Source organism: Rhea pennata, chromosome 4 (genome assembly GCF_028389875.1).
Source record: "Rhea pennata isolate bPtePen1 chromosome 4, bPtePen1.pri, whole genome shotgun sequence".
Classification (NCBI taxonomy): Eukaryota; Metazoa; Chordata; class Aves; order Rheiformes; family Rheidae; genus Rhea; species Rhea pennata.
Window position 1 is genome coordinate 61,465,229 of NC_084666.1, and position 121,896 is coordinate 61,587,124.

Here is a 121,896-nt window from a genome sequence, read left to right on the forward strand (position 1 = left end):
ACCTACCAAAGGCAATGGTTCTGTGTAGAACATGCTTGTTCCCATTTTACAGTCAAAGGAGATGTACCTCTTGAAGTCTTCCTGAGATTTTGCCAGTTTTTCAACACTTGTATTCTCTTTCCTGTTGCACAGTTCCCTCTTGCTCTTGCAGCTTTTTGCTATATTCTTTACATTATCATTTTCCTTAGATTTATTTAAGTTGTTCTACATCTGCTCATGCTTCGTCACTTCTACTTTGCAGTCCTTGGACATAACTTCAGTTCATACACAAGCTTGCTAAGTAAGTCTGTCCCCAAATCTGGATAGAAGTAGCCCAGCTCGCAGTATATTTCAGGTGTCATTTTAAGTCCATCTTCCAAATATTTCATGATTAGGTTGAGTTCCAGCCCAAGCACTTGACTTGAAACCATGGTTTTCTTTCTCAAATAACTGGAAGGTCTATTCATGTGCCAGGTCAAAGATCTGGCTCCTTTTTCCTTCACAAGTGAAAGGTGCTTCTGTTTGATAAATTAGTGCAAAATATACGTAACACTTATGTCCTGTAGGAAGGACCTAAGAAGGATTTAAGTGCAAACACTACCATGGCTTAGAAGAGCACAACATTATTTGAGCAACAAGCAAAATGTAAATCTAATTAGATGCTAAAATTAATGTGAAAGCATGGATCTATTTTTATATATTGCACATATTCAAATAAGTAAAGAACATCCTCTGCTGAGAAAAGCAATCTGCTGGGAGATATTAAAAGGAAATATTTACTTATTTTGTGCTTCCACTTTAAATTGTGCGATATATGTATGGAATTACATTAGAAATAAAGCTGTTTCATCACTATCCTTTGAATAAAAGGAAGACCATAGGAGACAAACTAATAGAAAAGCGGATTTCATTTGGCCAAAAAGAGCAAAACCATGTATTTCCAATGTGGAATATATATGCCATATTGCGTAAATAATATTTGAGATTAGGTACAGATTACAGATCAGACAATATATGCAAGTTTTTTTTATCAACTATAGTCTGCCCATACATATAGCATAATGTAAATATGGCATGCTAGTTTTCAAATGTATTTACAAGGGTAATTTTGGGCCTATATGAGTTTGGATAAACTTCTAAACATTGACATATTTATATAATATCTGACCAAAAGCATTGAAAGGGGAGGGCTTTTTGTTATGTCATAGAAGCAGCAGAATAAACAACTACAATTCAGATGTCAATTTCCAACTCAGTTTTTACTTCCTCATAACTTTTTAAAGTTTCACCTTTTAATCTGAAATATCACTCTTTGTCTCTGCCTGAAGCTGATTTTATTTTTATTTTGCCTAGAAAGTCTGAGCAAAGTTCCACTGCTCCTGAATCTGATGAAATTAATAGGTAAAAAAAAAAAAAAAAACCTTTATGCCAAAGTAAAATACATGTATGTAGCTTTTATATGTATATATGAAGTGACTTCTTAAACAGTTCTACAGCCGAAATTGTTGGGAGTTGATACTTGAAATATGGCTTGGAAATTGCCCTCACCAAGAAAAAATGCTTTGAGTTCTCCAGAGTAAATTGATTTTCATTTGACTGAGTTATGAGCATTTTAAATTGAATATTAAGAATGCATTAGGTTTTGCAGGAGCTTTTCTGTTGGGCTTGTAAATTGAGCAAATAAGAATGTCTTGTGCTAACAGCTGGTGCAAACAACTCCTTAAAAGAACTCTTTACTAAGTAAAATTTTATTGGTCCAACAAATTCTAGTATTAAGGTACATGTAGATGAATGGGTAGCATTTAATCTAGTTGTCATCAAGCTTCATGTTGACAGCAACCAATGAACTCATTCTTAAACAAGATTTTTTCTCTCCCTCACAGTAATTTAAAATATATTTGGTAGAAGGTGTTAACTAACATGTTTTTCAGCTCAATTTACTTTCCTAGTCCTGCTAAATCTTTAAAAGGACTGTGAGATGTAGGTACACGGCAATGTTCTTAGTCTCTCTGGTTTCTGTCTCCGTGGAATGCTTTCGGTTTTATGGTCTCTGGCCTTCTTCCTGAGGGTCAGAAGTCTGTAATAGGAGCTGAAAGAGAAGTTTTGGCTTTTTCTCTAGGGATGGTTGCCTCTGGCAGGAGACTGACTTCATGACTAAAACTGTGCATAGGGAACAGGCTAAAACCTCTTTAACAAATCCTGTTACAGACTTAAGGACTGATAGTGTTCTGTCCATAACAGCTTTCCCTCACAAACATTAGGGATTTTTTTTTCAAAGAGCACACCTTAAACTCTTTAGAGTTTGAGTGAGGAAAGGAAGGAGAGATTTGAAGGACATAGAGACAGCCTGGAAACTTCTATTCCAGGGAGCTTAGGTTAAAAAAAAAAAGAACCCTCTTTTCTGTTCCCTCCTCTCTGAAAGGTATGAATCACAGTTTTTCTAAGCTGTAACAGGTTTTACTTTTCACTGCAGAAACCAATCCTTTATTGTTTTTAAAAATGACAATAAAAATTCATTCTGACAGCTGTCAGTTCTTTTCTGAACTATGGATATCACAAGCAGATGTATTTTCTCTCCTTTACATCAGCATAGCTGTGTTCATATTACTTTTTCAATGCTTCAGCTTTAAATCCGGTATAAATATGTACCAGAATCCAGTGAATATATCCAGACTAGAATCAATTTCACCCTGCATTTTTTTCTTTTCCTTCTTCAGACTTTGATGTAATGACATTAGGTGAACTCCTCATCTGATACACTCACAGGCAATATTCTGTGTTGTCTTTCAGGGAATTAGTTATAGGTAGCAAACCAGCATTGTAAGAAAAGATTATTCAGGAGTGAGTACTGAAACAAGGTAAGACAATTTTTCCCCTTAAGTTATTGTGATAGTATACTAGTTGATATAAATAATTGAAAAGTGTTGATTATTACCAACTGTGATTTCCTGATTTAAAGAGGAAAAACAGTGAGGTATTAGAAATGTGAGAGAAAAAAATATGATCACAAGAGTTTTGATATTTTTCTCCTGAACTGGGAGGACGCAGGCAGATGGAAAAAGAATATATTTATGTTTTTGTGAATTAGGTATTTGGTAATTCTAGAAGGTTCACATGAACAACAAGCACTAACAGGTACCACTTTGACAGAACTTTAATGAAAGATGTAATTATCTGTCTATTTCTAAAGTATCAAAATACACCTGCTCTCAAGCATTATTTGTTCTACGTAAACTAGCTGTCCAATGAAGGCAGAATATCTTCAATCGAACTATATCTTCAGACATTTTTTTCAAAAGTGGAGTGCAACTTAAAGAAAAAAACTAAGATGTTCTGATGTACTTTAATTCCTAAATAGTTTCCTGCCTTAAGTAAATTAATAGGGAAGTTAGGATAAACAATATAAAACTGTAGTGAGAATACTAGCATTGAGAAGACAAAGGAGTTAGTAAAGTGTCTGCCAGAGCATACAGCTGAAATTGCTAAGTAAAAGTAACCAGAGTACTAGAGTGTTTTGAATTATAAAGAGAATTATCAAATAGCAGAATTCATGACTTTGTTATGCAAAGTCAAATTGCTGTAGAGCAATAACATTCTGCATCAAAAAAAAAAAAAAAAAAAGGAAATTATTTACGTATGACACCTCTTTTACCACAGTGTGGTAATGCTACTCCAATTAAGACACGTAAAACTATCTACTCCATGTGACACGCCATGTTTCTGTGATTTTTCTATCTCTTTATCTGCCTCAGTTTTAGGCATCTGTATAAGTTGTCATGTCCAGGGAAGGCTGCATTTAAACTGTTGGGCAGGAACATTCCAGTATTTTTATGCAAGGTTGTACTTGCTTTATCCCTCAGCCTGAGGATCTAACCAGAGCACATTGTGGCTATGTGTAGGCCTGGAGGCTCAGGTTTCCTTCCTACAGAAACTAAATTGTCTGTAATCTGGGAAGAGAAGGAAACAATGTGCACTGAGCCTTGCCTTGGCATGGCGCTTGGATGCAGGGCATGTGTGCATCTGGATCTAGGGGTTGGAGAGCACTCCTAAATCCTGTTCTTTAGACAAGGTTAAGGTGTTTCACTTTATTACTGCATTAGACAGATCTTGTGCATTTGTTCATTTGTTTGTTTAAAAATTGGAATACCTGGAAGCAAAATGTTTTAGATGACTCTGTGGTTAATAAAATAAGAACTTTTCAGTCTTTGTGCTGACCTGAATAGTAAAGTCCTGTATATGTTTGTCTTTCCCTTCTTCAGCCAGATACTGCCCCTCACTGGGATTTTTAGTCTGATTGTACAATGTCTTCAAATCCCAAAGATTAAACCTAGCTCCTTAAAATACAAGTTTATTCACCTTTTTGCTCAATACTGTAGACTGGAATTGTGAAGCTCAGTGTTTCATGCATTGCTGTGAGCTCCTATTTTGTTTATTTAGAGTAATGTGGTCATTTGGCAGTTAACTTGTGTAAATATAGCTACTTGTGTAGCTCCATCAACAGTAGCAGGGAATGGTGCAACACTTATTGCCAAGCTTGCAGTTAGATTTCCTTTGAAAATTTAGCACATGCTATGTTACTCTCAGGTTATTTCAAATGCAGCAGAAATATACTTTAAAGACCTCTGAAATACATGGATGCTTTTTAGCAAGCAGAAGAGTTGAACTGATCTTAACATACAATTTTTACAAATGATACTAGGCTCAAGTAGAACTCCCTTCTGTTCTGAACAAGAGAAATAAAGCAAACTGAAGCAAAGTTATGCCTAATAGCTGTTCATTGAAAGATCATTCCAAAAGAGACAGTCAATCCTAACATCATTTTTCCAGTCCCCAGATCCTAAAATTCTCTGTGAATTTTGATCACTGGGTGTTGTCCTCGTGTAATTTTATCTTTCTCACAGGCCATAGCATAATCCTGTAAATCAGAGGTGAAATCATTCAACATGCATTAAAAACAGACCAAACATTACAATGTTAGCCTGAAACAGACATAAAAAAAGAAGCACTCCATCTATTCTCAGTATAAATCTAAAGTGATGGACAAAATACATAATCACAGCAGAACTGACCACTCTTTGTGAAGGAATACCAGCTGGTAGGATGCCAAGGAATTAGTTCACAACAGCAGCAGGATTTGGCAGCATTGTGTTTCTGCCATTCTCCAGAGTTCATGAAATGTGGAATTTGTGGTCCTATCAAGAAACAACTTCAGAGAGGTCGTAGGGGATTCTGTACCAGATAATTCATTTTGTTCTAGCATCTGTATGGTGGTTTGAGAACTCTGTAGGAAAAAAAAAAAAAAAAAAAAAAAAAGCATTCTCTACTAGCTGCTAGAAGATTATGGATTTTTTTTATGTTCTATATAATTATATTGATTTTATTCTTGCTAACATTCAAAGAGAATAGCTCTATACACTACTGTTAGAAGAACTAAAAATTAGCAAAGGTTATCCAGGCACCTTTTTCTTTGATTACATTCAAGCAGCACGTTCCATTCCTTATTTCCTCCTGAACAGGCCTGTATCTATCTTTTTGGAGTATTGGGTCAGGTTTTTTCCTCTTCTCTACTCTCTCAGATATTCTTGTTCTTTAGCACAACTTGTTCATCACAAATATGAAGCTGCTGCTTTGATTCCTGAAGTATTTGGGTGAATAAATTGCAAACAAAATAAATTCTACTCCTGCTGTCTATTAAAAATTTTTGCTGCCTGATTTGTGTCTAAAAAATACCAGGGAAATGTCATGTTATTTGCAGGGAAACAGCAATAAAACCACAGGCCAGAAATCAAGATTGCATTTTCCACAGGTGTCAGCTGAACAAAAAAATGATGCCAATGTTGTAAGCAACCCAGGCTACTGTGAGAAGCTGTGTCTCAAAATTGCAGTGTCTCCTTTGCTCAGCAAATGTAATTTCTTGGCCAGTCATGGTCCTCCAGAGAGCCAACCTGTTTGTTACACAAAAATGGAAGAACTCTAAGTTTCTGTTACTATCTTGTAGCTGCATTTTTCTCTCAGTCTTTAGCAAATTGCTACATTTCCTTAAGGGACTGATTCATTTTCCTCCACCAGTTCATAACTGTATGTGCCTAAGGATTTGCCAGGTGAACAAATGAACTTTCTGAATAAAGTTGCCTTAGAAATACTTTTCTGGTTTCCCATGTTATCATCTAAAGAGTCTGTTGGTATAATATTGTACTTGTTTAGGAAAAAATTCCCAGTAAAGTGGTCATAATAATGATGATGTTCTTTGTGCTTTACCTTGCACCAGAATAACAAAAATGCACTCTGAAAGGAAGATTAATTGTATTTGAAAAAATAGGAGGGGGGCAATTTTGATGGTGTGTCAAATAGGAGCAGCCAAAAATAGGACAAATGAGAGCAGAAGTTCCTATGTAGGAGCTGGTTGTACCTTGTGAAATGTGGTTCCTCTTGCCTATTCCTTTACATTATCAGAACAAAGACACTGAGACAGAAGCTGACGTGCTAAGACTAGAGAAATAGAGTGGAAAATAATTCAGAAAAGGCCTGTGTTGCTGAAAAAACAGTGTGTGTGTGCTCTGCAGATGCTTTTAGGCATGAGAGTTTCTGCCAAAGGCCTAAATCAAATGAAAGGTGAAATATGGTCTTCTATTGCATAACATTTCAGCTGCGCGATTCATTCAGCCACTTGGCTTATATGAATTAACAGGCACTTCCAAATTTGTTTATGAAGTGTAGCACAAACAATTTAGGGTTGTTTTTCATCTTCCTTTTATAATCAAAAAAACAGAAACAAAAACATGGTGGGGCTTTGGCTTTCTTCACTAGGAAAGATTTTTATTCTGTTTATTTTCTTGAATTGTTAGTGTTAAGTCTCTTCTTTTTTTTTTTTTTTTTTTTTCCTGGAGTGAGCTAAGGGGGAAACGACACAATCATCATCATCTTTTTGTGCTGTCTTTGTTGTTTACTTGGCTTTCTGTAAATCCAGAATTTGTGTGCACTCTATATTAGTTACACCAAAGTCATGTAGGACACTCACTGTAATACGGTTCTCATGTATGAGCTCAGTGACGGTTTTGTCCCAGTTAGCCTATTGCTTCTTGTTATCCTCATTCACATCTTCTAGATATTCTACAGATTTCTGTTACCTTGATAAAAACTAGCTTCTGTCTGAAGCCAGTTTCTCTCTGCATATTTTTTAAACTGTGGTTCCTGCTTTCAATTAAAAAGACTCACTTTTTAGCCCCTTTTTATGGCATGAAAGACCATTCCAGATTTAAATGTCTGTGCACAGAGCCACATTTTCTGTAGCAAGTAGTGTTCAGAGTGACAGAAAGAAAACATTGACTGTTGGAATTCTTTCTATCTTAATCTTTCTTTCTTTTATTCATGGTTTGACCTTCTTGCTATTCTACAGTCATTATTTCTCCTTTAACCTAGACTAGCTGTGATTTATCTTAGTGGAAGTTATCCATTTTAAAGTCCAATAACAAACCTTTAAAAGGCAAATTAGCTTTGAGAGTACTCCTCTATGCATTTCTAGGATCTGAAAACATTGTCCTACAACTAACATAAAAGAACCTTCCTGCTATGTTTTCTCTTCGTTATTTATATCCTTTGGGTATCTGCCCAGTACTTCAGTGAATACCTTAAAATAAAACTAACAAAAAACACAAGACAGAGCACTGCAGTTTCTTCGGCTATCTTTGCACCAACTGTTGGAGCAAAGAGCTGTAAGTGATGAATGATGCTTCTGCATGTTCTGTCCAGAAGACACGGTCGGTGTTTCAAGATGCAATTGCAATTTCATAGAAGTCTCATTGATAGTCTGCCCATATTGTATTGCCTTGTTTATACCATCAATTTGGCTAGTCTTTGGATGCTGTGGCCCTTCGTAAGTTCTGCAGCACATAGACAATTCTGAGTAAATTTTGCTCCTAAAAGGCCTCTGATGGATAGGTACAAGGTTTTTGCTACAAGGCATGTTGCTCTAATAGGAATTGGGTTTTAAAACCAGCTTCTTAGATAATTTGAAAAATTCTCCGTTTATGATATCTTAATTTAAAGAACCAACAAGTCTGAGTTTCTAACTGTGAGTGAACAAATTTTTCATCAGTTTCTTTAGTAAGCACCAAATTTTATTTCCATTTCTTTGCTTTGATTTGCTGTTTTATGGTATCAGAAGGTTGTTCTGTGATACTACATCCCCTGAACTGCAATGTGAGAATTTTAACAATTTTGGAAGTTCTTTTTCTGCACTGTGAATTTTCTTGAACCTTGTTTGATGTGATCCTTCTCTTCTGTTATTCATTATCTCCATGCCACTAGATTCATTCTTGTTCTTCATTCACCTTGCCTTTGTCTTGATATGTTTTCCAATGTAATAAAAAGACACATACCCTTTAAATCTTCTACTCTCACTAAGGTTTCTTCAGTATCAAAGATATGTTTGGTTCAAATCTTCTCCCCTTCAGAATTGTTGTACTGTTCTCTCACACAATCTTTGTTCTACATATTTGCACAGAAATTATGTTAGAATATACTGTGCTTTAGTGTTCTCTTTCTGCTTCTGGTATTGAGACATGAATATAAGTCTTATGTTGTGTTAGAAGGTATTTGGGAACATTCTGTGACCTGTGATGTTTGGCATTTTGTGGTGTAGACATTCACTGAGACCTTCTGGATTCACTGAGACTGTCTAACCATCTTGCGATGGTGGAAAATCTTTCTAGTACTATATGTATACACAGGTATTCTAACCTCTTTGAAAGACCATAGAAGTCATCTCATATATTGTTGCTTTATTCTCATTTACTGCAGAAGCTATTCTCTGTTCATTAGCTGAGTTGATTTAATTCATACCTCTTTCCTGGTGTTTCATTTATTAAATCTGTCATCCTCTGAACACCACACCCTGTTCCCCAGCAAAAATCACAATCATATAAGCAGTCTGGGCCCAACTGCGTTGCTCTGTTCTTAACCTTAATTCCAACATTACTCCCAGCAGTCCTCCTTCTAATGACATCATTAAATCTCTTCTTCCTATATTCAGTGCTCAAAAAGATGCCACCTTAATCCCTGAGAAAACCCAAAACTAGTTTCGTCTCATAAAAATGTGCTGCATTGCCTAGTTGCTAGGCAGGCCTATGCTGTTTTTTCCTATATGATTGAAACTTTAAAACTGCCACAGTTGTGTTCTTCTTGCTCTCCATTAGGTCTCACATTACAAGCTTCACAAACTGTGAAGTGTGGTCAGAAAATGAAAAGTTTAGATAGAATCATAGTTTTTAAGGGCAGAAGAGTTGACTTTGATATTCTAAGCCGTCTTCTTGCTTAACAGAGAAGGTCGAGTTTTGCCCAGTGATTCCAGCAATGAGTAATGCTTTCAGAGGGGTGAGGAGCTAGCAGTCATCGATGGTTTGACTTCGTGTGTATCATTAGTTGTGTGTATCAGACTAGTGTATCATTTTAAATCTAGCACCTAACTTCCACTTCTTAGGTCTCTTTAATTTGTGTATATAGGACAAAGAAGTGTATTTTTTTCAGGTACAAATACGTGTAGGATGTAAGCGTTCTAAAAGTATAAGAGCATTAGATACGGCTTTATAGGTTTAACACCAGTTGTCTAATAGGAGGGTAATGGAGATCTGTGCAAAACATGGGTACTCACGTAGTATTGCAGAATCACAGAAATAACTGTAAGATTAACTTGTCTTCATGAAGGAAAAGAACTAAGGTTTGGTTTGGGGTTTGTTCTTTAGTTGCAAGCTGGTGTTTCACTTATTTTTCTGTTGCTAACTGGGAAAAATGAATTTTGATAAATCAATCACCTAGCTACTGTCCAGGCCTTTATATGCTAATAGAATGAACCAAATTCAGGAAAATCTTTTTAAGTCATAGGAAGTTGTCACAGTGCCTGTGACAGGACTGACTCTTAAGATAGAGATGCGTGTTTTGCCTACAACCCAACTTTGAGTATTTCTTTGTCTTTGCTAAAGAATATGACACATACTGTAGCAATTAGGCACCTATTAATATCCTCAGATCAATGTCGCATCCCTGCGGGTATACTGTATCTCCAAGTTCTGTTTGCTTTCAGCTCTGTTAGGTTTTATTAGTGCTAAAACTGATCTATATTCCCTCAAAGCAAATGTGCAAGAATGGATTTTAAAATTTAAATATTGAGAAACTGTTTAGTTAGTGTAAAAATTGCTTGTGGGAGCAAGTGAGTGGGTTGTCAAATTCTCCCGTTAATGGTAATTTGTTTGGAAGGAACAGAAGTTACAGAAAAGACCAGGACTTTTTAAAAGCTGTTATGAAGCTAATATTTGCTCCTGAAAAATGTTAGCTATAATTTGCCTAAAAATAAAGAGAAATAGTAAAATACAAAATAATAAACTGGCAACTGAGGCATTCAGTCAGTTGTGATAACAATGAGCTACATGGTATGAATTCATTTAGACTGATTCCTGGGGCAACTATCTGTGGGAAGTGCCTCTGCAGTTACTGCAGTACATGTAAGTGAAGCATACCCTGATATGTGAATTCTGAAGCAAAATATACTAAGGGCCTGATCTGACACATATTCAAACCAATGAGAATCTTTCCATATGAATCATATAAAATCATGCGTGATTTGTAGTAAATGCCTAACTGAGATGTTTTCTCATTTTTACCAAAAACCCCTTTCTAGGCAATGCCACGACAAGAAAGCAGGTTCTGTAGAACACTGATTAGAGCTGAAGGATTACGCACAGACTCAACTGCAGTCAAATGCATTCAGACAGAATTTGGAATAAATCAGTATAGTAAACAAAGAGGGAAGAAAAGTTTCATGTGCAGAATTCCTGCACAGGGACATCAGCTGCTGAACATCCTTAATCTCTGCACAAACTCTTCTTCATGATTAGAACCAAATGTTTTTGAGGTTCCCTGATTTTAACATACTACTATCACTAACACATATCATTAAAACATACGCATAGTCTAAGGTGAGCTAAATAGAAGCTGCTTCTGCTCATTGTCCCTGCATCCTCGATATTGAAAAGATTATGTACAACGGAAGCTGAGGGATTGAACTGATACTGAATTCAGTCAAATAGTAGAAGTATTATTAAAAATGAAAGCCAGTATATGCTGCCAGACTCAGCCAAGAAATAAGGCATGAGGCATTTCCTATGGTCTATTTTTCTCCCCTATTATAGTTGCAGGACATAGACAGCAAAGCACCTAAAGGGGCTGGCAACCTGAATTTTAGAACTGTGTGAAGACAGAACTTCTTTTAGTGAAAGGCTTGGAAATTTTGAAGTCTGGCTACAGTAGAAAGTGGAACAAAATGCCAACATTTCAGAGTCTTCCATTAAGGAAAAGTTCAAAATTTTAAAGATAAAAGTGTTTTGTTCTTACAGTGCCATATATTTCAACTTTCGGTCTGCTTTTTTTCTGAAGCAAAATAAAGATGAAATCCATGTGTTTGCACAAAGTTTTGATTTCAGCAGATCTGCGTATTCCAATAAAAGAATATTCCAAAGCTATTTTTAAACAAGCATATGAGTTGAACTTTCCTGTTCAGGTGGTTTAACCCAGCCCTTTGATGTTACACATTTTCTCTGTATGTATATTTAAATATGAAAGAACTTTTATATTTCACAACACTTTCCTGTTATAGTCTCAGGGGCCGGATGTCTCCATAAGAAGATCAAATTCAGGTTTTGATTGTGGAGATCTGGCAAGGTTGCATAGCTCATTTTTCATATCTACAGAGAGGTCAAAATCTGTCTGATGGAGGGCCTCATCCCCAAGGGGATGCTGGCCCTCTGTCAGTGTGCAAGACCTAAGAGCTGGGAGGAAATTGCAATGGTCTTGGACCACATGCTTAGAAGTATGACATCTGTATCTCCATTTCTTTATAAAATTCCAGGCAAGTTCTGGTCAGTCTGCGTGAGAATTCCACCCCAAAGCACCCTAGAAGCAGAGGGGATGATTTGGCTCTCAGCCTTTCCTTTTTCTGATTCTTGCACAGAGCAATGTGTGTCTTTGGCACTTGTCTCCATTCCCCTTAGACCAGGCATCAGCCAGCTGGAAGCACAAGTAGAAACTATAATATAAGTCAACTAGCAAAATTTTTATGTTGTTATTAAACAGCTGTCTAAATACCATGTAAGAGTTATTTAGAAAAAAGTCTGTATCTCAGGTTATAGCGTAGATTGTCAGGCAGGTTCAAAACCTTGTATTTTTGTTTAAAAATATATTTCTTTTAATAAATACTTAAGTATTCATTCCTGAGAAGAATTTGGGTTGACTGTTTCATGGCTGCAAATGTGAAGTGAGTTTGGGTCATTATGTGGGATATGATAGTTTCTTTGGTAGATATTGGCACAAAATCACAAGTCCCATTTAAAGAGCACTTTACACCATCACAAAATGTTTTTCATCCTTTAAAATGATGTAACAAATTCTTTCTTTATGAGGAAGGGCACTTATCTGAGGAATATCCATCCAAGGAAAGAATAGAATACTTTCTGAAAATTCCTTTCCAAGTCTCAGCTTTAGAGGAGCTTTGGCTTTCCTAACACCTTCCCTACATGCTCAAGGCAATGTTTATAAATTCCTCCTTTGTAGCTTGTCCCTGCTCCTGTCCCAGCTCCTGTATATTGCCTTTTTGCATTGGAGTTCAATCATGAGTATCCTGCTTAGCCAAGCTAGTTCCCTGGTATGTCTGCTTGTCTTCCTGAAAATCATGATAGATCATTCTTGCACTTGGAAGATGCTGTCTTAAAAGATCTGCCAGCTTTCCTGAGCTCCTTTGCCCTTCACGCCTACCTCCTATGAGATTCCACTTACCTTTTCTGTGAATAACCTGAAGTTTGTTGGCAGAAGACTAAGGTCTGTACTCTGCTATTAGCCTTCTTCATTCCCTTCAGGATCTTGAATTCCATTATTTCATGGTCACTACAGCGCGGACTACCATTGACTATCATCTCCCCAACCAGTTCATCCTTTTTAGTGACTAGCACATCCACCTGTGCATCATCCCTGGGTAGCCCGTACAGTACCAATACCAAAAAGTTATTCATGACACTCCCCAGAAATTTGCTTGACTGACTTCATTCTGCCATTTTGTCCTTCCAGCAGATCATAGGGAAGTTGAAGTCCCCTGTAAGAACCAGGGCCTGCGATATGGAGACTTTCTTGAGTTGTTTGAAGGCTTTGTCCACTTTCTCAGCCTGATCAGGTGGTTTGTAACAAACTCCCACCACAGTAACTCCCTTACTGGCCTGTCATTTGATGATGACATGAACTCTTAACAAGATTGTCAACCTTCCCGCAGAAGAGCTCCATATGTTCAAGCTGCTCCTTCACATAGAGGGCAAGGGCAACTGCCCCCTCCTCATCTTCCCTGCCTGTCCTCCCTGAGGAGCTTGCACCTCTCCATTGCAGCACTCTGGTCATGTGAGTTGCACTACTACATCTCAACAACACTACATCTCAACACTGTTATCCCAACAAGTGTCACGGTTTTGTGACCACCTGCAGAGCTCTTCCTCCTGCTTGTTTCCCAGGCTGTGTACATTTGTCTCTTGACACAAGACAGACTCTTGAGGTAAGCCTCCTTTCACTCTGTTTCATTGTTCCTGAGATCTCACTTGCATGTGTGTCTTACATGTCTTCCTATGTCTTATATCTTCTTGTGTCTAACTCATTTTGGTTCTTACAGCCACTGCTAATTGACATCAAGATTAGTAACAGAATCACAGAATGGGTAAGGTTGGAAGGGACCTCTAGAGATCATCTAGTCCAACCCCCCTGCTCAAGCAGGGTCACCTACAGCATGTTAGACAGGGTTGCATCCAGGCGGGCCTTGAAGATCTCCAGAGAAGGAGAGTCCACAACCTCTCTGGGCAACCAGTTCCAGTGCTCCATCACTCTCACAGTGGAGAAATTCCCCCTCACGGTCAGGCAGAACTTCCTGTGCTTCAATTTCTGTCCATTGCCTCTTGTCCTGTCACACGGGACAACTGAAGAGAGTTTGAACCTGTCCCGCTGACACCCTCCCTTCGGGTACTTGTACACATTGATAAGATCCCCCCTGCAGTTTTCTCTTCCCCAGGCTGAAGAGGCCCAGCTCTTGCAGCCATTCCTCATAGGGCAGATGCTGCAGCCCTCTGATCATCTTTGTAGCCCTACACTGGACTCTGTCCAGTAGCTCCATGTCTCTGTTGTACTGGGGAGCCCAGAACTGGATGCAGTACTCGATGAGGCCTCCCCAGGGCTGAGTAGAGGGGCAGGATCACCTCCCTCGACCTGCTGGCAACACTCTTCCTAATGCACCCCAGGAGACCATTGGCCTTCCTGGCCACAAGGGCACATTGCTGGCTCATGGTCAACTTGTCACCCACCAGCACTCCCAGGTCCTTCTCTGCAGAGCTGCTCTCCAGCAGGTCAGCCCCCAGCTTGTACTGGTGCCTGGGGTTATTTCTCCCCAGGTGCAGGACTCTGCACTTCCCCTTGTTGAACCGCATGAGGTTCTTCTCTGCCCAGCTCTCCAGCCTGTCCAGGTCTCTCTGAAGAGAGTTCTCTTTGGATCTCTTTGGACCTCTTTTGAGTGAGGTGTAAAATAACACAGAATAGTTTTGCGGAGTGAATGTATTATTCTAGTTTTGTGCTGATGTGTTATTAAAAAAGTTATGGTTTTGCATTTGATTAAAATACCACCTTACTCACTCTCTTTATTAGAGTGAGTTTTAATGAGTATAAATGCCATAATAAAGAAAAAGAGACTACACTCTTTCTATTTTTTATGCCTACACTGTAAATTCCTTCTGATATTTCATTTATTTAAAATTTCTCTTTTCTGAAGACAGAAGTAAAGGACAGATGGATTTCACCAAAAAAGAACAAGAGGTCAGGCTCCAGTCACAGCTTGTGTGTATGACGCATTACATTTCAACCTTCACTTCTACAGTTCTTTCTAAAAAAGTACTGAGGAAAAAAGTTATATCAAAATAGAAGTGAAGAAAATTCATACGTGAACAGAGAGGTTAATTGTGTTTAGAGCACACTATTTGCTGAGGTGCTAAACAAATCAGAGAAAATCCTAGACAGGTAAATTCTATTTAGGGTTATCATTAAGAGTTATCATTAAGCCAGGAAAGTTAAAAGAAAGAACGTGAATTTCTAGAAGACAGAATATCCCAAGACATTACCCACAAGTTATGCTCTCAGTGTTCTTTTTTCCAGAAAAAAAGAAAAAAAAATAGTAGTTGCTGAATCATCTAAACATTTAAAGCTGAATCCTTAATTTTAATTGAAGTTGTCTGGTATGTGGACCACATTCTGAGCCCTGAGCAGATCACAGAATTATTAAAAGAAGGGAGCGTTAAGAAGTTGCTGAATGACAAAGCTGGGGCTGTGTTCATCCTGCACACCTTAGCAGTATCACAGCAGTAGCAGCTATCACTGCAGTTGTTACTTCAGATACCTCAGGCTTTCTATCTGGAACATCATGTCTTATGACGCTAAGGCAATTGCTACCCTTTCTGTATTTTTAGCAGTAAGAGAGGCATTTTTTTGCAAGGTCTGCTTTTCCCCACTTTGCTGCTCTGTGTGTGTGTTTTTTGTAGTTTTTTGCTTTGGTGTTTGCCAGAAGTAGAAACTATCAGATTCTGTGCTAGTGTAAATAATTTAGTTCTGTAAACTGCTGTCTTTTACACCCACTAAGAATCTGGTCCATTTTTTGAAGACATATATGGGCACATTAAAGTGACTAATCTTTAAAAAATGTTCTGTTCAACTATTGCCCACCCTTCCGCTTCTCGGCTGCAGATTTGCATTTCTGAGCCTTGTTTTCAGGCACGTTTTGGAATAATAAACAAACTGAATGTGCAGATCTGTTCTATCTGCCTGACCTATTCCAGCTGCAAAGATTTCCCTTACTGCCTACCCCTTTCCCTTTATGAGCTATGATTTAATTGTGTTTAAAAAAATCATATCCCTTTTGCTATCCTGTTTCCAGCTGCAAATTCCCAACATTATATTCAGTGTTTTCACCATGTGTTTGAAATAAAGAATCATCTTTTTCCACCCCTTTCAAGGACAGATCAACCCATTTCAACCAATGAGAAGAGGGACTTGCTAAATATCTGAAGGCAAGGAGGGAAAAGGGGAGCATTCACAAAGATTCTCCTGTTTCTTCTCTCAAGCAGTACTTTCTCATTGCAGCTGAGCATATTAGGAAGTTATTCCCATAGGGTTACGCTTTCAACAGAGTCAAAATTTACATTATACTAGCCCTTCTCCCACCCACATGTGCACACATGAAGGAGAATATTTTATCTCTTGAATCTTGCAATATAGACATTAGTAACTTGTCTGAACGAATAGGAAGAGGACATTTCTTGGCATGGAGTGCTTTTCCATGTTAAAATGTGAAAAATAACTGAATTTACTTACTTTTTCCATCTCTCTCTCTCACTATAGAAACACTACTCAATGAACTGGTAACTAAAAATCAGATTTTTGGAGGGACTGAGAAACCTCAGGGGTAGGTGATGTCACTGGGAGATGGGGTTAATAGCTGCCTTTTAAATGAAGATGCCTATATCCAGAATGGCCAGACTCCTGACACTGCTAAAACCTTTGTATATCTGAGCTCCATCAGCTATATGTTTCTACTCCTAAGAGCTGTAAGATGAGAGGAATCCAGGAGAATTTGCAGTGGGAAATAACTGCAGCCCCGGGCAGTCCAACCTTTCTTTTGAAAATTGGCACAGGGTTGTCCAGGATGGTGAAACTAGATCACAACTTATCCATGGGATGTTTAATTTTCAGCAGTCTCTTTGGCTCACTTACTACCATTGCTAGGGATTTTAATTATCCTGTCAGCTCAGTACATTACATAGAAAGTGCATTTTGCACTTCTCCCATAGCTCAGAAACCACATACTGGCCACTGGCATATGCAGCTACTCAGGGTACCAGTTTCCAAGCATCACAACAGACACTTCAGGCTTTTAGGTGCTGTATAGTACAGGAAGCTATAAGGGAATTGAGAGTGAAGGAAGATCAGTTTCTTTATCTTCAAGTGTGTGCTTTACCGTTGTCAGAATCTCTGAACTATTGCATTTACTGCCATCAGCATTTACTGCCATCCTTATATTCACATCTGCATTTCTGGATTAGTTCCATTTAAAGTTATTCTGAAAGACATGGATCATATCTCAGAAATGATTTTGCATCAGGTAAGGTTGCAGAGTGAGTTTACCAACTTTGGAAATTCTCAATGTTAGCAAGTAGCAGCCCTCCTTCATAATCCACATGGCCTTTTCAACATATTAGCTCAGCATTCATAACATAGGATGTAAGATATTAGAACATAAGTTTCAGCCTACAACTCAGTAAAGCAGTTAAAAAATCAGTATCAGCTGAGAATCTGGCGGAAAGTGTGTGAAAGCGATCCAAGGGTATCATAGACAGTGGTGAATCCACAACAATTGTAATACACAGTAAGGTGGAAAGGTATGCATTCATCTTTACAGACATAAATAAAATTGTTTAAATCAGTCAATTGCTCTGGAAGAGTTAACTAGCCAGATATGATGCTGGTGTAATGTTGTATTCTTATCTGCGTAATCCAAAGTCTATTCTTTTAAACTAATACAACAGTAAGATGTGGTAAAAATAAGATGCTGTTGTCTTCTGCTTTCCATAAGTCCTATAAAAATATCTAAGTAAAATGCTAACAGTTGAAGGCTGTCTGAAATATGACACCTCACCTCTTACTCATATGTCTTTGTAAAAGAAATGCAGGCACTAAAGTTTTGTCATTGGCATAACAAACTCTGGGCAGTAATAAAGTTCCTCATTATTAGGCATGCAATTGCCTAACATTAAATAAAGAGCTGGTTGACAAGAACAAGATTTTCTTTCTCTTAGTACTATTTTTTCCTCCTTGAAGCATTTTTATTGAAATAAGTGACAGATCCCGTTGATTTCAGTGTGCCTAGGATTGTACTCTGTTGGTAAGATCTCATGAAGCTTGGGTCTTTCCATCACCTTGGCTATGGGCTCAGCTAGAATAGTCTTATAATAGGAAGAGCCTTGCTTCTTAAGTGACCCTGGTGAAATAACCGAGACTATCTCAGAGCAAAGCACAATATAACATGCAAAAGCATGGTAAAATAGACCATTAATCATCTTCCTCAAGGTAATAGTGCTATGTTATTAAAGGTCAGTGGAATGATGACCTCTTAGTACTACAGAGGTCTTTTTGTATTCTGTGAAGTCTTTAATCTTTTTTACAGAGTTGTCCTCTTAAGCTACAGAATAGAAGTATTCCTTGCATTTCAGTAGAAGCAGAATTGGAAGTTATAGCATGAAAAAGAGAGCACACAGTAAATTCTATGTCACTGGGGGAAGTTTGGTGAGTGTGAATGTATATATTAGCCACATATAATAGTTTGCAAACTCAAAATTCTACTGTCACTAGCTTTCTGCTGGAGTCATTTACTTATTCTTTATTTAAACAATCAGAGAATAATTCATTTTGTCACATTTATTAAAACTTCAACTAAAACAATTCTTTCATGCACAGTTAGTAAAAAGATTTAGGTTATCTGAAAGTAAGACAGCAGAGTTTCAACGCTAAGGAGACTCCTCAAGAAAATGGCAGCTTTTGACTCCTGACAGAGACTCCATCCATCAGTAGCATCAGTGACTAATAATAGTGCCTGCTTCCCTTAAAGTTCTGCAAAGGAGAGATAAGCCAAGGGAACAATAACTGTGCCATGGTTTAAAGCAGTTCTGGCCACTGGATGGCTCCTGTATTTTTTATTATTCAACCACAGGCCTGTGGTTGAAAGGCTGGACAGTGCTTTTTGCTCATGGTACGATTAGGACAAGAGCTCTCAAATACAGCTGTCAGTAAGGGTGAAGCAGTCACCTATTGTATAGAACAAATAGCAAAGAAAATAGAGTACTTCAGTTTGATCATACTAACGCTTCCTCTTCCTGCCATCAAAAATAAGTTTTAAAAAATAAAAAGGCTCCCATTCTTCTCTTACTCTACTATGTCTATTATAATGGTCATTGTAGGTAAGGTACTGGACCTCTACAGCCTGAGGTGGAAAGATGTTTAAATGTGGAAATACATGGCTACCCTGGTGATGTGGATGAAAGATAACTCCAGCGGCCCAGTCTACCTCCAGACCTTCTCTTTACTGAGAACTTCAGAGTCACTGACACTTCTACTCCCTCACTGCTCTGAGAATCATTCAGCCTGCTGTGCAGCCTGCTGCACATGGAAAGGCATCTGTTTTATGCAACCTTTATTGTCATATGCACGAGTGTCTGCCCAGAATGCTTTTTTCCATTCATTATCAACAAAGATTAGAAGTGATTGCTTGATTCCATAAGGACTAACTCTTATTTATGAAGGAATTAGCACAGTGACATGTAAATCAAATTCATCATTTTGGAATTGGAATATGAAGTAGATGCTTGGAGCAGAGCCTTTTCAAGAACTTTTGGCTGCTGAACTTTTGGCTAAGTTAAGACACTTAACGTAATGAGTTCTTGCATGTGATACTAGCATGAACAGATCTGCACAGACACAGGTGGGAAAGAGCAGAGCAGCAGAGCTGAAATTCTCAGGGCTGGTTCCCCAGTTCTTTCTACACTGCCCAGAAAAATGTGGCGAAACTAGTATCTCTTTTGCTATTTCTTGTAAAGTGAGGGGTCAAAAGCTGAACTGCAGCAAGACATGGCAGATGTGTGTCTAATAAGTTACTAGTTAGGTGACTAGACTGAACAATTAAAAGGAACTAAAAAGAAAAGCACTCATTTATTATGAGGCTCTCAGAACAGCTTCAAGGATGGAGTGTATTGAATAGAAATAATGTACATTTCTTAAATCTGATTGAGATAGTCTTCTATTATTATAAATTTACATTACTAACCTGTAAGAGCTCTAGCTATAGGTCAGGATCAGTTGTATTACACCCTGTACGGACTAAAGTTGTGTATGAAGAGCTTGTAAGACTAAACTGACTTCTTCTGGAAAAAATTTGACACAGGTGCATTACAAATTCCATTATCACAAAGTATCTAAATATATGTGTACAGCATTTCCATTTACTGCTGTTTACTTGCTTTTTTCTTCCATGGTTCTTAGTAAATGTGATAATTCTGAGAGTTCAGCATTGACTACATATTTGTTCATAATTGGAATTTTCATTTGAACTCTTTCTCTTATTGTGGTTTCTTTTGCTACCATTTTCCTAAGAGCTTGTCATCTGAAATTTATCAGCAGTTTCCCAAAAGGCTAAGTGAGGTATGTAATGTGTGCTGCAATTTCTGTACTTTCTTAAATGTAATCAGAAAGATTAGTTTAACAGCATCTTCCTCTGCTGAAGCCGTGTTGTTTAGAAGATGACTGTACATGCACTTTATCTTCCCTGATCCCTCAGGATGTTATTATTTTCAGTGTTATAAATATCAGGAAAATGACTCAGTGGTCTATTAGGTTTTCTTAAAAGTTCTAAAGCACAGTGTGATCGGAGGCTTCTTTGGACTTATGACTTCACTGATTTTTTTTAAATATATCAAAGCCAACTCTCACTCTAAATGAATCACAGAAGCACTGTAGATTTAGCTGATGAAAAACATGAGATCTAAACTTACAGAGATCTTGATCTTTCACTCTATGGGCTGCAAAATGACAGGCTTAGAGAATTTTCGTGATAGAGAAAACAGGCAAGCATCTTAATTGTTCCTCTGTCTGAGTTCATTTTCCAGAATAGTCACGGATTTCTCACTCTAATACATCTATTCCAGCTGGTTTTTAGATTACCCAGTTTCTGAATTCAGAGGATCTTTGTATAGAAGCACAGGACTTGTTTCTGCAATGGAAGGATTTTAGAGCAGATTCATAAAAGGACCTGTGGCAGCTGAAGTCTGACCTGTTTCCACTTTGGGCATCCAAGACTCAAAATACAGTACTTCAACTTCTGCTTTCCTGCTACACTGTCCTAAAAGCACCTAAATCTTTAAATGATTTTTTTTTTTTTTAGATTAAAATTCCTTGTCAGAACAGGTCTGTACATGGTTTGGTCTTAACAGAGCAAAATGTCTGAGCAGCGTGGTGAACTGCCTGTTTTGCCTGAATGATTCAGTCAAGTAGATGCAGACCACATAAGCCCACAAGCATATTTTAGCATATTGGAAGGATTGACCTCCAGGTCTCTCCCCTACCAAGTGAAATCTGTAACTATTATACTATAGAGTCTCTAGAGTTTTACTCAAAACGGAATAACTTTAACAGGAACCTACTGATAAGTTCATAGCCAAATTGTGATATGTGTTAAAGATTTTTTCGTAGAATTCAGGTGACCTCTCCAGCATCTGAGTAAATGCTCTGACAACTGAGTTAAGACATAAAAAGTCACCTCTCTTTCTATCTTTAAAAGAAAGGGCCAGTCCCTTGCCATTTTTGAGAGAAAGAGCCAAAATTTACCTCAGCAGATCTTTCAAGACTGTGAAAGTCAAATGGAAGGAGAAGTCAGCCCACCATAAGATACCTAAATGTTTACAAGATACTACTGCCTTTGGTGTCTTGTTAGCTCGTGTGCTGGCAGTTGTAAGGCCCTTACTACCATACACCAAATAGGAAGAATTACAAGTACTCAGTTCAGGGCTCTGGACTCTGTTCTGAGTTTGCCTAAAATTCAAGTGTTGCAACACTGAGTCCTTAGTAAAAGTGGTATTTTGTCTGTGTATTTTTTGAATAAGTGAGAGTTCAAAATGAATTTGGAAGGAAAGAGTTTGTTCAGAAAGACAGTGGAAAACAAGGACTTTTGGCTCCCCAAAGAGAGGTGCTCTGCTGTGGGGACTGTTGTTAAAGGTTTGTACTGCAAAACCTTCTCCAAGTAAGAAGAAACAGAGCAAGATAAAGTGACCTAGAGAAAATTCCCAGAAACAAGCATATGTGGTATTTCAGTGAAAGGAATGACCCTAATATTAAAAGTAGTAAATCTAAAAGGATTTACATGCCAAAAATGTTTAGGGAATCCCAGGGATGTGTTTAGTGAGGGCTGCGGCAGTAATAGCAGAGTCTGGGAGAAGAGCGGTTAAAACAGAGTGTTCCTGTAAGATCACTCTGTAACCGAAAAAGCACTTACCTCTTCCTGGCTTGTTTCTCTTGTCAGTGGTCAGTGCATGGGGAGAAGGGAAAGGCATTATGAGTCTTCATTCATAAACGTTGACAAAGCATGTTCCATTCTCTGAACTGAAGATTGTATAATAAAAAATTAAGATCGAGGGGCTTTCTCTTTTTCAGCATTCAGCCATTAACAGAACAAAGATTCAGTGTGTTTAGGCTGTGGCAATAGGTATGCTGTGTACAAAAGTTTCACAATTCAGTCCTGGTGTGATCTGATTTTTGAGGGGTAGTGCTAATAGATGGTTTTCTGTTAGGGTCTGAAATTTGCATGGTGAATGGAGAGAAAATGAAGCACCTTGGAAGAACTGAGGTGCAAAACTAAATGCCAAGAACATTTGGCAAAGGTTAAATGCTATGTTAGTAATCATAGACAGGCTAGCAAGAAATGGAAATAGCTATGGGTGAATCAGCAGTGGGTGGTGTCTTGGTTTTAGAGAAGTGGTGTCACCTGTTAGGCCTGCAGCCACTCTGTTTCAGTAAGATTTTTTGTTTTGTTTTATTTCTGTAAACACCCTGCAATAGTGAAACTACTTTTTGGTAGTGATGAATATAGTGAAATTTAATCTGAACTCTGTGACTTTACCCACTTAGCAGAGGAACCACTTTAACTATAGAGGAAGTATCTATAGGAAATTGTGAGGTATTTATTTGAATCAGTACTATAAGGGTATTTCCTGAACCACAGCTGTAGGGACCAGCTCAGGGTTTGCCCTGGTGAGAGGGAAATGGAGTTCTTCAGTTGGAAAAAAATTAATTGAATGTATATGAAACAGGAGAATTCCCCTGTTACATGATTCCCATTTCAGTTCTCCTCTGACTATGAGTCATTTATTATTGCTGCCATGCTTTATTAGAAAGGGTATTTTACACAGGAAAAAAGTTTAAATAAAAATCTCAAGTAGAAGAGTGCAATATTACAATATTTATATTGACTATGAAATGAGTGGAATATAATAAAAATAAACAATATAATTCCCAAGAGAACTTCAATAAAGAGTAAAAAGTTAAACATGTAGCTCTATGGTGTAAAGGAACGTATCATGAAATCATAGAATTATAAGGCTGAAGGCAACTTCAAGAGGTCATATAGTCTATTCCCTTACCTCCCCACCAAGGATTCATTAACTGTATTTATATCATTTCTGACAAATTTGTCTATCTCTTCACATTTTCAAGTGGTGGATATTCCACAGTGTCCTGTACCAACGTTGCCATCAAAGAGCTTTTTATAATGTGAAGATTTTCATAAATCATCCTTGATAAAATTCAGTCCTATTATTCCTTCTCTCATTCACCATATATGTGAAGAAAGTGAATTATCTTCTTTCATTTTACAGCACTTTCATTCTGCCTTCCCTCTGGCCATGTTTTCTAGACCTGTTATTGTTTTTGTTGATTTCCTCTGAGCTTTCCCAGTTGTTTCTGTGGGGTTTTTTTGAAATATACACTACAAGCTCTTATGAAGGTCCTATCAGTGTGAAATACAGTGCAAAGATTTTTGTATATCTTGTGAATGCTATGAAACTGTCTTTTAAACTCAAACATAATTTATGTTCTCTATGTAAGAACAGACACAGATTTTTTCCTGTTCTCCATCCTATATTTTTAAGCTAAAAATTTCTGCATGATTAAAGTCTCTTGCACTAGTCCCTATTGAATCTCATAGAAGAGAAGGGTAGGCCCTATCATTTTGATTTGTGAAAATCATGTTGTATTCTAATTCTATCCTCTCAATATACTTCAGTCACCCCAGCTCCATGTCATCTTCATAAATATATGCTCTAGCCTATCGTACAAGCCATTACTGGAAGTACTTGAGCATAAGAGCCAGAATTGATTCCTTTGGACCTTACTTGATGCAAACCTCCCTTCTGACAATGAACTGTTGATAGCAACTCCATGAAAACTTTTTTATCTGTGTATTTACCCCCTCTGGATTAGATTCTCTATGGCTTAGGCTCTTTTTACTTAGCTCCTTTATAAGAATACCATTTGAAATAACGTTAAAAGTTTTTGTAAATTCTTTCCTTTTTACAGGACTTTTTACTCTGCCCTTCAAGTAAATTATATTGGCTTGGCATGATTCATTTATAAAAAATCCATATTGGCTCTTACTCATCTCTTTCATGTGGCCACAGTCCCTGTTTGTCTATTCTATGATTTGTTTTTCTTTTAACCAATAAAGTATGCCATTCATTTTTATTTTAAAGATTTCTTTCTTTCTCCTCTTATTTACCTCTCTCTTAAATGGAACTGCTATTATCTGCATCAGCAGAAAGGAAGAAGAGATTACAGACCTCTGTATGTATCCTGGCAGAAGTGTTGGGTGGCCTTCCAGAGTTTTGAAAGGTAAAAGAAATACCAATACAATCTGAGATGATGGGGATTCTAAGGCTTTTTAAAGGAGAAATTACATCGTCTGTATAGTACTGTGTCTAGTGGGACATCTTCTGTCTAGTAGTGTCTAGTGGGACACTACAGTATTATCTATGAGAGAAGAGTGGAAGCTATGTGCAGGTTAGGGTGTTGTTGTCCGTGTAATTGGTATGTCAATCCTGAGCAACATTTTCCCTCAGCTTATGCATTCCTGAAGTGCAAGCAACACCCACATGCAAATTAGAAATGGTATGACTGAGAGCTAATAACACTTTGAGAGAGTGTTCTCATTTACCAGCAGAACCAACTAACTACTGCTTTTCTCTCCTTACATTGGCTTTACTTGTTTCTTTTTGCCTTTTGTTCTGCAGTCCTAGTGTTTTGTTTCTGTGTATCTGGCAGAACTGTTGTGACATCCTGATTCACTCAAGCATGACTTTGGTTTTGCAGACATGCTACTGTCATCTGATTGTACTTTAGGTTTTAGGACAACGTATTTATTTTGTGAAAATGATACAGTGAAATTTGGGTCACCAAATCTCTAAAATCTGTGCAATTTGGTGTGTTTGCTCGTGAAAAGGAAGATGGTAGCCCTTCTTCAAACATAGCAGTTGGTTTGTAAGGTTAACAAACTCCTGGAAGTACGTTGCTTCCTGAACTGGAAAGGACAAACGCAAAGTCAAATGGCTTTTCATTGACATGCTGCACTGCATCTGTGATGTGAGCTTGGTTTGGAAACCGAAGAAAGATTGCTTATTTTATGGTCTCTGTAATCACATAGGAAAGTACTACTTGTTTATGCAGTGGTATGATTCCTATTGTCAGGTAGGCAGTTCCTTCTCAATTCTAAATGAAAGAACATCTTATTCTTTCTATTCCAATGACACAGTACCCACATATTTATTTGCATTCCTAGATGCTTGTTGTAATTTACAAAACAAGAAAGAGTCCTGTTTTGAAAAGCCAGTTTTCATTATTATGAATAAAAAGAGCTGAAGCTGTCAAAATTCATCCTTTTAGCAACCTCCCACAGTTGTGCCAAAGGCAAAAAGTAAGGGTTGAAAACCCATCAAGGAGAAAAAATAATCAGAAATCAGAGAACTTTTCAAATATTTAGCTTTCTTATGAAGAATGAAGTACATGATATGTAAGTTTGTATAGTCTGCATAAATTCTTAGTGACTTTGATTCTAAAATGAGAATGCAAGGAGTTGCATTGGATGGATAATGGATCTGTATTAATGAGCAATCTGAGAAACTTTTTTATGTATTGTTCCTACACATGCACAGTCTTCAGAAAGCCTTATTTATTTGGCCTTATCCCCAATGTCTGCTGCTGCCTTTGGCCAGTTATTCAAATCTTCCATGAACAGATTGCCAACCTAGGAGACAGAGACGATAGAGACTGTAGCACTGGAGAGAAATGCTTGCTATTTTGTGGCCTGCTCATTCCAACCACAGATGAAGTCCCCCCCTAGGAAGCCATGTTCTATTCATAATGGAAATTATAGCTGCTATGAAAGCTAAGTTGTTTCTCCTCTCACCTGTTTGTAATGACCTAAAATTTTACAGCCTGAGACTTCCCATATTAGAGTTTGTTTATCTAAGAAAGCACATACACAGTAACTAAGGGTGTGGGTTTACTGCATCTAAGTCCAGTGTATTAACTCCTTATATGCATATGCTCATGACCATGCTTGAAAGAATCATTTCTAGTGTGTGTTATTGCTGTATGCATGCAAGGTTGGTGTTGCAAATGCATGCCACAGCTTGTTACCTGCTACACTGATTTCCTGGGTAGATTAGAGCTTAGTCGTCCCCAGAAGTAACATTTGTTGGAGGGTTTGAGCTTACAAAAGCTGATCTGCCTTTTTCAGAGGATGAGAATAAAGGGAACTGCAGACCTTTCATTATTCTATGATTTCATCAAATGCTTTTGGAGATTGTTTTTGAAGAGATATTTGGTTCAAACAAGCAAAGACAAGAGATAAACGTTCATCATAAAAATAGTTTTATTCACAGAGGTGGTTTTTCAGAAACAGATTTTTGACTTTTGTGCCTTTTACTTTCCTCTAAACATTTTTCTTTAACTGTCTTGCTCAGTTAATGAAGTTTGAGCCTAAGGAATCTGCATTGTATATGGCTATAAAGACTCCTATTTTCAAAGGTCACTTCATATGCATCTCGCAGGAGTCTTCAGTAAGAGATCTCCATGCCAGTTACTCAGGACAGTTGCTTTTCTTTAAGCCCCTTTGTTTCTTCTCCACTTTGGGGATTACAGAATATAGCCTCCCCCTCTCCCCATCCTGATCATATTGCATACCAGGACCTGCTGCACATGTGTCTGAGGTCCAACATTGGATTTACTGCTTGTGCACATGTTATTTGTACTTTGGCCATGTTCCCATGATGTGAGTGAAGCATCATGATGTGAGGAGTCCTGACAAAAGGGAGTATTTGGGAGGGATCCGCTGACAACTCAGAAGTCATCTGGGCTGCATCACATGCTATAAGCACTCAGGAATGATGCCCAGGGACTCAGTGTCACCAGACATGGGGCAGAGGCCAGATTAATGATCTCCTGGGAGGCTATCTGACTGAACTCTCCTTCAGTGATACTCAGAGCTCTGCCCTGGAATCAGAAATCTACCCTTGATTCTATCTCTGTTTTTTCTGTCTGACTTGGTTCAGGTCAGCTCCCTGCTTCTGCTTTTTCCTAAGCATGTGCCTGTAAGCATGTGCAAAAAGGCTTTAGAACTCGGTCCATGCTGCAACCTGGCTGGCTGTGGACCAACCATTCGTGCAATGTGATGCTCAAGGTAATATTTTCTGCCTGTCAGTCTTGGAGGTCTGTCAGCACTTGTCTGTGTAGACATGACCTTAGTTCTCCTATCATAAAGTGGAGATAGTTATACTAACCATTTTTGTTAATGAACATATTAGTGAACAGCAAGATATAACAGCTAGATATTACAGTTATCATCATTATTTTGTTGACCTCTTGAGAATGGCAGAATGTACTGGAGAATGACCAGTGATAGTGAGAAGGAATTAAGGAGCAGGAGATCTAACAGTCCTGAACTTTGGGAATCTACTAAATGAAAAGCCTTGTCTGCCCAATGCCTGTTTTCAGTAGTTCAGAATTTCTGCCAGTTTGTGTGTGAAAATGTATGCATTCAGCATGAGCTTAATACAACTTTCCGCATGGATCAGTGAGATCTTTATATATACTTCCCTGATTTCTTAGTACTTACCCAAGCAATAATAACACTTCCTTACATGTAGAGTGGAGTGGTAGCTATGAGCCTGTTTTTTGTCTGTTTTCTATCTCTGATCTTTTTACTTCCTAAACCTGTCATTTTGTAATATATAGCCCAGACACTGATATTTTGCAGGATATGTAATATATCATTTAACTGTATCAGTCGTAACATGTATATTTATCTTTTTTTCCCTCATAAGTGAATCTTTCTTTCCTTCCTAAGTAACTGTGTTGTGTGACTACCATTATTCAATCCACAGACTGCTATATTCAGAAATGAGTGAGGTAATCTCTTTATCTAATCTGTAAATTACTTGGTAATGTTCTACCAAACCTGACTGGCCAGAAGGTAGGACTTTCCCACCTTCATGTTTCATGAAGCTCTGACTTAACTGTTGAGGATGCTTTGGTATAAGATACATATTTACAGTACTGTCAAGAATATTCCCTTCTTTTCCCCTCCCTTTTTCTCAGCCCTGCAAACACCCAGTGTTGCACAGAATGGTTGGCAGCAATTATGCATACTGTCTACTCTAGTCATTTCAGCTTTGCTTTTAGTGCTGGCTTTTAATGAGAAAGGTACTCCTAGTGGGTAACTTGTCGGTTATAACTAGTAAACACAAATACTGGATAAAATCCCAAATCTTGAGATACCACTTTTTAAAAAATGTTACCTCGGTCTTTCTTCCTGGGATACACATTAATGTTTGTCACAGTTAGGTAAGGTTAGAAGTGGAAGCAATTTGACCAGACAGTTCTCAGCTGAAACATTTTTCTAACATACCCAGCAACCCTAAGCTTTCCCTCTCCTTGTAAAAGTAGTCCAGTTACCTCACAGCTAATGAAGTCTCACCCAATAGAGCCCGTAGCCACTTTATGTGGCTTTATAAAACAGGATTCTGCTGAAGAAATTCAACTGGATAACAGAAGCTGAGTTCTTTATAGGCACTGAATCATTTTATCCCTTGAGTTTTTTTCTTTATTGGATTTTGGTTTTGACAGCCTTAAATCTGTTGATGCAGTGTCTTACAGAAATGTTGACGAAACGTGGTTCAAATAAGCAAATACGATGACAAGAAAGAAAAAACTTCCAACATAACTACTCAGGCAGTGTAATTGTTTAAGTTCAAGATACAAAGTGCATCTTTATGGAGAAGAGACAGTCACCAGGCAAAGTGGCATTTTCATCAGTGATTTGGAAGCAAACATTGAGTCACTGCTGATAAAATAGGCCACTGACATAAATACTGGTAGAATGAAAAATAATGATAGGGACAAGACAGTTATACAGCACAATCTGAAACTTTGAGAAACTAGATTTATGTACACAAAATATGACTTCATGCAGCCAGATGCAAAGTTGCTCATCAGCTGCAACATGAAACGTTTGTCATTGTAATTTCTACAGAATGAGAGATTATCCTAAAATTTTTAAGAAAAAGGTGTAGATAGACGTTTTCAGGTAATTTAACCTCCATGTTTGATATTGATGAGGCAGATACTAAAATCTTTACATCCTGTTCTAGTGTTCATAGTTTTTTAAAAGGTTGTTAGAAGAAAAGGAAAAGCATATTAAAGAAGCTGTAAAGATTGTTCTAATACCTGAGAAGTTTACAGTTATAATCTGAAAGCTCATCAAGGAAAAAAGGTTTAGGAGTACCTTAGTTACAGCACGGAAGTACTTTCACAAGAAGTGAAGTGAATTAGAGTGCTCTTCCAGTGTAATAGAGGGACGCACAAATGGTTTCCAAAGTAAAAGCAGGGGAATGTTAATAAAAAATACAGCAGTTTCCTTTTAATCAAGGGAGAATGTTAATCATTGGAACAATGTGCACATTGAACACCCAGGCCTCACATTTCCACAGAATTTAAATCCCATACTGTCTGCCTCAGCTCTGCACAAGTGCAGGGATCCAACCACATGGATTTCATGGAGGGTCCAAGTTCCTCCGTTCACGTGCACTGAGCCCCGCAGCACTACTTAGATTCATTTCAGACAAAACTTTTTGGTTTTGCCACAAAGCCCTTTTTCTCACTTCTCCACCAAATTGTGAGAACTGTGATTATCTCTTTAATTTACATTTTATTTTGATTTGGTTGTAGATGTACTCTCTTGAGGTGATGGGGGTCCTGTTCTGTGTTTGGCAAGTTCCTAATACACCTCAAACACTGTATACTTAAAATAGTTAAATCCAAAAAGTTCTGCTGGAAGACCTGAGTCTGTAAGCTTGGGTCCTTAGAGTAAACTGATATCCAAATGAAATCTAGTTTTTCATATGTTCAGTACATAGTCTACTTTAGGGAATATGACAAATAAATTGCAAGCTAGTTACAATGTATGTTGCATCTTTTATCAGAGTTCTCAGAGATTTTTAATAAGATATTGTTTTATGTCAGGCAGTAATCAGTGGGCAGTGTAGGATCTAGACCAAATTAATAAGCAGATTATAATAAGCTGTGATTATATGTTTAGAGTTAGCAGTGATTATATGCTTTCTTTCAAAAAAGAAAAATTCATGTTGTTTTTTGGTCATGTAGAGCTCAGTAATAAGATTGTAAATTTGAAATCAATTTTCTGTAAATTACCATTTTAATCAGATGAGCTCACTAAGGAATAAAAGCATTTCTAATAGTATTCATAAATATGCTAGATAGTTTATAATAAAATTATTAAAATATATAATATATAAAATTATTATAAATATGTTTATAATATGCTATTATTGATGCTATGTAGCATTCTTACTATAAGAAAAGCCAAATCTGCTATCTGAAGGATGACCAGACCTATACTTCTTCTTTTTCCAGGTCAGGCAACCTACCTAACATAATGATATGGTGTGATACAGTGATGTGTGATGTAGTGTGATATGTAATATGGTACTGAAGGCTTACATTGTCAAAGCCTTGTCCTCCCTGTATAGAGACCATAATGGTAAAGAGTTGGAAATGCTAGTTAGTGCTAAGTGAATTCCCCTTCCACTGACTTTCTTGCTTTACTTCTGGAATTAGGAATACAGGAATGTATTGACTCTCCTCAGTGGTCACATGCCTGGCACAGTTCAGCAAAGACATAAAAAGACTAGAAAAGTGAACCCAAAATCTCCATAGCATTTCAACCAAATGTGGGCAACCACAACGATTAACTTCCTGTCAGTGGTTTGCCAATTTCCGTCGTTCTGAAGTGGCGAGACCCGCTTCCTCAGCAATCTCAAGCAAACTGATCTCTCTCCCTGCTTGCCAGTCCACTGCATTCATAGTGCAGCATCATGATAAAGTCCATTTTCATCTAGCTGAAAATTAAACACATAAATCTTCCACTTCTAGAGATGACGAGAAACACGTATGTCTATGCTAAACTCTGTAGATCGATTCTGAGATGAAGATTATTGAGTGTTCCTGGTGAGAGCTGAATTTTTAGTTTTTAACTACTTTTCCTTTTATGATTTTGTTATAGAACACTTCCATTGGCTTACACTGGAAAAAAAGCTACTCCTAGTGTTTTTTCTTTTTCTACAGCAAACACACTCTCAGTAACTAGCTCTGCTAGTTAAAATTAAAATGGAAAGAGAATGGTGAATACGTCTGAGTTGGTGCAATTCCTTTAAAGTCGTATCTAAGGCAGAAGATGCAATTTCTCTGTCTTTCAGCTGGTTCCCTATCTCTGTATAGCCAGAGAATCTACCCCAGGCCTCAGGAAAATCCCCAGTGAAACCTTTGTCAAATAACACTTCCCCTTGAAATGTTTCATAGACAAACTGATGAAATATAGATTGCAAACTGGACAGTGAAGTGGACTGAAAAGTGGCTGAACTGCTGGGCTCAAAGGCTTATGATCAATGGCACAAAGTCCAGGTGGACTAATGGTTACCCCGGCATCAATACTGTATCCAATATCATTTAACATCTTCGTTGGATGATGGGACTGAGTGCACCCTCAGCAAGTTTGCTGACAGTACGAAACTGGGAAAAGTGGCTGATATATCAGATGGTTGTGCTGAACTTGAGGGAGACCTCAATAGGCTGGAGAAATGGGCTTACAAGAATCTCATGAAGTTCAGCAAAGGCTAATGCAAAATCTTGTACTTGAGGAGGAATAATCTGTGCACCACTACAAGCTGCGGGCCAACTGGCTAGAAAGCAGCTTTGTAGAAAAGGCCTTGGGGTCCTGGTGGACAAGGTGACCACTGAGTCAGCATCGTGCCCCTGCAACACAGTAGGCCAACAGCCTCTGGGCTGCATTAGGCAGAGTGTTGCCAGCAGGTCAAGGGAGATGATCCTTCCCCTCCGCTTGTCACTAGCATGACACATCAGGAGTACCATATACCTAGGCAGGACTGCCTATTTGAGGCTGCACTAGACTCAGAATGGAAGGGTGTTGGAGGCCAGTTTCTGATGCTGTAAATCTCTCCTGATATCACGTATTTTGTCACCTAAAGTTGAGGAAGGATTATATCTGAGGTCATTCTCTTTTGAATTCATCAGCCTTACAAGGTCTCCCAAAACTGTTTTGTCTCCTTTATAAAGTTTTTCCCCCATTGGATTTGCCATATACGTCTTCATTTTCTTTCCCTGCCACCATTCAACGCATAAACGGTAGTTTTTCTTTCTGCTTCCTCACTGCAGGGGCTGATGTTTATAAAATATCACTTCTGTTGCATGCAGTTCCACTGGTTATAAAGAACAGGTTGGTTAATATCAGTACTATAGTGATGTTTTTACCTGAATGCTGCCTGAAAAAGTAACAATATTCTAATGAAATGTCCATTCTACAGAAATGTTCATGCCAGACTGGGGCTCAAATGGCTGTTCTTTTGAAAAGAATCCAGCTACTAGATTCATGAACTGGAAAATAGCTAGGGCTGTAAGAAACGTGATTTCATCAGAGCTAGATGATATGAACAACAGCTTCTCAGCAAAAACCATTCTGTATTGAAAAACATGCACAATGATATGCTACAAAGAACAGGGGAAACTCTTCAAAAAACAGTTCATAGGTATTCATTACAATAAAACCACAAATTTGTTTTATGCTAGTCATTGTTTCTATCAATGCCTTTCTCAAGATTCTTAACTTCTAGCTTCAAAGGCCTGTCAGAACTGCACAGGTGATAGGTAGGCTACACAGTTTATTTTTGTTTGAGTAAATATTTTTTTAAGAGTGAGTACATAATAAGGATGGTTTGGAAAAGGGTGCTTTTAAAAGTATATTTTTTGATCCATTTAATTTTTAATCCAATAATATGTTTGAGTTTCAAAGTCTTTCTAAAAGCTACAGAAGAGTGTCTCAGTCTGAGGGTCCTTTAGGAACAGAGCCTGAAACAATATCATTTGACTTAGATGATTCAAGCAAATTCCATCTTTTTCTAATATTTTGACTCATTTCTATCTAGGAGTGTATTCTGCTCATGAATATATAGCTAGTAAGATGAAACTAGATACATGGATCTGACATTTGTGTGCTTGAACTTACTTGCTGGTCAGAGCAGTAGAAACATGAAGCTTGTTGTATTTTCTAGTACAAACTGCTCCACTGTGAAATTATAGAAAAAGTGCTTCTACCCTATATATTCAGTATTTGAGCCAAAATCACTCTCTTATGCTCTTACCTCTGATTTTGGATCAATCATATTATTTACCCTTTTGAAAATCTTCCTGTTAATAAGCTCATTTGCTCCAAATTCCAGGAAATCCAGTTCACTATGATAAAGCGAGAAACTTAATAAACTGTGAAAAGTGTGATTTGTTTTTTCTTCACTGTCTTGCCACTGTGCATATTTCAGAAATATTCCCACCATTCAGTTCTGGCTTTCATTTTATGTTTTAAAACCTTTATTCAAAATACATCCCATTCTTGCCACTGCAAGAATCTAAGCGAGTATGGATTTAATGTGTGGTGAAAATGCAGTAAGTTAATTAAATTTTTAGCATTTCTTTGAAAACATAAAAATAATTTAACTTTTTGCTTTTAACATAGCAGCAAATCAAACTACTAAGTAGAAGTTAGAGATCAGTTTCAAATTTACCCTTTCCTGTTTTGCCATGTATTTTGCCCTACAAACCTGACAAAATGTCTCCTGTGCTCAAAGTGCTTAATAGCAACCGTGAACAATTTAGGTTTTGGTGCATCAGAAACAGAATGATTACAAAGTCAGCAAATTGCTGTAACAATCTCTCTGCAAAAGAATGATGGCTCAGGATTTCTTATTAAATATTTCAATAGCTAGCTTCTTCTTCCAAACATGCCTCAGCAAGGCTTTATGCACAAGGCATCTAACCACTTCCTTTTGGCTAGGACCACTATATTCTGGGTAACAATCCCTAGACTCCTAAGAAAGGAGGAGAGCCTGGATTCTTGAGGGAAGGGGAATTTCAAAACAATTTGTCAAATATGAACTAAAACAGCATGTGATGTCTGCTTTGAAGAAATAGTCTTTGCTTTTTGCAACATATTTACTGAAATCAGTAGTTGTTTTGACTAGTCAGGTAATCTGGTCGTGTATCTGGTTGTTAGTTTTTTGAAACATTTCAGCATAAGCTAATTATCATTTGAAGTATTAATGAATGTGCATTTCATAGAAACATAGTGTCATCCATAACATACTATTCTGTATATATTAATAGCGGGGAAATAAAAACTGTGTTTAAGAAAATGTAGAGAAATGTAGTGTATACAAAAACATCATTATTTATCCATACTCCCAAATCTTCCCCTGAATCAATGTTTCCTGGCCAAGAGTGAATTTCTAACCAGAATAACTGTGTATCTTGCCACTGAAATACAGCAAACCTACCTGGACAGCTAGGCACCAGTGGTGAGGTATAGGACTAGACACTGAGGTATAGGACCTCTCGCACTCTCACACAAGAAGTAGCTACTATTCGTCAGTTGGACACTGGGGTCAGACATGTCTTATTAAACTGGTATGTGAGTCTGCTCACATTTTTATAGGTGGTTGCACCTGGAGCAGAGTTGTCTGTGTTGCTGAGGCGGATTTTCTTCTGACTTCAGCTCTGCTTAATGCTTCCTCTAAATATCATTTCAGGAAATATGAAAGGTCTGAAGGCACTTGGTCTGGATTCTCAGAGGCATTTAGGTATTTCTGATTGATTTCAACAGAGGCTGAAATTACAGAGGACAGTGGTGAGCTCATCTATCAGTTCATTGCTGCTGAAAGGGGAATTTCACCTTAGGCCCTCCATGCAGCCCTGTCCACCAAGGACAAGGTGGGACCATGCAGCCAGCAGCATGAAGGCAAGAGTGAGGAAACATGGCTTTCCATTTGTGGTGGCAGAAGTTGTCAGATTGTTGTCAGATTGCCTCAGTCATTTCAGAGACCTTCCCTAAATCCCTTGAAGTAAAACACCTAAACACTTCCAGCAATTTGACGTCCTACCAGTAGCCTAAACCTCTCTCTTTTCTTTCTTCTTTTTTAAACAGCAGAGAGCTTGGCTGAACTTTCTGTTCGCTGCACAGCTGTCCAAGCTTTGCCCTCAGCTTTTTACCACCCAGACCAATTGCAAATTCCAAAGAGGTTTCACCCATTTTGTTTTCTTCCTCTCTCTCTCGTAACAAAAACTCTGCTGGGTACACAGTGGCAAAGCTGAGGTCTGCATAGAAAAGCCTCCACTCAGCTGATGCCAGCAGAGGAGGATGTTCACAGGTTCAGTGTAGTTTTCAAATGATTGCATGAGACTAACAATCTGCTTCAACTCATATCCAAAAATATGAGATTGGAGAATCAACTTCAGAGGAACCTAACTGATGCCAGTGCCAACTGGATTTCTGTGCCTATATATCTTCTAAAACTTGGATGTCAGAATTAGAGGCTCCTTTACTGCACAATTTATTGTTGCCTTTAAAAAGAGTCATACTGCCAACATTAGTCTTTGTTATTCTTATTAGTTTATTAATTTAGGCCCATTGGTTACCAGGATGCTTCTGGACTCTTCCAAAGCAATTAAAAGCTTCCCTAATAGTTTACAAAACACTTCTTTTTCCTTCTATTTTAACTGGTGTACTTCTGCTGCTGTCTAGCTGAATTTTGCTGCAGATCTGATGGACATGAGTGACCTGTACACAATGCTCAGAGAGAGGCAGAGCCTGGGAGGAGCAGGCAGGGCTGAGAAGAGGGAAGGACAAAAAAAGCACATGGAATATAGAGAATGCAGAGAAAATGAAAAGCACCTTAAATGGACTTAGAGAAGAAGCGGCAAAATGTTCAGGCCAGCTGTGAAAGGACTGAAAGGTGTGAACAAATGTAAATAAAGAAGATGCCTCAGATGGGCCCAAGAAGATGTATGCAGCTATGGATATTTGCAGAATCAAAAGCTTTTTTAAGGTTTTCACACTGTGGCTGTAGTTCACAAGTGCAAGGGTAATTCTTAATATAGATTTCTTGCTGGAGTTTTTCCATTAGGGTCATAAAAATGGTTTCAGTTCTGATAGGTATGCAAACAGATACAAGCTCTTTAATTCAGCTTGCATTCTCAACAAGGTTTGAAAACTGGAAGACTGTGTATAGATGAGTCCAAAAAGCTTCAAGCTCTGGAACCCCAAGAGATTTTTGGTACTTGGAAAGTGCGTGCTGGTTTCAAGCCTGCTTTGAAAGGTTTGCTCAGTTCCATTCCTTACTTTTTACAGAGTTACGGAGTGACAAGCTCTTTCTTGCTCTAACCACTACTGTGAACTGATTCTCTGTGCTCTGTGATATAATTCTATGCAAGTTACCCCAACCAATTTTTACTTTTTAGGCACATTAGTAGCTTCCATCCCTTCAGACTAGAAAGATATGTTAATTCATAAAGAAAATTAGTGCAGTGACCAACATGGTCCTTTTATTATTTTTCTTTACAATAGACTTGATTCACAGAACGTATCTGCTATTACTCCCAATTTCGTTCCTTGTATTACCTCTATCCTAAGAATGGCAACAAGGGTTAACAATTGGGCTTTGTGAGGCACCCTTCAGGAACTGCATCTACATCTGTCAAATGATTTTACATACAGTGGTAGAAGTACTTGGTATAGTATTACTTTGTAGGCCTGTCAGCTGTAACTGAGTATCACCCAAGAGGTCAGTAAAAATAATTCAAGTTTGTTTAAATTCATTTTATTGTAAGAATTGCTTTAAAAAGCAAAAGAAAAATTTATTGCACAGAAATTATGTTTCACAATAAAACCTACATTTAGCATATAGAATGTTTAGAACTGGCTGTGAATTTAAATAGGCTAATATTAAAAAGTAGTGCAAAAAAACCGAAATATTTGAATACATAGTTATCACCATGTATTTAAAAAGATGCTTCGGTTTTTATCTTAGTGGCACAGTGGTTGAACAGCACTTTCTGATACTGTAAACGCAAACATACTTATTGGTTATGAAGACTTAAGCATGTTAATATCTGTTATTCATAACATTTTATATGCTCATCTTACATATGAGGATGGACTTTATATAATAACTATCCATACAGTACCAATAGTAAACAGTCTGTGATATTCCTGGGAGTAAGCTGGGCCCTAGTTTCTAACAAAGTAGACAACATGAAATCCTCTTGCATTCCACCTCTCCCATAAGTAATATATGTAAGAACTTTCTTTCAAGTTCAAGCAGCCAGTGAAGCATTAAACCTAAAACCAGAAATGATATCTAAAATTCAGCTTCTTAGCAACTGACGGCAACTACTATCAAAATCAGGAAAACAACACTGAGTCATTTGTTTTTCATTCTAAGGTTGTCCAGGCAAATTGAATTACTTTTATGGTGATTTTAAAAAGTTAATAAAGCATACTTTGAAGTAGGAGAGAGGTACTGACACTAGAAAATAACCTTATATTTGTTACACACTTCTTCAGCTAGACAACCACCTGCTATAACTTTATAGGACATTTCTGAAGGATTTTTTTTGCCACTGGAAGAAAAACATTCCCTGAATAAATAATGGCCTGGAGAATCCCCTTAAAAAGAATGTTTTTAAAATGATTTAAAGTGAAGTGAGATCTGTAGGCTTGGAGATTTTCCCAGAAAATTAACTGTATGCTGCTTTATTTCTTCATTCAGCTTGGCATCTTTTCAAAAGTATTTCTGTATGCAGGTGCTAATCCAGCCTATAGCAAGCAGTAACATATAACAGAAGACTGAGTGCATTATGGTGTTCTGAAAAATTAAGGAAATTTTACATGTATTAGAAAATAGCATGAGATGAATAGTCTTTAGAAATTCTAAAGTATGCATTACTATGACTAATGAACTTCAGTTCTTGGAGAGGATATATGGAACTGATTTTCTCAGAAATGTCAAACAAAATACAAGATCAAACCATTTTGATTATTTGTATTACTGATATATTCTGTATTTATCGTATCCTCATGCTATGGTAAAATATACCAGCTACTTTTGTGATTGTCAAATGACAGAATGGGAACTAAATTTTCAGAGAAATAAAGCCTTGCTGAAAATGCTTCTGGATTCTGCTTAACTTGAAGGTAACCCTAATTCTTCCATAAAAGGAAAGGAATTGCTTTGGGCTTATATTCTAACTTGTAGTGGAGGAATCTCTAAAGGACTGGAATTTCCACTTTAACTGGATAAACAGGCAGATATTTACATGCAATAAACTATTTTGCATCTGTCAAAATGTGCTGGAAATCCTGTGACAACAGGTTTTTTGGCAAGAGTCAGTATTTGTGCTACCAGACCTCCTAAGTGCAGAGATACAGAAAAATGAATAGGATAGGAGAGTAAAAAACACTGTATTTTTTGAATCTGATAAAATTTTGCTTGTTGCTTTTTGTGATGGCTTAGATTAGTTTGTATTTCTCCTTGGACCAGTTTCAGTATTTTTTTATTTACAGTTAAGTAAGTAAGTAAAGTAAAAAAGTTAAGTCTCCCACAACATGTATCATCATCTCCAAGCAGCCTTGTCCTCCCCATTTAGCTCCAAACAAGCAGGAATGGTTTAACATGAAATGGACCTCTAACTTTTTATATTAAAAAGAAAAGAGAAATTTTAGAAAAGAAAAACTTGCAACATTTATCACTTAAATCTAGTTCTTCAGAATAATTCAGGAGTACAAATGTGCAAAATGACAAACAGTTACTGTTCATTCAGGGTTTTCTGGGAAATAAGGGAGAGATTACTCACTAGCAGGGCTTGTGAGAATGTAGTCACCTGTTGGGATAAACAAATGCACCTCCATTGACTTCAGTGAAGTTACGTGGTTTTATATCAGCCTGAGCTTTGATTTTCAAGTTTGTCCAACCCCGCTTTGTTTCATTCTAGAATATTTTGTCTCCTGTGCAAGCCCTTCCTCTTAGTGTCACATTCATTTCTAGGCAGCTTGATACAGAAACATTCTTTGAAGTACCTTATTTGCAAGGGAAAGGATAAATATGTTGAAAAAAGGGCCCTCTTTGTTCTTATAAATGCATGTTTCCAGCAGTTCTGTTTTATTTTTAAATTATTTTGTAGCTACTAAAGAGATTAGGGAATAGAGTAAGAGAAGTTCTAATCTGAGAAGCAAATGTGTACCTAGGTAGCTTTTCGGAAAATACCTGTTTAACTGTCTGGAACGTTTATAGAATGCACTATGCTTACAGTACATGTGTCATATAATCTCATCAACGTAACACAGCCAGGATTTTTACAACTACTACTTTAAAGAATTAACTGTAATCATACCGTGCTTGTGGTAACTTTCTGTTGTTGTTATTATTTTAAGAGGGAAAACATTTGATTAAACTCTTGTGTATACACTTCCAGAGACCAGACTACTACAGTATTTGTCTCAGTTCATTTTGGCACAGGTATAAGTATACTGGTCTACAACATTTGTTTATTTGCCTAACGTTATCCTAAATTTCCGAAAGAAATCCTCAGTTTCCATTTAGTCACATAATTGCTCTTCTGAAAACTGACACCATTGTAGATTTGGGGAATGTGGTAAAGATGAAAATCTCTAAGATTGCATGTATATATTTTTATTCATATTGTCACTGAAAAGTAAATCTCACTGACAGAGGCTCTGAGTATGCAAAGTCAGCCAGATTTGCAATGGGACATCCTACACCCTTTGCTGTAGTGAATTGCCTAAAAGGGTATAAAGATGATTCTCCTCTCCAAAAAATCTATTAAAAATATATATATAAAGTAGATTTTGAATAAAAGCTCAACAGAAACAAGAATAGTTATAGCAACTCTCTTCATGCCCATGGCACCTTGCTAGACAGGTTATAGCGTGTAGACTTGATTTTAGTTAACACAGAGAATTTCTGACCAGCAACACTATGCCCAGAGTAGAGGAGTTCTTTCAGTTCAGGATTCTCTGTCACTTCTTCTTTACTTCCAGTTGTGTCTCCTTCACGTGGTAGCTTCTTGAATCTTTTCCTTCCAGGCACACTGAGTTGGTCCCCTGAAGTGAGGAGCAGCTTCTTGCTCACCAGTGGTTCCACCTGACCCAGCCACTTACTAAAGGAACATAATACAGCTGTGAACATGAAGGGACAGTGGAATTCTTTTGGTTCTTTTTAACTACCCAAAAACAATTGCCATGCTCTGTTTTATAAGAAACTTAAGGATTTGCAAGCACAGGCTAGAATGAAAACTCAGAAGTAACACCCGAGTTTCCTGCAATAACAGCAGCTGAAAGATCTCTGTCTTCCTACTTTTGCAAACAATTGTAGGGAAACCTGGGGATGTATTTTGGGATCCTGGGGTAATTGTCATTTTACAGAATTGCCAGGGAACTGATTTCTGGTTGATAGTGTACAGCATTCTACTCAAAAGTAGATTAAAGGAGGGTGCTTCCACTTCCTCTGTCATGACCGTCACCTATTATTACTTTTCTCTAGGTTAGCTTTGCAGCTTGCAAGTCCGGTTTCTTTCATAGAGCATATCTGAAGAAGCTGTGCTTCAGGGAGTAGTAAAATTCTTTCCCGGTCTATCCAATCATGCTGGAAAACATCTTATTTCCTAATTTATATCCTGTTTTATAATCTGCTCCTATTTGCCAAGTAAATTTTTTGCTTCAAGGTGCATCTAGAGGGCTACCGATCTTTTTTTCTTTTCTTGGTAACAATTTTGCTTGAAGCCATTCATCATTTCTTCAGAAAGAGAGGAAAATATGATGGTATAGTTCTCCTCACTGAACCCAAGGTTGTGTCAGCCTTTCCATTATATAAGCCCTATTTTGAAGAGTTTCAAATTCAGCTATAAAAACTAAGTTTAGGTTGGAAACTAGCAAATTAAGCCTTTGCATGGGGTGTGTTTCTTTTAATAAAAATATTAAAAACTGAATTTGGTCACCTGTGTGATCAATTTTCAGAGGTGCTCTCAGTTTGCTACAGTTCTTCAAATTTCAGTCTTCGCCATTTTTCTAAAATAGTTTGTTCTTCTGTTTTTTATTTGTACTGTGTTGATGCTTCTAGAAGAAAAATAATTAAAATGATTTCTTTCCTTTCAGTAGCTCATGTACATTAAGAATAGGTATTAATTTCCTGTGTGTTGGTATTTCTATATTTTTGAGTTAAAAACCTCAAGCTTTCCTTGTGTTGAATCGTAATTAGTACAGTTCTGGCTTTGATAGTTAATTGCTACTGAGAAGAAGGACAGGAATAATTTAATGGGCTCCTTTGTTTTTATGGTCAGGAGAGCTTACTGCCACCTGGTCTACTGCCTAGCTTTACCCGGCAATTGCTGCATCGGAATCAGTACGGTAGCGCGCCAGTAAGGTGTGAAGAGCAGGAGGCAGATGCCTCAAGCTGCTGACCCAGGGTTGTTCTGGTAGATCAACGATCAGTTTAACTCAGGTGTTGAGGGAGATCTTTCTTGTTCTCAGGCAGAAAAATAACACTGGCGATTAATGAAGAAAGAAATGTGGAAAGAAATAGAAGAATGGGGAAGAAGGTATACTTCATAAGAAAATGTGGTCTGTCATTGATCATCCTTGTCTACAGAGTTGTATGACAAAAAGTTACATATTTTTCTGTATTGAGCTTTTGCATTGGTTAAATGAGGTTAGATTTGGAAAAAGTTCTTAAAAGATTGCTGTCATTATTTTACTCATAGGTTTTTATACCTGATGTAAGTATATCCATATTAAGCGGAGAGGTATTTACCACCGATAAACACTGAATCACTTTAGTCCAAAGAAACAAATTCTGAAATTAACCTAGCAGAATGGGCAAAATGCCAAAGGAGGGTAGGTTGCAGTTCAGTTAGCATTTAAACATATGCTTAAGTTTATCCCTTTTCACCAAAGGACTTACATGGGCTTAACTTTAAGTATGTGCTTACATCCCATTGAAATCACATGATTAAGTGCTCCAGCGAATCTAAATTACTTGAAAATATAGTGGGACAACTAATGGAGATAGTATTTTGCAAGACCAGGAAATATATGTTACTCGCGGATTATACTTAAATACTTTCTGTCCTTGTAGAATTCTTCTCTTGTAGATCTTTATATCATAATTGTTTTTTAATAACCAGATCCTACTTTCTTCATGCACCCATTGATTTCAGGTCTTTCCTTATCTCCTTCTGTTCTTCAAAATAGGCTATTGTTTGGGGATTTTTGTTTGTTTGTTTTCAAAAAAGCTTTTTTTTCTGAAATCACTGAATTACTAGATAAGCTTGAAAATACGGCCATTTTTATTTGGGAATTCAGTTGAGGACTTTGACTCCTAATTTAGAATGCTGAATTCCAGAACTTTTGACCTGACATATTAGACAAAATAATTGAATTTACATTTTTTGTAGGGAACAACTGATGTTAACAGTTATTAACTGATGTTAATAACTGAATCGGTATCACCATAGAGCTTTCATATTATTAGAAATCTCAGGTGTAAGATGATAAAGCCTTGCTTTTTAACTAAAAGCTATCGGTTTTCTTCAGTATAATGCTTCTGCTATTTTTAGTTTTTAAGTTTTTCCTTTCTTTTGCTAACCCACATTTTCTGCCTGGCAATATCTCTGTATTCTACTGTACTTCAAACAATTTGGCAACTAAATGAGTGCTTGAGGCTGATTTAATTACATTAACATGAGATACCAACTACATATTTGTAGAAAGATTTTGCTGAATGTTATTTCTTGAATAGCTGAATAAGGCACGCTGGCCCACAGTTACACAATTCCAGCCAGCCAAACAATAATGTAAACTGAATCTCTTTCTGCATATAATCACTCCACACAAAGAATAAACAGTTGATTCACTTCAATTCAAATGCTCTCTTCATTTAATCATTAAAAAAGATAAACTCCCAACAAATGTCATTTGGTTGTACTTTGCCTTGATTCACTTTTATATGAAGCCTTGGCAGACAGACCAATTTTATAGAAAAAGATTGGATAACTTAGAGCAAAGGACTGGGAGCCAGTTTCCCTGAATTCTCTTCCAGCTAAGCTATTGACTCAGAAATAATTTATCAAAAAGTATGTTTATTCAAGTTAGACTATCTTATACTCAGTAAGTAGTTCAGAGATAATGAGCAAGCACAGCTCTCAGAAAGGCCAAGAACATTGATTTCCTAGCTTATTTCTAATTTTTATGCAGACTTTCAAGAATAGTATTGAAAGTTAGGTATTACATCCATTCAGGCTGTCAGATGATAATGCCCTCATTCCAAAAATGGCTTTTCACTTACTAATTCCCAATAAATCCCAAATAAATTCCCATAAAGCCTAGAGGGCTACAGGGTGTTCAGCATTCAAAACCATTCAACTTTTATTTAGTCTGATTATGAATTTTGAAGCCTATCTGTGCATGCATATCTCTGAAATCTTTTACTGGAAGCAATAATAATAGCAGTGTTATTGAAGTAAGTCACGGTAGCCTTTCTATAGTGTCAGGATATCAATATAGTTCAAGTAGAAATACTGATATGACTCTGAAGGTGCTTGGAATCTTATTAAAATTGATGGACTAAGAAAGCATTTTGGTAGCTAGTATGAAACCTATGAAATCTGTAATACTTTCATATACTGTTTGAGATGTTATTGTCACTGTTACTCTTTTATTGAGGAAAGTTTGTCTTTGCAATTTTGCACTGATTGAATGAAGAAATTTGCACACTGGTACAAAGCAGAGCAAGATGTGATTATATAAATAGCAATAGCTTTTGTAGGTCCTTTGCTCTATTACAGCTTAGTGCTTGAAGTAAGAGTTTCTCATCTATGATCTTTTGGCTATATCCTGAAAGAGCCATACTATTGTATTTCACAGTCTGTTACTATGGAAACAAAAATATTTTTAGTAGTGCTTTTCAGCTGAAAATCGCAGTATTTCTAACACTGTCTAAGCCTCACAGCACCTGTGGGACAGGTCAGTGCTCCACAAGTGGGAGCAGTAAGGTGGTGAGAGCCAAATTCAAAGATTACAGGGTATGTCTTAGAGTGGAATTTATATCTCTTGGCTCTATCTCTTGCTGTAGCTCCGCTTGTGGAGCAGAAGTTCCCCATGACTGTAAGCTAATGTGCAATTCAATAGAAAATTTCATGAGCTAAAAAGATAAAATGGCTTTAGGTAAAAATGCATTTTATTCCTAATTACTAGATTCATTTTATTAATAATGGCTAACAATTAAGTACTTATTTTCTTGTCTGTATTGACTATTCACTTCTATTTACAGAATGCAAAACCAGAAGATGCCTACTAATGAGAGAAATCTTTTAAGGTATGTTATTAGTGGATTGGTCTGCTGTCCTTTTCCCCTTTTCTTAATTAGAACAACTTCATCTTTGTTCAAATTTGACTTCTTGATGGTCTCTTCCTCCTCATCAGTCACATCTTTCATTGTTTCTCCATTTTCTTTTTGAAGACGTTGGTAAGATCTTAGCTGAGGGAGTTAAGCAAGCCATAGTTGCTACACTTCTAGTTCTAATCCAAACTATTTAATTACTGCTTGCAGGAAAAAACTATTTCTTATGTTTCTTTAGTATCCTGTACAAAATACCTGGTATTTTTGGTACAATTAGGATTTATCGTAAAATATATGCCAGTAAAATCACTGTTAATATGAAAATTCATCACCAGTTGCAGTAAAGCATGCAGACCAACCTGCCTTCTTATCCGAGTACTGAAAGAATGGCTTAGATGATGTAGAGTTGAGAAGCTTGTGTTGATGTTCTCTCCTCTGTCGTCTGAGAGTATACTTCAGTTTTTCAGCTGAATTCCTGCAAGGCTACCTTAATTCTTGTGTCTAAGAAGAGCTGCCTGAATTTTTGCAAACCTAGGAAAAACTGTACTATAGAAGCAATTTTTATATAAAAATGACTCCTAAAAAGCCCCCAAAAGTCCAGCTACTTTGGCAGCAAAAGGGGGGTGAAAATAATCCAAAACATAGCAAAAAGCAGTTACCAAACACTATTTTGGCTAGAATCCAAAAAAATCTGATAGCTGATTCTGTAATGATATGGCTATCTTCCCAGAGCTACCTTAAAAAAGAAAATTGAGAGGATACCAAGGACTGGGAAAATGATAATTTTATCTGGAATGTCATGACCAAATTCTGAGGACAGCATGTAAGTGTCTACAGAGGGAGATAAAAGACCTCAGTTCAAAATGACCTCATCCAGAAGAAATCCAACTGCCATATGTTCATTTGGCCTGGATTGATACCACAAAGATTCTAAGATACATGCCAGGGGGAAAGGGAAGAAAGATAGAGTGAAATGGCTGTAAATCTGTGTCTCATTCTCTTTATGCTAATTTTTAATCTGCTCCAGAGACTTGCTGAGATGTAAAACACAGTAATTTTAACCTGAAAAATAGTTATATTGTAGAGCAACAAGTTACTGTTCTCCTTCTGCCAACTAGAGATCATCAAATATGTAGCAAGCAAGGACCAAGGCACATAGGCCATTTTGTAAGCCTGGAAAGCAGAGGCAAAAAAAAAAAGGTCCCATAACGTTAAGATTCGGTATTAATTGTTCCACTAATTTTGTGATCTGTAATAATAGCAAAATAGAAACATCATTTTTAATGAGTTATATGAATGTTATTTGAGATGTATTTTGGTTTTTTTCCTTTTGCTGAGCTTAAATCTACTATGAAAACAATGATAAATAGAATGTAATTCCAGTTCCAAAATATTTCTTTAATATGGGAGAGGCCTCTGTTCCTATCCCCTTATTAAAATGAAATGGTTTACTAAGCTGCTGAGGGGCTTCCACCCAAAACGCATTGACACTTAATTAAATTGTGGTGCTGTCTGAGAAAAGACGTGCAGCAATTTCAGTGGCTGACAACTGAATTTGTGCACACTGCTTTCTGCTAGCTGAGGCCGTGGTTTCACAATGCCCAGAGTCTGGCAGCAATTGTACGTCGTGGCATTGTGCCCTCACACTGTGATTTGCTACCCCTAACTTGTGCCAACACAATCTCATTCATCCGCAGGCTCTTTTTATGCTATAGGTGGGCAGTTCGATTTGATTTCAAAATCCATAGCTTTCCCCCTAAAAAGACAATTCACAGTGCAACTTTTTGTACAGTTATGCTGGCAGTATTGCAGGAAAGGGGTGCTGAAGCCCTAAATCAAAAACAAATGCCAGGAGGAAAGCTGGGAGTTGTTGCCAAACTCTTTGTATCATGAAAATGTAGCCTGGGATTACATATGATGGTTTGCTCTCTAAATGAGATTGTGCTCAAAGTTTCTAACCAAATCATCAAGGGAATTTTGAACCATGTTCTATCATTGACTTTAGCTATCATTGTTCCTTAAAAAAACAAAACCAAAACCCAGCACAATAAAACGCCATTCTTTTTATTTTATCTTAGAATGTGCCAAGGCTTGTCTTAGAGTAGTAACTGACTGTTTCCTTTGAATTTACTGTTTCATTTCCTTGCTCCTTGATAAAGATGTTGGAGTGATGATAAAATATCATCTTTCAAAGATTTTAATGTTTGGGGGATTATTTTTGGAAGGGAAAGTCAAATAAATTCAAGATGTTCAATTTCAACTGATTACAGGTAAGTCATGAGCTGAATCCACAGATGCATCCAGTTTAGACTCGTGGGCAGGTGATGGTGGGCAATGCCACTGAATACTGTTACTTCGGTACTGAAGCTAGTTTGGACTCCAAGATAATTTACAGCAGTGTTAGATCTCACCTGAATTCCACTTGACTGAAACAGCCTTTACGGGGTGTTCCAATAGCCGGGGGCTGCTGGCTTATAAAATCCTGCAATTAGCTACTGTCCTACACTATGAAAGGCAATAAGGAGAGCTAGTGGTTCTGTTACATCACGTTTATGCCATTGTAGCTGGGGGAGCTTCAGAATATGTTAATAAATCAGATTTTCAAATTTTACCTTTTTTGAAACAGAACAAGGCATTAAGAGGCGGAATTGACCTCTTAATGTCCATAATGATCATTTTAAAAAGAGATCAGACAAGTGTTTGGGAAGTTACTAAAAGTTTCTCCTATAAAGTCAAAGAAATGTCAATATATTTGCTATATAGAACACAAGAAACAAGGAAAGGACAGATGCACTTTTGTTGTGGTAATTTTGTCCTAAATAGTTTGAACAATGGTTTGTCATGATAATGCTGTAAAGTAAGGCCAGTGGGTTAGGCCTAGTGATCTTTCTTTTAGTATGACAGCGAATGGAGTGTTTTGCAAGGCAGTCAGTGCTCAGTCTCCAGAGTACAGCCCTGAAGTCTGGGTGGGTTGGAGACTCAGACTTCAGTACATTTGACAACTGAAATGCTTTTTTATTATTATTATTTTATTTTATTTTATTTTTACAAATGCAGCCAGAAGAGGAGATGTATTATCGTAACATGATGCAGGAGCCATAGTGCTGGAACGGGCCATGGACTACCTGAATGGCATGCCCTTCCCTCCTGAGTAGAGTCAAGCCTGTGTGTAATTCACAGGCAGGTGACAAAAGGGAATGGCATCAGAAGGAGAGCACAGTAAGAGGCAAGTCTCTTATGCGCTCACCATGAAGCTACTCATTTTGTCCGGGCCCATTCCAAGTGCCTGAGTCTCTCTTCCTTGCAGAGGGATCATAGGCATCTCAGGGACCTGAACTTAAGTCAGGCCTGGGGGCTACAAAGCTAGATTACAGCACTACAGCCTGAAGTGGCCTCTTTTTTTCAATCTGTCTCTGAATGCTCTGAAAATTTCTTACTTTGTTTTTTGTGTGTTTGTTTTTAAGTACTATGTTAATGTCTATGAATTCTCTTTTGGGGAAGATACCGCTCTTCCTTTTTACCAATAGCAGTATATCATTTAAATATGAATTCATAGTATATAGAGTTTTCTATATGTTGCTTGAAAAATCTTTTGGGATAGGAAAGATATAATGTAAGCCTAAATTGATGGTTTTAAAAATAGCAGAACTTTCATTTCAAAAGGTTATAACCTTTGTTCTTTTTTTCCCTCAGAGAATAAAAATATAAATTATTGTAATTCATTGCCTTTGCTGCATAAAAGATTCCTCTAAAACAGTGCATCAAACAGGATAAGCAACCAGATCTACTCTTTGGAGTCTCCTCCTGTTGATGATTCTCTTCTCGATCTTTGTAAAAAATAAAATACCGCCATGTTTCCTCAGCAACTGCAGCTTATGTTAAAGCAATGAAATAGTACAATATCCACATAGGTGTTCTTATGCTTCTGCTGACTCACTTGCATTTACCCCGGGGTCTGGAATGAAAGAAACTCAGGGAGGAAGTCCTCAAATGCTGCTTTGTGAAATGAGTCAGAGCCTTCACATATTAAATTTAATAAGGCTTTGCATAACTGAATACATGTGGCATTCATTTCTGTACTTTTTGAGTGTCATATAGTTAATAGTTTCTCTTCCTCTCAAGTTTTCAACTGCAGAAGTGATCTTCACTCCTTTTTAAGTTAAGGAAACAACAGGTAGAGAGGCCCAAGCTTCCTTGTTATTAATGGGGAAATGAAATGTGCTGGTATTAAGTGACTGCTTTAAAGGAAAAAAATGTTCAAAAGCTCATTTCTTGTGGTTTTCTGCTCACAAGGTTCATCACCAGGAAGGCAGAAGGCCTTTGTTTGCTCAGCCTAACCTACAGGGAAACATGAGATGAAGAATAGATATCCCAATAAGTGAGAAGTTGTCAGGAGTAAGGATAGATTTGTGATTTATTTCCTATGGCGAGATATGAGTTGTTACTATTACTTAAAAGCAGAGAGTTTGTAAAAACTTGGTGATAGAGCCGTTAGGTATGAGAGCCTGCTCAGAGTGAAGTAAGTAACACAGGAAGAAGTTTGAAGTCGGCGGGAAGACACCCAGGGGGGCTAGCCCCACAAAGTGCATGGGAGTTGCTGCAACTGAAGGGAGAATTTGCTGTTTCTGCGTGGTGCCTAGGGAACCTTCCAGTTTCTCTCTCCACTCACTTCTGGAGATCTCATAATTCCTGTTCAATTTGAGACTCCTTTTCTAGCAGTCACTTTTGTCTCCTTCCTTATATGGGCTTTGAAACTTTAATTTGAGGTATTTTTAAATGTACAGAACAGAATTGTCAAAACCACCTCAGTCTTATTTTCAAAAAAAGGATCCAACCACTAGGAGGTTTGTTAAAAATAAAGCAATTGGGTCATAAGTGCCAAGGACCTCTTTTTCTAAACAGAACAGCAGGACTTCGGAAGGCATTGCCCCAAAAGTACCTTGCAGACCCAGAGTGATGCAATGCCGTTATGGTTGTTCCAGAGTCCTACTGTAACTCTAATAAAAAAGAAATGATCCTCCTTTGAAAAATCTCCCTTAGGTCAGTGATCCCTTCACTGTAGCCCACCCATGACAAATTGCAGTTTTGTATGGCTCATTGGAACCTGCTCAGTCTCCTGGAGGGTATTAAATTTACATAAAGGAGTGACACAGTGAAGGCAACGTTTGCCGTCTATGAATTCCATCTATTCCACTTTCTCCTGCTTACCCTGTTATTTGAAAATTGAAAGCATTTAGTTGTGTTTCTAGCAGAATCCCCAAACAGTTTTTAACAAATGTCAGTACCAGCTAGTAGCACTAATTCTTCTCTAGAGGCCTGGAAAACTTTGCAATTCTGTATGCATTTACTAATTCATCTGGCAAAGTAAAAAGCTTTCATTGTTTCCAGAAATTAAACTGTATCAACTCAGAACTTCCTTTCGTTTATAACTGATCTGCTTTTTCTCTTTAAATAGTCATTAAGTTAGTTTTTATCTTTGACATAATACTTTTTTAGTATCTGAACATCTTTATGGCTTTCTTCTCTTATTAAGCAGAGAGTTCCAATAAACTTTTCCTGGGTCCCAAGTTAATCTTTTAGCCTATGAATATAACTAGAGAAACTCTTCCATTTTTTTATTCCTTTTGGTTTGCACATCTCTTCTCCTTGTATCACATTTGAGAATCAGTATACATATAAAAGCTTTTACTTCTTAGATGATGCTACTAATTACTTCTAATTATTATTTCATTTTTACAGTATTTAAAAACTAGGATAAGTCTAGGATTTCTTCTACATGTTTTTTTAGCAGCATCCATGAACCGAAATGTGATTCACACTGAATAATGATGACGCTTATTAGTTTGTACTGTCGGAACATCTAGTTGGTCCCCATCACTCAAGAATTCTGTGTTCAGACCTCAGAAGCAAACCCCTAAATCCTAGCTCAGTTTTTCAGCCATGTTTCTTCTTTTCAATAGCATGGGCTGGAGAAACTGCAAAAGGAGAAAAGAAAGGGGGAGAAACATGACTGCTATTTAAAGAAAAGTACTCCCTTTGCACTTTTTTACATTCCTTTCTTCCTCACCTTTGCCAAATGGAGTCTTAGAGCCCATGCTTGTGTTTCGGAAAGCAGAGAGAAATCATGCTGAAATGAAGTGCATCTGCCAGAAAAGAGAAATAAGAATAAGGCCAAAGACTATCCAGTGTTACTTCTGCTTGAGTTACACAATTTTACATCAATAATGCAGCAGAGGAAAACATCATTTGACCTGTTTTAATTAGGCAGTACTAGTTGGGCTCTTTTCTCCTCTCATTTGCTTTCCTTTTTGTTCAGCTTTTTTCTAAATAATCTTTATTGCTTAGTGAGGAAATTTTGGCCAGCATTAATTTCAGTGATACAAATGTAAATTCTGCAATTTGTTTTACTGCATATTTTCTATATTGTAAAATGTCAAAGTACCCAACCCATTTCTAACCCATTGGCAGTGAGGGGTAACCCTACAAAGGCATGAGCTCTGCTCCTGCCGACAATTGCGTGCATATTTTGCTTAACTCACAAGTTTAGGGTAGAAATTTTGAGCGTATATGCAAGCACTTGCAGGATCAGGGTCATAGTTAGTGTGTAGTAATGGAGATCATGCAGAACACAGGTCTCATTTCATAATACTCATAGGTACTGTTAGAGCCAGCGGGGAGAAGATGGTTCCAAATGCCTTGAGGCAGCCCTCATGCATTGTGAAAATCTTTATTATGCTGACAGACATCCTAGAGTTACATATGTACTGAATTACTACATTGCACTGGATTGCTACATTTCTGCAAATCACAAATGTGTTTTCTGATTACATCAATGTTTCTCTGTTCCTGTTTCCCTTTTTGTAGGTGGCAGTAACATGGTACACTTAAGAGATTGTGCTTATGTATTATTTTCCAGATAAGCTGTACTGTTTCTTCTATACTGGTAAGAGGCTCTTTTTACAGCCTGTATTAAAGATGACTGTAATGTTGTTTTTCTTCAGTTAAATATCACTCAATTAGACATAGCCATATTGTATTTGCCAATCCAAAGCTCAGATATGCTGAGACAGTAGAGCAAATTCTGGTCACATTACTCAGAGCAGTAATTCCCAAATAATTAGTTTGTCATACTAACTGAAGTATCTGTGTTGTGTCTCACTCATAAGCCACGTAATGCGTGATATGTACTTAAAACACTGCTGCTGCATAGGAAATGCAAAAACAGAAATCAAAATGTTCAAGTGCAGTAAGGAGTCAGCAACATACTTATCTGTTTCCAGATCTTCTCATGAAGTTTTTCTTACATTTCTAGTATAAGAAAAATCTAGTTCCTTTCTTAAAACTTTTACTGGGTAAGCTAGAGAAACCCTCTGTAGTGCATCCATGTGACATTGCATGGTGCAGTGAACAATGTGTTAGAAAACCATGCCTTTTTCATTTGCAATTGTGCTTATCCTAAAGTTTTTGTCACTCTAGAGATATGATCAGAAACTTCATGACAGTTGTTGACTACATTGTTTTGCCAGCAGATTTCTCTCAGACCTTGCTTAAGTGGATTTCTTAGTTTTTCATTTCAAATTGCTTATTTGTTCTTAAACAGCAGTTATTTATGTGCTGCTTTTCTTTTCCCCGTGTTTTTCCCCCCTCTTTACAAACAGGAATATTACTGCTTAAAAGCAGGAATGTGGGTGGGTCTTTTCCCCATTTTACTTTTTGGCTGACTTCTATCTGAGCTTAAGCAGCTTTTCAGGGTGTAGTTCATTCTGTCAACTGTGCATAGTGCTCACAGTGTTTAGTGAATTTTATGTGCACAGGAAATTTACTATTGGAAAATAAATTAACCTGAATTCATTCCAGCATCATTCAGCTAGTATATATTTGCATGTGTATCTGTTTGTTCTTGTGTTTTGCCTATGTGAATTCAGTTTTCATATTCATAAACTGATGCACAATTACCATGGAAACAGCAATATTCATACACATGCTAAAATCAGTTCAGGACATGTAGAGCAGTTTGCATCAGTATCCAATTACCTTTGCTTCATGAAGAATTTCTCTAACAAAGGAAATACATCCTTAAGCAAATCTCTATGATCAGTGCAGTAACAAAAGAGGAGACAAATTGCTTGCAGCACAATGTGTCATGCAGGTAATATCCAACAGGCTAAGTGTTCTAACAGAAAAAATACTGGTGCCAATTTTATTTTAACCAGTTAAGTTATGTTGAGGGTTACTGTCCCATGCTGCTACCCTTGGCTTTGTATAACTAGAAAACTGTTTACAAGTTGAAAGTGCTTTCATAGTTCGCACTATTTGTAGGTGAATAGCTGGCAAAAAGATCATTAATTAAAAATACTTTAAATGCAAAATGTGGGGAAAGGTTATAAGCATAAAACAGATTTGGCTTGCTTAAATCTGCAATAGATTTTTGCATTTTAGATTCTCCAAAATGCAAAATAATCTTGTTCAGGGGTCACAAGCCCAGCTGAGTTCTGGATCTGGGAGACTACTTCACTACTATGAAAGTCAGCGCAATAACATCCTTCTCAGTGAAATCCCACTGGGAAGGTCTTTCTTCTGGATGATACTATCCTAGAGCCCATGACAGGTTTGGTTGTAGCGGAGGTGGGGTTTTTTTCCCCCAAGTGTAAGCACTCACCTCCATTGTTTTCTATGCGGGAAGACTCACTATTCTTAAGGTGTAATTGGCAGTTACTCAGATAAACAACGTGTGAAAAAGCGTGAAACTGAGATTCTAAAATTGTCCAAAATGTTATCACCTGACAAAACCTTTGTCAAAGCAGTTGCTGTATATCCATAATACACAGCTTGCCATATCATAGCTTTTTCGGATTTGTACTTCTTAATCATGTTAGGCAAATTACAGAGTTCCAGGAGCCTAACTGGTGACTAATGGCTCTTTACAAGGCATAGAAATGACTCAAAGAGAATTTCTTGCAGAAAATAGATGGGGTCGCAACAATTCTAATAAGAAAATATACTCATTTTCTTGCTAAGTTTGCCCAGTTCAGTAAGTCAGGATAATCTATTCACATGATGTAACCTGACTACATGGGAGAAAAACAAGGAGGGAGCCTCAGTCAACTGCAAAAAGTTACAAATGAGTTACGTTAGGGTATCTTGGCAGTTTTTAGATGTTGGTATGCATCTGAAACGTTTTGGAGCAATCTAAATCAAATTAAGATTATTTTAACTTTTAACTACAAGTGACCTCATAGGGAGTTTAACTAACCCATTTTAACATTCTCAGCTGCAGCTATTTCAGATTGAGTTTTCTTATGTATTCCTAAGCAGACAGCTCTTTGCATATGGTATATAGGAATTCTGTTGTGCAGCAGTCTGTGGAAAGCATTAGCAACAAACAGGTGAATAGAAAGGATTGTAATTTGGAAATCTTGGAGTTATATCGACAAACTTTCAACACCTTTATGTTACATGATACAAAAGTCTCCACCAAGCATAGATTGCTTGTTACTACAAGATCCAACCTTGCACACTGAGATCTTTGAAACTTTTACCCCAGTGAACTCTTTTTCTGAGTATTATGCCGTACATTGCAAACAGTAAATTTGGATCAAAGCTCCAGATCAAAGTTTGATCAATACAATACCTTCCACTTGAGAGTTAATATATCCACAGTATTAGTCATAAAATATGGAAGGTGACTGATTTTCCTATTTTGTGCCACTGAGCATGTCCAGCTCATTCCACTTTGTCTGTGGAATTAGAACCTGCAAAGCATATTTGTTTGATGTATTTGAAGTAAGCCGCCTAAAAATAGAACTGAAGATTTGATATTTATTGCTAATAATTTTGAGAGGTCTGCTTTAACTAAGAGATTAATCTGGTTTATTGTAAATCAATAAAAGAATGTCTTCATCAGTATGGATAAAACTAAACGAGGGAGCAATAGACAATGGAGTTGGTTGCAAGGAATGTTGTAACTGAAAAGATCTCCTGGGTTTTTTTGGCTCCAGGTTTCTGACCTAAGAGGCAATTGCATTTTACAGTCCTATTTCTATAGTTGCCAAGTTAGTCTTTAGTCAGTGACAGTATGTATGTTGGGCAAACGCAGCCCTCCCTGCCTTTTAGTAAGCAACTTGTGTGATTTGTTAATATACAGACCACGGTTTTTACATCCATGAGTTTAAGCATCCAGATAATATTTTTAAGAACAAATTGTCATCTGTGCATTCTATTCATAAAATCAAAATATATTTTGGAATAAGCATACATTCATTTACTCAGTGTTTATGGTTTATTTTTTTTTGTTAAGTGATAGGTCACCTAGAGAATCATATAGCGTGTCTTCCTCCTTGATTGTTCTAAACCTAATATTTTGCTTCCATCTAAAACAAATGTCTATTTTTATCATTAATACTGGCTATCACCTTTGAATTTTGCTTCTCATAAGTATTTGTTTCAACAAAACTCCACAGAGAGGAATGCAAACAGAAGGTATAATATGGCTAAATGCTGTGCTGCTAGATTTTACAATATTATCACAAACTGTTTACTTATAGACTCAGATCTGTTGGAAATGAAGAGAGGGACATCAACAGAGATTGTTCATTGTAAAAATAGTATTTTTCAAGCTTTTTTCTTAAAAAAGAAAAGGTTAAAATATGATATATTAAAAACTCAGAATTCAGAAGGCAGATAAGATCCAAAATGTCTTAAACAAAAATGTATTTTAAAATGTCAGGAAAATTAGGTGCCTGATCCATGACTTGAAGACAATATGGCTTTGCCAATATTATAAATTTCTATTAATAAATTTATTATTGTTTGCCTTGGAGACAATATTAAAAGGAATTTCTTGTACTGATAAAGAGGCAAAGCTTGTAACTTAATATCTCTTTTCCCCAAAACAAAAGGATACAGCCTTAATGTATGTATAAGTATACAGAATCACAGACATTTCTACATGTCAGAAAAAAAGGTTTAGATGTCTTCCTTCTTGATTCAGGTATTTCATACAATTTTATTGCATAAAATACAAATTTTATATTTAATTTATGAAGATGCAGTAGTGGAAGCTTAGCTGCACATGCCATTACTGGTGTTCACAATTCTGAGTTTTTAAGGTATCATGAGTTATTGGTCTTATAGTATGGATAAAAGTTTCTTTGGAACAAAGAGTTTAAAAAATCAATGGAAACAGCTATTCTTTATTCGTATTTCCTATGTATATACATATATGTATATATATGCGTGTGTGTCTGTGTGTAGTGTGTGAGTATATAAATGGGTGGGTGGGTGTACAGATATACAAAGATTGACCTAGCGTCAGCTGGACATTATTTAAGGTTTGAAAATAGATTTTACCAAATAGATATAGTTGAAATCTGTTCCTAGAGAAAAAATGTAACTCACGGATCAAATAGACTGCTAGGCTCAATTGAGGGCATGACAGTTCCTCAGTTATTTTTCTTTTCCTCTGTTGCATGAGGTGATAGTTTCTGTTTCATAGCATTTATAAGGCCTGCTACTGGGGAGCTGACAAAACAAATTAAAAAGTAAAATTCATTGTATGCCACGGCATTTGCTTGAACTGCAGTATCATGACAGTGATAATCTTGACCATCCTTGTCTAGTGGCTTGTAAATCATTCCAGGGGCCTTAACAATAGCTTACTAGAGAGAAGACCTTTTCCATGGATTTCTATGGATTTTGCTTCAGACTTTCACCATCCATAGGTGCTGTGAAACAGAGTGTGCTTAGTTGCTCACTGCAAAGTAAATGATTTTTCCTGAGACTGTATTTGGGAAGCTACCTGAAGTTGTCACTACACCTCCATCTGCTCACACAAGGATGGTTGCACAAACCCTTCACTCGTCTGCAATCTGTGGCACAAACCCGAGTATTTACTATGAACTCTAAGGAAATGGCAAAGAAATATGAGATTTCTGTTCTACTTTGTGAGCAGTTCTAAAAGAAAAAGAAATGGTTGATCTATGGAAACATATACAGATTTCTAACAGTGTATGCTTTGAATGTTCTCTCGATTGCTTTTTCTGCACAGGATAAGCATTTACCTCCCTGTGTAACATGCAACACCGCAAAACTCATTAGGTAGCATAAAAGTATTACTGTTCAGTGTAGAAAAAGATTTGTCCCTGGTGGGACTTAGCTTAATGATATTGTCAGTAGTACAGAGCTGGCAATGAAGTATCTGCATGGGTAATTAATCCCAAATGGGAAGGCAAGGAGACATGAGGTTTTCATTTCAATTACTCCCTATCTGTGGTGGAGGAAATGCTAACCCACCTGGGAAAGCAACTTCGTTTTATTGCAGGCCTGTGTCTATCTAAAGTCCTCTTGCAGGAATTGGCCGGTATACAAATGGGTCTTATGCAGCGCTACTTGCTTGCTCAGAGAATGAAGGAATAAGCAATTAATGAGAATTGATAAAAATGATCTGTGCTGAGGTCAGAGGGCAAGATAACAGACCATACCGATGAATCCCAAATTTGTTTTAATAGTAAAGCAAATCTTTCTTTCAGTGACCTTCCTGCAATAGGATTTAAGTTTCCCCTTTCCCCACAGTGTTTAGTTACTTGCAAGGATGTTTCAAAATGCCTGAGTGTAATTGAAAAGACAGCTTGATGCGAGTCATTAAACATGCTTGACAGCAGTTTGGGAGGAGGGAGGGACTGTTTGGAGGAGATCGGTGGGGCTTCATGCATGAGCATGGGACAATGCTAGGGTTGTAGTTAATTAATCCAAGCAGTGCTGGGTGTAAAATTACCCGTGTAGAACACCGATGAGGGTTCTGAAAAAATTCTCAGTTTATTACATTTTCAGTTTAGGCAAGTAGGGAATAGTATGTTTTCATAAATTTCTGGCAATCATCCAGACCTAGCTGAAATCTTGTTTAATATATGAAGTTATTGCTAACTTCTAGAAGATTCATGAATTCCCAAAGGAAGTGATAGAAACCCACTACCCAAAAAATTCAAGCTTATTGTCATTACTTAAACTATAATAATGCCTCAAGGCTCTAATTTGCATGACATGCTCTTATACAGCATTTCTGCTGGCTCTTATTGCCCTCTGTAGACTCTAAGAGGTCACGTTTTATGCTTTTTAATTACTCAGTAAACTTAATCAGCAATTTTTGATTGTCCTAATATTCAGAACACACTGCTGCCTATAGGTTTTACATATCTGCATGATCCAATACACTGAATTTCATTCTGGACGACTTTTACAGTACAATTTGAGGAGTGCATTCTTTTTCTTCATCATCTTTTGGTTCCTAAGCAACATTTTTTTCTGCTCTATGGCACAAAATTCACAAAAGGTCCACTGAATACCTTAAGTAATTTGTAGTGTTGCACAGGGTTTTTAAGAAGGGTCTTGTTCCAATGGGCTTATTGTAAGCTGGGGTCTCACAAGGCTATACCTGTACAGCAACTTTAATGCAGCTTATGTGTAACATACATATCTCCAGTTACATCACATATCTGTGCCCTATGTTGTCACTGTATAAAGACAGATATGTAAGAAAGGTAGGTAGCCGTGTTTCACCTTCCTGGAAGAACTGGCTAAAAAAAGTGTTAAAAACCTGCAGTGTGTACAGTCGTTCACATGCTGCAAGTAGTAACCGGGTAAGACAAATACGCCATAAAGTCATTACAAAAAGACAGTTGTAGCTTAGATGCAGACTGGATCTTGCAGGCATTCTCTCCAGTTCAGACCTGAAGCATATTGCTTAAATGGTACTATAGAAAAGGCTTCGGGGTGCATTGCTGCTACCCCAGCTGCGGCTAGGGGACTCGGTAAAGAGGTCAGTTTGTACTAAGGAGCAATCCTGCAGCTTTCTAAGGAGCAATAAAGCCCCCTTCCTAACCACGTAAACAGTAAGTCAAGGACATTGACACCATAATACAATAGTAAGTTGTGAATTCATAATAAGTAACAGCTGTTTTGAAATATACCGTGTTCACCTGTGCTTAGTGATTTTTCTTTTAATATCAAAAATAGATTTATAGTACATTTCACCTTAAAGCCTTGAATTTTTTTTCTTTTATCATGTTCTGTTTCTTGCTATGTGTTTTGGGTATGTGTGTGAGCGGAGAGTTTATGAATGGGCATGGAATACGAGTGGTTGGCTCATGGACGGGGCAGTGTCAAATTCAGAATAGAAATAAAATACAGACGTTTATGACTGATACAAACTGAAACAGTATACCAGGCCTGTGACGAATACTCTATAATAATAACTTTTAAGTTAAGACGGGGCCCTTTTCTAAAACATACACTCTGTTGTTCAGATAGGCATAAATTCAGGAAAGTTATATAGCCTCTATTACATAAACAGCTACATAGACGATCATGATGGGCTCTTCTAACTTTAAAATCTATGAATAAATCTGCCTTCAAGTCAAGTCACTGGTTGTTGTAGTCTTCAGTAAGTGCAACTATGACCGATTTGAAAATCTCATTAATTCACTTGTAGTGAACATACAAAACAACTGAAAATTCTTATCGTTATGTACTTGTACATAGAAAGCTAGTGTTACTAGAACATACTGGTTCTGTTGTGCTATCAAATAAGCAATGATTAAGCATGTATTTGTGTCTCAGCACTAGAACAAGGGGATTTGTATCCTGAAAAGATATATTTTTCACTTTTTATCAACAGACTTTTTAACAGATTTTAATCAGAGCATGGAATGACTTCTGTATGAGGAGAGACTAAATGAGGAGAGAGACTGGAAGAGTATCATGCTTATTCAAAAGTACTGAATGTTATAGGGAAGATGTATAGGGGAATGTCATTCACTCTTTCATGCAATACAGGAAATGGGGATGCTTAGCAATCCAGGAGGTGGTAGTTTTCAAATAAACAGAAGACAGTGTTTCTCATAGTACATTAACCAAATTGTGATAGTCATGCCAAAGGTGCCTGTGAGATCAAAAATATAAGCAGGTTCAATATAAAGCTATATAATTTCCATTTCAGTCACTGATTATGATGCAACCTCTAACAGTGGAAATCCCAAAACTACTGGTTGCTAGAAGCAATCCAGTACTTCGACAGGAGACATTTGTTAGTAGCTCTAGCTGAGGAGGAATGGATTAGATCAAGCTTCTTTGTTTCTTCCACTAGGGCTTTTTATTGTCCTTATGGAAGGAATGCAGTCAGTATTTTTCTAATTTGACTATTAGTTCTGCTTTTTAATTTAGTCCCATTGTTGGTGTGTGAGTAGTTCCATCACTGAAATACACAGATTGCATCTATAGTTTATTTGCAAACACTTTTCTAGGATAATGACATTCTAGCAGTTAATAATTCCGAACTAGAAACCAGCTGAACTATGTGGGCTGCTTAGAGCCAGAGGAGTATGGCATTTTGGGGGCAGGGGGAGGAGAGGTCTTTTTTCTTTTTTAATGAGAAAAGAAAAAGAAGAAGAAAAAGTATTAGCAACTCAATAGCATTTTCTTGTAAAATCTATGGTCTCTATACTAACTTTCCTCCTGAAATTTATAATTAGTAATGTTAACATTTTTGTGTTAAAAAAAAAAAAAGACAATCCCAGAAAAAACAAAGGAATTGTCCTGTTTAATGCATTTATCTTAATTTCATTCAGTGGCTAGCTGTAGTCCCCCTCCAATCCCACTGAGGGACAGTTCTTGGCAAGAGTGTGGCAAGTTGTTTTTTCTACCTACAGTTAAAGAGAAGGAATGAAATAGGAAGTGGCAAGAAAATTAAGCATTTTACACAACTTTATTGCTTTATTTCTCATCAATTTCCAGTAATCTACTGGAAAAAACAGAATTGTCAGTGCTGAAACAATAAGAAATAAAGCTTAGAGAAAAATTAGAAAATGAGAATGAGAAAATGATTACTTTTTAACTCTCTACATTTGTATATTAAATTGATGGTCAAAATGCAGAATTGGCATGTATATGCCATATAAATCGTTGTGGCCCAAGATCAATTCCCTGTATTCAAATGATAATAAATAATCTGAATAATATTGTCCTACTAATCCATCTGAGTCCTGTGACAATGCTGCCAAGGAGAAGAAAGTTTGATTCTTTTTTTTCTCCACTTGCAAAAACAATATTAAGGTATTGAGAATGGGGTAAAAGGAGGCACTTCATCAAGTACTGCATGAGAACAAGAGCCCAGCAAATATTCTCTCATGCTTTCTTAGCATGTTCTGTGAGAACTTTTCTTAATTCTCCATGCAGATAAAAGAAAAATATATCTATTTATATACAACTACTTAGAAGACACATGCCCCAGGTATGCTCCCTCTGTCATCAGTACGGAAGCAGGTGCAACAATTTAAGAAAGTAAATCATTTCTAGTGTCAAATTGCCTCTAAATTTCTGAGAAGATTGGCACAGGAACCAAAGAACCAGCATTCCCCAGAGCAACTGCCAGACAAAAAAAAAAAAAAAAAACTTAGCTAAAAGTAAGTGGTTTCAGAGAATCCATGTGATGAAAGAGGAAGGCAGGTTATTTCAGACAGGTGTGAGGCTGTAAGAACTGTAGTTATAAGAGTACAAATCAAAAGAAAAGAAGAGCTATTACTGCTTTAAGCTTTGGAAAAATGCATGCTTTTAAATTCCCTGTGGGTATTACTGGCTGGTGCTCTATTCAGTAAACATAGGCAACTGCTTACATTTAGGTCTGCAATATTTTTTTTCTTTGGTTAGTCAATATATTTTTTAGTATTAGCGTAGAATCCAAGAACTGAACATGAGTCAACCCAGCCAAGTGTTTTAGCCAGTCAGTATAGTACAAAAAATAAGCACAACTGTGATAGTTCCAACTGGATCTTTTAAATATAGTTTCCCTCCTTATCTTTTTATAGCTAGAGAAAGCACTAGTAAAAAACAAAAGTCAAACTGATGAATTACAGAATTTCAAAAACACATACATCTATAAGTCCTAAGTTCCTTGTGCTGTTGTAGTGCTCTAATCGAAATGCTAAAAAATTGCAGCCAGTGACTTTTAACATCATGCTCGCCATGCACTCTCCCGAGCTTCAATAGCACAAACCAAACTGTGCTCCTTCTCTTGTGTGAGGTGTCTGAGGACCGTTATCTGGGCTGTGATCATTCCATTTGTGCATGGCCCTCCCATAGCTTTTCTGAATGGCAAGGCATTTTGAATTAAATGTGAAAGAGGAGAAGAAGCCCCTCAGGTCAGTTAACGCTGGCAGCTGGGTACAGGAAGGAAGGTGGGCAGCACCTAGTGGGACAATCTGCACCCACACACGGGACCATCAGTCAGCATGCACATAGCTCCAGGCTCACTACAGTAAATGCTGTCTCCTGGCCATCAGGTATATCAAGGACTACTTAGATGAAGGAGAAGTTGAAGAAGGAGAGAAGAATGCTCTCAGAAACAAAAGATACACATCCATAGATTAGTTATCTTGAGGTTATATTAGTATTGTGCCATGGGCCAAAAAAAAATGATCCACTTAGTTCAATGTGCAGCAGCCTGCCTAGTATGAAAGAGCAGCAAAAGAAAACCCATTGCACTCATGTGCAGTTAGAAGATCAAGAACCTGCAGTGGATCTGAGCTTATCACAGTTTGCAGCTGTTTCCCGCAGAGAAGAGAAATTTGAGGTGGCTCCAAAACCAGTATCTTTTGTAAGAGTTTCAGCAGTTGCATAGCCTGCAAATCTTGTAGATTCCTAAGAGGCCAGTGACAAAACTATAAATAACAAAACAGATGTGGGTTGTGCCAGAATATCTGCCATCACTTTTATACACTTCCGAAAGGATGAAAACATTATTGGCTATTTTTCCAAAAGAATTAGACTGTATGGCAAAGGAAAATGAAGACAGTGAAAGACAATCAATCAGTGAGAAATCTTCTTTCCTGGTAGCCGTCTGGGTGGATGTGGGACAGTAACTACAGGAAGCCTTTATAAGTGCCAATGAATATATTTGTATGTGTTTGCACATTTATGTGTTATAACCTCTCTTTTGGTTAGGCACAGATGACTGAATTATGGGACCCTCTGAAAAATCATTTAGATTCATTTTATTTGCCAGTCATTATAAAGCATAATTAAAATTTCTTACCAAAGTAATCTCTGAATGTGTAAAGATATCTATGCATGACCTAAAGCTTGTATTTTATATAGAAGCTAGTCATCCAAAAGCCATTTCTAGTATTTAACAACTATTGAAAACATCCCAAGCCTTACAAGCACTGTGTTAGCCTTCTTTCTTCTGAAGACCATGCATTATTCCAAGTTAAAAGCATCCCTGCCAGTTAAAGCTAGCATTAGAAAAGGACAGCTTTGTTGCAGCTGTGCACCCACAACCTTGAAAGCAAATGCTTCATGCAAGGCTGCAAACAATGCTTAGAATTACATCTTGCTGCAGTTGCACCTTCTTGACCCATCTGTATTGTCAGCTTTACTGTTGTCTGGGGAAAAGATGTACTATTTTGTGAACGACAGGCAGTTGTTAAAATACTTGCAGCAGGTCATTCCATTATCCCTCACAGACTAGAAAAAAAAATCTTTACAAAGAGGAAGTATTCTCTTCTACTTAAAATTACAGTCTTTCTGAAAATATCTACCCTATTTTAGTTTCTTAGATTTATGTTGCATTAAAAGGTCATGCCTTGTCCCAGTTCTCTTTCTCTGGCCTTTCTAACCGCACAAATATTAAGACAAGTTTTAAACAAGACAGGTGACCTTTTGTGTAAAGACCTGTGACCTGGGAACACATGAAACTCTTCCTTCAGTAGTGTACATGGCAAAGAATATAAACCACTTTGGAAATTTTAGCTGCTCTCTTAGAAAGAGATTTTAACAATACCAGGCCAGAGCTTCAGAGCAAGTAACATGCTGGTGGCTATGGCAGCCTCTAAATGTTAACGATAACCTGTGTAGATCATTTAGCTCTTCAAAAACTCAGTAAAGCCAGAAAAATGTCCACACCCCTCACTCCCTACCATCCAGACTGTAGCATTAAAAAAAACAAAGGAGAGTCTCTGTCTACGCTTGCAGCTGAGGTTAAGGGGGAGCGTGAGGGAGAACCGGTGTTGCTGCGGCAGAAGGCTACCAACAGTGCTTGCACTAGGGGTGGGCAAAGTGCCTTTGGATCCAAGAATGTTTTCCATGGGTTTACACATGTTGATTGTAGTAGTATCAGAGGCCAAGTGCATGCAGACAGAAATAGCATTAACCTGCTCCATATGGTGCTAGGAAGTCTGAGCGAAGCCCAGCACGGGTAACGGGGCAGGGTCCTGCCAGCTGCCAGGCAGCAGGGCGGCCGGGGACAGCCCCCAGGTCACCAGGCGAGCTCGGGGTGACGAGGCAGGGCCGCTGGGAAGGGGATCTCTGGGTCCGGCCAGGGCCAGGCCAGGCAAGGCACCGCTAAGGCCTGCTAGTGCCCCCAGGGCCCTGACAGAAACTCTCCAAGCAAGGGGGAGAAACCTCCCCCTCCTTTTACTCCTCCACCCCCCACCCCGCACAGGGCGGAGGTGCTGTCTGGTCACCTGGATTAGTGCTGACAAAGGGACAAGGATGGGACAGGCCCTGCACAAGTCTGGGCAGTGGGGCTGTGGCTGGCAAACTGCACCTGTGGAGCTTGTTTACTTTTCAGTCCCGAGAGGTACATGAGATAGTTCTCAAGAAAATGCGTAAGGGAGCTGCTCTTGTGCTCCTGTAAAATAAATTACTTTATCCTCAGCCTCAGGGCAGCAAAATTCAAGTTTACAACTGAGAAGCCCTAGCTGTGAATGTCAGTATAAATACATAAATGCAGCAAATACATCCCCTTTGCAGATTGGACTTTGTAAGTGGTAATTAAAATGTAACTATTGTGCATAGCCACTTTAAGTTGAGGAGGAATATATCATCTCTAATGCTGCCTATCACTGAGATCTGTGTGCCTCTTTTTATTCCCATGAGGACTTTTTATGGCATCCGCTAGTAAAATGTCCCCTTTTCCCAAGGAAGTGTGCTTGGCAATGCACCACACACTGGTTGCTGTTTGCAAAAGCAGCTGTTTTAGTACGACTGTACAAATGTAAAGGCTTGGTTCTGTTTCGTTTGGGATAGCCAATGGTACCTAACGGGGGGCTTCTCCAGAACGACAACAACCAGCTCCACGGTTTAGGTTTTGTTGTTTCAGTTAATAGAGGGACTGCCATGTGCAGTATAGCTAAGGTCAAGTCCTAAACTTGTAACTTTATTGACATGAGTTGAGTAACTGCCGATTTACATCACTGAAGGCAGCTGAGATCAGAATCTGGACCTTTGCCTATGGAATCCTGCAGGGAATTGAGGAAACTCTGTGTTAAATATAGAATAACTTAGCAGCAAAGTTCTGCTTATGTCATCGAGAACCAGGGAGTAAGTCACTGATGGAATCTGATAATTCATGACTAGCACATCTGTGAATTAATTACCAAGTTCCACCAAAGAAAGCAAAGGGAATGATGTAAGTCCCATGAATCACCAAGTTTTTATTCATGCTCATAATACGCTGTTTCCAGCAATGAGTGCCTGGCAAAAGCACAGCATCCACTTGGGAAACAGAATGAAGTCCTGATTTTTCCTTCCTCAATAGGAAGACACAGTGAGGACAGTGGTGTGCAGAAACTAAATTATCAGTAAAATCAAGGATAATAGGAAGTGCATAGTTATATTTCCTGTTCTTGGAGACCTGAAGAATATTGTCTGTGTGTATAGGCCAAAGTCTGCTTTGCTTTTAATATAGTTGTAGTTAGTAAGCTAAAAATAACAGTTCAAAAAGCTGTTTTTGAACAGACAAATAGTTCTCTGGCCTCAGGCATAACCAAGAGCAGCAGTGGAATGCACATCCTGGATTGTAACCTTTTTTGTTACTGACAGCCTTGACTGGAAGGTAAAAAGAATCATGTAGTAGTCTCAGCAAATGAGAATTACCTTTCTAAGACTGAACTAAAAGAATCGTTATAATGTTATTATAGGAGCAATACTGTTTGAAACCATCTTCTTTTTCCTACAAGCTGTGCTCCCAAAACCTATTTTGCCATTTCTATTCCTGCTTCTTTTGAACTTATAGCTAGATTCCCGCTTAGGGTATGTACTTCCACAAGGGAAAAAGATTGCATCATTCAGCCCTTACATGCTGCTCACACTAGAGCTACTTGCCAGTCTCCTCTTGCACTGGAATAGCTGGCATTTGGTCTCATTTCTTTACCAGTTGGCTTCACTGGGCAAGGCAGAGCAAGATAATAACATGTGTTATCTTCCTCTTTGGAAAACATCTTTATCTGCATTCCTCAAGGTGTGTCTCATTTTAAAAGATTTTTTTTTCTCCAGAAAAGAATGTTTGTATTCCTCGTTTTCTGTTGTCTGAATCTGACGCAGTCCAGCAGCAAATAACTAGTCCCTTGGTAGCATGAAGGGAATAGGAGATGAGCTGTGATTCAGAGGGATGTCTCTGAGTCACAGTCTCCCTGGGGCCTTTCCTCAGAACAGTGTCCTCAGACAGAAACTAGCTCTACCAGACTAATTATTTGCTGTCCGTGGTAGTACTGACTAGCTCTGTCACGACTGGCTTTGAAGGAACAGTTTCATTTAGTTTTTCAGCTGCACTTTTCAGTTGCTGTGTTCTTGGGCTTATATTTGTTTGTCAAATATGTGTCAGAGGCAAAAAGGTTAGGTGGCAGCCTGATAGAAACAACTAGAAAAGGGCATGTTTAATAGCCTCTAGCTTGACTAAAGATAACTGAAGATAAGCCTTCAACTAAATTCATCCTCTTGGCACATGTTTAATTTAGTTAATTTTATGGTCTCAGTACACATAGAGACTGTATAACAAGTGCTAAAAATACATAATTCCTAATGGAATACTAAATTCAATTTTAATTACTGTGTATTTGGATTAATGTATTTATTACCCTCAAATTAAAGTATTTATGAAGGTTGTGTATTTTTTCCCTGGGGGACTTGCTACGGCTTCCACAACTCTTTTATTCCTTTCAGTGAGCATCCTGAAAGGGCTATAAAAGCCATGCTTCCAACTCCTGAGTGTCTACAAATATTTTCTTAAGTGGAATATTAATGGTACATTATCTTCCAAGGTCAGCATAGTATTTTGCTTATATAAGTCTACTTTGTTTTTTAAAAAGGGGGGGGGAAGTTAGGCATTCTGTCCAGGCAATAGTGAAAGAAGGCCAGGTTTATAGAGCTCTATAGACCCTGGCTAACAGGGTACTGCCATAAGGCAGGACAGGAAAATCGAAAGGTATGTTCTTCTACTGTCTGTTAATACCCATATTCCAAGTCCTTTGGAGAGAAACTCTGTTGCATCCACATAGTGATCTATTTTTTCTACCATTTGAACAATCTTAATTCCAAACTCTCTTCAATCTGATTCTGTAATTCTGCTCGCTGATATTAATCACTTACTTAGTAATGATACCCTGTAGCCATCCTCCTGATAATCTGTTTTGAATGTTCTTGAAATATTTTGATTATAAAAGAAAAATTATAGATGGATAGTTATAGATACAGAGAGGTCATAAGATATGGATTATAGCATGAGTCTTGTTAATAAGTATACAGTAATACCTGAAGTTTGATATCTTGCTGTTAAAAGAAAAAAATTAAGAAATAAGGGGAAAATATCTAAATTACTACAAAAATATGAATAGACTTAGCAGGTATTTAGCATTGTGCTTTAAATGCCTCTCTGGGTTCATGGCACTATTAAAGCATATGTTAAAAGGACAACATATTTTTTTTACCTTTTTGCATTAGATATATTAAAGGCAAAATACCATTACAAATCCATTTTTCATTTTACTTGTATAGTTTTCAGTTTCTGTATGCATTATTTTGCACTTGTGTACATGGGGAGGGAGAAGTGGGAGTAAAGTGAATTTGAATACAGAATTCTTGTAAAATGAATGTTATTTCAGTTGAATGTTTTACATTTTTTCAGTTTAGGTTTGGGGGTTTTTTTGGAAAGGGCTTGAGATAACATGCTATAAAACTATTCTGATTTCAGAAGACGTTCTACCCAGGAGTTCAGCTTTGTAGACTTTACAGTGCAGGTGTAAGTTTATCAGTACTATTTTCCAATGTGGACAAGCCCACAGGCTGCATATTAAAATCACTAACTCCACTTCTACTTTCATGTTCTCCCTGCTGCAGTGCTTTAAACATTTCAGTGAAACACTTCCTGTTGAATAACTCCTTCACTGGAAATTTTAGAGTGGAGACATTTCTGTTCACATTAGGTTGCACAAAATCAATTAGATTTGGCTCAAATTAAAATTCCTTTAAGACAGCATTGCTATGATTTTCTCTCCAAAACAAGGACACCAAATGCTGTTATGAAATGAATGATATTAGTGCAGGCATCCAGGCAGGCAAAATCCAGACACTTGGATTAGATTATGTTACTGAAGGTAATTAAAGAGTGTAAGGCTACATTCAACATTTAATACATAGCACGGGTATCAGTTAAGAGGCAGTTTCTCGTATCTTCTCTCTGTCCCATAAACAGAAACTTTTCTGATGCTTCCATTGGAAGCTGTACATTGGAAAAAAATATATTAACTAAGAGAACCATTATACTGAATATCATGCTGCCCTTACAGTCTTTTATGATGATACCAATAATAGGAATTTTTATTAGAGATAGCTGTTTCAGTAGCTTTTCATGTAATGCACAAGTGAATACTAGGCTGTGCAAGAGGAAAGCTGTGCCAAATGAGAAATGAAAACCTTCTCCTCTAAAAACTTTCTTGCATCCTGCAGACGGCTGTTTGGGGCAATATTGTGCAGAGAGAGCAGTCTGGAGGAGAGCAAACTACTGAGAACATACTGAACTTTCTGTACTAGAATCCATCACATTTTAAGAGGTGAAAGAAAGCTAGAAACATTCCTCAAGGAGGAATACCAGCCAACCTGTTTGGTAGCAGGGACTACCTGGAGCTCCTGGGAGCTCACCATACGGAGATGCAGCAACTGTAGGGTTTTGTCTAATTGGCCAGTTAAGAGTTAATGCTTTATAAAATCTAGTTTGAAAGTCGTTCTGGTCATGATGACTCATGTTAGACAGGTCAGACCTGCACATTTACCTCAGGTCGGTGTAATCATGCATGACTGTGAGTTTCTGCTTGCTTCAGTATCTTTAAGGACTAGGGTGAAGTTGTATGTATTTTGCAATTGCAGCATGTTCATATTTTATCCCCCCCAAAAAAAAAAAAAAAAAAAAAAAAAAAGTAGTAGTAGTACTTAAAAACTGCACATTCCTGCCATGTGCCACAGCCTTACCAGAGTGGGAGGGCTGGGAATACACGGGACTGGTTTGTGTCTGACAACAGATCCTGCACGGTGATACCTCCCGAACGCCTGCGGCCCTTTCGGGAGCGCTCTGAACAGTCAATGCCGGGGGCCGCGCACCCCCCGGGGGCGAGACGCGGGCCCGGGCGGCGGGGGGGCGGCCGGGCCCGCCGGGCTGCCCCGGGGAGCCTCCGCGGGGCAGAAGCGGGGCCGGGCGGGCTGCGCGGGGCGTCCCGCTGCCGCGGCGGGGCGAGCGGCTGGCGGGGGCAAGGCGCCAGGCGGGGAAGCGCCGGGAAGGAGGGAAGGGGAGGAGGTGCGGAGAGAAGGGGAAGGGAAGAGAGGCCAGAAGGAAGGGAAAGGAAAGGAGGAGAGAGAGCAAAGGCAGAAGTTGCCGCGCGGGGGCTGCGGGGGGGGAGCGGGCGGCGCAGGCAGCAGCGGGGTTGTGGGGGGAGCGGAGAGGGCGATGAACGGCGGCGCGGCGGGCGCAGGCCGGCCGCGCCTGCCCCGCGGGCTGCCCGCCCGTGCGCCGGGAGCCGCCGGCGGGCGGGGGAGCGGCCGGCGGCGCGGCGCGGGCGGGAGGAGGCTGCTGCAGGCGGTGGGTGTGCGCGGAGGGGCGCGGAGAGGCGCGGGGCGGGTCTCAGCGCCCGCGGGGCGCCCTCGCTGGCCCCGCCATGGGCCCCGGCCGCGGCCCCGGCACGGGCACGGGCACGCTGCGGCGCCCCGGCGCAGGCTGCAGGCGGCCCCAGGATGCTGTGAGCCCCGGCGGGCCCCTGCCCTCCCTGCCGGCCCCGGCCGCGGGCAGGGCGCCCCCCGCCGCCTCTCCCGCAGCAGCGGCTGAAGTTGGCGAAGTTGGTGGCCGCGGGGCCAAGCGGGGCTCCTCTCCGCCCCCCCCCCCCCCCCCGCCCGGCAGGCCCCCTGCCAGGCCTCCCCCGCCCCAGGGACTTCGCCTTTATCGTTATTTTTGTCTTCTGTCTCGCTCTTGCTTCAGCCAAGGTGAATGGCCCGCAGTGGGTGTACCCGGCCTCACCGGCTCTGCAAGGGGAAAATGCTGGCCGTGGGGGTGCTGGCCGGCCTCTCCGTGCTCAGCCTGCTCACCTACGGCTACCTGTCCTGGGACAGCCTCCGCTTCGGCCCCGGAGAGACGGAGGCGACAAGGACCGGGCTCAGAGAGGAGCCAGGGGCCAGCGCGCCCGGCTCGCAGCCTCACATCGTCTTCATCCTGGCCGACGATCAGGGATTCAGAGATGTAGGGTACCACGGATCGGAGATCAGGACGCCCACTCTGGACAAGCTAGCTGCTGAAGGGGTTAAACTGGAGAACTATTATGTTCAGCCTATGTGCACACCATCCCGAAGCCAATTTATCACTGGAAAGTAAGTTTACTACTTCATCATTGATCTCACCCGCTTAAACACTGTCCCTGTTGAAAAGGGCACAGGTCTCTTGAGATGAACCTGATTAGATACACCTCTGTCTTCTCCTGTAGCCAGAAAGGTACCTTTCTGATTCACTTAAAAACCTTAAACAAAATGGACTTTCTAATGTGTTCTAAATAATGAAATAGAAACTCGCTGTCTGTGAGCCAATAAGAATTCAGGACTATGAACTACCCTGTCAGAGTATTATAGGAATAGACTTACATTTGCATTTATTGCAGTACTAACATACGTGCTAGTTGTCAAGTAATGTTGCTGTTACTGGGAAGTGATCATCTGAGATTTTCTGTGCAATTTCAGAAGTAACTTACAGGAAAAGCCCTTGTTAGTGAAGTGAAAGGAAAATGCCATGATTTCTCCTATAAATTATAGCCTGCACATTGCAACAGTGGTTGCACTGAAGCTTGACTTAATATTCATTCTTTCTGAGGATTATATCAAATTTGTGAGATGATTCCATTGCAAGTCATATGTGGATGAGCTCAGGAAATCTAAAGTCTTTTTTAGGTTCCTCTGAGCTACAGTATCTCTCTTGTCATGATATAATTGCTACTTTGCAAACAATTAGAAACTTTTCTTTCACACCAGTAAAATACATGCTTCATCAAAATGCTAAAAACAGGGGATTGCTATTGTGTTGTATGCTGTTTCTGGTAAGTTGTGGTTTTTTGCTATCTTTTAAGTGAATAAGCAATTACCCAAACTAAGGGCCTTCTTACATGTGAAAGTTAGTAAGGATTAAGAGTGGGGGTGCATGCATTTGAACTGTAGGAACAGTTCCCAAGTAACTGCAAGTGTGGACACATTAATCTGGAACAAAAACGCCTTTTTTCTGTTTATCTTAACTCACTTTGACAAGAACAGGAAAGTCTTAAAAGAACAAAAACAAAATGAGGGGGAAAAAGGTATCTAGTTTATTTTATCCTTTCTTTAAATATAAACAGGAACAAGACAATGTTAATACTGCTAGTAAAAAAAAAAAAAAAAAAGCACATGTTTAAATGAAACAAACAACTGGCCTGATGTCTTGCATCTCCATATGGTAGAGCTGAACATGACTCCTGGGCTCAGTCTAGTCCTCAGACATTCTGAACTGGGAAATTTGCAGAGAGCCGACACGTTATCCAGAACAATAGTCCTCACTTTTTTTTTTCCATAGGTGGACTGTATCTTAGAAGAGAGTTTGTTCTGAGACACTCATTCGCAAGAACATAGTTGCCCTGTGGCAACTGAAGTAGTAGCTTGAAAGGGAAATTAATATCAGGATAGTATTTAATGCATTATAGTTGTCTTTAAAGTCATATTACAGTTGGAAGTAAGGAGCAATGCCAGCAGCATGTAGCCAGCCAGCTTTCTGTGGATGGTGGTTTGGGAACCCGTGCTTTACAAAGGGAACATCATGCTGTGCAGCAGTGACTCACTCAGCGGTTGCCCGAACCGTGCAATTGGCTTCCAGAGGAACCAGGATACTGTACTGGCCTCCTGGAGATTGGAGGAGTCATCTAAACACTAAAAAGAATAAAAATGAAGCAAGGAATAAAAGTAACTCAGTTTAACTATTTTGATCCTTCATTAAATATAGAGCATTTTATGTATATAAATATATATATACACACATACATAAGAAGAGATGGACATATTCTTAGGAACCTTGCTTTTTTAATCTGCTCATTGGGAGGAATAATTATGAAAATCTGCATGCTTTGTTTCTGGAACCTTTTATTGGAGAAAAGAAATTTGCTTATACTTCATTTTTATTTTCTTAATATCTGCTGGTCTAAAACCATTAGAACATTTTTTTCTTGTTGTTCTGCTTTGGGAAAAAAAGGAACAGCAGAGGGAAAAAACAGCTTTGCATGACTGAGAAATGATGAGGGTTTAATAGGTCTGGGTAGAATATTAACAAGGCAGATCCAGAAGGATACTGATATCTCTTCTGGCTGTAGATAAAAACTGGTGATAACTACTTTTAATGCTTTCTTACTAGAGGTATCATAATTAAAAATGCCAGGATTCAAAAACTTATAATCCAGCAGCAGTGCTGTGAATTCCAAAATGTGTTAGTTCAGGGCTAAAAGTCCTGCTTTTTCCACTGAAGGCCCACCTGCGATGCCACATGCTTCCCAATATGCATACCATGCTTAGTGTATTTTAAACATTACCTGATTGATCAATAAAAAAAACAGAGGAACTTATGTAAATTGGAGTCATTAGGGAATACTGACTCATGTTGCCAAATGAAAGTTAGACTTCAGGCAAAGAGACTTTGAATGTTTGCAGGCTTCCAGGCAGTCCCTTCAGGATTTATGCTAGTAAAAAAATCCTTCTTTTGGTAGCTCTCCTATGTGAGAGAGCAAGTGAGGGAAGGAGACAGTATTAAGGAAAAGTGCCAGGATTAGTTCTTTTTTCCCCTTCATGTTATGCCGTGGCATAAGAGCTGGTAAGTCTTTCTTTCTGACCATTTCTGCTCCCCCCTTGTTTGCTTTCTCATGTCCTGATCTTGCAGTTTTGGCCTACATTCTTATATTGTTTTGCATTAATTTCCACCCACATTACCTGTTTTCCCATTTACTCTCTCAAAAAGCTATTGCTTTTAAGCTAATAATAAGGCTATGCTCCATGTTTTTTTGGTTTTCTGTTTTTGTTTTTTATCTTGGGCTTCATTTATAGGTGTGGGGAAGGGTTGCAGCTGAGTTCAATCTTGGGAGCAGCAGAAAAGTGTGAGCCAGAGGGCTTAGTGCTACTTGTGATCTGCTCTTCCGGCAGGCTGCACTGGGGCCAAGGCAGGGAGGTAAGGGAAGCGGCACTGGGGAAGCAGCTCAGCGCTTGCACTGCAACTGCAAGATTGAGACTGGAGAAATGACCTGGGTGAGAGTTTGCTCTGCCTTGTGCTGCTCCTGGGACTACTGGAGTTCCTGCAGCTGGTTTGAAAACTTGATTATCAGTGTTTTCTGAACACCAGTCACTATTGTTGCTTTGTGCTGGTTTGAGCAGTGGTCTGCATATACTTGAGATATTATTGACTGGTTAGTGAACTGTAGAAAGATGGAAGGCATGGTTGTTTACTTTTTTTCCGCTCTCTCGAAAGATGTGAGTGAACTCAAGCTGTGTTCCACTTTGGTCCTCCAAATCAATTGCATTGTGTAGTACAATATTCTCTTTAATTTTCTCCTTAAAAGTAACGGGCAAATCCTGATGAACTAAATCATTTAATCAGAATAGCTCAGGATACCTAGCTTTAAGCTAGTACTGAGGTGAAAGCTACCTTTTATTGTAGTTTACACAGAAGAACATAAAAATAGTAATAGCAGCTTAGTCTTCAGGTCTTCATGGCTCAGTACCAGTTTATGACAGCGGGTAGAACTGTATGGTGGGAGAAGGGATTAAGAACAGCACAGGGATACTCGGTCTGTGTCCGGCAGTCTGTTGGTCAAATTCTTCTAGAGCCAGCTGTTGCATGTGTATTAATGGTCCTGATGAATTTTCATTTCATGAACAGTTTTACAGACTATGTTTGGTAGTAGAGTTTAAGAAGAGCTTGGTTTATTGAACAGTACAGTTATCTGACTTACTAAGGAAATTTAAGGTCATCTCTGTGTGAAGTTTTTCTGAATGTGCGTGTGTATGAGTTGATTGATGGGTGGATTGATGAGATTTAGGGTAAAAGATGGATTTGTCATGGTCAGATGTGTGTTGCTTACAGAGATAATTAAGTTTAATTATCATGAACATTGATCTCCTTTGTAAATGAAGGATTATTGAAGCATAGTTGAAGTGAGGAGGGTTTCCTAGTGGTTTTAAGGAAACTTTGAGAAGTTATAATCAAAAGGAGGAATCTTTCCTTGGACTGCTGAGATAAAAAGATTATAAGCTTAGACAAACATCTGTTTGGGCAGCAAACCCCATTGTAGTGAGGGTATTACACAATTTGGTTGTATTTGCTGTACTGATACTTACTTGATAATCATATACATAGTATCTCATCAAACTGAGTTATTTTGTCAAATGGAAATAAAAGAGGAGAAGGTTAAAATGTTTTGAATTGAAATCAACGTCATTGACTTGGAAGCAAACAGAAATACTGTATTCTGGGGAGTCAGACTTTTTAGTAAGCCCTCTTACCCTGCTTCCTGGGTGCATAATGATCTCCTCAGCTGTGTGATACAATGGTGTGTGACTGGGAAGATACCGTCTATGCTACGAGTTGAAAAAGGAGGGTCCCACAAACCTGATGGGATCTTGGACCCTTCTGTGCCCCAAGCAGGCCTCAAACTAGTTGGATTTTGGTGAGATGCCAGTCAAGGGGATGACTCTAGGTCAGATACCCTCAGAGGGTAAACTCCTGTAAAGAAAGTGAGTGTTAGCCAGGCATGCTGCCCACATCCAGGACCACTGTGCACTGACACAGTCCCAAGGTGGAGGTGTTGGTGGTTTCCACCTTCTCTGCTGTCTAGAGCAGCCTGGCAGCAGCCCACTGGGGAAACTGTTCTCTCTGGCAAGCCCATTCTCAGCACCCCTCTCTCAAAGGATGAGGGACCTTGCAAGGTTCTGCAAGGAGGATCTGGCGCAATGTAATCTGATGGGGAGCAGCTTACTGAGCAGAGATCCCTTCAGCTTCAACCCTTTAGCCTTCTTGGTATAAAACAAGTCCAACCACTGGTGACATGCCAGAGCACAAGAAGGACTCTTTAGCAAGTATTTGCATCCCCCCTGCCCAAAAGCACACATTCATTTAGCTGAGCAATCTAGTTGTGCAGAGAGAAATCTAATATTACAGTGCATATCCTGAAGAAATTTGTTGTTCTAGAGGAAAAAATCCTGGAAAATGCATGGGATACTCCATTACATATATGCATTAATTTGTAATTAACAAAATGTGAAGGACTACGATACATCATCCCAGAGTATCAAGGGATGGCCTATTTCTGTATATTCTTTGAAGTAAAGAAACTTTGGCAGTTGTCAGTCCTGAGTTCAATTCTGATCAGTGTTTTTGCTAAGGACCTGGATGATGAAATAGACCATGCTGATTAAATGTACCATCAAGTTTGGAGGGACTATCAGCATTAAAGGACTGCAGTCATAGTCAGAATCATCTTGACAAATTAGAGAAATAAACTGGGAAGAAAAAGGCAGAATTAAATTTAGCAGTCATAAATGGAAGATTCTATACTGTAGCAGGAATAATAATTTCACACAAAGTGGATGGAGATCAACTGCTTATATGGCAGTTCCTTTAGAAAAGTAGCTGGGATTACAGGGAATCATACACTGAATATAAGTCAGCAATGTCATGGTGTTGCGAAAAAGGCAAACATCATACTAGTTTGTATAAACAGGGGAGCCTACTAGATATGTTAAGCAGCTTTTCTGCTCTGTAACTTGAGCACTTGTGCCCAAACTTGGGCATTGCTCTGCAAGAGCAATGTGCATCATTGGATAGTGTCTGTATGAGGATGATCAGAAATCTCAAAGATGACTGTGGAGAAAAGATCAAAAGAAATAGTTGTTTAGTCTAAAAAGAGAAAAATGAGAAAGAACATGGTAAGTCTTGCAGTATGTTAAAATGTGTAGCAAAGAGAAAGAGGATAATGTGTTTTCAGTGTCAGAGTTGATGTTACAAGAAGTAATGGTCTTTCTTGAGTAAGAAAACTTCAGGTTAGGTGATAGGGAAAACTTTCAAAGGATAAAGGTTGTGGAAGACTGGAGTAATTTGCTTTGGAAAATTGCTGAGTTTCTTCATTAGCAGTCATTAAGAACAGACAAGACAAATATGTCAGGAATGGCACAATATGGTTAAGTATGTCTTGGGGAAGAGGGTTGAACTGGGTGAATTCTCTCCCAGCTCGTATTCTTCTGTGATTCATTTGAAGTACATATTAACTACAGAAGGTGTTCAAAAGGACTGAAGGAGAGTGTTTAAAAACTTTAAACAGCATGCTAGGAGTTTATTTCAGTGTTTGTTCTGAGAGAGAGTAGTCTGCATGAAAGCTTCACTTCAGCTTTGTCCTAAAAATTCTTTTTTTCCATATCCTCATTTTCTCTGAAAATTTTCGGGATTTTTCCCCCCCCTGAGCCTTCATAACTCTTGCAGTATGTAATTATTTATTTCTGCTGACTTCTTTCAGCACAGTTTGTAGGACTGCTGCCAAAGATGTTGAGATCTTTTTTCCATGTTCTTGTTATACATCTTCCTCTTAGGATGACACTCTCCATATATAAGGAGAGTGTGAGGGTTCTTGGAAATATGCAGAGAAGGAATAAATAATTAAATGTAAAAACTTCCTCTTCTTGTTTTGTTCTGTGTCTATTCTATCCTCTACTCTTTTTGCAGAAAGTTAGGTCCAGTCAGTCAAGTGCTCTATAGTCTTAAACTATAGTTTGTTCATATCACCATAATTACTAAAGCACTTTAAAAGGAGTATTTGGAGGGTAACAGTTGGAAAGGAAACTACATACAAGCAAAAAAGAAAATGAAAAAATAACATGGAGGGAGTAACAAAGCACAGTATAGTTTGTGATTTTTTTTTTTCTTGCATCTTGAGAATTTTTAGGAGAAAGCTGAAGTGAAGCATTTTTAAGATTATTGTTTGAAAGTTCAGGCTGGCTGCTTGTAAGACAACTTCATAAGGTTCTCTAAAATGTGTAACTAGATAGTGGAAATAGCTTAATCTTTTTCACTGTCCAATAATTTTTGCAGAATGCAGTAAGTTAAATGCATTTGGAAATAAATTTAGAAAATCCTTGATTGTATATTATCAGTGCTAAGAGGACTTTAAGCTATAGATTTTTAATCTGATTTTTCTTAACTCATACTTTCTGGAAAAGAGAAATGATGGTCTTTGGAAAAGGATTCTTAAAAAAGTTTTGGTCATTTAATACTGATTTATTTTTATGTATATATATATATATTTTTTTAATTGGTCATGCATGTTGCTGCCATTCATGAATTTCATAAAGTCAACTCATGTTTTCAGCAAAGTACTTTCCAACTGGTAAAGATTTGTCAGATTTATAAGCAAAAGATCAAAAGAGAGGAAAGACCCAGCTCCTTGGTTGTTTTTTTGGAGAGTAGATTTTTTGGTTTTTTGTTTTTGGGGTTTCCCCCCCCCCTTTGTGACCATTTTCTCAGTGATAATGCCAGACCAGGTAGACCTGTGCAGGAGTAATTGATATGAATTCATTTTCATGTGAGAAGTTTATAATTTTTATGGAAATTAACAGATGTCACAGCAAATTAAAACATTAATATTTACCATCTTATCCAATTTGATATACATGAGCAATTGCATCTTCAGTGAGTGCATGGTATATCTCACTGCTTTTCTCACATTTTGTTCCACACTTGTAGAGATTCTTGTGGTGTGAGTAGCTAGCACTTTCTTATAAATGCTTAATGATAATTTTTTGAGATCTCTATGTATTTCCTCTGTATTTTTTGCCTTGATGTAGTCATAGTCAATTTTTCTACTTTGAGGTGGGGTGAGTTTGCTTAGGTTTAGAATGTATGGTTAAAAATGAATGAGGTAATTTCAGCAAACGTTAACTTATTAGATTGATGTAAACATTACAAGTTAATCAAAGGTTGTGCCTGGGAGTAAGTGATCATCTGTAGCATGTGTGTTTTCTGTCTGTCATTATGCTGCTTTTTATAGTAATCTACACAATTTATTAGTTTTCTTAAACCTACCGGCTTTAACTGATAACCTCAGCTTGTCTTTGTAACTGTAAATTAGTAGTCTGAAATGCAGTATAAACAGTTCAGAATTGAATCAAGATAATATTTTTAATTCGTTTCTCATTAATGTTAATATGAGAGATGTTTTAACCACTGAGGTTTGATTAAAATAGCTTTTGACTTTTTGTGGTCTGTGATTGAAACAGGTAAATTGGACCTACTGGCTCATAATAAGAAATAAATGAAACATGTTTTGGAATTTTAGTTCAGTATGTTAGTTAATTGTGCCAGGCAGCCACGTCCTCATTGGTTCAGGCTTTATCACCAAAGTATCAAGCTCCAGGTATGGGGGGATTTTTTTGATTGTTTGGTTTGTTTGGGCTTTTTATAGGCATTGGTGGAGTTAGAAAATACAAAAAGGCATTTAATTATTCTAGATTTGTTTTGAGTATATCATCTTCCCAGATGTGTATTTGAAGAGGTCCTTTTAGATAATAAGCATTAAAGAAGTAGACATTATTAATGTTGTCATCATCCTGTGGCCATACAGCCTTTATTTTCAACCTAGGGGCAGGAAAAATCAATATTCAGGAACCAAACGTTAGCCTATACCCAGTTAAGCGCCTGATTAGTAGACAAGTTTGTGCCATGACGTCTTTGTTGCTCTGTCACGGCCCGTGGCATCTCTAGATGGTTGCCTATGATCCCCTGAGGAGCCGTGTCTGTGCGTCTTGCACGGGGATGGAGTGCCAGGAGGAAGGCCGCTAGACCAGGGCAGGTGGAAGGTTGGTCACCTGGGGGGCCCTGCGCACAGAGGAGTGAGAGCAAGTGCACGGAGCTCAGCAGGGCCCCCAATCTGGTGCTCCAGACCTGCGTTCCCATCCCACGGGCTGTTGGAAAGGCAGACCAATGTCTGCGTTACAGTGCATATAATGAGTAACAGAAATGTGCTAGTTATTAAGATTTATGAACATAAATATGGAAGTGTTTATTCCAGTATTTGTGAGCTTTAAAAGATATTCAAAACAGTACAAAAAAAAGGTAAAAGGTTCCTTAAATCTTAGCCTTGCTTAAAGTCCCAGACTTCAGCAGATATATAGAATCGGGCCTAAACTTCCTTCTGTCCCAGCCTACTTTTACACTAAGTAAAAGACAGACTTTGTGATACATCTTGCCAGGCTGCCAGGCTCCCAAGTGATTGTTGCGTTATAGTGCAGTGATGGCTAACAGGCAGTTTCACGATGGAAAGTGGAAAAATCAGAATTTTTCCATGGTCAAACATTCAAGTGTTGAAAAGATTTTTTTTTTGTTGTTGTTGGTGGGTTTTTTTTTCTTCTAATAATTAAAGATATCTGTTATTTAGTATAAAACTTCAACCCTGTCCTTATTTCATAATGATATTTTAATCCGATTGTGGAGAGATACTGGATTGTAAATACATTGTTTTGGTTTTTATTTAGCTTTTATTAAAAAAAAACCCAAAATCTCAAGACCCTTCCCATTTTAGATTTTTAATTCCTTTCTCATCCTAACTGGCTTATATGAAACATTCTGTTGGCCAGGTGGGTAGATTATGAGGGTGCATTTAATTAGCTTCGCAGATTTTTGCTTAGCATCCACAAAGTAGCAGCAGAATAAGCATCAAGCATCTCAGAGAATAAAGTCGAGGGGGGAAGGGGAAAGACAGACTTAGTGAGGTATCCTTCTGTTCTTCCTAAAGAACACTTCATATTAAAAACCATCTTTTTATTTAAAAAATATGGCAACACTAGCTATTTAGTAATATATAAAACTAATCAATTAGAACTATGTGTAATAAGTAATTAACTTGAAATATTAATTTAGCATTTTCCTTAAATTGATATATTAGATCTGTAATGTATAAGAATATTTATGTTCTAAATTTCTTGTGTCCATGTTAAGATTCAGTCCATCTTTCTCTCCATTTACGCATTTTATGCATTTTTCAATTTCTTCTCTGATAGAGAATATTGTACCATTATGAGATAAATAGTGTGATGCAGGTTTATTTAAAACATACAATGTAAGTGGGTACTAAGGTACTATTTTAGAAGCAATCTCTGATAATCAGCCCTCATAAGAAGTGAGTTTCCCTCTGCTTTGAAGATGATAATTACAAAATTGAAAAAAAAATTGAAGATGGTTAGAGGGAAAAAAAAATATCCTCCTATTATGTTCCTCTCTTTCTTTAGAATAGATATACTGTAGCAGGTATACTGTTACCTCACCAATTGTATCTCTGAGCATAATAAACTTTATTAAAACAATACTTAATGTCAAATATACATAATTTTAGTCTTTGTGTATTATAGATCTTAGAATTGTAGAAAAATTTGGGTTTGAAGGAACCTCTGGAGGTCATCTAGTTAGGCCTCCTGCCAGCTTCCGTTGCGCAGCAGAGACGTTGACATTATGAACTCTCTTTTATTGTTTGTTTACTCCTGGAAGTAAGAGAGCATACCAGAATACCGAAGAAACTGAAATATAGGCTGTTTTTAGCGATTTCCTTAACTTGACCAGGTAATCAATATCAGAAAATGTAAACAAAGGAAAGCTGTTCCATAAGCATTTTCATAGAGCCACTGGAAAGTAACCCTTTTTCTTTAAAGGATCAACTGCTGAAATCCGTTTGAATTCCTTAACAACCACAGCATAATTTGCTGCTATTTTACCTTACCTGTTCCACATTCCAATTTTCTAAAAGGGCTTCAGACTTCACAGAAAGCTATTCTAGTATGTTTACTGATTTCTCTTAAAGCAGAGGTTTTTTTGACTCTTGTACTTACTCTACTAATGTCATTTCAAATTGACTGTAATTTGTAGTCTGCTTCTAGGCCTTTCTCTGGTGGAGAACGCTTTCGGTCAGTTGTCTCAACTCAGGAGACACAAGGCGAGGTGGGGAGAGCTGGGTCTGTTGCTGCACAGAAGAGCAGGCTGAGGCAGGAGTCTTAATTCCTGTCTTCAGGTGCTGGGAGGTACAGAGAAGGCAGAACCAGCCACTTTCAGAGGCGTGCGGTGGGAGGATGAAAGGCAGCAGAGGCAGGTTGTATCAAGGAAAAGTTCAATTAGCTATAAGGAAAAAATGAGAGCAGTCAAACACTGGGACAAGTTGCTCAAGAGAGGCTGTGGAATCTCCATTCTTGGGGAGACTGCAACTGGATAAATGCAGTTTCTAAATGCAACTGGAGAGTGCTCTCAGCAACCGGATTTAGCCTGGCAATTGGCCTTGCTTTGTGAAGCGAGCTGGACCAAATGACGTCCCAAAGTCCCTTCCAACCAAAAATTATTTTTCAATTCTAATTTGCCACACCAATAATTCTTGGAAAAATAAGGAAGCCACTTACTGCTTCTTCCTATCTAGAAGTACTGAATGTAAAAAAATGAAGTATTGCAAACATTTTTGTTTGGTTTCTGACCCTCTTAACCATCCTGCACTATCATTCTCTTGAGCTGTCATTATCATAGCTCTTAAGTCTTGTTTCTTTAAGAACATAGCGCAGTGGAATAGCATACATAGCACTTATATATGCTGTGTGTGTGTGTATATATATATATATATATAAAATAATGTAGCACACATGCAATATTGAACTAAATGGCTTTATATTGTATCTGAAATCCTGAATAGTTGTCTGTACTTTACCAGGTCTATGCTGAAAATAACATTGCTAAATACAGAGAGATTTACATGTCAGGTATGTTCTTCATTGAAGGTGTTATACAACTTGTGAGATTTGTTTTCTATCCTAACTTCATTGCTGCTGCTTTTACAATATGGAATTCATTTTAATAGGAAACTGAGAATTCAGCTCTGTATATAGTACATAAGAGCCAAGGAAATACTATCTTCCTTAATTTTGAAACTATATCCTTTTAGCCTTTTTATGTTGCAGAATATAAAAGGCTTCTTTTAAAATTAAAAATAATGAGCCTTTATGATAAACTGAGGAATATTTGGCTATCCTGGTAACATTAGGTGTATGTGCTGTAAATGATGCAGTCATATGTAATGATTAAGAGCTTAGGTAATACTGTTTGGCACCATTATAGTCTTGTTGAGTCTTTAGTCTGCCACAGTTTTCATTTTATAACCTTTAGCAGTAATGTGCTTCCCACAGTGAAACCACATGTAGCATCTCAGAGTTTTAAGACTCTGTGATTGCAATGTTTTGTATCTTTTGCCATTGGAGACAATTGTGTGGTTTATGTATGGGATTTCTATTGTTAGATTCATTGTGTTCTGTTGTACTTTGTATTAGTTTGAGATTTTGCCACCGTTTTACTGGGCTATAATGTAGATTTGGGGAACAAATCTTGCCAGGGTTGAACTGATTGTGGGGTGGAACCCCGCAGCAGCAGGCTCTTTAGCTTCCAAATGGAGGAGTCAAATATTTTCATAAACAGCTTGAGTAGAACTGCTTTTGCCCACTTTGTACTGTGAGCCTCTACATAGTACGTTATGTTTCTGCCATGTGAAACCTTGGCTACTGTGAAACATTTCCACTGGGAAAATGAGCTCAAATAGTGTGTTATGTTTTGTATACTAATCCCAAGACTCTTCTTATCCATGTTGTCACTAGAAGGCAAGTGGTTTTCTTCAGCATCTTTTTGATCCTATTCCTGCTTCGGTTAAGTGTAACCTTGAAGTACACCAGAGTCTAATAGTCTGAATTCGTGCTAACTGTATCTCTCACTGCATTCATTAGCTTTCCATGATCTTTGCCACTAAGTCAATTTAAAGGTTTTGTTTGTATGCACGTAGCTCTGCTATGTAAGTCCCTACAGTGCTTTTGATTCTGAAAAACTGTCAAATGAAGATGACACTTTATTACTCAACATATGTTTCCTGTATGTAACTGAGTCATTTCTGTTCACTTCAGTAACAAAAAATGTGTATATTATTATCATTAACCATGATGAGTCAACATAGCTAAGGGAAAATGAAGTTTACAGGTTGTTTTGTTTTGGTAGATGTGATACCTTAGTTAAAGTTTGAAGCATCTTAAGAAAAATCAAGAGTACAGCATTCCTGCACTAAAACATTTTATGCTATAGTTTTCTTATTCTGATACTCTGATCCTTAGAAAACTAATGATCATCATAACAAATTAATTTAGGATCAAAAGAAGATGCAGGGAAAAGAACCATACACAGTCAGTCAAAATGACAAAGAAACTATTTTCTGACCTTGGGATCACTTGCCCAGATCCGTGCTGTTATTTATGCCTCATTGAAAGGAGGGAGCACCCTTCACAAAAGAGAAGAAAAATAATGATCAAACCCTCTTCCTTCCCTATTAATTAGGGAAAAAGTTGTTTCTTAGTTTGCTTCTCTTGGGCATGTATGCATGTCTAAGAAAATAAAAAGATTAGCATAGACATAATATTGGGAAAACTTGTGTGTGAAGAGGTATTTTTTAGTAATTAACACTGAATGTGGTAAGGCTGATGGTAGCCATAAATTTAAGAACAAATTCCTGCACAGGAATCACTGTTTTGAATTATTATATGGAATATACAAATGGGAAAAAATATTGAATGTTTTCAAATTCAGACTTTCATGTTAAACATGAATTTAGGTATTTAAAATAGCTTTGTATAAGAGAAACAGCGGTAATATGGCTGGCACCATGAAAAGCAGCCTTTTTTGTGCAAATTCACCTCTTAAGGAGTCGAACTCTCATATACCCTACTTTAGGCAGCTAAATTACATGCGAATGAGAGCACTGAAGCTGGAACCCTGTATAGTCCTATATAGTCAGTGGAGTTAAATGGACATCTCTAAAGAGGTAATTCAAAACACGTAAGTTAAATTATGTGATTACTCCCCCTTTATGTAAGATATGTAGAATGCAGTTTCTTGAGCGTTACCATGCATTCTTTCTGACAGTTAGAGAAACAAAAAACAAACAGAGTTGGAGAGTTGTACTATGGAGAGAAAATCCTTTCAAAAAGGACAATGACAGGTCTATTTTCTGGGGCTAGGGGAAAAGTGAAATAGTGGCTAGAGCATACTATACAGATTACCACACCTGGTCTGGTTCAGACCTTCTCCTGGATTGCAGGACAACATAACTTGTCCAAGCTTTCAGTGTGCCTGTCTGCACCTCTTATGCCATTGCTGTTACAGGTTTGGGGAAGAGGAGATCTGGGAAATACAACATTTATTTACTTGACCCAGTTGCCAGTTCCTTCTGCAATCTCTCTTCCTTCTAGGGGGACAAGCACAGAATGTCCATGCTGATACTGGTTCTCTACACAACATTTTCCCTCCCATCTTCCCAGATGCCTCTTTGGCCTTTTCCACACTATTCTAATAAAAATCAAAGCAAATAAAACAACTTAACCTTTCAGGCTGTCCCAGGATCAGTTTTAAACCATTGCAGCCTCCCAAACATCTCTGATGCTTTCCTGGTTACTGGCCCATAAGGTTGTCCTTTGGAGACCTCTGTGTGTTTCTAAGGCTGGGTGATTCAGCTGCCTGCACTTAATCCATTTTCTTCATTTCTCCGCTTACCAACTGTCCCTTTCACCAAGCAAAGTCAAACCAAGCCAACTCCTCTCCTTAAAGAAAAGTGGCATCATCCTGTCCCTTAGTCCTTTCAGCCAAAAAAAAATCTGAATAATTAGAGAATAATCACTTCTATGCTTCTCTTAGACATACTCAGAATTTATGGTCTTTTTAATCAGTTGTTGGCATGCCTGCGTGCAGCTTTTATATCTGTAAGGTAAACACATTTATATTTGCCCTATTTTAAGGCTGGATTAATTGTAGTCAATTATGGTAGTAAACATTCTTTAAAAAGTAGCATAGATAATACTCCTTGTACAGACCTGAAAATACCTTTTAAAACACTTGGAAAGCTTTCTAGCATAGGAGATTTTGTAATAAATATTCAATAGTTAGCCTATACCTTTCTATCTGTGTAGCATTTTAAAACTGGAAGAAAAAGGTGATCCTAACAGGGAAGAGAATGATCTTTACAGAACTTGTGCTAACCCCAAGAAATTTTTTTAAAAAAGAAAACAAACCTAGGCACATGGAAGCAGTTCAGGGGTTCTAATTAGGTATGACATGATATGATATATGGGCAAGATTATTCACCTTAAAGTTCACTTTTTTTTTCCGCTCCCCAAAACAAAACCATGTTTGACTGATTTACTGCAAGTCCTAAAAATTAGTTCTCTATTACAGCCAGCTTATCTTAGCTATGTAGGGAATTATTTTTTTATATATATACTTTGGTTTTCAATTTGAGAGGAGAAGAAGGTGTTTTCAGTAAAGCAGATGTTCAGTTTACAATATCCTAGATTCAGTCCTCCTTCACAGTGGCTGGGCTGGCTGGGCTTGGCTCAGGTGTATGTTGCCAGCATTCCAGTAGTGGGGTGAAACATTCCTTTATGGAAAACGAACAAATTAAACATTGTGCTGCTCAGAGTGTTTTTCTCTGCTCTTTGTTTCTGAGCAGCTTTTGTTGCACAGCAAAGTGAGCTATGCTTAAGAGAAGCTCAGCTGGACTTCCTAGCTTAAGCACAACGAATCAACAGCTCTGTTGACATTTCTGTATGGCTTCTGCACTGAGGCTGGCTTCCTTCTGGCCAGCTTGGAATGGAGGGAACAAACTTGCACTTACTGTTTCAGCTCCATACAGATACCTCTAGACAAGAGATTTAAGAAATCTCAAAGTATCTAGTCTGTTCTCCCTTAAACATATTTCATGAATATTTTTTGTTATATTTTCTTAAGAAACTTGTTTCCAAAATCTTCAACAAAAATTCCATAGTTTTTTCTAGGCTGATTTATTTACATTTTCAGTTTTATAATTTTGAAATTATACAACTTCTTTCTTGCTTGCTTCAGTTTAACCCTGCAATCTCATGGTAATTCCCCAGTGAAGAGCTTCTTTTGCTACAGAAAGGCAATAATTTCCTGTGTGTCCGAAATCTAGTAGCACGTCTCTGCATTTTCCTTCTCTAGATCGAGCAAAATCATTTTTTTCATCTGTCTGCTTAGATCTCGGTTTGCGTATCTCTGAGGATTATTACTGTTTTCCTCTGGACTCTTTCTGTGTGTGCCTATTTTTCATTAAAAGTGACATCCACAACAGGACACCATGTTCTAGTTGAGGCTTCACTAGTACTGAATAGGTATACTGATCTAAATCCCAAAGCTACTAAAATGCTTTCACTGTTGAGTGATTGGAAGCAGTACATCAACTCCTTTATTGGCATAAGCATTTACTTACATTTATATTTACTTAAACAATCACTTCTATATGTTCCACTAAGATCATGCTGTTTTTCTCTCCCCCGCCCCCCCCCCCCCCCCAATAGCAGGACATTACTGAGTCATATTCAGTTTGGGTTATACAGGAAGCCCCTCATCATCTTACTACAGGAAAAAAAAATCATCTATTTGGGCAGTTGGTTATTCGTACCCAAAGGTAGTATTCTGTAGTTGTGGTCAGTGAAATGCCTTCTGTTTAGTTTAGACTATTCTGCTAATTTGTTGAGTTCATTTTGAATTCTAACTCTGTTCTCCAAAGTGTATGCACCAGCTCTACTAGCACATATTCAAAGTCTGCAAATGTAATGAAATTTGCTATGCGTAAGTTTTTGTCTTAAATGTAAGAAAATGTAACCATTTTGCTTGTAAGAAAATAGTCAACCTGAATGTAATGAACTCAACTACTTCTTATTCCCCAAGGTTGTATTTTGAAAATGGAAGCATGTGTAGCTAAAATATTTTTATTCCAAATTCTTCATATTGGAACTTGAAACAGTTTACTGACTATATTATTTGGGATTTTTATGTTCCCTTTTTAACCTTTCACTTTCAGTGTCTTGTTTGGTTTGTTTTTGAGTTTTTTTTCAACTTCTCCCTCTCCTTCCTAATTCATAATTAATCAAATAATAATCTCAGATTTGGGCATTACAGCATCAAATAAACCTTGACATTGTATTGTAGTATGCTAGTGTCTTACTGGATGTCATCTGTAGTTATGAAACGAAGATAGAAGTAGATTGATTGTCTGATCTTAAGTTATCCTTTCTCTATATTTTTCTGAAGAAATGAGGCAAAAAATACCAAAATTAGCGGACAGAACCTTCTCTGTACCCATTCCTTTTGTGCTAAGGCTGGTACAAGCCAGGAGACTAGGTTAGTCTTGTTGGAATTTCAGCTGCCTACTTCCAAAAGTGAACACGGAAGGCTTTGTCTCTTGTGAGTCATAATTTCTTTATAGGTGGGGCTGAGCCCCACCTGTGACTCATAGACCTTCCAGATAAAGTTGTTTGAGTATATTTCTTCACAAAAAAAAAGTCTGTATTGCAGATGGAGGTGATCATAAATCATACATCAGCACACAAACCTAATATGCAAGTACAGCTCCTTACAGTATTCAGCAATACAAGTGTACTTGTACTCTTTAATATCCTTATTACTTTAGTTGTTTTGCTGAGGAAAGAACAGATTCATGATTTAACAGAAACAGGAATTTCTGCTCATTGACATTGGAAGGCATTCTCTTAAAAGACCTTCTTTAAAAGACCTGAAAGCTTCAGCAGTCATATATGGAGTTTAACAGCAAAGTTCCCCATAATTACAGTTGGGACCTCATTAGGTTTTAAAGATCAGGGATGGCCAATCAGGTATGCTCCTGGCGTTTCTTCTGCTATGATTAATATCTACTTTCATTAGCAATGTGACCTTTATTTTCATTTGGACCATGTCTGACAAAATGGCATTGTCACCTGTCACCAGATAGAAGTGGATTTTGGCTTCAGGAATAAACAGTGAATGTTCTTAATTGTGTGTAAGAATTACTCCTCTTTTTTTTTTTTTCCTTCAAGGAAAATTTATGATGATGAAGGGGGAAGGAAAAAGCAATCCATTACTAGATTGAAACCACCAAGTTAATATCATACAAAAATGGAAATTGTCACTCTCTTCTCTTAAACCAGCATTACTGGAAGCAGCAATGTCTATCACTCAGGCTGGAGTTCCTATTTTGCATATAATGGTGCTTTTCTTTGTCATTTTTCTTCAACATCAGCAACATATCTTTGGGAATTAGCCAGATTCCGAGCCCAGGACTGTAATTTAGTAAAATTCAGTGAGTGTTACTTGTAATTGAATTGAAGGGGGTTTTTTTGTTTGTTTGGGGTGGGCTATTTTTAAACCTTTTCTATTTAAAATCTACAAGTGCTTTGAAGGTACCCAACCCTTTTAAAAAGGCTTTACAGAAAGATAACTTCTACACTCAAAAATACATTACTCTTTAAAAATAATAATAATGATATTTTTATAAAAAACATGATTTGCCTATGGTGATGAGAGTAGCCTGTAGAATACGTCTGTTGGCCTGCGTGATGTATTGCCTGGCCTAGTTTTTGTAAAGTGTAACTACTGTATTGGAATCGTATCTAAACAAAAATTATGGCAAAACAGTTCTAGTTGTGTTAAAATGATTTATGTCAAATGATTGTATACATAATTGGAAGCAGTTTTTAAAAGAACTGTCTTATGTCCCGTTTAGAAGGGAAAATAGTGGCAGACTGAATGCCAAGTAAAGTTTTGGTGTTTATTAGAAGACATAGAAGTTTTCATTTTCTTTAACACTGTTCTTTCATAAAAAATACATTTGCTGTCGAACTTGAACCTTCGATCTATTGGCAACAAATGTACATGGCCATACTACCTGGCCAAAAAAAAGCGTACAAAAGAAAGTCCTTGTCTAGGCTAATTTCCTTGGCTTGCCTGTGGGAAATCTTGAATTTTGCAAATGGAACAAGTGTGGCCTGAATCTGCTCTGTTTAGTAGCAGTTGATACGTTGTGTCAAAACAGTCCTGCTTATTTGGAATTAAATTATGCACGTTTTTGAAGGAAGCACTTGCAAATATTGCCATGCTGCAGAAATGTCTGAAACAGTTGGTGCTAATACAACGCTGGCCAGGCGGGAATAGAATTAAAATATTTCCCTTCAGCCGTCTGCTCTAGGCTTATCAGCTGCTAATGTTGTACAGAAAACTGTGTCTATTATGCTGATCCAAGCTAAAAATACACTCCTGCATAAACAGTTTTCTTTTGGGGAAAAGAATTTTTGGCAGTTTGGATTTTAACATTCATAATCAACTTATCTTACCCCCAAAGTCTCTAGTGGATCAAAATCTGCTGTCCTCTACAACAATTAATAACTTCATTTCAATTGCACTGACTTGGGTGGAAGTACTCCAGGTTTAGAGTGCTCTAGAGCAAACTAGTTAGTGACTTTGTATTGGAAAGTATTCAACTTCTGAGTCTAAATGAACTGATATGGAACACAATTTTAACTTTGCATCCTTCAGACACTAAAATAAATTATACAAACGGCCCAAATGCTGCTGACTTCATACTATAAATTTCAATTATTTCTAGTAGGAAACCTTAGCAAAGGAAAGAGATCACATAAGTGAGCTAGTCCACTTTTGTGGACTCTAGAAAACTTGTAAATATAAATAAGTATAAACATAGTTTTATTTAGTGGTTCTTGCCCTTCTAAGACATAATTCTCTTTGGGTTTGGGAGGCTGCGGGGGTTGTTTGTTTTGTTTTTCTGGATTTGATTCTAAGAATCACTCTGCCAAAGACATCTATTAACTGCACTTCATCTCCCTCCTCCCTGGTGCCTGTATGGGTCACATTAGAGCAATACATGTAACTCACATGGGAAAGCGCACTTCATGTTTTAGGGTTCTCATTCTAAGACCGCGTGATGATGGCAATGAAAAGCCTAAATGTAGGAGATACTTAAATTTTTCTGCCTTCATCATGAGTCCTCAGATGCTCAGGAGAGCCTTAGAAACCTGTAAAGGGCTAAAGATAGTGCAGTATATCAATAATGTCCAGTGTCTGGGTCCATCTCTTGTATGATACCTAACACAAGAAACAAACAGAAAAAAGGCAAATAACCTTAGCCAGAGAAAAAAACTTCATCTATCCCTAGAACTGAAGTCCAGATTAGCTGATTTGCTTAGCTGAATTAATGCCTGCTGTCTGCCCAGTGATTGTTGTATGCTTCAAAAACATCATTTATCTGTTACTGTTTTGTCACATTAATTTTTCTTTGGTTAGTTAGATGAATCTAAACTTAAAGAGCTAATGAAGTTATTACTTACAAGACTGTGTAATATAGAGACACATGATTTTTCTATGGTTAATGAAAAAGATACCAATTATTAAAATAGAAATAAATGGTTAAAAATCAAATGTTATTCCATTAAAGCCATAAATTGATATACCACTTAGAAACACCAATGTGGATTTTCTTAAATTAGTTGTTTAGTTAAATAAGAAGAAACATTCAGTTCTTGATTTCAGTACTTCCAGATTCAAAGTTGTACGTGTGAACTCAAAGACAGATGGCATGCTTGCATTTCCTTGTTTGCCTACTGTGTTCATCTTGAGCTTCTCAGTTGTTTCTAGAAACTAATGCAACATTGAGGCACAAGATATCCGTAGATATCTGTAAGACTGCAAAACAACCAGTCTTAAATTAGTGGAAAGATATACTGGCTTTAAAACACCATGCCAAAAATATACCAATATTCTTGGTGTGATTAAAAATAAAAACCGACTTCTTTTTTTGATAACATTTCCAAATGTGAGCCTGGATATTCTTAAAACTAATTACTGGTATGTGACTATCTGATAGATTTTGGGAGGGTACCTCCCTAATTATTTAAAGTTATTAAAACTTTAAAATTTCCCATAAATGGAAAAGCATCCTTCAAAAAAATTTACTATGAAAACTTCTATTTTTTTTCCCTATGAGACTCTATTCAGTTTAAAAGAAAAAAAAAAAAAGTCAATCCCAGTGCAGGTTACAGAATTCATTGCCTTCTATTTGTAAGGTGTTTAGCCCCCTCAGTCAATCTTAAATAAGCTCAGACAGGTCATTTCAGTGAGTGGTGGCACCTGAGGACAGGTAATACCTACCCTGCCACTGCCCCCCAAAGTGTGGCTTAACTGTGCGTCTCCTGCCGCTCTCTGTCTCTCTCTGTCGCTCTCTGTCGTGCCGTTGGCCCCGGGGTCTGTGGCAGCTCCGCTCAGGGTTCTAGGCTTGTGTGGTACAACTCAAGATTGGCGTGCCAGAAAATGTGACACTGGAAGAACAAGCTGCTTTCTTTTCCTGAAATAGATGATTTTAACCTATTCACTGTGTATGACACACAACCATTATGCTTTAGAAGAAAATGTTCACAGGCTGCGTATGTTTGCTGATACCACCTACTTCTAAATTCGCACCTCATCAACTCATCACTTAAGGAAGCAGGAAGCAAGGAGAGAAAGAAACCGTGTCTTAATTTGTGTAGGTGGGTGATAATGCTCTTAGAGCCAGTGAGGCAAGAGAAGAGCCTGCAGCTGAGCCAAAAGCAGCCCTTCATCTGCTGGCTGGTGCGCTGGGGGAAGGGGGAGCGACCTTCCTCCCCAGCCCACAGCAAGAGCAACCGCAGCACCATGCACCCTGATGCCAGTAAACTGTGAAGAGGGATGGGCCTGACTCCCACCCCCGACCCCTTTCTGTTAGTCTTCACTGTAACCTACAGTCCTGGACTCATGGTAGGAATTTTTAAAGGCCATTTGCAGAAGCATAATGGACACAAAAAGCAATGTCTGTAATTGTCATCATAGGCATCTGAGAAAGTCACTAAATTGTGGAAACTGTAGCTGCTTCAATCTTAAAGCAGATATCATGGAATTTGGCCCCTCCATGGTTACTTCTGTCAAAGGGTTTCACACAGCTTCAGAAACATTAAGAAAGTTAACTTCACAGTACTCCAGGAGAAATGAATTGTTACTCATTCTAGCTTGACAAAATGAAGAGCTGTAATGGAGGAATTCAGGATAGTCTAGTTATGTGGTTTAAGATACTTTTGCCTTATGTCCTCTCCCGTAAGTCAGACATTACTGTCTGAGTGCCAGAGGTAGCAAAAGAGAACACAAGTTTATGGCTTTGCCATATCAGAACAGTTTAGGGTATTAGCTCAAACCATTGGTGAAGACAGGTTTCTTCTAGGACCTAGGCAAATTTTTCTCTGGAAAAAGCCTCTAAGAGGGGAGTGGTTTGCAGAACAGTAACATCTCAAGAGGATACCACTATTTTTGAAGTGAAAGGGAGATAGTGCTAAGTGCTTTGTCCTAGGTCATGAAGGAAGTAAATCAGTAGAGACTGCACATTTCCTGATTCCATGTTTGCTTCTTTAGCTGTCTCTTCACTTAAAGTCGGAAACCTGCAGTGTACAGCCATAATGTTTCTTTTGGGGGAGAGGGGTTGTTGTTGTTCTCATAGCCTCTAGAAAATAAACTATCTGCAGGTAACAAAAGGCCATCAAACGTTATTTAAACAAGTAGCTGAAAACAACTCCATAATTGGGAAGAATTTTGAAGTAGGAGTTATTGAGTCAGGAGAAGTGGAATCTTGTAAGCACATTCCTGAGGGAGTGAGTGGGAGAAATCATTCTTTCTGGTGAGAGGGTGAAATAGTGGATATATGGTTTTAGGTTTTTTTTTAAGAGATGTAGTATGCTTTGCGTGTTTCCACTTGCTCAGCAAGCTAATTTAAATGATTCTTTTCAATCTATAGGCTAATCCAGAGCTCCATAATAGTCATGCACTTGAAATTCTGTCCTTAATGCTGTGAGGGAGTTGTGTTGTTTTTTCCTGTCTCAAGAACTCACCTTAAAAAATGCAGATTCAATGAAAGAATGAGATCTTTTTTTTTTTTCTTTTCATCCCAAAGGAAGATAACAAAAAAATTCATATTTTAATCTAGAAAAGCAAATCACCATATTTTTTATTTTGTTGCTTCTGTGTGTGTGTGGGTTTTTTTGTTTTTTTGTTTTTTTTTTTTTTAACTAAGGGAACATCACATGTCTATGCAGCCTCTGATACAAATGTAGAACTGTGCCTTTTCCTGGATGGAGCTCCTATTTTGCTGTTTCTGTCCTATTCTAGCAGAGGCTTTTTTTTTTCCCGTCTTGTCTTCTGATATTTCAAAAGCATACCCCATCATACTGATGTATGAGATTAAGAGGGGAAAAAAAGTTTAAGGCAAAAAGCATAAGAAAGTTCCTTTAAATAGCTTGGGATCAGTGAACTTAGGTAACCCTGTCTTGAGACTCTGATCTGAATGAAGAACTTGAGTATAGGAATTCGACCTGGCTCTCCGGTATCCTGTCCAAGTTCTGTAGTTGTCAGTAGTGATTGGTCCTCTCCATTTCTCCTGTTAAAGCTGTTCCACTCTCTCTTGGCTGAGAGAGATTGAGTGTGCAGAACAACAAGCAGAGTTCTTACCTGTGGTAAGTTCTTACCTAGCTTGAGACCCCATCAATGAATATATGAAAGGAGCAACTCAGAGAGGTGGGGTACCTCAAATCTCAGGAAACAGCCCTGATGATAAAGGCTGACTTGTCTCGCTCTCTTGTTCTATCCTAAGACTTTTCCAGTTTAAAATTTTGGTAGTATTATGTTTCCATGAAAAGTTTGGGTGTTGCTGGATATTCTAGTGAAATTTTCTGATGGAAAAACTATTTCACTGGAAAGTTGGCCTGATTTAATTACTCTGACTATATAAGTAGTACTTTTAGCATGCTGGAAAAGTCTTACGTGCAGTGGGAAAAGACAGCTACATAAATATCTATCCTGACTGTCTACTGATTAAGCTATTTGGAATGAGGAAGACCTGTGCAAGATGCACTGAATTCCTGAAACCTTGCAGAAGGCTCAAGGACATTCATGCAGAAGAAAATCATGTAAGACAGAGCAGAAGGCAGTTGTCAGAACTGATTTTAGGGGAACCTGTAGAGTCCATGTTAGTGTAGGCCCAGTGACGCAAAGAAGCTTTTATTTCAACACATAAAATTCTTAAATGCAGCTGATGCAAAGGATATTTATATGCTCAGAAGGAAAAGTGATGAGTTCAACTGAAAAACTGTTTGAAAGGCTACTTCAAACATAGTTACATAGGTAACTATGTACATAGTCAAAGTTACATAGGTAACTTCAGAAGAAAAGTAGACATTTCCTAGGCAAACATATCATAGTTGCTTAAAGAATTTCAGAATTGCAATTGGCTGTAAGTTAGAGCATGGATTTTTTTCCCACCCCCATCACACTGGAATGAGAATGAAGACAGATGGGAACAAGTGAAAAAGGCGCTTTTTTTCTCTCCCCCCCCCCCCCCCCCCTTCCCCTTCTCTGAGCCTGATAAGTTTGGAGGATTTCAGAAAGTGTGGTTAATACAGACCTACATAGCTATGCTGTGCTGAGATACTTCGGTAATGGACTATATATAATATCCAGCATTAGTCATTTTCTTACTTTTCCATAATACCACAGAACCTTGAGCACTTTCTGAAGCATTGAATGTTAATCTGGAATAGCCTCAAAACAGCCTTAGTCTGAGTTGGCTGTAATTTCATGTATGCAAAGAGATATGCAGATTTATACAGCCATGGTACTATTTTTCTGGTAGAAATCAGGATTAAGAGGTCACATGTTCATTGTGAGTAAGTGCAGAAAACTTTCTAGTTTGCCACAGGAGTTTTTTTCACATTTGGCGTTTTAAATCAGGCAGCTTTTTAATAATACTATCTGCAAATGAAAAAGAGATAGGAGGGAAAATCTTAACTTCTCGCAAATATAAACCTGAGAAGTAATTGTGTTGCCTATTAACTAGCTCATGGTATCCTTCACGTTGTTATTACATATTATCATGTCTAGATTAGATACTTTTCAAAATTTAAGATATATTTGTTTTGAAAATGCTCTGCTTATATAACAGTGCCTACTGCTGGCTCTATGTCTAAAAAGTCGCATAGAAAAAGGTAATAAAAGCAATGAAAAGGCTTCAGGTAATTTTCATAGTTTTATCAAGCCCTAATTATAAGTCCCACCCTGATTTTAATGTGGTTTTCATAGTTTTTTTTTTATCTTCCCCTTCTTTCTATTGTCTCCTTTCTTCCTAGCTTTGTTCAGCAGTAGCCATTCTTACTGCAGAGCTTAATGCAGTTGTCCTAAATCACCATCAATCCTGCTGCTCAGTTGCTTAAATGGGTTGCATTAGAAAGTTATGAGAATCTTTGTTTTCCCGAGGCAGAGTCAAAATTCATTTTTACTCTGCACTCTCACCTAGCCAGGGAATGCAAGTTAAGACCTTAAAGATATTTTCCTGCTATCTTGTTTTGTTGCTACTAGCTCTTCAAGCAAACTCTGTTGTATTTTTCTTTTGAACGTGCTGAACATAACAGAGCATGCTCCTTTCTAAAAGTGTGTTTCTTTTTTTTTTTTTTTTTTTTTTTTTTTTTTTTAGCATAAATAAAAGCTAAATAGTTGGTCTGGCAGTTTATAGAGCACCACTGGGCATAAAATGAACTATTTATGAATTTTACAGTTGTGCAGGAAGATTGCCAGTATTCTAAATATATTATGGGCTGAATATTAAACCAGTCAGCTGGAACAGTTAATGAAGAACCAGTGTATTTAGAGAACATAAATGAATTGCAGGGGTAGATAGACAGAACAAGTTGAAAAATCATTTTATAGTGTGCACCTACTTTTGTGAGAAACCTGGTTAACTGATCCTTGATATGCTTGTAGCTCTCAGACAGTATTTCCAAAGTTGGAAATGAGATACTAAGCTCAAGTTCTGTGTAGTAAGGAAATGTAGAATAGTAATTTTAATGTTTGATTAATGTAGATGAATGAAAGTCTGTAGGAAAAATCATCAAGACACGGAACTGATCTAGCCTGTAACTGAAAATTGGTTTGCGTTATGCATCCTATTTTGTTCTTGCTTTTGTATCCTTCCTCTTGCAAGACTGCCCCTTTGCAAGCTCTCCTGTTTCCTGTCTCCGGAGCATTTTAAACTCTGCTTATGCCATTGGGGAGCCCTGGGCTGAGACTGGGAAGAGCAGGTTTCTTTCCATAGGTATATATCTGGTGCTAGCTTACTTTGGTGAGATGCTTCGTTTTTCCCTATCTCAGAGGGCCTATATGTTTAAAGATGTTGATTTATCTTTATTGCAGTTCCGTGAAGTCGATGTAAACTCTGTCTTTGATTCTGGTGAACTTTGAATCAGGCCAGTAATCCCAGCCACATCTGCAAGGTTACTGTTTGCTTTGAAGTTCTATGAATAATGTACCTTTTATGTCATGATGAGTGACCTACATGTTCCAGCATCAGAGGGCATCTCCTCTGAACTCACCAGTTATAGCATGTGTAGTGCTAATATCACTCCATCAAACAGATGGTTCGAGGTGGGGGGAGGAAGAAGCTCTGCAGAAGGCAGGCACGTAGCACTGACAGCATTGATGCATAGCTTCCATGAATGTGCTAGGATTTGTGTGTTTGACATATTGGATGGTATGTGTCTTTTTTAAGCATCAGTTATGCTAGTATCTCTCCATTACACACATCATTCTTGTCACACTTAGTTTGGGATAAAACGACCTCCTAACATCCTGGATTCATTAAAATATTGAGGTTTTACAGCATATATTTTCTGTATGCTTTATCTGTTACTAGAAATAACTATTACACAGGTAGGAGTCACGGGTTTTTTAGATTTTTGGCTGGAATAACAATGAGTAGGTGCCTGTTTCCATTCACACCCTGTCTTACACTCCATTTTATTTCCTTGCCTATTGTGCTGTGGCCTCAGTTTCTGTTGGGCTTCTAGAAACTTCCACAATGCAAATAACAACGGAAGATGTTATTGAAGAACAGGATGGATGAAGAATTACTAGTGGTTTAAAAAAAAGTAAAGAGTGCAGCTGTGACATTTAAGATAGTGCTGTTCTACTTGATTTGCCAGTCAGAATTTAGAAGGGAAATAAGGAAGCATTTGTCCAAATCGCTTCATTATTCAATTGCATGGAGGCCTAGACAACAGACATACTGTTCATCTCTGTCCCTTACTGACTGTAGTTTGTTCTCTTCTACAGAGCAGGAGGATAGGGGAAAGGAGAAAAGCGCAGGCAAGCGGAGAAGAGAACTTGGCAGTGCCCGTACACTGGCACCTTGCAAGCACTGCCCATCTGGGCTGCTCTTTCTCACTGCGAGGGAGGGTTTTCTGATTTCACCGCAGCGCCTGTTCTACGTAGCATCCTTATATTTTCCTGTGCTCTGCCTAATTTCAGCAGAAGCTCAGAGACAGGAACTTGAACACACTCGGTGTTTATCTTGGGGGGTGGGTATTTAAGGTGTTGGGCTTGGGATTTTTGGGGTGTTTTTTCCTGCTATAAGGCATGGATTACAGTGAGCTGGACGTGGTACCTGCTGAAGTTGTTTGGCTCCTTTTCAATCCTGACATACAGAGATTTTAAGAGAATCTGTTGACCACAACATTTAAGAGTGTGTTGGGAAAAAAAGAGCAATTTGCCTTCATGCTTTTATTCTTTTTCCAGAAATTTGGAAGTCTCTAAGGTAAGAAAGACATCATGCTCTGAATACAGACATTTGACTTTCCTCTTTATGCCGTATCATGTAATATCTCTGTGTTAGTTAAAAATTGTCACATTAAATGATTGACAGCACTGAAATACTGCTCTCCACTCCTTCCTCTCTTTGTTTCAAAGACACACCTACAGCTACATCTACTCAGATGATAGCAATAAAAGCATTTGAATTCCATATTGAATCTCCTCTGTGAATAAACAAAGGTGTTTCATTTCCCCCTATTGTCAGTCAGACACCTTTCATCAGGGCTCCAGGTTGATAAAACACTTTAATACACTATTTCTTTGGAAACTGCACATAGTACCTACAACACCAGTCATGGTCTTGAGCAAAAAATGGGCTCATATATTGTGGTGGGTGGTATTTTTAATACAGTATTCCTCTAGTACATCAGAAAGGAGGAAAGAGTCTAGGAGTACTAACAGCAGTCAGCAAATTTACTGAGAAAGTAGGATCCTGTTGAGTAGCTGGCAATATGTGACAGAACTTGTAGATAACTACTAGTAATGATTTTAAATAAGTAGACATTTTATAAGTGCTATATTTTAACAAATCCAGTTAGAAGCTAGCTTTAGCACCAGGGTGGTGTTCTGCTTTGCTTCCTACAGCATTTATCTGAAGACTAAAAAGGACATTCTGAACATTAGTTGTTGTCCCTCTGCTGCACTGTACAGAAGGAAAAAGGTGTCATCCTGGCTTAAAGGAATGAGAAGGAACTAAAACTAATACAATAGTGTCAGAAGGACAAAAGAATTAAAGTTCAGGCTGAGAACCATGCAGTAAATTTACAGCAGAATTCAGAAGAAAGCATGTGTCTCTTGGCTCCCAGCCCTCAGTTTCAAGTCAAGGTTATTCCTCTTGCTAATGATTCAGTACCACTGTTATTGCCAGTAAATGTCACCACAGCAAAGCATCTATGTTGTTGAGAAGTCAAAATGCATTTTGTTCAATCTAGATAAAACTGTTCTTTGCATTATCACAGCAGTAGCTTTTCCTGGAAAATGAGTTCAGTTCTAGCAGAAGCTCTGGACTGGCATAAGCTGCTTTCTGGCATGCCTCTATCCTAGGATACCTGTAGAGACAGCAGTGAAAGGCATCTTCATTTTGCTGACGAGAATGTGGCTGATATGAAAGAATTTAAACAGGAGGTGCCTGGGTGAGCATTGGAGTCTATGTAAATCTTGAAGTCAGTGCATTGTGCTCTGCAGCTTCTCCAGTTTTGAATAAAACTTTCAGTCAATATATTACTGAAAGTTTCAGTCAATATATTACTGACATGTCAGCAGTTAAGTTACAAGTGTCTAGAAGGGTGTACTTAAACCTTAACATAAATGCTCAGCTATACCACATTCATAGAATCAGAAGGGTTGGAAGGGGCCTCTGGAGATCATGTAGTCCAACCTTCCTGTTCAGCAGGGTCACCTGCAGCATGTTAGACAGGGTTGCATCCAGGCAGGCCTTGAAGATCTCCAGAGAAGGAGATCTTCACCACCTCTCTGGGCACCTGGTGCAGGGCTCTGTCACTCTCACAGGGAAGAAATTCCCCCTCACGTTCAGGTGGAACTTCCTGTGCTTCAATTTCTGTCCATTGCCTCTTGTCCTGTCACACGGGACAACTGAAAAGAGTTTGTCCCCATCCCCTTGACACCCTCCCTTCAGGTACTTGTACACATTGGTAAGATCCTCCCTCAGTCTTCTCTTCCCCAGGCTGAAGAGGCCCAGCTCTCGCGGCCGTTCCCCATAGGGCAGGTGCTCCAGCCCTCTGATCATCCTCATAGCCCTATGCTGGACTCTCCTCAGTAGCTCCATGTCTCTGTTGTACTGGGGAGCCCAGAACTGGACACAGTATTCGAGATGAAGCCTCCCCAGGGCTGAGTAGAGGGGCAGGATCGCCTCCCTCGACCTGCTGGCAACACTCTTCCTAATGCACCCCAGGAGACCATCGGCTTTCCTGGCCCCAATGGGACATTGCTGTAGGTAGATCTTCTGCTATGTTGAATTGTTGTGATATACGGGAGATAAAGAAAGAGATAATAATTTTATCTTCATGAAAGTCTATATTTTTCACTTTTTCACAATAATGTTATATGATGGACAGCATTCAACAGAACAAATAGAATAACAGAGTTGAGATGGCACAGAAGCAATCATCCGAAAATATTTCTTAATTGATTTAGCATTCACAGTGATCCTCTACACTAGGAAAGAGGTGCCATAAATTACTTTATGGGTTCAGTCTGATATCATGATGACACTGAGCAAAATACACTGAAAGAATATTTTATTGAAAATAATAGAATTAATGGAATTTAAGTAGCTAGGTATTAATTAATGGCACTAAAATCTAATCCCTGTTTTTATAATAGTTACCTGGAGACACTTGAGCTTGAGACACTAATCTAGCAGAACAGGGGTTGTATAAATACTAGCGAGAAAGATAGTGGCATTACCACTTGATTAGCATAGTTCCAGTAATTTGTCTCTAAATGAGTCTTAGAGCCTTAAATAAGGTTTCTGAATTTAATGATTAATGATATCCATAAGCTTAATAAGGCAATGAAACTGTGATACTCTTCAATGTCACTCTCAGAAGTGGTATGTTTATGTAGGTGTTGAGTGGTTAATGGAGAATGATAGCTTTCACAATGTTTGGATGTGGTGTGAAGGTATCTAAAATACTTGAAGTCTCTGAAGCTCTAAGTAATCCTGATTTTTCAGTATCATATTCTTCAGTTACAAAGCTATTATCTCTCCCTATACACAATACCATGTAACAACATGATACGGTAGTTGTTATCCTGTATTTTACTTCTTGCTATTTTATCCTCGTTCATCCTTGCTGTCAATTCAAGATCGTTTCACAATATTTACACTGATACAGACTCTAAGGACTGGATATATGAATAATACATAGGATGATGTTAATTCAGAAATAGTAATAAATGGTCAAAATGTGTACTTTAATTAAAGAATAAGAAAGTAATTGTTTGGGTGCTACCCTAAGGAGTATTGTTAAATATCAACCCTGATTTTATGTTATTTTTATGAAGGATGTGCTCTTGTGAAAGGCAGACATATAACAGATACTTTTCATGTTCCTGTGGTGCACTCATTGGGTAAATTGTTCTTTATATAAGGCTGAACAAATTTTCCTAATCTGTTATAGAATTATGGATACTAACTTTAAGAGCCTTTGCTGAAAAGTATTTCATACATGTACATGGCAACTGTTTTTATTCTGCCCGTGTATTCATTGATAATAACATGCATTTTTACATTATTTTGGGCAGAACGCTTCAATGAGACACACTGAAATATTAAATTTACCCTTTCTGTGTGAATGACTAGTTTAGGCTATTAATAGTACCTGAGATGGTATTGTCTCTGAGCCACAGCTATGAACACACAGGTTAAAATTTACGTACTGCTCAGGAGTTAAGTGCTGTAGCAAGGAGAAGAACCTTTATGAACTGCTGTGTGTGATGTCCCTGTCCTGACATACTCTTCTTGTCCTAGCCTCTTTCAGTGCAACAGGGTCTGCAGACTGTTTTTTTGAAGGATCTGAAGGGGGAATTTTTTTTGCACTCCAACTGATGGCCTTTAGACTTCATTTGCGTCACTTCTTGTTTTCTGCCTGGAAAAATGACTAGAGCAGGACTGAAAATTTCATCTCATAATAATAAACTTTTTTTTTCTTTCCCATTTGCTTGCCTTTCAATTTCAAAGAAATATACTGCAAAGGCTGTAATTATGGACCTACACATACATCTAAAAATGATTTTTTTTCTGAATTATTTGACAGCTCTGTTTGTGAACTACTTTTCTTGTGAGTGTAGCTCCAGAATTCTCATGAGCTTACTGCAGTGCCTTTTTTTCCATATAACATGTTGATTAGGTGTAAAATCAAAACGGATCTATTTTTTTGCTGAGAGCCCAGAATTTGGTGGAAATGACTGGATGTGTGGCTGGCGTGTAAAGTATTTAGTCAAATTGTTTTCTTTTCATTTCATTTACATGTAGACATGAAACCAAGAGCACTGATCATGCAGTCACATTTTTTTCTTCTCGGTGATAAAATTGGAAATGGTTTGCTCTGTTTCTACAGCTGCAGTGAGCTTGGAGCAAAGAAAACAATAGCCACATATACACATGTGCATTCCAGCTGTTTCTTACTCCACATTCTCCTTTGTCCTTTTTATCCTCTCATTTTGAAGAGATACATTGTCTCCATGACAGAAAAGGTTACTAGTAGACTTGCTGAGAATTTAACAATGTTTTGTGTGTTTTTTTTTTTTTTTTTTTTAAAGGGGGAGGGGAACTAGTCTGTGAAAATACTCATTACAATTTCATTTGTGTGATCCATTGAAGTTGAAACTTTTGCTTGAGGGTCATTAAACAATTTTTATTTGTTCCCTGCATGAACTGCCCCTTGCAGCCAGGGACAGCAACCCCCAGGAAATGCAGATGAAGCTTTTAGTTTCTTTTGTCTCCTGGCTTGATTGTGTAGTCTGCTCTTTTTCCTTCAGAACTAGCATTTCCAGAGCACTTCTAGGGTGACAGTTCCATCAGCGGGAGATGAGGAAGACAAAAGATGGCAGGGCTGGTACACATCCTCGAGATGCAAAAAATCTTTCTACCTTGGTTCTCCAGCTTGAGAGCAGCAGTCGGCTGCTGTGCAAGGGCTTCTCAGCCACCCCAAGGAGCTTGCTGAAATTCCCTCTGACTGTTGCTATTGATAAAAGTTTATTTTTGTTACTGCAACTCTGGTTGGCATTCCCCTGAGCTGGATGATAAAAATGTTCATGGTCGAAGTGATACAGTGGTGAAAGGATGTTGTTCGAAAGACCGAATGTCAGTGAGATCAGTATTTTCAAATGATCCTGAGGCTGAGTTAATGTACCACATGCCAAATAACGTTCAATTAAACAGGGATATCTCAACTCCTGCTGTCCTTGAAAAAAGGTAATCTGAACAAAAACTGTCAACAAATAAATCATTAGACTTTTTTCTTTTCCTATATTTGTTGGAAGAGCCTTAGTTGATAAAAATGTTGGAAGGGAGGTTTGAGAATCTTTGAAGTGAAATATTTGCAGTAACACTGCTGAAGTGATAAAACCATAAATAACTTCAGTTACTCTTTTATGTACACACTTGGTTTAGAAGTGGATATTTCCTACTATGTTTTATAAGCACATAAAAATTCAAGGTATACAGCTGAAGATGAAATGAATGTGTGTGTATGTCTGAATGTGAAAACTTCAGTTTTGTTTTATGGAGGCCAACACACTGCAAGAGTTTAAAGTTTACATATAGAGTCTTTTTGCTTTACATTTGTTGCTCTGGCCAACATGGCTACACTCATTTGCCACTGATGCACCCTCTGCCTCCTAAAATTACAAAAAATAAAAAGTTCTAAGCCAAAATATAATAAATGATAGGGTAGATTCATAGAGTTTATTCTGGGATATGTTTAGCTAGCATTGGTAGAGAACTCCAGCAGAGAAAGTGTTACTCCCCAGAGAACCCCTCAGTCCTAGTGGCTTTCACTACGCACCCCAGTATCACCCTAGCGTATGCTCAGGGTTCAGTCAGGGTACATACCTGGGGATGAGGGGGAGCATGTCAACTTTGGAAAATGGATAGTCTTTGTCTCCCTCAAATTTCTAAAAATTAAATGGTATTGGCTAGGCTGAGGCACTGCGTTCTGTATGTAGCTGTAACAAAGCTTCTTTGAAGCCTCCGACTAACTCGTATCTCAATGAAGAACAGCCTCCATACTGTAGTGCCGAGTCTGTGCTCCCCTTTTTGCCATAAAGGGATTCCTTACTGCAAGGAATGCACCCGCCATCTCAGAGAAGCCACCTATAGTGCCACTTTCAGGTGGTGGTAGGAGTATTTCATACCTTGTTCAATCCCCTGGGAAAATATTGTGGATACTTGGGATATCTTACCCACAACATTAAACAGGTGGAAAAATAGGCAACATAACCCAATATGTTCTTTCTTTCCTTAACTTATATTGTTTAGCAAAAGAGTCTATTTTGTGGTGGATCATGTTCTCCTGTAGAAGGCATTTCCTTCTCTCCTTAGTACAGTTCAGAATTAGAACAAAATGCTGCATAGCTGGCTTGTGAGTTATTTCCATACCTATAGTGATACTCATTCATGGCACAAACTTTGATTGCTTATTTTGGTCCTGATTCAGCCAACAGCCTCACTGAAATCACACTCAGATTTAAACTATATGTTGAACTGAAGCCTTAGCTGTGACTTGGAACTTTATTTTGGAATCGAGTGTCCGGAACTTATGACAGAATAAACAGTCTGTCCCTGGGCTGCTGCAGTAGCTGCTATTTTTGAAAGACAGACTGTAACTTGTGTAGTACAGGCTGCACACTTCTGAAGATATTCTCCTCAGAAACAATATTGCATGAGAAACAAAACTTTTATGCTAGCGTTTAGAAAATGTAGTCGCACTGCATAGTACAGAGTTGCCATGGACCAGTGGTACTGAAGAGAGAATCTGGGGCTGACAGAGCTCAGTGAACCTAGTCTTGTCTAGAAGCTAAAGATACTCAAACTTACTACTACAAAAGATATTGAGATGCCTGCCATCTGCTCTCTCTGTCAGGAAAGCCTGCTAAGTTGTATTTAGCAAAAGCAAAACGTGACCTATCTCAAGTTAAGAAAAAGCTAGAAATAACATCAAAAATTACAAAACATTTTACTTTTCAGTAAAGATATTTAATACAAAATGGGGGGAAAAAAAGCACCCTTTGGCTACAGGTTACATATTTTTTATTGTTATGAGCCTGAAGGGACTACTCAGTGGTACTCAGGGGCTGCTTTCAGCCATTCATGTAAAGCTGTGGTGCGTTCATTTAGGTCTTATTTAAATCAGCTGAGCTCTGTCACTCTGCCCAGTGTCTTCTGTATCAACCTGCTGAAAGCCACTTTTTCCAGCTTATTCTTTGATTTGAGTTTGTGATTCAAATTAATAATCTGAAGAATCGTGAGCAGACTCAGCAGAAAGTATTTGTTTCACGTCAGATATTTTTGATGCAAAATTGTGTTTTTTGTGTGTTTTTTTTCCCTGATGGCCTATGTCTGATCAAGAGCTCTGTAGTACTCTGCCATGCCCTTGACCAGCCTGTTTGGAAGTCTGAAAGCAGAAGAGTTTTTCACAGCTTCCATTTCCTTTGTGAGCATCTTGCAGAGCTCAAAACAACTTTGAGGTAAATAAGAATAAACATATCCACCCAAAGTAACAACTTCTTCAAAAGATTGTGTTTGTGAACTCAATGCTAAAGCTTCAGACCACTACAAAAAAGTCTTGATTATGTGATTTCTTTTCCTGGTCACTGAGTTCCACTTCTATGTTTTCTGAGTGGCGAGGTGGGTATCGTCATTTTTCCCCCACAAGCTGGAACCTTGAGGAGTGAGAGCATCGAAACCAAAAATATCTTGCTATTTTGTGTGCTCTTTCCTCACCTGGATAGTAGAATATTTTTCAAGTTACTATGTTATGCCAAAAGGAGATAAGTTTCAGGTAGTATCACATAGACTATTCCTTAGCACACCTTAAAACTTTATAGGCTGGTGTCTTGCAATATTTTATTTTTATCAAGGCAATGCATAATAATCAATTATGATCTTTTAAGCTGATTTAGCATGCACACCTCAATGCTATCACTCTGGTTGTAATTCCAACAAGTGATTTTCTTTAATTAAAATATTGTATTAGCTTCTAGCCTTGAGATTATTTTAAAAATGGAGAAAACTTGTTCAACGCTTCCTGAGCTATGCAGACATAATAAAAATACGGGGTTTTTTTGCATGTACTGACTAGAAGTGTGCTAGCTAAAGTTGTTGAAATTAGAAACTTCAAGCTGTGCTTCTTTGTTAATCTTCAGTAAGCCTTAAAGAGTCTGTTTGAAGACAATTAATCCAGGATTTTGAAATTATGAAAGCTTAAAATCAGCAGTTTTGTACATGCACATTGCAAAATTAGAAACATGCCAGCTTCTTACTCAGTGGAGAACCCACCCTGAAGCTGAGAGGGAAAACTCTCAATAGGAAACTCCTTAGGGAAACTGTTCCTAAGGGGGACTGGTTAGGTGTATGTAAGTTCAAGACTCCATAAGCATCCCAGGGACATGAGGCATGCCATATTCTGCAGACTGTCAGTCTTGCTCTCAGCTTTGAGGAAATAGTGAAAATGTGCAGAGATTAGTATGTAGTGTCACTGATCCACTTTGCTTTGGTTTGCTTTTCAGATGAAACCTGGGAAAGTAATTTAGCTTTATTAAGGCATAAGAAGTGGGAAGTTATGCCTCCAAATGTTAATGTATTCCTCAAGCTCATGTCAAATTGACTTTAGTGTCACTGTGGTTATTTAGATCAAAAAAGAATCTGGGCGCTTGAGTGTACAGCTGTCCTTTAACAACTTAATGGTCACTGCACCATGAGGCTGAACATAGGAGTAATATAAAAACCAACAAGCTTAGCTCAGTGTCTCTCTAGATTGATAGAGAAGGGGAATTATCCTGGAAAGCTGCATCATGAGCAAAGCCTCAGGACTGGAGGTTGGTTGGTTGGTTCGTTCGTTCAAGAAACCTGTGAAATATTTCTACCAGCAGCCAGGTCCGAAGGATCTCTGAAGTCATCATGACACTCTCTCCAGGAATCTGTTACTTTAAAGCTTCCACTACAAACAAGTAAATGAAGTTTTGTAGCAGTCAACTAGCATTAAACAGCTGCCTTAGCTGGAATAGGTAGTACAGTGTTTTACTGTAAACATATGAACAGCTTTCATACTAATAAAATAGAAATAAAAGTAGAAAATGCATGATGAAGAGCCATCCACATGTAGTCTACAAAAAATGAAAATAATCATTTATATTTTTCAATAGCGTGTTATTAGTTCAAGGTTTCAGATTTTGGTTGCCTTCCTGTTCTGTAAGAACAGCAGACATTTTTCAAATTTGAGGCATCTAATAAACAGACAGGCATGATCTAGAAACTGGAAGGTCAGGGAAAAGGGGGGAATTCTATAAACATTCAAAGTAGGCACCAGACCTGCACCCCATACAGAATGCTGTCACACTACTACCTTTTTGTAAGTACTATACATAAAGGTCAAAACCTAAAAAACTGTAAATTTAGATTCTGTCGCTTGTCAGTGTTTACTTATATTTGATTGGTTACTAATGTTGTAATTATAATAATGAATTCCAGATTATTCATTATCATAATTGCTTTCTGCATTTGAGATTAAATTCAACCAATTTATTCTGAAGAATTCGCTAGTCTTGCAGTGGAAAGCTAAAAAAACTATAGAATGTTTTGCAGAAATTTCATGGCAGTTAGTGAGCTCTTAAGTTTGTCTTCTGGAGAACTTCTCCCAGATCAGCATCTGTCTCTTATTTTATGTTTTGGCTTGTTTTCATCTTTTGTTTTGGTTTGTTTTTTTGTTTTTCTGCAGTCTTAAGTACAGTTTCAAAGCAGTAGTATTGAGACACTTCTTCCATTGCTATTAATGCCATTTACTTCCACATAATCACTGTCTTTTATTTAAATTGCTTTGGTTTTCTATCAATGGTCTGACTGTCCTTTGAAAATAAGATACTTTCACTGAAAAAGTAGTATTGGCATATAATGGATCACATAGGAAGGCATGCAGTACAGGAAAATGAACAAAACCCTGACCATTTTTGTAAAAGTAAAAGATATTCTAAAAAATTATAGGTTAGTGTTTCTTTGAAGCATTTCTACAGTTGAAATGTTTTTACTTAGAACTGATTATTTTGCAGATATTTCTTTACTGGTATGAATATGCATATACACATATTTGTATGTGCACATATATGTATATTCAGAGGTATAGCCATGCCATAAATACCTAAAGATTATGCACATATAGGAAATGTACCAAAGGTACATGAAAGTAGGCAACAGACCAGAATCTAAGCAGGACAGTTATATATGTATTGTAGCCTGCATACTGAGTAATTTCCTGAGGGGAATGCTGAAACAAGATGCATTGCTGTATACCAGGTACTTTCTTAAGAATATATTTAACTGAGGCTAGTTCTTGACATTGGTTGGGTCAATATTTGTCAGACTAATACCATAGGAGTTCCATACTTGGGAATATAATTGAAAAGCCCTAGCTGGGGAATCTGTGTGTTGTTTATGAATTGTCTGTGTGAATTAACTTTGTATGAATATCATACTTTGAGTATAGTTTTGTCAAGAGGCAGATTAGTTTGGAATATGTGGTCCTGTTGGCCATTGACCCCCAGCTTCAGCGTTGAGGAGAAGGATAGAAGCATCTCTGTTAAAACAACATTACTTTAGAGAAAATTCTGGCTTCCAGCAAAGTTGGCTTATTGGAGAGGAATTGCCCAACTGGGTATTGATCTCAAGGTAGAGGAAGTTTTAAAGATTTAAGAAGGGAGGAACTATTCTACTAAAATAGTAGGATGGGGGCAAAGACTTCTTTCATTAAGATCAGATAAGAGAAATTTACTGAAAAAAATTCAACAGGGCAGTGGGAAGGGGAGGAGGATGAAATTATGTCTTCTGAACATAGTTCCATGAAGAGTTTCAAAGAAAAAGTGGAGTATGGGGCACTGTTATCAGACACTGTGAATTCCTTCTGGTAGTTTGCCTTTTTAGAAGAAAAAGAATGACACAGTTGAATCATCAGAAAGATATGGATAACTTGTGTGCATGACATTCATTTTTTCAAAAGTAAAACATAAATCCCACAAAGACAGGGTTTTGGGAGTATGCTCTAACTACTGCAGTATCTCCTGCCTCAGCACTACTTTGCCGGTTTGGGGACAATTGGCTGGCAGGCTCCAGACGCAGACAGTGCGCACAGATAGAAACAATGCTCTGAAAATGTGCCGGACACACAAGGAAAAGACATAGCACTGTAGCCTAGGAAGTGCAGGCCAGCTTAAAGCAGAGGAGTATAAGACTCAAAGCTGCTGCAATAAATTAGTTAGACTAGAGCTTCTGGTTCTGTGAAAATAAATTCCAGAATAAAATGGAAGTTACACAATTATTACAGATTGGCAGGCATTAAAGACATTTCTATCTTCTAAGATTTTGGCCAGGAAGACATCATATAAAAGCAGATTTTAAGTTATTTCTGGATGGATAGATCCTAATGTTTTTCATCTTCTAGATAGGTCAGGAGGCCGGTCGGATCTGTGATACTAGCAAAACGTGCAAAGGCGTCTAAGTTCCTATTACCAAAAAATAATGGTAAAAGTATTTTCAAAGATGCTTCATAATGATAGACCTAGCAGTTTTATCTATGACTGAGGATTTAAAATATTCTTTTACTCAAGCACAAGTTGTCTTTAGGTTACAGCATACCATTATATTTTATTTTTAGCGTCAAATTGATACACTGACTTGGCTTTTTTTTTTTTCTTTGAGACTTACTACTGAATTCATTTTCTAATCATATGGATGCCATATGTATTCTTTACACATTGACTATACTTCAGAATTTACTATTGTATCCTTTTAATATACTGCTATTATATGTTCAAAGTCCAGGATATTTATATGCTGTAGATATATTTACCACTAGCAAACTATGAGGCATTGTAAAAATCGTATTCATCAAAATAGTCTTCTGTAATCATTGCAAAATGGGAACATGTGAAAACTTGCTATGGAGGAAAGAAAAGTACCTCAAAATATCTCTACTCCTATAGATATAAATATTTTGACTAACTCTCGGTTCATAGAGGGGAAACATTTCTTTGGACGTTTAGGACAGAAAATGACTATTGAACAAGAGACCTAGTGGTGAAATTATCCTTTGCTTTTGAATGACCAGCCACTAAAAAAAACATCTTTCACTGTAACTGCATATTTTGGCCTTTCAGTTTTGGCTGCAGTATTGGCAGTGCATGCATACTTAGGCCTCTTACTAAGGAGATAAATGCCAGAGCATGGAATTGTAAGTATTCCAGACTCCAAGGGGAGAGCAGAGCCAGGCTCCCTAATGAGCATACTGGCAACTGATTCAGATATTATAATATTAGTAATTTCTTTGCTAAGTAGTGGCCCATATACATATTGCATGATGGATGACTGCTAAGCAGAAATCAAATCACCAGGTTTTCAGTGCTGTGCGTGCTGAGAGAGCTGATCCCAAGGCAAAACTCTATTGTACTAGTTTATGCTCATAGGTTCCTGCTCAGAATTGTTCCACTTTCTCTATTTGGTAGTATACGTAAGAGATACTTGAAAGGTCTGTGAGCTTGACCGCTACCTTTAAAACAGTAGTCTTCAACTAATGGTTCACAAGCAGCACGTTGCCTCTAAGTTTTGAAATTGCTCAGGGCTAAAAGGAAATTAAAAAGTTAATAATAAGGCCAGCAGGGAGAGGAGTACATGAAGTTGCTGTGTCATGTTACTTGTTCAATATTGTTGCCCAGAGGTCAGAAAAGTTTGGGGAACCACTCTTCTAAACACTTCTGTGGTGAAACAGATGCCATTCTCTTGTTTCAGCAAATGCTATAGTACGACCTCATTAGTCTTTGTCATTTACACAGTAAAAATTGCTTCATGCACAAAATTTTTTCCTGCTACAGTAATCCTAGAATCATAGAATCGGTAAGGTTGGAAGGGACCTCTGGAGATCATCTAGTCCAACCCTCCTGCTCAATCAGGGTCACCTACAGCATGTTAGACAGGGTTGCATCCAGGCGGGCCTTGAAGATCTCCAGAGAAGGAGACTCCACAACCTCTCTGGGCAACCTGGTCCAGGGCTCTGTCACTCTCACAGGGAAGAAATTCCCCCTCATGCTCAGGCAGAACTTCCTGTGGTTCAATTCTGCCCATTGCCTCTTGTCCTGTTGCATGGGACAACTGAAAATAGTTTGTCCCCGTCCCCCTGACACCCTCCCTTCGGGTGCTAATACACATCGGTAAGATCCCCCCTCAGTCTTCTCTTCCCCAGGCTGAAGAGGCCCAGCTCTCGCGGCCGTTCCCCATAGGGCAGGTGCTCCAGCCCTCTGATCATCTTCATAGCCCTACGCTGGACTCTCTCCAGTAGCTCCATGTCTCTGTTGTACTGGGGAGCCCAGAACTGGATGAGGCCTCACTAGGGCTGAGTAATAAACCTAGGTGTTCATGGGTAAATCTCTTCTTTTCCTCCTTGCCTGACCCATATGTCTCCTCCTCTGTCTCCAGGTATCAGATACACACAGGACTTCAGCATTCTATTATAAGGCCTACGCAGCCCAACTGTTTACCTCTGGATAACGTGACACTACCTCAGAAGCTGAAAGAGGTTGGTTATTCAACACACATGGTTGGCAAGTGGCACTTGGGGTTTTATCGCAAAGAATGCATGCCCACACAGAGGGGATTTGATACTTTTTTTGGCTCACTCTTAGGCAGTGGTGATTATTACACTCACTTCAAATGTGACAGCCCTGGGATATGTGGCTATGACCTGTATGAGAACGACAATGCAGCTTGGGATCATGACAATGGCATCTACTCAACACAGATGTACACACAAAAAGTACAACAAATCTTAGCTTCTCATAACCCCAGGAAACCTATATTCTTATATATTGCTTACCAAGCTGTTCATTCACCTCTTCAGGCACCAGGCAAGTATTTTGAACATTATCGATCAATAAATAACATAAACAGGCGAAGATACGCTGCCATGCTAGCTTGTTTAGATGAAGCCATAAACAACGTAACTCTTGCTTTAAAGAAGTATGGTTACTATGAGAACAGCATTATCATATACTCTTCAGATAATGGCGGGCAGCCAATGGCTGGAGGAAGTAACTGGCCTCTCAGAGGAAGCAAAGGGACCTATTGGGAAGGAGGAATCCGTGCTGTTGGTTTTGTCCATAGTCCCCTTCTGAAAAACAAAGGATCTGTGTGTAAGGAGCTTGTGCACATCACAGACTGGTTCCCTACTTTGATCACACTGGCAGAAGGGCAGATTGATGAAGATATCCAGCTGGATGGCTATGATATATGGGAAACCATTAGCGAAGGCAGACGTTCTCCAAGGGTAGACATCTTACACAATATTGACCCTATTTACACCAAAGCCAAAAATGGGTCCTGGGCAGCAGGCTATGGGATCTGGAACACAGCAATCCAATCAGCCATCAGAGTGAATCATTGGAAACTACTGACAGGAAATCCAGGATACAGTGACTGGGTACCTCCTCAGGCTTTTAGCAATGCAGGCCCCAATCGCTGGCATAATGAGCGTGTCTCTTGGTCAGCAGGCAAAACAGTGTGGCTTTTCAACATAACTGCTGATCCATATGAACGAGTGGACCTTTCTGCAAGGTATCCAGATGTAGTGAAGGAGTTATTGCGGAGACTTTCGCAGTTCAATAAGACTGCAGTTCCTGTTCGATACCCACCTAAGGACCCGAGAAGTAACCCTAAGCTTAATGGAGGAGTCTGGGGTCCATGGTTTAAGGAGGATGAAAAGAAAAAAAAATCAGATAAAAATAAGGGTGCGAACAAACAGAAGAATAAGAACAAGAAAAAAGCAAATCGGAAAAAAGGGCAATCATTACGTTGCCATTCACGTCTTGCTGGTGGATAGACTTGAGCACATTCTTTTCTTCTGCCAAGTCTAAGTCAGCTTGGCCCAGCTTTCTTGAACTTCTGACAGAACATACTAGAAATGTCAGCTCTGCACTATGGATGAAAACCGTCACCTTTTTTTGTTCTCAGATTTCACCTGCACAAGATATCTTAAGACTCTGCCTTGAGTGTTATGTAAATGTCCACATGACAACCTTTCTCCTCTACAGGACGAATGGTGCTCACCCATCAGAACTACATTCCAGATAACAATGGAGATGACTCTGAATTTCAGTAATCCCATTTTTGACAGACAAATGGTGGGGTGATTCCATGCCTAGATTAGTCTGCGTATTCGGAGAGTGTGAGGAAGTTAATGGTAGATGTTCTCAAACAGACAGATCAGTCATAGGGAGGAAGGAAAAACAAAACTTAACTTCTATTCATCAAAGTGTTAGTAACCAGGCTATGATTTTTTTGATACAGCACAGCAATAACACAAAGCCATCAAAGGAACCTTTTTGGGGGAAAGGGGGTGTACGTATGTGTGTTGAGGGGGAGCCTGATAGAAGGAAAGCTGCTTTGAATTAGACTGTGTCTATCTTACATAAATCAGAATTTTATTTTTCAATTCCCTAGTTGTGCTAAGCTTCCTTGCTTCCAGTAAAAACAAAAGGCTGTTATTCAGCACATGTGAACAACTAGCACATGCCTTGTGTAATTTATTATAGGCGTAGACAAAAGCGCATCACATAAATGAATGTAATATTTAAACACTTTAAGATAACTATACTGCGGTCATAATTTATTTTACAGTACAATACTTAGTTCTCTTCCATTAAACTTTAATTAGTGGATGATGCAAGGCACCCCTTTGGGTGCTAGGATTGTTTTTTTCCTTTGATTTTTAATTTTGTTTCAACTCTATCATTCAAAGAGTTTTATTTAACAGTCCAAATCCTCAGAGTACCGTAAAACAAGAAAATACTGTAGACACTGCCAGGATGAGGAAAGGAGAATGATTCAGGTACATCATTTCATTCTGTATTTGCCTCCAATTATTTTGAATGTAACAAAGTGATTATTTAATTTAGTAGTCGTGTATGTTGTTCAGTTTCTGTACAGAAGCTAGACCATCTTTATGCTTTGGGGGAAAATTCTACTTTAAACCTTTTATTTATGTATCTATTAAAATAGTTTATTTTTATTGCATTCGTAAAAGTAGTGTGTCTCTTTCTGCATCAAAGACAGCATTCATGTCATTGTTTAATTTAAGTGAACTCAATAAGCTTTTCATTACTTTTTTTTTTTTGGTGCAGGGATGGTTTTATGGTATTACCTTTCTGAAACAGTATTCCTTCTTCCAGTATGTATATAATTTGAGACATGGTTCAAACTTCAGGCCTTTAGAAGTGGCTGATTAAAAAAAAAAAATACTCAGGTGCTTAGATGGATGATTAATGGATGTACTGATTTCATATTCCTGGTCATCTATGGTAAGTGTTGCAATACATCTGCAAACGTAAGTCTCAAAAATAAATTACATTAAGTAAAATTGATGCTTCATTAAATAGCTGTCACCTATTTTGATAAAATTTAAAATAAGCACATTTCCAACTACATCTCACTTGACTCAGAAATCACTAATAAAATTGATTACAGTTGAAAAATTAAAGATTTGCAAATCCAGTATACACTAAAATCTGAATCATGTCCAACAAAACAAAAAATTCTCATTTTTGGAAAAAAATGTAGCTGCAGACATATACTTACAAAAATTTGTAAATTGCAGATGTGCATCTGTTTATCAGAATAACACTGTCATTAACAAACTCATAGGGACTAGCTAGTCATATTTTAGAGTTACTTTTGTAATAAGTCACACTGGAGAAGATAAGAATGGGCATCTTGAATAATTACCCATAAATAATAATCATAAAAGGATAATGTGTAACCACATAAGTGTTTAATGTTGTCATCATTCTTTTTCATATTGTATGGTCCTAATAAGAATAATTAATGTTCTTAGGAATCCGTGTAGCTTTACTTAAGATCTAGAATATTCAGTGACTAATCAGGAAGTCAACTGTTCTTTAATTTCTCAATTCTTTTAAATGTAATACTGATGTCCTTAAAAGAAATGACAATAACATCTTAAAATACTATACTGCAAAGTGTCATGTATAAAATATACTGTTTTTTCTGTCTTTCAGAAAAATCTGAGACTTTTTAAAGTAGTCTGGGGCACTTACAACACACATACTTGTACAAATGTGCAGGCACTTTTATAATATACCTTTTGACTTTGTGAAAGAATCTACATTTCAGTAATCAACATTAGGAGAGAACTCATTTTGAAACAATATGCTGTCTGGTTTACTTCTTAACACATAAATCATTATGTTTTTGTTTGAAATACCTCTGTGTTACACACTGAGCTCAGCATCAGAAAGAGTAGTATTTTCAATTTTCCAAGGTCATTTAGAAAGGACCAAAATTAGATCATATATAAGGTAAACTATATATAAAACAGGACGGAAACATTTTAATTTATTTTGCCATTATCTTTTGGCATAATAGAAATAAAGGCATTGTAGTGAAATGTCATCATTGTAGAAACAATTTTCCTCTCTTTTCCATAAAATGTTTCATCATTGGTTTGGCTTTTATTGGTCTGAAGCAACCAGAGAGCATTATTACATTTTATTCCGTAATTATTTATTTCTGTTCTCTCTCAGGGCAAAATGGGAGACCTTGAAAGTAGTGAGTGCAAAGCAGAGCAGTAGATCAGTTGTTGTGTGCCTAATGCATATACACCACAGCAGAAAGTGTTCACAGCACACAGTGGGAGTGCATTTTCTGAGGCTGCACTGGCTCACAGGTGATATCCTTGAAGTTGATACTCTGATCTGGTATAGGGCAAAAGCTGGATAACAGCTGGATTAAGAGAAAAACACAGTTTGGAAACTTTCTGGAATCTTTTACTGAAAATATCTTGAGGTGAAAATACCCCATTACAATTTTCCTATCTGCTCTGGCACACTACTACTTTTCACACCAACAGTACAATGCTCTTTGGCTTTTGGTGACAGCACTTAGTCTCAAACCTGACTTTCTATTTAGAGTTGTAAACAGTTCAAATACTCTCATAGCAGGCTTTCACAGGTAATGTATGTCTCTAAGTGCATTGCATGTCCACTCTTAGGGAAGGTATGAGAAGTAGACGTTGCAACCAATGCAGAAAGGGCTACTAGGCTTACTGAAACCGTAGTCCTATATTCTCAAGCAAAACCAACAGTTCTCCTAATTGCTGGACAAGCATACTGAGGGAGTTGTTCCTTTAATGAAGGTAATACGTTTGTGCAAATGCAATCTTGAAAACTAACTGATACTTGTAAATTGTAGTAAGTCATCTCCCTACCCGCATCCTGAAGAGATCTAGAAAAGGACTGGGTGGAAGGCGGAAGTGCAGGGAATATTTTTTATTATTATTATTTTTAAGGTACTTTAAGCCTTCTATTTACCATATACTATTATGTGTACAGGGAAAAGACAAGACTGATAGTATCTCTCTAATCTGACATCCACACCTTTGGAAGGACCAGCCTGAGTGGGAGACTGTATTTCTTTCTTTTTCCATGTATTATTGATAGCTGTGATCCTGGATCATCATTTCTACACGAAAGCAACCTGGAGAGTGAGAAGCATAACTGAAGGACAGGGAAAAAGAAAGAAAATCTCAAGAAAGAAAAGAAACAGAAGCAAGAAAACCTTGCATTCTGACGTGTCCTCCCTGAACATAGTGTATCATTCTTATTCTCTTTTAAAAATTTTGCAAGTGTGAAAAATATGTGGTGTTGTTCTCAGGCTTTCTCAATCTTTTTCTAAAACTCTTTGGAGAATTTTTCAAATAGCTTGATAGTTTTATCATCCACTGTTAAGGTAGCTATTATTATTTATCACTTAGCTTGATGTAAAGTTAGAGACAGAAGACTGTCCTGGTTGCAGATAAAGGTAAGTGTAATGGTAAGTAAATAAAAAAATAGAACTTGTTATATATGGATCGTTCTGTAAGGTATGAGGGAAAGTCCATGCAGTCTGAAGCTCAAGCATGGAAGATGAGTTATCGTAACTAGTGGAGTTGTCGGTGGCCAAAGCCATCCACAATAGATTCCTGCTTCTGCTGGGACATGAGGCTCTTTTGGAAAGTGAATTAGGCCATTAAAAGCAGCAACTTTCTCTCTCTCCTTGGAAGTAATGGATGCTGATTGTATTTCAGGCTGATGAAAGAGCACTCATGTTTCCATCTGTACAGGATTATACATAATAGGTTATCTGAGGTATTGTCTAGACAACATTGAAATTTAGTTTTTTGTGGTTTCATGGCACAGACTAAGCTTCTTTCTTTTTCTTTCTATATTTCATGCACTTCACGTTCAGCCACTCTCACTCTTACACAGCTGTCCACATTTTGAAAGTTTTCTTTTATAGAAAGCATTAGTTTTTTTTTCAATAGAAAGTGAGATAGTAATGAGAGGCTGAATAAGTTCAGATACTGGGCTGAAGCACAGAAGGAATAAACTAGGAAATGACTTGCTGTTAAAATTTATTTCACATTGAAATAACTTCAGATTTGATTGACGGCAAAGAATAAGAGTACATTCTGCAATGCAATTAAGCACAAGAAATGGATGTGTCTAAATTCTTAAACTACAAGGGGATAGTGAACTCCTTTAGGTAGCATTCTTTAGGGCAAATGGAAGTGCTGGATCGCCTAGTTTCCTTTCCAAGGGTGGTTCAGAAAATCTCTGAAGAAAGAAGAAAAAAATAATGTGATTATATTTTATAGGGGTTTCTTTTTTTTTTTTTTTTCTTTTTTTTTTTTTTTGTTTTTGTTTTTTTGTTTGTTTGTTTGTTTGTTTTCCAGATCTGGAGATATCTGTATGAACAAAGGACCTTTTCTTCATTGACTATTATTGTGCATTATTCCTAAGTCCTGGAAACAATACTTTGTAATTTTTAATATCTAGCATTCACTGACTAACCACAGGTTCTTTCTATCATCTTGCCTTAAACCCAGTGAATATTTGTCAGGGATGTTTAAGCAAAGCAAATAAAATATAATTTGCTATATACTTTAATTTAATTAATTGAAATAGGAACGTTAGGTCCACCTTTCCAAAAAATACATTAGCTCAGGAATGGCCACTGGAATATACTGGAATATGTTGTCACCTGTTGACTACTGGCTTAATGAACTATACTCTCAGGACAGCTGTCCTCCAGACAGCACTTGCTGTTCTTGCTTTTTTATTTTTCTAGTTTCCAAGAAAAGGCAGAGAACACACATTCCCACAAAGAGGAACAGTTTTAGCAGTTAAATATCGGAAGCTTCAGTTCAGCAATCCATTTCTGTTCAGCAAAGTAGTCAATCTGGTGTATTTAAGTTTATTTCTGTAAAATATATTTAAAGGTCTTGATGAGGGGGTTGTGTAAAAGGCAGGCCAGTGTGAACATAGAAATATATTCTCTTTCCCTGAATTAATCTTGTTTTCACCTTTGCCAGGGAAGTTAATAATAATAGACATAAATATGAAAGAAGATCTAATTAAGTGCCTGGATCTGAATACTGCAACATATGTATATTCCATGATATGGTTATAAGCTACTTCATAAATTCCATTTGTTTCAACTATACTCAGGGAAATGCTGTTAAAGTTTAGCTTGCAGCTGAAGTAGCAGAACTGATTAATGCCTGTTATTGTTAATTTCCATAAGGAGTGGAGAATAGGGTCCTGAAATGCCATGCCGACATGGTCTGAAAAATAAATTTTTGAAATGCTAATAAAGAAACGTGTCTCAGTAAGAGTCAAGTATGTAATCACCTAAACTGCATAACATGAAAAGAACATATGTGGTTTGTTGTCATTTCCTAGATTTGCTTTAAAGATCACTTTTGATACTTCCTTGACAAGGCCATGGTTATTCCTCTTTCAAATGCAGTTTTTCTTCTGCAAGTTAAAATTAGCTAGCACAGAACTCGTGCAATATAAAGTAAATGGGGTCCTAAAAGAATTAATTTTTCTTCACATAAGTATACAAAGGGCAGCTTGGAAAAGGCCGTAAATAGAATCCAAATCCAGTATATTTGGAGAGGTTTGCCAAGATTTAATGCAAAAGACTAGTTCATTCTTTTGAAACAACCATTTGTATTTTTTAAGATTGTTAGAGAAGGAGAGGAAATGTGATCCCGTGAGAAAGTGAAGAGTACAAAGCTGAGACTGGTATGATACATGGAATGAAGAAAATGCAAGTTGCTTAATGGGAATATTTTGGGGATTAAACTGAATGCCATTAAAGAAATAGCATCTTTTTTTTCCCTAAAATAAACAACCTTGAAAGTTCTGAATATTGGCAAAGCTTTAAGGCCAAGAGTGTTATTACTAATCTCTTACCTTTGGGCAACTTATGTAAATCTTTCTCTGACAGCATAACTTTTTTTATACTGATTGGTCCTGGTTTTATTTGGTTTTTCATTAGCAGATTTTATTACACTTTATCACTCTGAATGGAGTGAACATAATTAGTTTTGATAAAGAACAAACCGGAACTTCTGGTCAGCACTGTTTATCTTTACCAAATTCTTAGGTTCTCAAGTAATCACTCAGCAATCTCATAGCCAGACTTATTTCTAATACGCTGTAATAATTGCTCTCTTATTACTATGTGGATAGCTATTGAGGATTTGAAAATTAACACTTATGTGATCCCCATTCTATTGTGGCAACAGAAGAAAATGCCCACAGTAGACATGGGGATGAAATAAAAATTCCCCTCCACAATGAAGGGTTTGTGGAAGCACAGAGGGTGCACGCTGCCCTGGCCTTTAGCTGGCTAACTTCAGGAATTTACAGCCTTGCAACTTCTGCCTTTTAAATACTTTTTCTTTGAGATTTTTATTGCTACTAGATTTTTGCCCTCTCTTTAAAAGGACTAGGCTAAATGATTAATTTTGCTTTCTACATCAAATGTAAAATACTGCGTGGAACCCCCCCAGTGCTGAAAGGCAGCACAATAAGATCAGGAAGTGCCTGATTTGTGTCAGCTGCCCCAGGCATCCGTGGAGGAGGAACACACTATACTGGTTCCAGTCCCAGCACTCTGCTTAACCTCCTACGGGTCTAGCTACCAAATCATTTCAATGAAAGTGACTAAACTTTTTAGCCTGTGAGTATGCCAGACTCCAATAGTAACACCCTGGTAAAGAGCAAATTCAGACCAAACAATGTATTTTATGGTTCTTGTACTTTCCAATCACTTTCTTGCTTCTGTGCACTTAACTAAACTGGTGGGATGATTCTGTTAAAAATCCATAGAACTTTTTCTCTATCACAGAGTCAACAGGGTGAGATCTCATCCACATCTGTCTCCTTCTCTTTTGTTTCATCCATGCCAGCAAAGAGCAGCATGAGGATGTGTACTACAAAACAGTCCTTAAGGCCCAGCTAAAATTGTACTGTCTTTCTTATGTTAGCTGCTGTTGTTCCTCAGAGGAACACAGGAAAGCATTTTATAGAATCAAATCCTAAATTCAGCTACAGAATCCATAAATGAATGATAACTTTTCACTTGTTCTCATAACCCTGGCTGGTTGTGCAGGAGACTTGTAAAATGTGGTGTCTTGTTAAAGACACAAGCTTGCTGGGTTGCAATTTCCTGTACTTCTTTTTAATTCCCATTTGATTACTCAAACCTAGTAACTTCTGTTTGACTAGGAGACAACTGTTACTGGCTCAACTTCAAGAGAAGCATCTAGTTCTGATTTAAAGGCAGTAAAATATGAAGTATCTATTACTTCCCATTGGAGATGTGTTATAATGTTTAATATCTCTTTAAGTTAAAAAAATATATACCTTATTTCTAATTTAAGTCTTGTCTGGCTATAGATTCCAGCTTTATGATGCCTTTCTTTCCTAGACTAAAGAGTCCTTTGGCACTGGTGTTTTCCTCCTTTATTGCACTTTCATATTCTATTTTTTTTCTTTTTTTTCTTTTTAAGCAGATGGAGTCCTTATAGCCTATCACTGTCATTGTATGGCTCTTTTCCCCATTCCTGAATAGGAGCTGTGGCTGTTTTGCATACCTTTTCCAGTTTCTCAGTAGACTATGAAAAATGTGGACATTGGGAATGGATACAGTATTCCAGGATTAGTTTCACTTGAGCCATATAACAGAAGAAATATCATCTCAGAAGTAAGGAGTCCCTACTCCTCTGCCTCTGATGAATTGCATGTCATCTGTGAGTGCTAAATTGATTTAAGGATTCTCTCCACCCAGCCAACCTGCTGATGCACCTTCATTCTAAGTTAAAAGTATTCCACAGGTTTCAGTCAAACACATTTGGAGTAGGCTAAATTTACCATGTAATCTATGTCACTTTGCAGTTGCCTTTTTATATACCATTTCAACATTCTTTGTGTCGCCTGAAAATCTTATCTGCAGTCATTTTCTAATTCCGAATAATGCAAGGAAATTTTGCATGAACTGGACCTCATTCTACTTCCTGTGAAAGCACTTGTGTTTAAGAAGTTTCTCATTGGCAGCTACATTCAAGGCATACTAGTTAACCAGTGCTAATTCAATTTAGTGTATGTTCAGCTTGTGCTGAGTTATTTTAACCTGTTGACTGCTTAGTTCAAGTAGCCAAACAGTTTGGCATTCAGGAGACTTGCAAGCCTAAACCTAGTGTGGTGCTGGGCAGCTGTAGTGTTCAAGCTCTCTGCCCTGCAGGCAGCACTGAAGCTAGAGCATCCCCTGCTGCTTGAATCTCAGGATGACATGCCAGGGCCAGAAGTCCGGGCAGGGAGCTGGCCCTTTACTTTGGTGTCTACTCAGCTGTTTGGCATGAGGCAATCTCTTACCCCTTAGATGTTGTTTAGTCTTATATAGAGAAAAAACAAACAAACAAACAAAAACAAAAAACAAACAAACAAACAAAAAAAAAAACAAATGGGAATCTTATTTGAAACTGTCCTAGAAGAAGGACTTTGATCTTTTCTCACTGCAATTCCATTGTCTCAACTTCTGTACTGGTTTTCTAAAAGCTCCCTGTGCAAAATAGATGAAAACTGTATAAAATAAAGAGGATATACAATAAACTATCCTAGTTATACTTTATATCCCCAAACATACTAACAGCAACCATCCCTCTAATGTCGAGTTAAAGGAGAATATGAAGGCCTTTCTGTAAGGAGTAAAACTTCAAGTTACTTTTTCACTTTTCATTATTCCACAGGGTAGTCACTGTTTAAGTCACAGTTGTTTAAATCTGTAATTCAAATGTAGACTTCCAGGTAGCATACTCAGCTGGTGCATTTTGGTGGCTGCATTTACCCAACAGGACACATTACAGATCATGTAGGTGAGTAATTAATGTCATAAAATAGCTATTCCATTTCTGTCACTATAGACAAATCCTTATTCTGATTTTCCTGATTCTAACATGATGGTTTATCATTGCTAAATGGTGAAAATCACTGCATCTTACTGAAATGCTACTGTGATATACGTAACTAACTACTTTTCCATTGTTTTCCTTTAGTGTGGGTACTAATGTTTTTGAATGGTTTCTGTACATCTGCCCTCATCGTTTGCAGTGTAGGGCATCATTGCTATCCCTATTTTACATATAGAAATTAAGGCGCAGATTATTCCAAGGTCTTAAAAAAAGTCATGGACAAAGGCTGACAAAAACCCAGATGTCCTGAAGTTGAGCCTAATGTTTAAACCATAAGGTCGACATTCCTCAAACACTTAATCTAGGGTGCTCTACTGGAATTTTG

At 38.0% G+C, this 121,896-nt stretch overlaps 1 protein-coding gene across 1 annotated transcript; it reads left to right on the forward strand.

Moving 5' to 3' along the window:
- The first annotated feature begins 68,828 nt into the window (after window positions 1-68,828).
- ARSJ (arylsulfatase family member J) lies at window positions 68,829-112,755 on the forward strand. Its single transcript, XM_062574830.1, has 3 exons — window positions 68,829-68,867; window positions 69,805-70,190; window positions 110,675-112,755. Exons 2-3 carry the CDS (start codon window positions 69,814-69,816, stop codon window positions 112,071-112,073), a joined length of 1,776 nt encoding a protein of 591 aa, XP_062430814.1. The 5' UTR covers window positions 68,829-68,867; window positions 69,805-69,813; the 3' UTR covers window positions 112,074-112,755.
- Window positions 112,756-121,896: the final 9,141 nt, after the last annotated feature.

Excerpts from the sequence above, each read along its gene's own strand:
- ARSJ (XM_062574830.1), top strand. The coding sequence starts at position 69,814 with ATGGCCCGCAGTGGGTGTACCCGGCCTCACCGGCTCTGCAAGGGGAAA. Across the intron at positions 70,191-110,674 it reads AGCCAATTTATCACTGGAAA|GTATCAGATACACACAGGAC; the intron begins GTAAGTTTACTA and ends CTCTGTCTCCAG.